The sequence below is a fragment of the Globicephala melas genome, chromosome 18, assembly GCF_963455315.2.
Source record: "Globicephala melas chromosome 18, mGloMel1.2, whole genome shotgun sequence".
NCBI lineage: Eukaryota > Metazoa > Chordata > Mammalia > Artiodactyla > Delphinidae > Globicephala > Globicephala melas.
The window spans coordinates 20699880-20844058 of record NC_083331.1 but is presented as its reverse complement, the minus strand read 5'-3'; the positions used below and the strand labels follow the sequence as shown (position 1 = coordinate 20844058).

General features: G+C 46.2%; 1 protein-coding gene across 1 annotated transcript; it reads right to left on the bottom strand.

Annotated features, from left to right (window-relative positions):
* Positions 1-46007: 46007 nt before the first annotated feature.
* Positions 46008-125035, bottom strand: SIAH3 (siah E3 ubiquitin protein ligase family member 3). The gene is made up of 2 exons (XM_030882120.2): positions 124690-125035; positions 46008-52473 (listed from the first exon to the last, which is right to left on the bottom strand). Exons 1-2 carry the CDS (start codon positions 124822-124824, stop codon positions 51799-51801), a joined length of 810 nt encoding a protein of 269 aa, XP_030737980.1. The 5' UTR covers positions 124825-125035; the 3' UTR covers positions 46008-51798.
* Positions 125036-144179: the final 19144 nt, after the last annotated feature.

Here is a 144179-nt window from a genome sequence, read left to right as displayed (position 1 = left end):
CTCTCCATCAGGAACCCTTGCACCAGGGGGAGACTAAGTCCTAAACCCTTTTCAGAAATCGGTCAGTTGTCGCTCCGTAAACACTGTGAGGGATGGAACAGAACTTCCTGGTTGTCAGTTACTTTTCGTGGACCTATGGTCAGGTTGTCCTCACCTTTTCCCTTTCCTTCACTCATTCAGCCAGTTGTCAGGTCCTGCTGGTGTTGCCTCCTAAATAGCCCTTGAATCCTACCTCTCTCTGTTCCCATGGGTGTAACCCTAGTCCCGGCCACTGTCATCTCCTGGGTGACTGCTCCAAGTCTGAGTTTATCTCCATATGGCCAAGGTTACTTTCAGCCCATTCTTCATGTTGCAGCCAGACTGGTTTTGTTATATATGTGAACGTTATATTATTTCCTTATTTAAAATTCATCGCTAGCTTTCCACGGTCTTTAGGGTACAATAAAACTTTACTGTGGGTCTCTGGCTTAAGTGTGGATGCTACTTTATAGTCTTCTGAATATACTGAATTCATTTAACACATCAGTGCTTCTCAGGGCCCCCAGTGGGCTCCTTCAGAATTCAACGTCATTTCATCAAATGTCCGCTTCGTCTCTTGGAGGTTACAACCAGAGACGGGAGATTCCTTCTTCTGGGAAGGGCAGGCAGAGCTCTAGGGATGATGTACTCAGGGTAGTGAGGAAGGATGGAGACACCTCTGTTGTCAGGTGGTTGTAATGAATCTTTCCTGGCCATGATTGGGCCATCGGGTATCAAAGCCCAATAGCCTCTCACCTTGCTCCTTTGTCCTTACTCCGAACAGCGATGCACCAGCAGCATGGACTTCAGAGTCAGACTTCTGGGTATCTGTCTTAGCTACCCCACTTACTGTGTGACTTTGGGCAAGCCTCTTAACCATTCTGTGTCATGGTTTCTTCTTCTAGAGAAAACAGTGACACCTGCTATATCAGTTAACTCTTGTTGCATCATAAACCCATTCCAGAACTTAGTGGCTGCTGAAACACTTATTTAGTTAGGCTGGCTTCAGCTGGGCAGCAGCTGAGCCCACTCATGCCCCTGCGCTTGGCTGGCACGTTGCTAGGTGATTGTCCGACTGTCACTTACGGCCCTTTCGTTCTTCTGCATGTGGTCTCTCATCCTCCAGCAAGTTACCTCAGGTGAGGTCTCACAGCAGAGGCCCAAGAGAGAGAAAGCAGCGATGTGCAAGACCTCTTGAAGTCTAGGCTTGTAACTGGCCCATCCTTACTTCTACTGACCACGTTCTATAGGCAAAAGCAAGTCACAAGGTCAGCCCAGATTCAAGGGATGGGCAATGCATTCCACCTCTGAGGGCAAGAGCTGTGACAGACGTGGAGGCAGGGAAGCATTTGGTTGGAGCTCCCAGTGCACTTCATCCACTATACTACGTTACAGGTTGTTGTGCGAATCAGGCGAGATAGTACATACAAAGTGCTTATTAGAACAGAGGCTAGTAGGGACTTCCCTGGTGGTCCAGTGGGTAAGACTCTGTGCTCCCAATGCAGGAGGCCTGGTTGGGGAACTAGATCCCACATGCGTGCTGCAACTGGGAGTCTGCATGCCATGACGAAGACCAGGGGCAGACAAAAATAAATAAATAAATATTAAAAAAATAAAAATTATAGCTACACTAAAAACAAGAACAGAGACTAGTACATTGTAAGCACTCAATATGTTTTACACATTACTATCATAATTTTTTGTGTGTGTATCTTTAAAAATATAGATAGAAATTAGGGCAATTCATAGAAAACTACCTCAAAGACTCTTGAGGATTTTTTAGTTCGTTTAGAATAATTTTTTTGTGGTCCTGGAAGAGCTGTGTCTAAAGTCAGCAGCTGACCTCTTTACGCTCTTTTCTTTTTTAAAAAAATTATTTATTTATCTGCATCGGGTCTTTGTTGTGGCACATGGGCTCTTCTTTGCAGCGCGCGGGATCTCTCTAGTTGTGGCGTGCAGGCTCTAGGGCGCGTGGGCTCTGTAGTTGTGATGCACAGGCTTAGTTGCCCCGCGGCATGTGGGCTCTTAGTTCCCCGACCAGGGATCGAACCCACGTGCCCTGCATTGGAAGGCAGATTCTTTACCGCTGGGAAGTCCCTTCTCCTTATGCTCTTAAACACAGATTTATTGTGAGGATTGAATAAATCAGTGTATACAAAATGGTTAACTCGGTATCTGGAATGTAATAAACGCTAAATGGTATCTATGATTATTATATTATGGCAACAAGGTTAATGCTTTGGAAAAGAATCTGCCTTTTATACAGCCCCACTTCACTGCTAAGACAAACACAAGTTGGCATAAGCATGATGCTGAGAAATCTAATAGGTGATCAATGCCTGAAGTAGAAGCAGAACAAAGTGGAAATTTTCTCACATACACATAGGTAGAGAGAAAACATAATAATTCCCCATACCTCCATTATGCATCTTCTGTAGATCAATGGGTCTGTCTTCATTTACTCCCCAACTTCCTTTCTTTTTTTTTTTCCTTTTTTGGGTAGAGTTTTTTAATGCAAATCCCAGATGTCACATAAATGTCTCAGGATGTATCAGTGCTAGACGTTTTTAATATAATTACCATATTATAATCACACCTATCCAAATTAACCATAATTCCTGAATATCATCTAATATCCAGTCCATAATAAAATTTCTCCCATTGTCCGATCCAAACGAGATCCATACACTGCATTTGTTGTTATGTAAGAAACATAAGTTTGTTTTATAGGAGGAGAATCTTGTGCAGTTCTTGGAGCGTCCGGAATTGGCTAGTGTTATTCGAGGTCCAGCCTGCCAGGGACATGAAAAAGGCCTAATGGACCCAGGGTACATGTACCAGTGTGGTTTTCGGAACTTTTTTCTGCATCTCCCAGGAAACATTGATGATGCCGTTTGGTGTGTTTAAAGACACCCTGATTTAGAACTATTCAGAAATGTGCTCCCGAGAGCTCTGACGTGATGAATCAATAATGCCTAAGTGACCTACTTGATTAATCTCAAGGTCATCTGAAAGATTTGAGACCCACACCATTATCTTGAGACCTGAAGTCTTGGGAAGAATGGAAGCAAAGAAGGTGACAGATGGCGAGCTGTCCCCAAGCTAAAGAGAGTTTAATATCAGGCTGTCACACAAGAAACCAAATTTCTTTTTTTTAAATTATTTTTTTATTGGAGTATAATTGCTTTACAATGTTGTGTTAGTTTCTGCTGTACAGCAAAGTGAATCAGCTATATGTATACATAGATCCCCTCCCTCTTGCGTCTCCCTCCCTCCCACCCTCCCTATCCCACCTCTCTAGGTGGTCACAAAGCACCGAGCTGATCTCCCTGTGCTATGCGGCTGCTTCCCACTAGCTATCTATTTTACACATGGTAGTGTATATATGTCAATGCTACCGTCCCACCCTCTTTAAGGGTATTGGCTCTGGTAGTCAGATAGGACTTGGGGAAGGAAGAGAGGATGCCAAAAGCCCCCAGTATTTTCTTTGCCTGTCTGAAAGAGGAAGTCTTAAAAAACAAGCCAGCAGGCCCTCTAGTTCTCTATGTGTGATGTGGTTAACAGGGAAAGATCTTAATCTTTTGGACAAAGTAGATTTATGTATTTACACAGTCATTCAATATCCAGGCTAGAAACCAGAAAGCTGCTCTAGACCATGTTTTCTCCCTCATTTCCTCCATGTAGTAAATCACCAAATTAGGCCAATTTTTCTTCCTTAATGTTTCTTGAACTTGTCCCTTTCTCTTTATCCATATGACCACTGACCCAGCTCCTATCCTCATCAGCCTTTGACTAATCTATTGTAGTCAGATCCTAAGTAAATCCAGTTTCTGCACTGCAGCCGGAGAGAGCCATTTAAACTACGATTCTGACTGTGTAACAACCCCCCTTCAGAGCTTTTAATGGGTCCTTATTTCTTTCAGTGGACCTTCCCCACCGGTATGCTGGGTTGGATTACGTGTGTATGGAAATATTGATCCCTTTGGCTCCAGGGGTGGCCCGGTTGTGAGCAGCCTCATTTATTTACCTCCATGTTCCACACAGGTGTCATTTACCGTGTGTACCACGATGCACACAGGCTTATGGAATAAATCCAAGCTCTTGTCTTCAGCCCTCTTGATATCATCCTTTGCCCACACAGTTCTCGGTATCTGAAACATTCTTTGAACACTTTTGTATCTTGCACTTCTTATTTATCCTCCAAGAATCCATTCAAGAATCATCTGTTTTAGGAAGCCTTCTTGGAAATTCAAGTTTAGGCCAATGGGCCATCTTTTGTGTCTCCCCGCCAAACCTCTGGCCATGAGTATTCTTTTCCCAGATCACTCACCATACTACCAAGAAGTAGTTTGGTTTTGTATGTGTCGCCTCTCCCAGCCTGCAAGTCCCTTCAAGACAACATTAATCATCTAGGAATTCCTACTACCTGGCGCAGTGCCTGGCACACAGTAGGTGCTCAGTAAATAAGCTCAAGAGAAAACGTGGAGGAGAGCTACAGTGCTCATTCATCTGCTCACAGTTTAGCTAAAACCCCAATGCCTTCCTGCCCTTCGCTAATGGGGTCTGATCGAAATTGTCCACCAGCACTGGATTATGAGGTGTTAAGTCATAATCAGTGACTTACGTGTACTGATAAGGCGGGGGGGTGGTGGTGACAGAGAAGTGAGAATTGTTACATTAGAAAGGAAACCTCCGGATGCTGAGATGCACTGTGGTCTTATGTTGCCATTTCTGCAGCCCTGAGAGTTTAGTGTTATTTTAGTTGTTAGGGTTTGTAGACTATTAGTTGGTAGAAAATAACCACTTCCTAGATTATATACGTGTAAAGAGACTGGGACAGGGTCAAAACTAGAGAATGATGCTGCCAGTTGGAGACACCAGAAGTTTGTAGAAATCTCACATCTTGATCTTGAAAACACACACATACACACACACACTTGAGTTCGGAGGACGTGCTCCCTTTAGAAATATGATTTGTGGAGCCCAACAGCTACAGAAGTGTTCGCCTAGGCCTCTGTGTCCCGAGGTCTTCAAGATGGAGATGTTCTCCATTGGTGTCCTTAATAGGACACCATGGTTAAGTTACAATGGCCTCTTTTCTTTCCTGGTTTGTCTTAGTGGAGCAAAGGTCAGGGAGGAGGGCAGTGATGCGTCTGGATATTTGAGTAAGAAAGAGGACAGAGCCAGTACAGCAGTGATTTTTGATAACGGGGCCCTCTTGGTAGGGAGGAATTAGCTTTCCCTGGATGAGTGTTATAAACTGTGGGAAGGTATAATCAGACAGCATGTCTGTACACCATCTGCTAGGTTCAGCGGATCCCTACGGTGTCAGCAAGGGAACATTTGATCATCACAGCCTAACTCATCTTTCTGATCTTGTGGGCTCCAGGGATTGGCTAATGTTCAAAAGAGCTAGGCATTCTCCAACATTAACAAATTTTAATATCCAAGAACTGATATACTACAATGTAGTGAAAAAAAAAATCTGTCTGAAATAGAGCAAGTGGCACTGTGACAAAAAAATATTATTATGGATATGAGAGGGGGGAAATGAACTGAAGTCTTATTCTAACCCTAAGTCTTACTCCCAGCTACTAACATTCTGCTTTCTCCATGTCTGTGAAACAGATAGCGACTGCCCAATGGCTGTGGCTGACTTCTTTCAATATGGAGACAGTTTTGATGATATGTGTATGCAGAGCTATATTAAGTTATCGTTCATCATAAAGAGCTGGAGTACAGTATACACATAAACTATATGCATATATACACACATTTCATATATGTGTATATATATATTTTTTTCCCAAGAAAAATGGAAAGCATCTTAAGAATATCCAAGACAGGGCTTCCCTGGTGGTGCAGTGGTTGAGAGTACACCTGCCAATGCAGGGGACACGGGTTCGTGCCCCAGTCCGGGAAGATCCCACATGCCGCGGAGCGGCTGGGCCCGTGAGCCATGGCCGCTGAGCCTGTGTGTCCGGAGCTTGTGCTCCGCAACGGGAGAGGCCACAACAGTGAGAGGCCTGCGTACCACAAAAACAAAAACAAACAAACAAAAAAAGAATATCCAAGACAAAGAAGAGGAGCTGCTCAAAATATATGTTCTGAGTGTGAAAGTCTTGCTACTGATGCATAGACCAACGGGCTTGTGTTTATTCAGTTATTCAGTCATTTACCAAATATTTTCTAAACACCTCACTCTGTTCCAGCTTTGCTACAGGTACTGGGGTTTCACTAAGGAGCAGGGCAGGCAAAGAGTTTATATTCCAGTAGGAGAAACAAACAATAAACAAGTAATCATGTAAGCAAGATGATCTTAGGTAATGCTAAATGCTATGAAAAAAGACATAGGAAATGAGCTGCTGGAATGGAAGGTGTGTACGGTTTGAGACAGCACCGTCAAGGAAAGGCCTCTTTGAGACTGCTTAAATAAGGTGTGAGATGTGAAGTTCTTTATTGCATTCCCCTGTTTTTATACAGGATGTGTACTGATGTGTTGGGAAGGTGTGATGTGATGTGATATGTCATATGTGATGTGATATGTGATGTGATATGATGTGATGTGGGAAGATGTGATGTGATATGATATGATGTGATGTGGGAAGATGTGATGTGATACGTGACGTGATATGTGATATGATGTGATGTGGGAAGATGTGATGTGATGTCATATGTATACTGATGTGTTGCAGAGGTGTGGGGGAGGGGAAGCAGTCTGTTGTCCTATGGTGTCAGCCTTTTGGTGATTCCGGGCTGTGACCTTCACAAGTGCTTCTCAGTTTTCCCCCTCTTTAGGTGGGACAGGATGGCTAGAGGGGGCTGGAGTTAGGTATTTCCCTTCCCCAAGGTAGGCTGGGCTCTGATAAAAACCCCGCAGGTTAGGTGCTGGTGGAAGTGTCTCCTCAGGGCAGGCCCCGTTAAGAAGAACAGAGCATTCTGGTGTATTTCAAAGTGGCTACCTTTCTCCTCCCACTGCCGAAAGTGCGAGGGGATTTTTCTCTGATCTCCACCATGAGAATCTGATGGAGCTCCTAAAACTCTCAAAAGTATGATGGTTCCCCCGTGGCTGGGTTCCTTTCAGAATTGTACACTCCGAACCTCCAGCGATTCATCAGCTACAGTTCAGTTTCCTGCCTCAGCAGTCGTTCTCACGGAAGTTTCTGCTCCAGTAAGTTGTGATTCTGTTACCCTCTTCCTGTCTCTCCAATTTGGGGGGCAGTGATTTTCCCTGTGACCTCAATTCTCTTGACAGGTCTAAGAAGAGGTGTTGATTTTTTAGGTTATAAAAAGTTTTTCTTGTGAGGATGGACGGGAATGACAACTTCCAAGTTCCTCGTGTGCTGGCTGGAAACCAGAGTGAAAGGCCCCTTTGATATGTCTTGAGCTGAGATTGGAATGAAGAGGAGGAGCTGCGGAGGGAGGAACGGGTGGGGGTGCTTTTCCAGGCAGGTGAGTGGCACGTTCAAAGGCCCTGAGGCAGCAGCAGCCTGCTGTGGAGGCCAGTGTGGCTGAATGAGCATCAAGGCAGAAGGTGGCTATGAGTGACTCTGGAACTGCTTATCATGTAAAATCGTCGTGGTCTATGAGTTTACGATATTGCAGCCTGTGTTGTTTCATCTAATCCATTGCTTCATTAGTGTGTTGCTTTTCTATGAATGATTATATTGTGGTTAATATGTTAGCATGGCAATATTTCAGATAGCTTTGTTAGGAGCTTGGGGGGGGTTTGGGGGGGACTGGGGATTTCTTTGAAGTTTTTGCATGAAATACCTTACTTTATGATGATAGAATTGCTTTTTCATTTGTCTTGTGATGGTTTTTTAAAAGAGATTTAACTTTTTGTGTGAGTAGTACTATTATATCCATCTTGAGTGTCTTGTATCACATTCCATACCCTCATTTAATTCTTAATAAACTGATCACTTGTTTTAAAAAAAAGGCAGGTGAGAGGAGGCAGGTTCAGGATGGAGGCAAGGGCTGGATCTCAGGGCATCTGTGGGGCCACGTGGGAAGACTGGAAGGTCTTACATTTTATTTTTACTTTTATTTTAATATTCATTTATTTATTTGGCTGTGCCGGGTCTTAGTTGTGGCACGTGGGAGGTTCCTTGCGGCGTGTGGGAACTTTAGTTGCGGCACGCGGCATCTAGTTCCCTGACCAGGGATGGAACCCGGGTCCCCTGCACTGGGGGCATGGAGCCTTGGCCCTGGACCACCAGGGAAGTCCCAGGTTTTACCTTTTAAATGGAAACACTTATCTTGGAGATATAAGCAAAAAAGATAAAATGGCACGCTCCTGATTACTTCTACACATACTATAGAGATAGAAAATTTACAGTAGGAATTGCCCACCTCACCTCCTTTTTGCATGCATCTCTTGGAACGCTAACACGCGACCCAAGCAAGCAGAATGGAAGCGGACACAGTGCTGATGGGAATCGCTCATTGCAGTAAAGGAGCTTGTGCAAAGCGTGGGTAAAAGCTGATTTTCGAGGAAGGCAGAGTACGTTCCTGGCTGAGCCTTATGGGGAAGGGTGACTGGGGCTGAGCTCTGGGAGGACGGAGAGTGCCCCCTCCCGCCTCCTTCTACAGACGAGGTTGGTTAGGTGACCTCACAGGGATGGGGTCCTTCAAGCAATGACATCATGGCCCTCAGAGTAATCTGCCCTGTTGTGTGGATGAGGGGGATGGAGAAAGATGGTGGGGCTGCAGGAGCCGCAGGGCCTGCTCACAAACTCCCCCTGCATTTCACCTCTCAGAGCACCTAGGTGGAGACCTTTGGTTTCCAGAACTCTTGGAAGCTGTTGAAATTGTCTTTACGGTAATTTGATTGTCCTGCTTGCAGAGGATGTTTTCCTAACCTCAACTAGGTACTCCTAAGAAAGGTAAATGCATTTAAAAATCTGGGTGTATACAAAGAAGTAGACAAGCAGTTGCCAGGTAAATTGAATCTCCATGAAGATCAAATGCAGATTTTTCAGACAAGAGAACTGTTTTAGTCCCACAGAGCGTTTTTCTTTTTCTTCCTGAGTCATTTGAATAATGGCCTGAGTGATGCATCTCCCTTCTCCTGTGTGTATCCTGCAGACTGATTTAGCTTTAAATGTTCTGAGTGACAAGTCTTCCATCATCTACCTATAGACATCATTTTGCACTCTAATTTTAGTTCTTTTTTTTTTAATAGAGAAGAACAGTAGTCCTTGCTCTAACCTGGTTTTCCTCCTGTTTTCTTTCTTTCTTTTTTCTTTCTTTCTTTTTTCTTTCTTTCTTTCTTTCTTTCTTTCTTTCTTTCTTTCTTTCTTTCTTTCTTTCTTTCTTTCTTTCTTTCTTTCTTTCCTTCTCTTTCTTTCTTTCCTTTCTTCCTCTCTCTCTCTCTCTCCCTCTCTCTCTCTCTCTCTCTCTCTCTTTCTCTCTCTCTCTCCCTCCCTCCCTCCCTCCCTCCCTTATTTTTGGCTGCATTGGGTCTTTGTTGCTGCACATGGGCTTTCTCTAGTTGCGGTGAGCGGGGGCTACTCTTCGTTGCGGTGCATGGGCTTCTCATTGTGGTGGCTTCTCTTGTTGTGGAGCACGGGCTCTAGGGCGCACAGGCTTCAGTAATTGTGGCACGTGGGCTCAGTAGTTGTGTCTCGCGGGCTTTAGAGTGCAGGCTCAGTAGTTGTGGTGCACGGGCTTAGTTGCTCTGCGGCCTCTTCTCGGACCAGGGCTCGAACCCGTGTCCCCTGCATTGGCAGGTGGATTCTTAACCACTGCGCCACCAGGGAAATGAACTTGTGAACTTGTCCGAGTATTTCTTTTCTCATTTTAATTCCATTATTTCTTTATCCCATCCATCCCCTTTGTTATATTAAACCTTTCTTCAATATCTTAGGAAATTGTGACTTTCTCTCTTAAGCACGTCCTGGTGCTACAGATTTTCCTCACGATCCACCCTCCCGATCTGGGGTCTTAAGACTGTTGGCATTTGCTCCCCACCTTCTTCCCAGTGTAAGCATGTGGGTTGGTAGGGAGGAATGCCACGAAGAATACTGGGCTGCAACCTGGGAGACAGCTCTCCAAGAGCGTGCCTGAAGTCTGAAAGCTCAAGGGGGAGAGTCCTTCCTTACCTTTTCCAGCTTCTGGTGGCTCCAGGTGCTTCTTGGCCTGTGGCTGCATCACTCCAATCTCTGCCTCCATCTTTGCATGGTGTTCTCCTCTGTGTCTGTGTCTCCTCTTCTGTTTCTTATAAGGACGTGTTATTGGATGTAGGGTCCATCTGGGTAATCCAGGATGATTTCATCCTGAGATCCTAACTTAATTATACTTATAAAGACTCCTTTTCCAAATAAGATCACCTTCACAATTTCCGGGGGTTAGAATATGGACATATATTTTGGGGGGCCACCATCCAACCCATTACAGTGGTCATCTCTCCCCCCACCCGTTTCTCTCTCAACTTGTTGCCTTGGCCTGAAATTGCTGCCGTTTGGAAACACAACTGAAATTTAAGCGCAGTACCTCTAGAGAGCTCCTATTTAAAAGTAAAATATCTCTGCAAAAGGTCACCTGAACTTTTAATTTTATTTATTTATTTATTTTTGCGGTACGTGGGCCTCTCACTGTTGTGGCCCCTCCCGTTGCGGAGCACAGGCTTGGGACGCGCAGGCTCAGCGGCCATGGCTCACGGGCCCAGCCGCTCCGCGGCACGTGTGATCTTCCTGGACCGGGGCACGAACCCGTGTCCCCTGCATCGGCAGGCGGACTCTCAACCACTGCGCCACCAGGGAAACCCCGACCTGAACTTTTTAGTGCCCATTAGCACAGGATAGAGAGCAGGATGCTAGGGGAAGGGGACAGATGAGGCCAATTTTAGTAAAGCAATAAGAGGCAAGAATGGTCAGGTACGTGGAGCATTACAGGGTAAAGGACTGGATTATGTTTAGCTGAAGACCTTGTGTCCCCCGCAGACTGAAACCATGAAAGGGTACCCCGAGTGAGAAGTCAGAGTTTGACCTTTCCTAATTTTGCGTCTTATATATGCGGGGCTCCCCTTCCTGGACGCCATGGGGAAATAGACCACTCTCTTGCTCTCATCTATTTGTTCCTGGATCATTACAGAGCAAGCGTGGAGTCTGCAGTGGAACTGAGTTAGGCTTTTTTAAAACAATTTTTATTTATTTATTAATTTATTTTTAGCTGCGTTGGGTCTTCGTTGCTGCACACTGGCTTTCTCTAAGTTGCGGTGAGCGGGGGCTGCTCTTTGTTGTGGTGCGTGGGCTTCTCACTGCAGTGGCTTCTCTTGTTGCGGAGCACAGGCTCTAGGCGCACGGGCTTCAGTAGTTGCGGGACATGGGCTTAGTTGCTCTGCGGCATGTAGGATCTTCCCAGGCCGGGGCTTGAACCCGTGTCCCCCGCATTGGCAGGCGGATTCCCAACCACTGTGCCACCAGGGAAGTCCCCTGAGTTAGGCTTTCAGGAGTGAACAGGATGTCATTAGCCATTTATCCCATCATGGAACATAGGTCCACGAGCTGAGGGTTGCGTGCTTAGCGGGTGGAGGAATCAATTGACCCTCCTCCAGGTGTATGTTTCTCCTACCGCATTTGTTGTCGCTAATTAGCTCAGTGAATTTTAGGAATATGTTTCACATATACGAACCGTTCTGTTAGAATTGAAGTTTATTGAGATAACCAGTTGACATCACAAAACCCCAAATTTGTAGAGATTCCAGTGGTGTACATTGCTTGCTCCCCATGGGGTATGATTTTGACCTCTTTGTTATATCTTAACTATAGCTTACAAGCCCTATTGTAATGAATAAATGAGTGAATGGATGAATAAATAATTTACATCAACCTCTCCTTTAAGGATTTTTTTGTTTGCCCAACGTAAGAATCAAGGTTAGCAAATACAGCCCTGGGTTGCAGAAGTCTCATTTTAAGCCTCTTCTTATATTTCTATTAATATTTGGGAACCTCAGGTCTACTAGTAGAACTGTCCGTGTTGTTTGCTCTAGGAGACTGTGTAGAACACGGTGGGTAAGCACTTTGTATTATGGAGCCAGACAGACTGGGTTCAAACTCTGGTTACTCGATTTAATGCACTAGGGGGTTGGGGACTAATTACTTAATTTCTCTAGGACTCAGTTTTCTCATCTGTAAAGGGTGGTGGGCCAGTAATAATTGCTGTCTTCTAAGGCTGTCTGAAGGAATGAACAAAGCAAACTTAAAGAGCTTGAGTTTTGGGGCTTCCCTGGTGGCGCAGTGGTTGAGAGTCCGCCTGCCGATGCAGGGGACACGGGTTCGTGCCCCGTCCGGGAGGGTCCCACATGCCGCGGAGCGGCTAGGCCCGTGAGCCATGGCCGCTGAGCCTGCGCGTCCGGAGCCTGTGCTCCGCAACGGGAGAGGCCACAACAGTGAGAGGCCCGCGTAAAGAGCTTGAGTTTTCAGGAAGTGTTCATTTGCTGTGACTTCTTGCAGGAGCAATGCTGTTCACCAGGTTAAGATCAGATGCGTTGGAAGGACAGGAAGTATTTGGTCAACGCACTGCCCTCCTGGCGGGGGTCGGGATAAGGAGATAACAGTTCCTTATTGAGGGTCCAGTTCTGTCAACCGGACTCTCTCCTTGAGCATTTACTCCCTGTACCCCTCCAGGCTCTAAATGTGCCTTGCCTGTGATCAGCTCTCCCTGGAAACCAGCTTTATGTGCACAGGTATTAAAATGAAATTAATCATTAGGAAGATTTCCTCCAGGCTCCCCAAGCACATGGTGTGGTACGTCAGTAATTATGTGTGTTGTTTGGAATGTGAGACATTAAAAAATTGAAATGCCATAAACTTTATAGAAGTGAGGGTGAGATTATCCATGGCTGTAATGGTTTCCAAATGCAAATTGAACGTCTTTCTTTTGATCCCGAATGATGGCAGGAAGCGAACATGGATCTTTGATCCTTTGCCAGTGTCTAGAGAAATGATGAGGTCTCCAGGATGGGGTAATAGATCCTCATCAAGACTTCTGGCTTCAGGAAGCTGTTTAATCTCCATTCTCAGTGGCTGTGGCTTTGAGGCAGCTGTGACTGAAGGGTCCCAAGAGCTATTGAAAACAGCTCATCAGTTCAGAACAAAGCTGATTATGTAAATTGTACATTAAGATGCAGCTCCAGTTTAATTGTACTCTGTAAATAAATATCCCATTAATATCCATCTGTTGAAAGTCAGGTAAGACATTCTCTAAGACTGTATGGCTAGGACCTCAGTGAACGCTCCATAAATACTGACAGGGGAGTGATTGCCACATCCAGATTCACTCTGTAGAACTTTATTATTATTATTTTTCTTTAAATGGCAAGTCAGCTCTAAAATCAATTTAGAGCAAGAAGAAGCTCTGATTGGCTGGCATCTATTTCTGGTCCTGCTCTTTTGAGGGTACACAAAAGCTTTCTCTGATTGCTGTCACAGAGATCAATAATAATTGTGGCTCGCCGATTCTCTCCAAAAATAAAAACATTTCAGCTGATGAGAAGTGAACGCTAAATTAGCCCCAGCTCTTTCTGCTGCAGGGCAATTTTCCCAGCCAGAAATGCCATTTGTGAGAGCTGTCTTTACGGAATGGGCGCAGCTTCCCTCTCAGAGTGGGGGTGGCAGAAAATCCCATCTGGCCTCTGGAACCGGAACCGGAACCGGAACCGGAAGTGGGATTGCAGGAGTCAGACAGCCTGCCTCCAGAGAGCTGCCCTCTTCTCTCAGCCCCATAACTACCCTAGGCCCTCGAGCTCTAGGAAAAGCTTTGCTACTTCCATGGTAGCCTCTTAGTATCAGGGGCTCCCAGGGGCATAATGCTTGGTCATTATCTGCTAAGATTTTGGTGGGCATGAATTGCCAGTCAGCTGCCGTAAGGAGAGGTAAGAACCTGTTGTGTGTCTGGATCCTGCTGCTAGTGGCGGTGATGGTGTGGGAAAGAGGTGCGGATTAAGATTAGCACGGGGCTGGAGATATTGCAGCGATGACCCATCGTGGGCTACACACTCTAACCCCAAGGCACTGTTTTCCAAACTGTTGGTCACTTTTATAGGAAAAGTGAGCATTACTGCCAGCTAAGGGCATCCTTGGAGGGTGAGAAGCAGAGGCTCTTCAGCTGAGGGTACTAGGTCCAAGTCTACCAGCATAAATAGTGCTTTTGTGCATATTACAAAAAGGAGACCCCTCCAAGCAAAAAAATTTCAAAAAGGTGACCAGCTGATAAAACCCTGAGTCATGGCCTGTGGATTTAGGAGAAAAAGGTACATCTCCCCCATACCCACCTTTCTAAAGTATGCCCCTTCTTCCCCAAGTGTGAGGCCTGGGCATCTGCCCTACCTTTTGTACCACAGGGTTGGGACTGAAGCTAGTTCCTCCCCTTTGCTTCTTCCCATCATGAAGGTAGACGTGGTGCTGGAGCTAAAGCAGCCATCTTACAACCATGAGGCAATGTACCAACCTGCTTAGGAAGGTGAAAGGAAAGATGCGTGGAGTCTGGGTCCTTAATGCCATTGTTGAATTGCTACACTTGCCCTGGACTGACTATCCCTGAACTTCTTGTTATGTGAAAAAGAAATTTCCTCTTTTGAACCACTGTTACTTAAATATTCCGTTACAGCCATAAACACCTGTAATGGAAGCAGGGAATGAGGGCGGTAGCAGATAGGTGAATGGTAGGGGAATCTAGATTTCTGCTTCTTGGCAAGCCCGTTTTTGGAAACACCACTCACACCTCCTTTACGACAGGACTTTATGATCCCCCTTCCTCAGTGTTCACTGAAGACCAAATGTCTAAGTCCACCTTTTGGTATAGCACCCTTTTCAGAGTTCCCTTCAGTTGTTCATCCCAGGATTATTTTTCCCGACACTATCACCGTGGGTCCCGACTGAATCGAGGATGCAGGTTGAATGAGGCATTATGGTGACTGTCAGCCCTAGAAGTAAATTATCAGAGGTGGTTCCATGGACAGGAATGAGGTAAACACAGGCGGTGCTACACAGCCAAGCCCCAAACCCCAGCGTCAACCATTCTTACGAGACAAGTTTTTCATAAGACCCATGCAGCCTTGTCTGCTACTGGTGGATTTGAAATGTCACTGGACAGAAAGAGTGTTTCATGTCCTGGCTCCTCTTCCATAGGACATAAACAGGTGTGTGTGTGTGTGTGTGTGTGTGTTCGCACACGTGCAGGGATGATTATAGGCAAGACATGACATGAGAAACATCTCCTCTGTGTCCCTTTCTTACTGTATGTCTTACCCCACCTGTACCCAGACTGGCTCCAAGTGTCTTCATCCTTCTTCCATCAGTTAGAATAGACTGCTATGGTAATGAACCAACCCAGTCTTAGTTGCTTGGATTAATAAAAGGTTGATTTCTTGCCTGTGCTGCATGTCCTTTGAGGGTAGCTGGAGGGCTCTCTCCACGTCATTGTCATTCCCACCTCAGGACCCTGGTCACCAGGAGTAATCTTATGTGGCACATTCCCAGTCATGTAGAAGAGGAGAGAAAAGCTCTAGGGCAGCGCTGTCCAATAGGAATATAACACGAGCTGCATATATAAGTTCAGATTTTCTAGTAGCCACGTTAAAAAGGCAAAACGAAGGTGATTAAGGTGAAATTAATTTTGATAATGTATTTTATCTAGCTCAGTGTTATAATTTCCACAAGAGTATTTTATGCTTAGAGCACATCTCAGTTTGGACCAGCCACATTTCAAGTGCTCAGTAACCACACGTGGCTGGTGGCTACCATATTGGGCAGTGCAGCTCCAGGGTTTCTCTTGAACCATTACACGCTTGGTCTAGAAGTGACTAACACACATTCTTCTGCTTACAATTCATTGGGTAAAACTTGTCACATGGCTCCATCCAACCACAGGGGAGCCAGCAAGGACAAGCCTTCCCTACGCCTTAACACAGAGAAATGGGAATATTTGATATACAGCAGTTATGACCAGCAAGCCCTCCTCTGCCACCACTGCCCTTCGCTAGGACATCCCACTGGGTGGTACCTGCGCTGGTATGAATGTCTTCTGGGCCAGCAGTCTGTTTTGACTTGACTTCATTTCTTGCTGGGCCAAAGAATGGAAGGCAGATATGCCAAATCTTGCAGGCTATGACCCAGAAGACATCACTAGGGTCACACTTTTTTTTTTTTGAATAAGAAATTCCTGGAAGTTAGAGGTAAATACTAAAAACTGAGGTAACTGGGCAGGCCAAAGGCCAGAGTTTCAGGAAGCCAGGGAAGGTACTCATGCAGCAGAAGGATCTTATTCATCTTCTACATCTGCCAGTACTTTAGCTTCCTTTCTGGCAGCATTGTTGCTGGTGCTCCCAAGCTTCCCTCCCCTACCCCTCATGACACCATAACTAGGAGGCCAGGAGCACGCTGACTATCTACTGTATTCTATAGAATATGAGGTGATGTATGGGTACCATTTTTTTATATTAGAAGCTCTTGGAGGTCTGGACCACAACTTATTATTGAATCTCTAGTACCACCAGTTACATTATAGATGCTCAATACGTATTTGAATGAATGAATTTTATGTTAACTTTTACCAAACCATTTCCTGAGCTGTTTATATTTTTAATGGCACTGTGACCGGGAGTCAGAATTGGCCCATGTGTCAGCTGTGCAGGTGGTGTTGAAGGTCATCCAGGTGGTCACTGGCATGCCTCTCAGTGAGAGCCTTTCACACAGTCAGTTGGACATGTACTTTGTGAAATGTCTGTAATATGCAGATGTATATTGTTTTAAATGTAGATTTTATTACTGTTCAGGTGTGGTGAGGCCCAAGCTCGGGGACAGTTACAATTGAAAAGGTAGCTTTTTCCTCACGGTTCCCAGGAGGAGGGGGGCATGCCATTCAGGGCCGCGTGGGAAAGCCCCAGGGTAGGTCAGGAGCAGAGGAAGTGAGGGGGAAATGTGGGCCAGAGCCTTTACTTGGGTTTTCACAGGAAATGCAAGACAGATTAAGCAGGTTAGGGTTGACTAGGGTTCCGGGGTGCAAATGCTGTCTTTATTTGTCTGGTACCTGGTCCTGGGGGGTTAGGCTTGGTGTGTGACAGCCCAAAAGAGGAGGTGATGGGGGTGTGGGCTGTGGGCTCTGCATTGGTTAGTTTGCGTATAAAAGGCACACTTGCAGGCAAGTGTTTTACTATCTCTAGGAACCGGCTAGCCCTGGGAGGGGCAGTCCCTCTAGGGTCAGCAAGACCCCAGATGTCAAAGCATCAGAAATACAGAAAATAAAAAGGCATGATTAATACATATATAAATGACTCTGCCGAATTGGAAGGTGCCATTTCAGTCTCTTGGGGCCTAATAGAAAACTAGAGCTTATATGCCCTTTACTTGTAAGTTTTCAAAAATGGTTTTTATCACTTGTCCGGGGGATTGAAGGGTGAGTATGCAAGACCAGAAGTGAGAGACCAGAGCTGTATTTGTGGATCTGAGCTCCTGAAGTGGGTTCCCTGGCATCCCCAGGAGGACCCTAGAGAAGAAGTTTCTGGATCTTTGGATTAAAAGCAACAGAGCTGTGTACCCCTAAAAAGGATAAATGTTATTGGATATACATTTCACCTCAATCCATCTGACTTAAAAAAAAAAAGTAAGCAGAGCTCTCCAAACCTTCCAGGGACAAAATAAGTGTTAATTTATTTTCTTCCTTTTTCAGTGTAACCCATAGAACAGACTCACATTTGGGCAAGAGACCAAAACTGGAGGAGTTGGGTGGGACTGAGGGCTCAGGCATGGTTATCTGCCAAAACTTCCTTGCGCAGATCGGGCTGCCACGGGCTTCCCGTTCTGAGTGCCGTGCGATGGGTCCCTAGCACCTCGGAGAGCACCTGGAGGGCCAGCAAGGGAAGCTTGATGTTGTGTAAGTGCTTGTGTTTGTGAGCACGCTGAGCTCTGGGAGCTCCTCCAAGTGTATTAGGTGCTTTGGCGATAGCTACTCAGAAAGTCAAGTGGGACTGAACGTTCCCTGAAAAATGTCGACGCACCATTTGGTTGTCCCTTGAGCTTCCTTCCCTACAACTCTCAAGCCCATGATTATTCAACAAAATGGAGCACTGACTTCAATCAGAAGTTAAAAATGAAGCCTGGGCTTCCCTGGTGGCGCAGTGGTTGAGAGTCCGCCTGCCGATGCAGGGGACACGGGTTCGTGCCCCGGTCTGGGAAGATCCCACATGCCGCGGAGCGGGTGGGCCCGTGAGCCGTGGCCGCTGAGCCTGCGCGTCCGGAGCCTGTGCTCCGCAACGGGAGAGGCCACACAGTGAGAGGCCCGCGTATCGGAAAAAAAAAAAATTAAGCCTCCGTCTCAAAAGGTCTGAACGTTTCGATATGTCCCAATATTCATGGGGACCTGTGAATACTATGCAGCAAGGAGAACTCTTAAAATGATGGTGTCTGGAGCCAAAATTAATAGCCACTTAGGCCAATAGCCCAATAACGAACATTGGCCTTGTGAATCATAGAAACCCCCGGGCCGGTGCATGTGTACTGTTGATGGCTGCAGTGTTTACAGTGACGCCTGCCAAGGCATTGCCGTCTGAATGACTGCAGCAGAATGGCTAGCAAATTCTTAGGGAATGAAAAAAAAAATGCTTAAAATCTGTATTTTCACTTAAAAAATATTCTTTACAGCCAGGAAAGCGCTTTATATGCTTCCTCAGATTTACCTGTCTAATAAAAGAAATTCACAGATGTTGGAAAAAATGGACTAATGATAATATTAGCAATAAATTTATAATATTAATTGTATATTAATATACAATTGTAATTGATAATATTAATTTATATATATATATATATATATATAGTGCTTACTGTGTGCCAGGCATTCTTGCAAGCCCTTAACTTATACCGATTCATGAATTCCTTACAACAGCGCTATGAGTAGACAGTAGTATGATTTTCTCTTTGCAGATGAAAACAACTGAGATTAAGCAATTTGCCCACAGCTAGTAAATGCTGGGGTTGGGATTTCAACTATTCAGTTCAAAGCGGTTCAACCTGAGTGCATTTTTGCGATCCCGACACTGTGTTAAAGTGGGGGGCACAGATGCAAGGGCTGGGCCCATCTTTGCCCCAGCTTTTCAGTCTGTATGATGTCTATTGAGTGTCTCTACAGGGAGTCGTGGTATATATCACGTATTGAAAGTCATACCCTCTAGAATCATGAGAGGGTTTATAAACTCAAATAGGCTTCAACAGGGCTTTAAGATCATCATATTGCAGCACCCCAGAAAGAGAGGTTTTCTTGGAACACCAGAAATTTTAGGGAAACATAATTCCTCAAAGGTGATGCCAGCAAAGCCTTCCTACAATCTCAAAGCTCCCGGTTTCCTTGCTTGTTCCTTGCTGGGTGAATTAATCAAGATAAGCTAGAGTATGCTGCAGTAACAAAACTCCCAAATCTCAGTGACTTAAAACAATACAGGTTTATTTATTTATTTACTGAAACTCTTTATTTTACATTGGAGTATAGTTGATGAACAATGTTGTGTTAGTTTCAGGTGTACAGCAAAGTGATTCAGTTATACATATACATGTATCTATTCTTTTTCAAATTCTTTTTCCATTTAGGTTGTTACATAATATTGAGCGAAGTTCCCTGTCCTCTACAGTAGGTCCCTGTTGGTTATCCACTTTAAATATAGCAGTGTATACATGTCAATCCCAAACTCCCAGTCTATCCCTCCCCTTAATCCTTCCCTGCTGGTAACCATAGTTCGTTCTCTCAGTCTGAGTCTGTTTCTGTTTTGCAGGTAAGTTCATTTGTATCCAATAAAGGTTTATTTTTCATGCATGATACATGCCATAGGTCATGGGCATGTAGGAAGATACTCAAATGTTCCATGCCTAACCCAGGTTGCCAAGGGGTCTCTGCTCCTAGCGATTATTCAAGAACCCAGGATGACACAGCAGCCACCATCTGCAAGTTGGTAGTTGCCACGCCAGAGGAAAAGAATGCCTGGGAAGTTCTTGCACCTGCAATTAAAATTTCTGCCTGGAAGAAACACAATTCATGGGCCCAAACTGGTCTCATGGCCTCACCCAACCACAGGAGACCAGGAAGTGCAATTCCTATATGTGCTGAAAGGGGGGAGAACAAGCAATCATTGGCAAACAGCATTAACAACTTCCGTGAAGCTCGGTCTGAACCACCATGAGAAAGAGGATTTCAGAAAGCGCCCAATACACTAATGGGAATCTGCTGAGATCGTGGCAGCACAGTGAACAGGGACCGGTGCCAAGCTTTACTGAGTCTGACTTAAATACATTAGAGTAGAAAGCACTCAATTTAGCCTGTTGTTTTCTTGACTTCAGTGACAGCTCCATCCATTTTTCTCTGCTTCCCTCCTCCCCCATCCACCTGCCAGGTTCCAAAATTGTACTGGTGATGCTGTTCCGTTGATTTTATTGATAGGGATTTAGAGGGTTGCATGAAACCATGATTGCAAAGCGTGAAGAATAAGAATGTACTGGTAAACATTTTATGTACTATCCACTGATTAAGTGCTCCCCAGAGGGGGCTCTGTGGGACTCCTTCCCTCCCCCTCATGCGGTAGAGTCCTTTCATTTCGTCTGCACTATTTTTGGTGTGTGTAAGATAAGAGCTCTGCAGCACACAGAAACTTGCCATCAGATTGGATTCTGGATTGACCTAAGCAGAGGAGGTGAGAGAACTGTCACTGCTTCTCAGTTTGACTGATTGTGGAAAAAGGCTGGTTGCAAATGTGGTCGATCTGGGGGTGTCCTCCACAAGGAAAAAGGGAAAGGGAATTGATTTTGGAGTCATACAGGCCTGGATTCAAATTTTAGTGGTACCACTTTTTAGTGGGTCATCTTGGGCAGATCTTCATCTTTAACCAACTCAGTGTCAACTGATCTCTTTAAACAGACATAAACTACGGAAAGCAGTAGGCTGCCATGACCTTGTCCTTGATTCTGACATCTCAGGAACTGTAGGGTTATTACAGCAGTGAACCCATAGGGCTCTGCTTCGGTGCAGTATGTGGAGCCCAGGAGACGTAGGTTTACGTGAACTTGTCACCCCCCCCCCCCACCCCTTCAAAGGACCATAGTTAAAATATTTCAATGTGTGGTTCGTATTTAGGGGGTCAAAAAATAGAGCTCACTACTAAAAAGACCTTTCAAGGAGAGATACATGAAAATAGTCTGGGCTGGGGTAGGATGTTGTCGGGTTACTGACTGTAAGCAGCCTGATTTAAAACATTACAACCCCCGAATGCATCAAAAGTAGGAAAAGTCCAGCCAAAGTGGTTGCTTTTATTCCTTCGTTATTGATGCAGTGCTGGGTGAGTATACTCCATTGCATTTTGCAGAAAATGGATTTAAACCATATTTGTTGTTTTCTGTTTCATTAGAGTGAGAAGTATAACAATATGTGGTTGAAATAGAACCCATGAGTTCTGAGTAAATCAGTGACTCACTAGTATCATAGATGAATATCAAAGCAAAGGCTTTCCCTTAACTTCTATTGACTGCTGCCTCCCCAAGTCTAATCCCGGGGGACGTGGTAGCTTTCCTGCTCATTCCGATCTATGGCTGCAGTAGTGAGTTGTTAGAGCCTGGGACTACCTGACTAAAGATAACTTAATGAATCAAAATCCCTGGAGGTGTGGTCCAGGACTGAATTTTTATACGTTCTCAAAACTCTGATGTTTGAAATCCATGGACGTGGAGTCCACATATGAAATCATTCCTAAACTCCATTATCGGCAACGAGAAGCATCTCGCTTTTGAAGGCTTACGCAACCAGAGGTGGAGTGTTCTCGAGCTTGACCATGGGCAGAGAGCTCCCTGAACTTCAAGCAGGTGCCCACTTCCTCCAGATTTATACTCAGAACTCCAATAAGCATCTAGAATAAGAAGTCATTTGCTAGGGATTTTCTACCTTTATTTTACATTAGTTCATTGACTTTTTTGTGACTTTTCATACATTTCTCCCTAAATTTTCAGAGGCTCATGTCTTTCCCTTCTAACTATGGATGACTCTCCTGGCTGTGTCCTGCTACTCCTTCGTGTTTCCTCCAGTGCCCAGCACATAACCTGTGCTCTGTGGAGATCTATGAATTCGTTGGTTTGAGTGCAACTCAAGTGTCAGTTCAGCTAGGGGGTTAAAGATACCCTGAAGGAAATATCCGTGTCTGAGTTTCCTGCTCCATCCTTCCTGTGCCTGGAACGGTGCTGCCACAGGGCAGGTGGCCAGAATACGCCTGCTGATTGGTTGACTGACCTTAGACTTGCTATCTTATTTGGACCATTACCTTCATATCTTTAGGAAAAGCTGCCCCTCCTGGCAGCCACCTGTGAACATGCAGGCATTCCCTTAGAAATGGCTGCTTCCTGGGTGCTTCCTCCAGAAGTTAGTGTTAACACCATCTGACTGCCTACCTGACATCTCCTCTTGGATGTGCAGTGGACATCTCTAACCGAACATGCCCCAAACAGGGCTCCTCGTCTTCTCTCCATTCCCATCCTCTCCATCTTGGGTAGTGAAAACCCCATGCTTCCAGATGTTCAGGTCCAAAACTTTGGAGTCCTCTTCTGTGCCACTCTTCTTCTCATATCCCATCTCCATCTGCAGTAAATTCTGTTCACTCAACAAATGCATGCAGAATCTGACCACATCTCCGCACCTGCACGGATACCTCTGTGGTCTTGGCCACTGTCATGTCTCTCGTGCATTTCTGCATTGCCCTCATAAGTGGTCTCCTTGATTCTATCCTCACCCGCCTCTAGTCCATTCTCAATACAGCAGCCGAGGTAAGCCTCGGAAAAGTTAGATTATGTGACTCTGCTGCTAAAACCCTACAATTCCTTGTTTTCCTACTTCCCCCAGAATAAAAGCCGGAATCCATAATCGGGCCCTTCTATACCTCTGTGACCTCATTTTCAATGACTCCTTGCTCCATCTGTCCCACAATCATGCCAGCCCCCCGCCCCCACCACCCCGGCGGTGGCTGTTGTCTCTGCCTAGAATGCTTTTGTGCTCCGTGGATACCTCCTTGCTTCCTTCACATTCTTGCTCTGATACCATCTTCACAGTGCTTCCCTCCCCTGCCACTCAGTTTAACACTTTAGCATCCCACCACCACTTGTTTGCAATCTTCTTAATTTTCCCATAGCGTTTACCGCATTTTAGCATCACGTATAAACTGTTTAGTGTTCTCTTTTAACTGTTTAGTCTTATCTTTTCCCAACCAGAATGAAGGCTGGGCAGGGATTTTTGTCTGTTTTGGTCACTGATCTTTTCCTAGTGCCTAGATTGTCTAGTAAATTGTTAAGGAAGGAAGGAGGGAAGGGAGGAAGGAGGGAAGGGAGGAAGGAGGGAAGGGAGGAAGGAGGGAAGGGAGGAAGGAGGGAAGGGAGGAAGGAGGGAAGGGAGGAAGGAAGGAAGGACAGACTCCATTTTGTTAGAAGCCCTGAATATTAGATCGAGGTTGTTAAGGCGAAATCAATATAGGTCCGTGTCATATGGGGGAAGAGCACCAAATTATTAGGGAAGGAGGTATTTCTCACTTGCCGCTTGTTTCGGATTGAGCTCTATGTGAGTGGTCTGCAGTGCCTGCTCAGATTGATTAAATGGCTTCCCGTCTGATCAGCTCCCATCAGTTACTTGCTGTGTTCTCACCTGTCCGCCATATTGAATGGTGCTCACCTGTCCGGCATATTGAATGGTGCACGGCTCCCTGTGGCTCCTTGTTGGGCTTTCAGAGCCATGGGTTTTGTGACATAAAGTTCCAGGGAGCGTGGAAGGTGAACATATCCTATAGAGGTTGAGAGAATCTCCTTACTGATGGCAAGGGTCCCCGCTGTAAGTGTCCCCTGGAAGCCAAGGCCTTCTTGGGGGTACTGGATGATGCCAACCCGATGTGGAGGCTTTTAAACCATGACACCTGATCTAGGAACCACTGCGGCCCATGGTGAGAAGGCGGATCCAAGAAAGATGTGGGTGGGAAACTGTTGCTGCCCATCAGCCATGTCCTCTGCATTAGCATTCAACAGCAGTGCTGGGCATTAATGGGGGAGAGTCTGTGGTCATTGCCAGGCCCATGATTCCCTGTGAACGCAGTCCTTAAAGCTATCCTATAGGGCGCGTTAATGGTGAGTTCATCCCATTGATGTCTTCCAGCCATCAGTAGCTCACTCTTCTGGGTACCCATGCTGCGCTAGTTGACATCCTCATGGGCTGAGTTATTAAAAGTCTTCGATGTGGTTCCAAAAGGCAAGGGCCACGTGGGAGGGTGGTTCCTCTGGGTGAAAGTGATTGTAGTGGTTTTACGACACGGTCACAAGTTCTTTGACACACTCCCCTTCAAGAGGTGGGGTCTGGGCTTCCCTGGTGGCGCAGTGGTTGAGAATCTGCCTGCTAATGCAGGGGACACGGGTTCGAGCCCTGGTTTGGGAAGATCCCACATGCCGCGGAGCAACTGGGCCCGTGAGCCACAACTACTGAGCCTGCGCGTCTGGAACCTGTGCTCCGCGACAAGAGAGGCCGTGATAGTGAGAGGCCCGCGCACCGCGATGAAGAGTGGTCCCCGCTTGTCACAACTAGAGAAAGCCCTCGCACAGACACAAAGACCCAACACAGCAAAAATTAATTAATTAATTAATAAACTCCTACCCCCAACATCTAAAAAAAAAAAAGATCCTTTTATATTAAAAAAAAAAAAGAGGTGGGGTCTATGTCCCCTCCCTTGAATCTGGGGGCGCTCTGTGACCATGGTGTACCAGCAGAGAAAGGTGAAGCGATGCCTAACCCTTTCAGGGTTAGGTCATTAAATGTCATGCAGCTTCCACCTTGCTTGTGGAAACACTTACTCTTGGAGCCCCGGGCCACTGTGTAGAGTCTGACTATCCTGAGACTGCTATGAGCGGCCACATGGAAGGCACTCCAAATGACGGTCCCAGCTGGACAAGCTCATCCTTCCTGACTCGGGCACCAGACCTGTGAGCCAAGAAGCCCCCTGGAAGTGGGTCCTCCAGACGTTGTGGAGCAGAGAACCTTCCCCGCTGTGCCCTTTCTGAATTCCTATCCTGCAGAATCCTCGAGCATAATCACGTGGATGTTGTTTCATGCCACTATGTTTTGGGGTAGTTTCACAGCAATACATACATAACAGGAAAAACGGCATATGGGAAAAACACCAGCTTTGGAGTCAGGTATAGACAAGTTCAAATGCCCGCTCCTACTCAGCTAGCTCTGTGACCTTGGACAGCGTCTAATACAGCGTTTTTGTTTGTTTGTTTGTTTTTTCTGTACGCGGGCCTCTCACTGCTGTGGCCTCTCCCGTTGCGGAGCACAGGCTCCGGACGCGCAGGCTCAGCGGCCATGGCTCACGGGCCCAGCCGCTCCCCGGCATGTGGGATCTTCCCAGACCGGGGCACGAACCCGTATCCCCTGCATCGGCAGGCGGACTCTCAACCATTGCGCCACCAGGGAAGACCTCTGATACAGTTTTAAAGGGGAGAATATCACCTATATTTCAGGCTGATGTGTGGATTAAATGAGGTAATACATGTACAAGTCTTATCATGTATTAGGCTTTTGAAAAATAAAATCTTAATTTCCTCTTCTTCCCTTCCCTTCCCTTCCACCCTGGGGAGAAGAAAACAGTGTAACCTATGTGAGTTTATCCAATGCATTTTGTGATCCCAGGGTGGGTCACTCTGCATTAGAGCTGTCAGATCACTTGTCCCACTGCCCCGCCTACCTCTCTCCATTCCTCTAGGTAGGGCCGGCTCTCTACAAACTTGAGCTTAGCCCAGGGCCTGGCTCAAAACACTCACTCTGTAAATGTCGTCAAATAACCGCATGGAAGAAATGTCCACAGGCAGAAAGCAGAACCTGTGTATGTGACTTCACTGTGGGATAGGGGTGTATGAGGAATTATATCTCTAAGAATCGAAACTGATTTTTAGAAGTCAGACTCTAGCACTTGATTGCCAGGGATCAAATCCTGGCTCTGTTCCTTACTGGCTGTGTGACCTCAGCCAAGTTGCAAAACCTCCCTGTGCTTACATCTCTCCATCTACAAAATGGCACCTACCTAAGAGGTTTGTTGTGATGAGTACACACTATGCGTGAAGCACCTGTAACAGTGCCTGCCTGGCTCACAGTAACAACGTAACGTTGCTTCTCAAAGTGTGGTCCATGGACCAGGTGAATCCATAACGTCTATGAACTTGTTAGAAATGCAGGAATCTCGGACCTCAACACAGACCGATCAAATCCTGATCTGCATTTTAACAAAATCTCCAGGTGATTCATGTGCCTATAAAAACTTGGGAAAGACCGCCTGGGCAAGCCTTAGCTCTTATTATGGTGTGGAGAAGAATTGTCATGCATGGGGAAAACCCCTTCCTAAAAATTGTGTGTTGCCTCAACATGCAGGGGTTTACAGAGTGAGGTGACTTTGGGGATTAGGCCAAACGAAGGACAATGCCAAGGGCCGCCACATGCTTGGCCAGCAGAATCTTCTCCCCTGGCCCCGCTATACTCCATCCTTCGGCCCTGCCTCTCTTCTCGATTTCAGGCTAATGCACGCCTTGCCACGTGGCTCCTGGTTTATTTCTGGGCCTGATTCCTCTCTGCAGTACAAGTGAGGCTCAGTGTTCAGTGCTTGTTCCAGATGAAGGGAAGTGGTATCGTCTGCCATATCCCATGCCATGGAAATTTACTTTACATTGTCAGAGGCACCCTCCTTTGTTACCACTGTAAGTGCACCTGTAATTTTATCTCAAACCAGCTGCCCATTTAAAAATGTATTCCTTTGTGTAAAGCCTGAGACAGCCCCACAGTTAACACCTCTGCCACTCTTGTGCAAAAATAACGATCGTGGCCTATTTGTGGGCTGGTTCTTTTTAAATTTTTATTAGAGTACAGTTGATTTACAATGTTGTGTTACTGTTAGGTGTACAGCAATGTGAATCAGTTATACATATACATGTATCCACTCGTTTTTAGATTCTTTTCCCACAAGGTCATTACAGATTATTGAGTAGAGTTCCATCTGCTATACAGTGTTGGGAAAATAGGAAATCAGTGGATTCTGCATTAGGGGTCCTTGGGCCCCTATGTCGTCATTTGACTGGTAAGGGCCACCCAGGGCTGGGAATGCAGTTTCTTTGAGGGCATGGTGGTGGCTGGGTCTTCCCCAGGAGCAGCAGGCGGGCTACAGCCACCGCACAGCTCTCTGGACCTTGTGACGGGGTTGGGAGCTGGCGGGTTTGGGGATGTATTGTCCACTCCCCCATGGAGCCGCTCCAGCCTCTCCCTGCCCCATGGACTCCCCCTCACCTCCTTTGCTCACAGCCGTAGCCTCTTAACACACCATGAGATGCCAGATGCGAAGTGGTTTGGAACAAAAAGGGAGGAAGAAGCAACAGCTTCACTGAGGCCCCTGCGCTCATGCCGCCCCCTCCTCCCGCTGTGGTTTAAAGATTCCGTTGTGGGCACAGAAAGCTGCATGTCTTTATGTCCCCAAAGGGAGTCGTTCAAATTTGCAAAGCCTCCATCCCAGCACGCAGGAGTCCGAAGGTTTTCTGGACCAAATGATCTCCCCCAGTACCAATGTTATTGTTTTAATATAATGAAAAATGCAGTGACATCAAGGGCTCACAATAACCTCCATCATTCATCCTTTCAAGCCCTGCAAGTGTATTTAGTAAACGGATAGAGTAATCAGGGAGCACAAGGCAAGCTGCTCTATTATTGAGGTTATTATGGAATCGGCAATGTTTCCCTTCTTATTATAGTTTTCCAATTAGTGGGAAAGCAATGGCAATAGCCCAGCTTGGGGTCTCCAGGGAGATGCCTGAAATTTTACATGGGACTTAAAGGGGTAGTAGGAGTTATCAGGGCTGCGGACTTGTGCTAATCTTCCCTTTCACCAAGGGATTAGGTGGAGAATTGTGGATTTGCAGTTTTAATCAGAGGAGCTGCTGGAACTTTCATCTCGGCTCTGAATCATGCCCGTGGCTCCTTCCCTCTCTGACGGAACAGGTTCACTGGATCCTGTGTGTGCAGGATCTAGGATTATCAGGGCTTTCTGGAATTGGCAGCCATGCGGGCAGCTGTTTCCTGCTCTGCGTCTGAGGAACCTTCACTCCACTCCAGGCTCTGTGCCCCCCTGTTCCTCCATGGGTGTGTCCGAGGACACCATACTTAGCTGGGCACCTCCCCTGCTCCAGCCATCCTGGCCAACCCCACTGCCTGTGCCCATCGTCTTCCCCGGAATGATGCGTCTCCTTCCTCTCGGGCCTCTACTAATCTGTAAATAGATCCTTGCTTCTTAAAAAATAGAGTATGCTGACATCCGATTATAAGAACAATTCATTTTAGAAAATGTTGATAATACAGAATATAATATAAACCACCATGTATCCCACTGCCCCCAAAGGTAATCATTTTTAGCTCTTTAACGAGGGTTTTCATATATACACCTTCATTTACTTTCCGCACTTGACAGTGTTTCATGAGCTTTTCCTCATGTCATCAACAGTTCTTCTACAGCAGTGTTTTAGAGGGCAGAATAGTATTGGATTGGCCAAAAAATTGATTCGGATTTTTCCATAAGATGTTATGGAAAAACCTGAACGAACTTTTTGGCCAACCCAATATTTTATTATATGGATATCTCGTTATTGTTTTAAAATCAGTTCCTTATTTTGGGCCATTTAAGAGGCTTCTAACAGTTCTTTTATATAAACTATGCTGTGATGAATGTCTTTGCACATATCTGTTATTATTTCCTTAAGATAACATCTTAGAAGCAGAATTGCTGTGTTAAAGTGCATGTGAATTCTGAAGGGTTTTGAACGATATTGACATTTTAGGTTAAATAAATATTGCTCCAACTTCCTTTGGCCCAGCAAGCAGTTGTACTGTTCGGAGTGCACCCTAGTTTCACCAGGATAAACCTGTAAGTTTGTGAAGGGTGGGAACCACACCTCCTCCTTTTGTCCCTGCACCAAATGTGGGGCACTAGGTCTCTTGCCCAGCTAATCAAGGCTGGACCAGGTGAGGAACTCACTCTCAGGGTTATACAAAGTTCAGGGTCACATCTGGTCTTTATTTATAATACTGATCATTTTTTCCTGCATGGAATTTTTGGGCATCAATTTTGATTTTTAAAATAATATTGCATTAAAATATTATTTATCTCGATTACTAATTTTTGGCACTCCCTTAAATTTTGCTCCCGAAGTGAATGCCTCACTCTCCTCACCCTATTCGTGCCCTGTGCCAGCTTTCAAGGTCTTCCCCAACCTACTGTCACTTTCAATGCAGGGCCTTGACCGTGTTGTCCTGCCTGAGCTGACCATTGGCCGAGCAGTCAGCCATGTCTCTCTGGTCCTCTTTTTGCAACTGTAAATGTGTCCCGTCCCTTGTAGATGTAGCTGATGAAAATGAGAGCTCTAAGGTTGAGGTCATCTTTGCCCCACTTCCCTACTGGGTGTCTGATGCTTCAGGAAGGGGAATCACTGCTTCAGGGCAAGAGAATGAGAGCCATACTTCTTGGTTCTGGGCTTTCCATGGGCAGAGGTTTAATTCTGGCCAGGAGGTTCAGGAGCCTCCCAGCGATCCTCCCTTCCTTCCGCTGCTTTCTAAATCCACAGGCATCCTGCCCCATGGTCTCAATTAATGGTAATAATTATGATAGTAATAATAGACAGTGTGATCAAGCACTTACTGCATGCTCAAGAGAACACAGCCAGGAGGAGATGGGAGTCCTCATTTAAATGCAAGTCACCTGGCCATGGCAAACTGATTGCAGATTATAGTGATTACAGCTCTGGGCTTGGCCTACTGTGTTCAAAATCTAATTTGGCCATTTTCAAGGTGGGTGACTTGGGGCAAATAACTTAAGCCTTCTTAAGCAAGCCTCAGTTTCCTCAGCTATAAAATGGGAATAACAAGAGTGGCCGTCTTTTTTTTTTAAATTTTTATTGGAGTATAGTTGATTTACAGTGTTGTGTTAGTTTCTGGTGTACAGCAAAGTGATTCAGTTTTGTATATATATATATACATATTCTTTTTCATCTTCTTTTCCATTATACGTTGCTTATTACAAGATATTGAATATAGTTCCGTATGCTATACTGTAGGGCCTTGTTGTTTACTTTGTAGAGTAGTTTGTGTCTGCTAATCCTAAACTCCTTATTTATCTGTCCCCCCACTTTCTCCTTGGGTAACCATAAATCTGTTTTCTATGTCTATGAGTCTGTTTCTGTTCTGTGAATAAGTTCATGTGTATCATATTTTAGATTCCACATGTGATACAATATTTGTCTTTCTCTGTCTGACTTACTTCACTTAGTACGATAATCTCTAGGTCCATCGTTGTTGCAAAAGGCATTATTTCATTCTTTTTTTATGGCTGACTAGTATTCCATCGATGTGTACCACATCTTCTTTATCCATTCCTCTGTTGACAGGCGTTTAGGTTGTTTCCATATCTTGGCTATTGTAAATAGTGCTGCTATGAACATTGGGGTACATGTATCTTTTCAAGTTAGTTTCCTCTGGATACATGCCCAGGAGTGGGATTGCTGGATCATATGGTAGTTCTGTTTTTAGTTTTTTAAGGAACCTCCATACTGTTTTCCATAGTGACTGTACCAATTTACATTCCCACCAACAGTGTAGGAGGGATCCCTTTTCTCCACTCCCTCTCCAGTGTTTATTATTTGTAGACTTTTAATGATGGCCATTCTGACTGGTGTCAGGTGATACCTCATTGTAGTTTTGATTTGCATGTCTCTAATAATTCGCAATGTTGAGCATCTTTTCATGTGCCTATTGGCCATCTCTATGTCTTCCTTGAATTGTCTGTTGAGGTCTTCTGCTCAGTTTTTGATTGGGTTGTTTTTTTGATTTTGAGTGGTATGAGCTATTTGTATATTTTGGAAATTTAGCCCTTGTCAGTTACATCGTTTGCAAATATTTTCTCCCAGTCTGTAGGTTGTCTTTTCATTTTGTTGATGGTTTCCTTTGCTGTGCAAAGGCTTATAAGTTCGATTAGGTCCCATTTGTTTATTTTTGCTTTTATGTATTGCCTTGGGGGACTGATCTAAGAAAATACTCTTACGATTTATGTCAGAGAATGTTTTGCCTATGTTTTCTTCTAGGAGTTTTATGGTGTCATGTCTTATATTTAAGTCTTTAAGCCCTTTTGAGTTTATTTGTGTGTATGGTGTGAGGGAGTACTCTAACTTCATGGATTTACATGAACCTGTCCAGCTTTCCCAACACTACTTGCTGAATAGACTGTCTTTTCTCCATTGTATATTTTTGCCTCACTTGTTGAAGATTAATTGATCATAGGTGTGTGGGTTTACTTCTGGGCTCCAAGAATGTCTGTCTTATAGGTCATGCTTTGCCAATAAAGTACCAAGCCCAATGTTCAGCACACAATAAGTGGTGATTCAGTGTCAGTGTGGCAGAAGCAGTAGTGACCCTCCAAAATCTGTTCTCTCCTTCTTTTATTGTACCAGAATCTCCCATTTTTACTAGGCATATGGTCATACTGAATAAAGACACCTCTTCACAGCCCCCACCAGTCAGTGTGGTCACCCTACTTCCAAGCCTTTAGAGAATTATAGGCTCAATCCCGGCACAGAAGGGGCCTTAAGAAATCATCTTAGTCTTTTTTTTTTTTTAATATTTATTTATTTACTTGTCTGCACCGGGTCTTAGCTGTGGCACGCGGGATCTTCGTTGCAGCACGCGGGATCTTTGTTGCGGCATGCGGACTCTTAGTTGTGGCATGCGAACACTTAGTTGCGGCATGTGGAATCCAGTTCCCTGACCAGGGATCGAACCCGGGCCCCCTGCACTGGGAGCGCGGAGTCAGCCACCGGACCTCCAGGGAAGTCCCTCCGTCTTTATTACACAGTGTGTGTGGTCTGAGGCCCAGCAGTGCAGCCGTCCCCCGTGGGCTTGTCAGAAAAGCAGAGTCGGAGATGCTACGCAGCCCTGTGGAATCAGAACCTGCATTTTTACAAGATCCCCAAGTGATTCCGGGGCACCCTAAAGCTTGAGAACACTAATCTAGTCTAATCCTTAGCTCTGCCTCTCCGTCCCCCATTCATCACCTCTGCCATCTCTCCATTGCACCCCTACCTGCTCTTTCTCCCTCTCCTTTCCCTCTGGTGGCCCTCCTCCCGTATGGGGCAGAGAAATAGGACAACTTGATGCGATGTCCTTGAGAAGTTGCTTGCCTGCTTATCTAGGCTCTCAAGGTGCTCCTGCCTTCCTCACATTCTGGATGTCCCCGTACCACCAGGCTTGGCCCTGACTTACAGAGGAATGGTGGTTGCTTATGTGGAAGCAGAGTCACCAGCTTCTGCAGGGACTGCAGCATCCTCAAACCTGCATGAGAAGAGAACATGTCCCTGGTGGGCCCTAGAGGACGTACTGTCAACATAGGCGCTGGGCCTGGGGATAGGCCTGGAGAGGGAGCTCAGTGAACCAAAGAGCTAGGATAGCTGAGCAACAACAGGACGGCACTGATGTCACAGCAGCCAATCCTCAAATCTGCAGACAGGGACCCAGTAGATCCTGTCAGAAAGGCCAACAGGTGTGGAATTATTTTTTCAGAGTTTGCAAAAGTCAACTTGCTCCATACTTAAACTTCTGCGTACTAGTCTTCAAATTCAGCTTTTTCAAAGATAGCAAATGTTAATTGAGCTCCTACTATAGGCTGGGCAGTGTGCAGGGTTGAGGAAGTGATGGTTCCTGTCTTCCTGTTCACAAATGGAGACAGAGACACTTGTGAATCCCTGGAATCGAAGAGGACCTGAGCTGGAGCTGTGGTATAGACACGGAGAGGACAGGAGAGATGAGGCTGGCATGGGGGAAGGTGGCCCGCCCGCTGGCTGTCAACCCCTAGGCCGTCGGTCTTGCTTCTTCCCTACTGACATCACCCTAATATTGTGCAGGTATTGGGTGATCATGGCCTTCGAGGGAGTTGGAATGTATGCAACTCCGGCAACTTGAACAAGTTAATAGAGAAAGGGAGGATTTTACTTTTTCAAAAACATCACTGTTGGAAGTAATCATGTTCCTTTTTCATCTGTTTATGTCTTTTTAGAATCTATCTCCTCCCATTGCAGTGTAAGACCCTTGACAACGGAGATTCTGCCCGCCTTGCTCAGAGCTGTTCTCCAACACTTTGGGAACAATGTCTGGCCCGTGGTAGATATTCCCATGAAACCTGAAGACCCACGCAGTCATGCAGCTCATTTCAATTCAGCAAATAGTTATTGATTTGCTGTTGTGTGCCACACCCTGTGTTGGGCCCTGGGGATACTGTGGCGAACAGACACACACAAGAAGACAGACGCAAAGCACTACAAGTGCTGGGAAAGCCCTGCGAGCCTTTCGTTAAATCAGAGGTGCCGGGAAAGCCCTCCCTGAGGCTCGAGGCAGAGTGAGAATTACCCAGATAACTGGAGGTGAGTGGGCAGGAGGGAGAGTGTTTCAGGCAGAAGCAACAGCATGAAGACTTTGAAGAGAGAGGGGACACCGTGAGCCTGAAAGATGGTCAGAGCTGTAGGAGGATGGAGTGAGGGGAAGACGAGTGACATGAGAAGGCAGAGGGGGCCAGGTGGACAGAGACGACAGAGACAGAAGGGAGAGAAGGTGAGGGGAAGGATCCAGACCAGGACTGGGTGACCGTGGAGGTCCACACGGGGGCACACGGCAGAGCTGCGTGCTAGGCACTGCAGATGTGTGTGCCTCAGTGTTGCTTAGACCTGACTGCACGGAGTGTTTACCCCGTCGGCCCAAAGCCCACCGCTGAGTGAGGAGCGTGGATTCCATGCTTGGCTGGAAGAGCAGTGGCGGGAGAGTCACCCCAACTCCAACAGCACCACCGGGAGGGGCTTCTGGGGCAGAAACGGTGATGGTGGTGGGTTGCTATGGAGTGGAGCTCTGGCAGTCGAGCTGGCCTGACAGTATGGGCTTTTTTAAAAAAAAATTTTTTTTTAATTAATTTTTGTCTGCGTTGGGTCTTCATTGCTGCATGTGGGCTTTCTCTAGTTGTGGCAAGCGGGGGCTGCTCTTCGCTGCGGTGCACAGGCTTCTCATTGCGGTGGCTTCTCTTGTTGTGGAGCACAGGCTCTAGGCGTGATGGCTTCAGTAGTTGTGGCACGCGGGCTCAGTAGTTGTGGCTCGTGGGCTCTAGAGCACAGGCTCAGTAGTTGTGGTGCACGGGCTTAGTTACTGCACGGCATGTGGGTTCTTCCCAGACCAGGGCTCGAACCCGTGTCCCCTGCACTGGCGGCGGATTCTTAACCGCTGCGCCACCAGGGAAGTCCTGATAGTATGGGCTTTTAAGAAAATGCTGCATTAAAAAAAAAAAAGAAAAAAAATATATTTATTTATTTATTTATTTTATTATTTATTTTGGCTGTGCCAGGTCTTAGTTGCAGCAGGCAGGATCTTCATTGCAGCATGTGGGATCTTTAGTTGCGGCATGCAGGTTCTTTAGTTTCGGCATGTGGACTTTTTAGTTGTGGCATGCGGGCTTCTTAGTTGGGGCACGTGGACTCTTAGTTGCGGCATGCATGTGGGATCTAGTTCCCCGACCAGGGATTGAACCCAGGCCCCCTGCTTTGGGAGCTCGGAGTCCTACCCAGTGGACCACCAGGGAAGTCCCAAGAAAATGCTGCATGTATTCCTTATTATTTTATTGACATGTGCCTTTAATTTTAATTAAAATAACAGGAAGGAAGTATCTGAGGCTTTTCCTGGGGGGCTCTAAGCCCTGCATTTAGCCTGGCGAATAGGACTGGGTACACTTTCCTCCCCTGGGTCTTGCTCAACTGATGATCTTTGTCTAAAAATGCTTCTCGCTCTGGCAGGACTTGCTATTTCAACTGAACTCAAGAAGTATTTCTCGAGCACACACTATATCAGAAGGGCTACAGAGGTAAATGAGACGGTCCTGGCTCGGGGGACCACACCATAGGGGAGAGGTATGTAATCACCAGAACTATGGTGCAGGGAGGAACTGCGTGCTCTAATGGGTTTAAGTAACGTGCTTAGAGGAGTGGGGGACCTGGGGGCAGGGAAGGTTTTGCTGAGGGGTGACTCTTGTACTGATGCTTGGAGGAGGGATAGGCAGTTGAAGCGGAGGGGACAGCATAAGTGAAGGACCAGAGGAGTAAACACACCCCAGTGTCGGAAGCTTAGAATGTGTGGAGGGACACAGCATGAGATGTGGCAGTGACCCCCTTGTGACAGCTTTACCCTGTGTGCTCAGGAGTTAAAATTGCCTCTCGAGACAGTGGGGAGGCATTGAAGGAGGGTAGAGACACAGTCTGACGTGTGGTATATAATGATCACCTTTCTCATCAGAGGGAGGATTGGAGAGGCAAGAAGTTGGAGATACGATGGGGCAGGGGACGGATGAAAATTTTAGTATCTGGCTAAGCAATTGGAAAGGACCAGTGGGCCTGGAAAGGAAAGATTAAATACTAGCTCTACAAGAGAGAGGTGTTTACCAACCTCACCTGAAATGAAGCTCGCAAATAATCTAACCAACCTACTCTCGTAATTTCAGCAATTGTAATACACTAAGTGTAGTATAAAGGAGAAACACCAAGAAAGTCATTTATAATCAAATAACATGCGTTTCAGTATGAAGTAGTCAGATATTCTCACCCACACTAAAATCACTGTGGAGGTGACAGTCACAAATACAACATGATGTGAAGTGGAGCTCTTCACATGCGATTTGAATACCTTGAGGAGTTTTCTGAAGTGCAGGACAGTTCTTGGAGAGCCAGTGATGTAGGGGAAGAATCAGTGGATACCAAGGTGGACTGGAAAAGCCAGGGGAGGATAAGGGAAGGTGTTAAGATGCCTCTGGCTTTCTAGTCTAGGTGACCGGGAGGAGAGCGCTGCCTCTCCAGAGGCTGGGAACTCCAGAATGGAAGGTTTGGCGGGGTGGCTCCCGTGCAGGTAGAGGAAGCAGGTCAGCTCTGACTTTGGGAGAAAGCTGGGTGTGAGATGCGCAGTGGACCTCTCTGGGTAGGGCTCAGGAATTTCCCGGAAATCCATGAGCACTCCCTCTAAAACAAGAGGTCACCGAATTTGGCAACAAAGCAGTAGCCTGTGATGTGAGAGAGCCGAGGTAGTTACAGTAGTGAGGGATGAAGCTAGAACACAGATAAAGGATGACATTAGCGGTTAAGGAAGTAAAGCAGCAGGTTTTTTTTTTTTTTTTTTTTTTTTTGCGGTACGCGGGCCTCTCACTGTTGTGGCCTCTCCCGTTGCGGAGCACAGGCTCCGGACGCGCAGGCTCAGCGGCCATGGCCCACGGGCCCAGCTGCTCCGCGGCACGTGGGATCTTCCCGAACCGGGGCACGAACCCGTGTCCCCTGCAACGGCAGGCGGACTCTCAACCACTGCGCCACCAGGGAAGCCCAAGCAGCAGGTTTTAAGAATTGTTGCAAGGAGTGGTGAGTGGGAAACTAGTTTGGATACAGAGTGTGTGTGTGTGTGTGTGTGTGTGTGTGTGTGTGTGTGTGTGTGTGTGTCTAGTGTTAGGGGTGGGTGGCATAGAGAAGGGGACTTACTATTCATTTGGCATGTATTCTATTTAGCATTTGGAGAATTATACCCTAGCCAGCATTTTGTAAAATTTGTTGAATTAATAAAAAACAATATCAAGGCTTTTTTTTTTTTTCCTTAAAAAAATTTCAAAGGCATCTGGCCCTGTGTTCCTGGTACACATCATTACCACTTGATCATTGTCAGTTGAATCTAGGCGTTGACTGGCCTTCCAGTGAAACCGAGGTAACGTAGTTAAAGGATGTGTTGGCAATTTAATTATTGTTGTCTAATGACCAAGCCAAAGGATCGCCTGGGATTGGTAGGAGATTCTGTTGGGCTAAGGCTCCTTGAAGAGACAGTGGGCAGATCACAAGTATTCTTCCATTTGGACATGGACAAAGAAAAATGTGATTTTTTTTTTAAAGGTCACCTGCCTGGTACCAGGACAGAAACTCACATAGGTTTTAGTCCTGAGATTAGTCGAATACGTAGAGGCTGACCTTTGAGCTCATTCAAAGGCAACACAGCCCCCAGCCCCTCCCTTTGAGCCCTCGGTAGAAAAATTCGTCTAATCCCATTTTACATCTCTGACCTGCTGGGCTTATTACCTTGGTGTTCTCCTGTTCACCCAGTTGTTTACTACAACTGAATCAAGCTGGTGTTTCGATAATAAACTCCAGGACAGGGAGAGTTTTCAGATTTGGTGTCTTTTTCCCTAATGTGGTTTTCATTGATTCCGAGAGTTGTTGGGACAGCAGTGGCTGGTTTACAATTCCCAGGCAGGGACTGAGGCGGTCTTGTGGGCTGGTGAGCGAGAACACTGTCTCCCTTTGTACAAAGATGGCTTAGGTTTCTTCACAGCTTCCTCTCCTGCAACAGCTCAGGAAGCGTAAATGGATTGGGGGATGGGGCACGTGTGGAATGGAAAGGTTTTGTAATTTCAAGGCAACCAAACAAAATAGATCCTGCAGAAAGGTTGTACCTCGTCACTAGCAGACAGTAGGATTTCTCACCTACAGATGGTGAAGAGAGAAGAGCCGAGCCAGAACATTACGTAGAAATTACTTGTCAAGTTCGATCAATTCAGAGAAAATCCAAATCCCCTTTGAAAAAGCACAGTTGATACTCGTAGATTAGTGGGGGATGTCCTTATAGATCCATTGTTTGGCTAAACTGTCTGCATATGCAGCATGTTTGCTAAATGAATGATAACATTTGCATCTAAATGGTCCATAAACAATTTGATTCTGCTCTACACAGGGTAATAAACAAGCCGCCTCCCCACTGTTGCACTTGTGAGCAGGCTGGGAGTGTGCGGACTCCTCTCTTACTGCTTGGACTGTGCTATTATTTGACAAGGCGCTGGGGCAGGAGTACATGAATCTATTAAGGAGAACCAGTCTCCATTATGCACTGGGATTTGAGGGAAGCTTTCATAATGTACAGCTTTTGGTCTCCGGCTGTCTGGGCAAAAATTAAAAAAAAAAAAGAAAAAGAAATCAGAAATCAGAGTTGCTGCCACTGTAGCAAATCTGCCTTGTGCGTTGGGGACAGTGTGAGGCGTTAATTACCATCTGTGTGCTGCTTTTTATGAGAGCGTTAAGTACCTGTGCCTCCCATCCAGCACCTGAGTATTTAGAGCACACATGTGAACGTGGGACCCAGGATCTGCGTTCGAGTTGATACTCTGAGGACTTTAGCTACCAAGTGGACACAGCCAGGTATTAGGATCACACAGATTGTTCCCTCCGTGTCCAAGCTGATGAGTTCCAGCTCTTAATTTGGAAGGCAGGGAGCTTAACGGCGGCACTGCCAACTTCCATTTTGCAGTTATGTCATGCCTGTTATGTCAAAACTGTGACTCTCTATGGCATCCTTTCATGAGATTTGTGACGTTCTGTTCTTTTAAAGGCTCCAAGGGGATAGTATACCTCGATTTAAGAAAGCTCAATCTATTAAATCCCGCTTCGCGTGAGAGAAATATAGAAGTACAGTTATTCACTTTGCGGAGGATGCACAATGGGGTTCTTTAAGTAGTAGATATTATGTGTGGCACTTAGTATGTGATTTAGTTCATTGTTTCAGGAATAGGTCTATTGGCAAAATGCAGTCTACTTCAAGGATTTTGGCGCTTCTCACTTCGGGTTATTCACCCCTTGTTTCCCAGCCCACACCGGCACTGGGACAAGCCAGCACTCAGGCGATCAGCCCAGTGGTAGCTGCTTTGAATCCCCAGTTGTGTTCCTGGAACTCTAAGCCTCTCATTCTTTACTGTGACAGGTAGTGTAAGTTGACTTGTGTAGTACAGATTCCAGTCCCTTTCAGTTTGATTTCTGGAGCTTAGAGAGCCTGAAAGCGAAGACCAGTTCTGCCTAGTTTCCCTGGCATTTGGAACTCCTCATATGATTTAGGGATCTGATCTCCCGGCAAGCACAGTGGCAGGGATAGCTGGCCCTTGTAGGGGAGGAAAATTACTTTCCCTCTACCCTTCTGAGTTCTTAGCTGAGATCCCTGTAATAAAACACAGATGGACAAGGGAAAAACAAACAGCAGTTTATTAACATGTGCACCTCATGTATACATGGGAGACACCCAGGAAAAATGAGTAACTCAAAGAGGTGGCTTAGAATTCAGGCTTAAAAACCATCTTAATAGGGACGGGGAGAGGCGGGTATAGGCCTTTGCGGTGGGAGGGGGAGAAATTGACTTTTAGGAACGATGCATGGACCCTTAGAAGAACAGATGGGAGGTGTGGTAGTTTGTGATGAAGTTTGTCTGAGTGTGGTGCTGACTTCTAGTTCTGTCTCCTGTGATGAGTCCATCTTCCCTGGTTGATGAAACTCCTGGGGAGGGGATTTATGACAGTTGAGTTCCTTCTGAAGGATCTTCTTTAGGCAGATAAGGGGAGTTCAGAGAAAGCCTTTCCTTGTACAGTGTTTGGGATTTTCCAAGTGCCTAGGGCTCAAAATAATCAATATACCGAAGTGGCATATTTTGGGGTGGCGTGTCCTGAACTCCTATAGTCACATTTTGGGGTGCCGTATTCTGCTTTGGGGTGCCTTCACTCTTCTGAAGCAGCTGTGGCAGAGTTTCTGACCCTAGCGTCCGGCCTCCTAGCATCAAGGTATCGAGAAGCAGAAGTCAACACAGTGGTATTTCTGCTGGAAGAATTCTGTGCAGTGGCTGGGTGTCTTCTCTGGCTGCTCTGTCTCTGACTTTGTGACTCTCTGGCCTGCCTGTGAACTACCTCATGTATTTTCTGCTTAAACTAGCTGTAGTAGATTTTATTGTCCACAAGTGAAAATCTTGACTGATATACTCCCCCATTCCTGTGTGTCCTGGGTGGTTCACACTGAGGCCTCTGGTGTACAGCTGTGCAGGTGGTGCACTGCACAACTCCAGAGGGCAGCATTCACCTAGGCTGAACACCTTTTCCTTGTGAACTGTTCTCCTGCAAGGCTGTTGTCGGTCTCTAAGCTCTGCTGCTCCCACTGCCTTCGTTTGGGCCTCACTCCACAGCTGGTACTGTAGCCACCCAAGTGTGAAGGGAGAATTTTCTACAAAGATGACAATTCTTTCAGCCCACATGACCTTCTCCAAGGAATTAAAACTCTTTTAGTCTATAATTTCTTCTGTCCAGACATTTAGAACAAAATTTTCCTGGGCCTGGAAAATTGTATTAATCATGTGTTTTATTTTTTATGATGTTTTGACATCTTGGGGCCTTGAGGACCTAGAAGAGGGACAGCCCCTCCTAAGGTTAGAGAGATAATTCCTAGAGAGAGCAAACAACTTGCCTGAGAGCAGGCCCTTGATATGCAAACCAACCAATCCTGAATCCACACCCCTACCCTCCTCCTTTTACCAGGCCCCTGCCCTAAATCACCCCAGGGGCCAAGTGTCCAGCAAATAAGAGACAATCCTTGTAGCCCAGAGGCCACTGAGATTCAAATACCTAATTCTAAACCTGCTCAGTGTTTCCTCTGCCTCACCCATTCTTTCTCAAAAAAAGTACCAATAATGGCTTTTGCCTATGATGCTTTCCCCTCACTCCTGCCTCCTGATCAACCCTGGTGCTTCCTTGTGTGGCTCTGTGTGGCACGGTGGGTCCCCCCTCCTCTTGGGAATTATAAATAATAAGCTTTTCTTTCAAAGGTACTTGTCTCTGTGTCTACCATCTTATCATATCTGATTAAAACAAATCCTGGGCATCTTAAAACACTGGGGAGGAAAATATTTGAGTGGCACTAGATAGTATTGTATTCCAAAGTCTTTATGTCTTATGACAACCTGGATTTCCCAAGACAGCACCCTTGTATTTTGATTGTCCTCTGCTTCCGGGAAGTTATTTAAAGGATTCCCCATCAATGCATTCCCCCTCATTGTTATAATGAAGCAGTAATCCTGGTGTTTTGGACAGGGCACTGACCATCAGACTCAAAGTCCCCTTTATCATTTATTTCAGAGAACCTAGGAGCTATCATGAGTAAGGCTCTCTGTGGCCTTCTAGAATCTCTAGCTCTTCTAGAATTTTGGAGGTGAATATATAGATTAAGATTCCAATAGGACTCTAACTTCATTCTTATATCTGGAAGAAAACTCAAAATGCCTGTAGAGTTTATAGTTACTCTACCAAGACCCTAAACAATTACGGAATCTCAGAGTGATAAAGGATCCTACAAATTACCTAATCTAGATATTTCCTCTATTACTCTCTTCATTATTCAGTGCTTCGTCATCCAGCTCTCTTCCCATTGCATGAATCCTTTCTGTCATTTCCAACATTTGCTCATCCCCTTGAATCTGTATTAAGGTTCATTGTTGTGTATTCCAGTGCAGGAGTTGACAAACTGTAGCCCATTGGACAAATCCAGTCTGCTCTTTGCTTTTGTAGGTAATGTTTTATTGGAGCACAGCACACTCATTCATTCATGTATTGTCTGAGGCTGCTTCCACACCACAATGGCAGAATTAAATCGTTGCCATAGAGGGCATATAGTCTGCAAAACCTAAAATATTTATTATCTGGCCAGCCCCTGTCCTAGCAGATAGAATGGGCTGGAGTCCTGGACATTATTTACAAGTTCTTCAGGGACAATGTCAAGTTCATCTTCCTCCATGAAGCAGTTTTTAAAATCATCTAAGCTTCCATCAAGCGCCTCCTCAAACCATGCCAGTTAAAGTCTTTTTTTTTTTTTAAGTTTATCTATTTATTATTTTATTTTAGTTTTGGCTGCATCGAGTCTTCGTTGCTGCACGCGGACTTTCTCTAGTTGCGGAGAGCGTGGGCTACTCTTTGTCGTGATGCGTGGGCTTCTCACTGCGGTGGCTTCTCTTGTCGCGGAGCACGGGCTCTAGGTGCGCGGGCTCAGTAGTTGTGGCTCACAGGCTCTGGAGCGCAGGCTCAGTAGTTGTGGCGCACGGGCTTAGTTGCTCCGCGGCATGTGGGATCTTCCCGGACCAGGGCTCGAACCCGTGTCCCCTGCATTGGCAGGCAGATTCTCAACCACTGTGCCACCAGGGAAGCCCCAGTTAAAGTCTTAATCATTTCATTAGCTCTTTATTATCTAAGTCTGTGTGTTTCTACTCGTCTAGTGAAGAGCCTGTTTGCTCTAGAACTATCTTTTTAGGAATATCAGTGTAACCATGGAGACAGTGGCTCCTTCTAGAACAAATTTCTTTACATTCCTGGGTAGTAAAAAATAGAGGTATTCCCTCCTCAGAGAGATTTGCTTATATTCCAGAGTAATAAAACTAATCTCTCTCTCCAGAAAGGAGGAGGGGCAGGTTTGCTAGCAACCCCGTATAAGATCAGAGTCTCCTGGTCTCAGGGTTCCTCTCCCTAACTTATCCCCACTCTGTGCACAGTCAACACCTGTTCGTTGTCCTTTCGGAATTGGGGCTCAGGGAACCTGGACTAAAATGTTCTTCTCACTGTAAACTGTAAATCGTGTAAATCCATTTGGGCTCTTTGTCTCCTTCTGGCCAAATCTATGGATGCCTGTAACCCAACCCAACCACTGCTACTGGGCCGCTGCTTAGCAACTGCTGGACCATTTGAGAGTTGCTTTATGCACATTTAAATGCATTTATTTTGGCTCCTCGAGTCCACTAAGACGTTCCTGAGGGCAGGGACCAGACCCTCTTTTCCCTTTGTATCCTCCAGCAAACCCAACGTACGTAGGCATTCAGTAATATTTTTTTGCTTAGGCTGAAGGCACTCCTACATCCTGTCCTGAAGCGTTCTTCTTAATGGCACATGAAGACTTGCGACTATTTCTAAATTGCCATGGCTTCCCTGTGCCCAGGTGCCCCTGAGACTCTGGGATCTCAAGCCGTCCTGGGCTTGTTAAGAAGCAGAGGCGAGTTCCAGCCCACCAGAGCCCACCCAGAGAACAGCCCACCATGGATGCGGCAGCGAGGCCTAGGGAATACCGCTCCACCAGCCCTGTGGCCCGAGAGAACTGGCCATACACTCGGCTCCCCAGATTAGAGGCAGAATTAGCAAGATGAGGACACTCCCCCTGAGGGCCTACTGTGGCTAGTAACCTGCACCCACAATAAAACAAATGCACTTTAGGGACTCTTTCCTCCTAGGTTTGCCAGATTTAGCAAATAAAAATACTTCTTACTTTATTTGCTAAGCAGGCTTCTTCTCTGCCCTCTCCCCTCGAGAGCCCATTCCCCAACTAAGCCTCACCCTCAGGATGTGGTCGCATCACTAAACCAGCCCCAGTGACAGTGGTTTTCCCGATTCTCTTTTTTTACAGAGCACCTTTCCCGGGTTGGTGAAGATGCAATCTGAATGTTTAGGGGATGGACCCAGAGTTTCAGGAGCCCTTCCTTGCGTGTTGCTGACGGACCTCGACCTCCTGTCCTTGTTCACAGGAAGCAGGGCCACAGGGTAGGTGGTGGGCTCACCTTCTGAATGATCTGGAAGCTTTTCTGTTGCAGGAAGGGGGACTCCTTCCAGGGCCTGAGAGTGGGCTCTTGTCAAACACTTGGAAATGGATTGTCCGAGGAGACACACGTACTGATAAAGCAAAAGATTTTATTGGGAAGGGGCACCCGGGTGGAGAGCGGCAGGGTAAGGCAGCCCAGGAGAACTGCTCTCCACGCGGCTTGCAGTCTCAGGTTTCATGGTAATGGCATTAGTTTCCGGGTTGTCTCTGGCCAATCATCTTGCTTGGCCCGTCGCTGGTCTGACTCAGGGTCCTTCCCTGTGGCGCGTGCATCTCTCAGCCAAGATGGATCCAGCGCGAGGGTTTCTGGGAGGTTGGCAGGGCATGTTGTCTCCTCCCTCCTCCTTTCGGCCCCTCCCGAGTTCTCCTGGTTAGCTTTCCTCGGCAGCACTGTGTTCTTCATCGCGACCTTCTGATGAGGTCCTTCAAGCGGTTATCATCATTCCTGGCCGAGGCGGGCGGTTTCCGTCAACGATTCCCTAACATTTCGATGTATTGGGGTGCTTGATTTCCTGTCTGATTGTGTTTTGTTTTTTAACTCTGTAATTGCCAGAATGATGCGTCAAGTCAGATGTAAAAATCAAGAAATGTCTATCTCTGTGTATTAACAAAGTTGATTTGGAACCTAGGAAGAGGCAGAGAGAAGGGAAGATTGAATTACCTCATGGATGGGTGGTAATCCATGCCCCCAACTTTATCCTTAATAGATGCTTTTCCCAGTGGCCCCCTTACAGAGGGTGTACAGAGTTTATCTTGCCTACCTCTAGGCTAGTTAAGAAACCAGTTCAGTGATTTCCTTTGCTCTCGCCCCATAGGCAAGGCTTACATGGGGCTGAGCTCTGAGTGGCTGCCAGAAGTGGCCTGGTAATCACATTCCCCACAGAGGGCCCTGAAACGGTGACCCCTGTTCAGGCATCCTGGGGAGATTTGCAGGATAAATAAATGCCTCCCTGGGGATTTGCGAGGTATCTCCCTGTCAGGGCTGGGGGCAGAGATTTAAATATGAATTACCATCCCAACCTGGCAGGGATTTACAAGATAAGCCCCTTCTGTGCTCCTGGGGAAGATTTACACAGAAGGCTGCCTGCCCAGCCTTCTCTCACTCCTCTGTACCTACCACCTCTGCCCCCAAATGACAGGAGAATAGAGTTCCCTCTGCCACTCGGTTACAGGGAACCCCTACCCAATTGCCATCTGCTCTGCTTTTTGGACTCCATTTAAGTGTTTCCTGCTTCTGCATCTGAAGGTAACTGTGATCGCTTCCCATCACCTCCTTTCCTGCCTTCCTTCCTCCCGCAGAAAGACCGGCTTTCTTCTTCAGGTGGCTTTATCTGCTCCTTTATTCTAGTCTCCTGTGGCCCCTGTTAGCATCCGTGTGTTCAGTTCTGGATTTGAGAATCTCATCCTCACCCACATACCTCCAGCAGAATCCTCGGGGGGAGAATGTTAAATCAGAACCCTGGGTTCCACTCTGGACCTCCTGAAGGAAAATCTCTAGTTTCTAGGGCCCAGAAATCAAGTTCTGTTGATCATTCTTAAGCACACTCAAGTCTGAGAGCTAACCTTGCATCCCAGAGTGGGCTCGGGGCTGGGCCTCCCTCCCCGGCTGACTTTCCGATGGGTGAGTTTCCCCCTTCTTTCAGTGGAGTGTCTCTCTGGCATTCAGCAACCTTACTGTGCATCTCTGAGTGTATTTTTAGGGCAAGGGCAAGCGTTTGGGACACCATGGTGTGCAGAACTGTCCCAAGAAAGGCCGTGGCCTGAAAAGTAACCTGGCTCATGAATATTCATGCTGGCCCTGTGGTCAGTTTTGATCACTCAGATCAATTCGAGGCGCTTTCTATAAACCTTTGTGAGAGCAGAAAACAGGTTCTGGGACCAAGAACGTAGGGAAGAAGATAGAGGTTAAGATGACTTGACAGGCAATAGGATTAAAACTTGCTCAATCCTGATCTTGCGAGTAACTAACAGTGGCCTGAAACTAAAGAATTAAACCATGAAGGCTCCCTTGACAACTGATCTGATAGGCCCAGAAGTAAATTTCAGGGCCACTGTTGTCAGGCAGAGGCAGGGGAGAGCTGAGATAAGGGGCACTGGGAGGAAGGGGGTGGGCAGTGACGGCCAGCGAGGGAGGCTTTGGTCTCTCTTCTCAGGGTAGCACCAGATGCTGAAATAGTACTGAGGGCAAATTAGCTGCCACAGCATTTATTCACCTTCAGCCCTACTTTCTCCCTTACATCCAATTATGACTTTAAAATGGAGGCAAAAATGAAAAGGGGAGGAAGATAATGAAACATAAGTCAAACGTGGCAGCTGGTGAATTTCTGATAATTGCACTGTCGGGTATCGCGTTTCATTTCTATTCCCTCATGTCGCACAGTAGCCTATGGAGAGAAGAAAAATCCCAACAACAACAAACAACTCCAAAGGTTCGAGGACACAATATCAAATGCAATTTAATGACATTTTTCATGGGAGACAGAGTAGAGAGAAAGTAGAATTCTAAATCTGCTACTGCTTCTTGTCTTTAACATCATAAGAAAGCCTAGAAAATTATATATACATCAATTCAGATCAAGTAAAGTGATTCTCAATTTCCTTTCTCTGTCTCATCTCAATACCCTAAGAAAAGGTTAAAAAGGGGAGGGGAGTGTTTATAGTACAGTACTCAAAGTTAAATATTTTCATACAATATTGGAAAACACAAACCCTAACCCATGTAGGTAACCCATGTGATAATCTGATTTGGGGGAAACAAATCAACGCTTATCTACGACAGATTTCTTGGATCTCTTTTTAGTGAAGTTTTTCTTGGCTGGCCATTGTCCAGGTTAATACACTAGAGAGCTCACCAATCCTTAAAGGAAATCTTCAGAACAAATAATCTGAAGGTCTAACAATCTACTAGGAGACTCTACTCTTGATGCTATTTGTAGCTGAACTTTAATCGAAGCATACGTCTTTGATGTCCAGTCCACAGTCCCTTCCCCTTCCACCAGAAATTGCATCCAAGTGGAGGCTTCAACAAGCCTCACTTCTTTCACTTACGTTGAAGCCACTGGGATCAGAGTCACTGATTCACTATTGACCTTGGGGATTCTGCCTGCTACAGGGCACTCAGCCTGGAGTTCCTTGTGACTTTTATCCTAGTGGGAACCATACCCTTAATCTGGAAAGAGTATCGGTCTGGGTAGACTATGGATTGTGAACAGGCTCCTTGTTGGGTTGCAGTGAAGTAGCCAGATTAGCGCTAGGCTCTGTTCTTCATGTAACATCCCCTGATCTGTTCCCTTTTTTGTCCTTCAGCTTTGAGGATGTGAGGGTCCTATTTCTGTGGTCATACATTTTATGTGATGTTTGCAACTACCGCCCACTGTGTCATTCTCAGATGTTGGATATTTCCAATCTCTAATTGCAAAGTAAAATATTTCTTTAGGTTTTGCTCTATATACAGAGGTAAGAAAAATGACCTATAAGAACAAGCAATGGGAGATTCTAATTTTGTAGAGTTTGGTCCTACTTTTGGGATTGGGATTGCAGTAGGTTGGTTTTGTGGAACCATAATTTTTCCATGAAAGTCATCAGATAGAACTTCCCACACTAACAGCAATAGGGAAGGATCTGGAATAGGGCAGGGAGTGCCCTTGAAGTTGCTTAGAGGCGTCAGACCCCCTTCTCCGGAACAATTTGTGTTTTCCCGAAAATTTGCTGTTTGGCTAGCTTGGCTGTTATCTCTATCCCTGTCAGCGTGGCCACCAGGATCTTGTTTCTCCTTCCAAAGTCCCCTCTCCCCACCCTGCCATGTGCACCAGAACTGTCCAGGCAGTGGTGTGCTGGTAAAGGTTTTCACAGCTAGTTCTCCAAGTGGGAAACACCCTGGCTTATAGCATTGACAGTTTCCATAGGGTGAACACTGCCACCGTGGCCAGTTTCAAGCAGTTACCATGATGTCACCAAACATGGGGTTGGTAGCGCATCATTATATAGTATGTTCACCACACACATGTGATCAAGGTAAATAATCTTGAAAGCATGGAAAATAAGAGTAGTGAAATAATTAGGAAGTGATGAGTTTTGAGTATTTATTACCTTCTTTTTAATAGAACTTATTTAATTGTAAATTTATATAATTTAATTTTTGATAGTGGCTGTGCTTAACAGTTTGTAAAATTCCTAAAAAATTTAACAACTGTTACACAAGCCAGCTGTAGCACACCGTTCTGTCTTGGTCTGGGAAAAGAGGGAGAAAGGGAAGAAATGAAAGGGCACATTTAAGCAACTCTACTAAAAGGCCTCTGTGCCATTCAGAATTTATGACTGGTCCTTCTGAGCCTTGGGTCCATGAATTTCTAGAAATGACGTAGTTGGTATTGGTCTGAAGCCTGGACTTTGGAGCAAGACACGCTCAATTCCAGACCCAGCTGTACCATTTGCTACTGTGTGACCTTAAAAGTGTCTAATCCCTCTTAGCTTAAGTTTCTTCATGGGTGAAATAATAGTACCTGCTTCATAAGGTTGTTATGGGGATTAAATGAGATAATATGCTCAAAGTACTTAGCTCACTAGGTTACATAGTAAACCCTCAATAAGTGGTAGCCATGAGTACTATTATTATTATTAACCTGATCCGTTTCTTAAAGGTCCACGATAGCCACAGGTAGTGATGGGGTCTATCCCAGCTGCAGGTACATGGAGAGAAGGATAATTAAAGGCAATCTGCTTTGCCTGGCCTGACTTCCATTCTGCACTGACCATTTATGCAGGCTCAGCCTCAAGGGCAGGAATGACCTTCTCTTCACACCTCCTGCCTCAAGTTCAAATGCTGGTAACTCATTTCTTGCTGTTAAGGGCTGCCGTCTCCCGAGGCCTACTTTTTTTTTCTTTAATTGTAATTTGTATTGGGGTATAGTTGATTTACAATGTTGTGTAGGTGTTCAGCAGAGTGAATCTGGTATACATATACATATATCCACTCTTTTTTAAGATTCTTTTCACATATATCCCTAGGCCTACGTTTTAAATGCAAATGCAGTTGGCCCTGTGCATCTGTGGGCTTCGATTGTACTATGGCATTTTGTATAAGGAACTCGAGCATCCGTGGATTTTGGTATCCAGGGGTGGGGGTGTGGGGCGTATCGAGGACCCAACGCCCTGCAGACAGAGAGGGCTGACTGTACTCCTTAGAGGGTGGGTATCAAGTCGGCATCTGGGTGGGCATGAGGCAGTCAGATCCCAGGGCTCTGTGTTGGGTGGACTCCTGGGGACCTAAAAATGAGGAACCTGCAGTGGGCGATGTGATACAGGAAGGGGCCTGAGGCCACTGAAGACCCCACTCCTTGGTTCCCCTGCCCCCCACCCCTCCCCCTGCTTCCAGGTTGACCAGTTCTTCGAGCTGAGATGCCTCTCAAAGCAAAGCTACTTCAGACTCTCCCTGCTCCCCGAACCAAGACCCAGTGGACCCTCGGGACCCCAGTCCACTGACGAGGTGGGAACGTGCTGACTACTCTGGGTTCGTCTTCCTCTGGCCAGAACACCAGGTTTGCTGTCGGTGGGCCAGGTTCAAGCTGTGGTCCCAACACACTTGGTGTGTGACTTTGGGAAGGTCGTTTCGTGTCTCTGAACTTCTGTGTTTTTTGTATACGGAGGACGCTGACGGGGATTCTCCTGAGTCTCAAATGAGGGAACCTTTGTGACCGTAAATCTCAACACAGCGCACTTCGTTGGTACCATTTTCTAATCCCTGTACCTTGTTTCCACTTCGCTCCTTTTCCTTCAATTCTTCACACATGGCTATAGAGAGGAAGGGCTTCTTGGGAGCACCGTAGATGGATGAAAATAACACACCTCTACCCTTTAATCTAAAGGTTTCTAGGAACCAAACATATCCCTTCCGACCTGGGATCACTTATTCATAATACAGTCCTGTGTGCGCTACTAATAGCCTGAAGTTATTCTCGGTCAGGCTCTCCTCACTTGGCACCACAGGAGGGCAGAGGTGGCGTTTGCACGCGCCCTAAGGCCCGGTGGATGGTAATTATACTCTTAACGAGGTTTGGTTGGTTTGTTTATCTGGGGCACCTGTGATGCTACACAAATGTTTTCCAAGTGGTGGAGAATCAGGAACCATGGAAGGAATGCAGCCTCTGGAGGCATCAGACTTACAGCCAAGGAGGTCTTAGGTTCTGGGGAAGGGCCTGGGGGTAAAGTAAGGAGCCAGTCTCTCCTCACGTGGACCAGCCAGCCTCAGCTTGTTCCCAGGCCGGCGGTGCGGTTCTGGGTGGGGGATGCTGGTGCCCTGTGGGACGTTCTGGCAGCACTAAGAGGAAGGAGCTTACAACTCTTTCCTTGGGACTGCGCCCCTGGCGTTTGCCTCAATCAGTGACACGATGTTTATTGGTCTCCTTAGGGCTCTTAGAGAACAAAACCTCAGATCCCAGGCCCCAGCGGTTACTGTATAACTAGAGGGGGCTGCATTCCGAGCTCCTCTATCGACCGACCCTGCCCTTGCAGAGCTGGAGCCGCGGGTTGGCAGCACAGGTGGCTGCAGGATTACCCAGTTGTTGGGGGGAAGGGTGTTGTGTTTCTGGATCAATTATTTTTGGCAGAGAAAAGATTGCTGATGGCCATTCAGGGCAAAAGCTGCCCGAAACTAAATCCTCACTGGGAGGCCTGCCAGGACCCAGCCGAGATGGCCAGGGGAGGGAACGGGACCGAGAGCAACGTCTGCTTGGTGAAAGGTCCACTGGTGGGCGTCGTGTGGGCGTTGGGGGCCCCGTCCGTGTAGCTGCTGCAACCAGGGATTGGCCGAGGGGAGAACAAAAATGACCAAAAGGAGGGGGAAGAGGACCTACTGGGAAGGCTTACAGGTATCAGCTTCCATCAGAAGCTTCCACTGAACATGCTTACTTTCTTCAAAAACACGAGAGACTTCCACAAGAAGAGGTTGGCAAAGTGTTCTGACAGCCGAATGAGAGAAGGCCATCTGCCTGGAGGCAGTATGGATTTTCGTGGCCTCTTCATTCATACTGCAACGGGGCGCTGGACGCATACTGACCAGTGATAGCGTGTGTGTGCTGAACGGGGCCCTCGGAGCGTTTTAGAAGTAAGGGAAGGAAAGAGGACCCTCTCAGGTGTCTGAGTGATGGGGACAGCCCTTCAGGTCAGAGGACCTGGTCGCACCCTTCAAGTTCCTTGTGTTTGATGCCGAATCGTGGTTCTGCTTATGAACTGTCAAGGGCACAGAGGGCTCTTTGCCTGATACAAACGTGCTCCACCCCAGGGAAAGGATTGGTGGATTTTATAACTTGATAATAAAGCTCTCTCAGGAGAGAACGCCCTCCCAGAGGTGGGAGATTCATTTTATCCTTCGCTTTTCCCACTGCTTCTCTCCCCCTGCATCTTGCCCATCCTTTTCTATGAATTGCTCAACAGACGGCAAAGAGATTTTCAAGAAAGCACCAAACCCTTGAGGCCTTTGATTTCGGAGCAGGAAAAGATGGCCCGGGCTGACAGCAAGCTCATAACAGCCTGGCAAAAGAGGGTTCAACCTCTGCCCGTTCCCCCCAGCCCCGGGATCAAGCCAGAGGACACATGGCGTGGTGACGCCTGCAGTCCGGCGCCCTGGCCTTCGGAGGAGACGCCATCTCCTTGTGTCCAGGCAGCGTGGCCCCTGAGGTTCCTGGGAAGGTGGCAGACTTGCGTCTGGTTGGTCTGAAATACATACCCCCGAGCTGGCCAGGTCCCGTTCCCTAATCTGCTGTCGGCACGCATTTCAGAGTTAGCTCACTCTGAAATAGATTAAAAAGAGAAGCAAGAAATGATTTGGACACTGTCTCCTTTCAACCCCAAGAGTCTGCTTTGTGACCTTGGTGACTTTTGCTCAATTTAGAAGCAGCGGAGAAGGGAATTGCAAGGAGACGGTGGCGAGAAATCACCATTCTGACTGAATCCGATTAAAAGTGTTCTATAAAACTATACCAACAAATCAGGACAAACCTCACACCCAGATCTTGAATCACAAGATGTTTACGTAATATAATGCCCATGGCAGACGAATACCAAATACCACAAAGTACCTGAGACAAAAAAAGAAAGGAAGGAAGGAGAGAAGGAGGGAGAAGGATAGAAAGGAGCCTGGAGTCCTGGCCTTCTGAGATCCAAGGGCCCAGGCAGAGTTCCTCGGGGAAGCGGGGACTGCACGTGACCGTCTGGGGCCTCTGCTTCACATCTCGGCTTCCGAGGAGCAGACCTCCGTCGCCGCAGTGATGGCAATCCCGATGGCAAGGCTGCCGTTGTCGGAGAAGAGCTGGGCCAGCGAGGTGTTGAGGACGAGGCAGTCCCCGTCAGTGATCACCGAGTCCACGCACTCCAGCACAGACCTGGGGGTGGCCTCCCACTTGAGACGCCGGTGGTTTCTGTTGAGCTCCAGGCGGTAGGTGAAGCAGTCGGCCTGGGTGGGGGTCCCGATGAGCATCATGGTGGCGAAGAACTGGGGGTGCCCTGCATGCCTCTCCCGTTTTCTAAGCACCAGCAGAAAGTGGTGGCCGAGGCAGGAGTGCACGATGATCCAGTCGGCCGGTGCCGGGAGGTGCATGTCCGTGGCCAGGAAGACGATCTCGGCTCCCTGGAGGATGTCCACCCTGTGCATCTGCCGCAGGTGGGGCACCACCACCTCCAGGTGGCCTTCCCACTGGCAGGAGAACAAGGGGCAGGTGCAGGGCGTCACCTGGGCAGCGTGTAGCCCCGCCTCCTGGTGCGGGGGGTGGTGGTGAGGGCGGGCGTGGTGGCGGAGGTGGGGCTGGCGGGCGTGGTGGCGGAGGAGTGGGGGGAGGAGGTGAGGGGGGAAGCTGCCGGGCTCCGGGGCGCTCTGGGTGACGGCGCATCGGCCGGACACATACTGTAGGCGAAAGAGAAGAACGTTAGTGGCGGTGAGATCAGTCTCTCAGCCTGGCTGAGACTCCCCCGGTGTTGAGAATGTGGAAAGCAGACTCTCCCTTACCGGTAGAGAAAGCTCTATTTCTTAAAAAAATGAGACCTGCCAGACTGTTTTCCAAAATGGCAGCACCGTTCTACATCCCCATCAGGCATCTAAGAGAGTTCCAATTTCTCCACGTCCTTGCCAACACTTGTTATTATCTGCTTTGACAAATATTTTAATGAGACAGAATTCATTGTTTTGAATGTTTTGCCAGATTTAGATGCTGAAGTCTTCTCCAAGTCATTTCATTTCAGTATAGAATGTAAATTTACCCAATCGGAAATAGAAGCTTCTTCAAGAGATTCCTCCTGCAAGAAGAGATTTTCCAAACGTATTAGTATATTTAAAAAAGAAAACAGGGCTTTCCTGGTGGCGCAGTGGTTGAGAGTCCGCCTGCCGATGCAGGGGACACAGGTTCGTGCCCCGGTCCGGGAAGATCCCACATGCCGCGGAGCGGCTGGGCCTGTGACCCATAGCCGCTGAGCTTGTGCGTCCGGAGCCTGTGCTCCGCAACGGGAGAGGCCACAACAGTGAGAGGCCCCGCATACTGCAAAAAAAAAAAAAAAAAAAAAAAAAAAGAAAACAAAACTTTAAAACAATGAGGGACACGGTGGATGCCTTGGGTGGTTGAGATTCTGAAAACTCATCCAAGAAAATGCAATCTTTCTGCCTTTCTGATTCTTCAATTAGATACTCAGGCAGTTTTACCCTTCAAATAACTTGCATTGATGGTCATTAGTCATAAAGAACAAAGAAATCAATTTTTTTTGTGCTTTTTTGATACTGTTGATATTTTTGTGAAGGGACTGGAAGTCAATGGATTTTTTCCCCTCTATTTTATCATTACTATTATTTTTAGAACAAAATTTTGGTAAATACCTATTTGTCCTTCCAGTGCTGCCAGGGGTTGTGCTATCTGCGGTGCCCTTCTGGGTAGTAAGGCAACCATGGATCCCCGAGCTGTTTGTGTGCAGCTGGACCACAGTCCCCAGGGAGGGAGCCTGAGCTATGACTCCTGGGACTTTGCCCCACCAGGCACACTTCTGTCCTGCGTTAGGCTCACTGTTCCAGAGCAACTTGCCAGGGACTCGCCACTAGGCAGCTTCCACCCTGAGACTCTCTCGACCTTTTGTTCTTCACGACAACGTGCCCACCAATGCCCTCAAAACATCAGGAGCTGTGACAACACTTTCTGATCAGGGATCAGTAAGCATTTACTGAGCACCTGCCACGACCAGACCCAGAGATACAGCTGTGAGCAAAATCAACACTGCGTTTCTCGGTGTAGGTGGTACAGACATTAGTGCGTGTCTAATTAGTTACGGTTTTGAAAAGGCTCCTCCCTGGCACAAGGACTGTGATTCCTGTTTTTCAGTTGAAGAAACAGGCTTCAGTAGTCACGTGCCCAAGGTTACAAAGCTGGGAAGTGAAAGATGGGATTCATTTTCACGCCTCATGACTCTGAACACAGCAACTGCCCTCCCCTCGATAATCCCACCTCCAGCTCCCTCCCCCATTCTTTGAGGGTTTTTTTCTTTAATTAGTCTGTGGGATCTGGGCTGTGCAGGGGAGGTGGCCGGTCTGCAGTGGCAGCCTTCTCTGCGCTGCCCTCGGGTTCGCTCTCCAAGCCCCTCTGGACTTCGGGTGCCTCTGGGCACTTGCCTCGCTTCAGTTCCTTGCCAGCATGTAGAGGACCAGGGTGATGGGTGATGGTCTGTCTTTCATGCTCATCGCTGTTACGGCCATCTCCTCGGGCTCAGAGAGTGGCTGGAGGCCTGGCGAGCTTCCCTTTCTTTAGAGCACCCAGGGACACACACACACACACTGGGGGCCCGACTAGCTCTGTTCTGGAGTTGTTCGCCCCCGTGCTCTCCTCCGCCGGGAGCCCAGCTGACCTGGAGGGTCAGGGCCCTTCCAGCAGCTCCTGCGCGGCAGCTACTGGGCAGCCTGTCATCACCCATCCTGCACACCCGCCAAGCCACCTGCCCCAAGGGGGACAGTGTCTTCCCCTTGATGGAAAGGCTGCGTTCCAGAATCCTGCTAGTGATGAGACTGACTCAGCCTTTAGTGTTAAATACGGGGAAGGGAATTAACTAGTAGGTAGCGTCTACTAAGTGTTAGGCGCTGTGGAAAGTAGATATTTTTTGTGTCGTTATTTAATTTCTCACAGAAAAGATCAATTTTCTTACTTTTAAAAAAAGTTAAATCTGGCTTAGTTCCTACCTGCCTGCTGGTGGCTGATATCATTTAGTCAACCGGTGAAGGAGGGGGGCCGATTCCTAGGATCCCTTGGGATTGTACAAGTAGCCCAGGCTCATACACTCCACCAGCCAGATGCAAGGACTCCTCCCAGGTCCTCCCAACAGGCCAGGCAGAAGGTCAGCCTCTTCTGTTTCGCTCAAGAGGACCTGGTGTTGGCTTCTCATGGAAAGCCTCAAACGCTGTCCCCTCTCCCAGCCTCTGAGAAGCCCCCCCACCCTCATTTAGGTCACAGCAGTCACGAGAGAAACATGTTATGTGTGCCTTCTAGATGAAGGAACGGACACAGAGAGGTTGAGTCACTTGCCCAGGGTCACACAGCTTATAAGGGGTGCAGATGGGAATGGAGCCCAGATCAGTTAAAGGTGATATTGATCATAGCCTGGGAAGGTCACCAGCTGGATGTTGGCCAACTTTGGTCTGTTCCACCGTTTACTTGTCCAGCAGCCTTGATTAAGTCAGTTGCCCCATCAGCAAAATATTTATTTCATAGGGTTGTCAAGGGATCAAATGAAACAGTGCCTGTCAAACAGCTTTAATGACCACATCAAGTATTACATCAGTAAGGCATTTCCATTTGGACACGGTTTGGGATGAAGCGTTTCGGTGGCCTTCCCCCTCGGTCCGTGGCTGCCTGCCTTGGTACTGGTCAGCTGACCCTCGCACCTGGGCAGCACTCTGGGCTGAACACAGGCCACCGGAAGGGTCTGGAGACCCCAACATAGCACTTGACTGGGGCCTCCTGTCCCATGCCGATGCATGGTGACGGAATATCCTGAAATTCCCATCTCAGAAATGGCCTCTGGGCTATTCTCTGCCCTTCTGCAGATGCATCTTCCGTCTTCTCCATCCTGTTCTGTGCAGCTAGTATCAGAGATGTGAAACCAAAGTAAGGAGGGCATGAGGAAGAAACACCTCAACCTCCCGTTCTTCCCCGACCCCAGTCTCCCGCCATGCCTCCCACTGGCTAAACGCAGTCAGAGACATAGCAGAAGGAAGCCCAGGCGGTGCACTCAGCGAGGGTCAGCCCCCATTGGAAACGGCGCTTCACCAGTGAGGAGCACATGTGAAGAGGGAATGCCCATCCGTATGCAAATGTCTCAGTTCCCTCCTTTGTGATGTTAGCTGATCCGACCAGTCTGGGCCTCCTAGGCTGACCTTCGATGAGGCTGACGGGGGGAGGCAGGGAGGGCTAATATATGCCCACGATCATTAAGCCGTTCGACAAGAATGGATACAGCAGCTGACACGTGCACCGCCTCAGCACAGGCTGAGAATACTGAGCAGAGTACGATCCCAGTTCCTGTCTCAATAGCTCACTGTGATTAGTATAATATAACACAATGCAAAAGTGCAGGACCGGAGGGGCTCTGAGTGTGCAAAGTGGGGGCCGTAGCTATTCTAGTCAGTGCCCAGTGCCATTTACCCTGGGCGAAGCAGGAAGGGTGATGCTCTAACAAAGTAGGCAAAAGGTTTGCTGATGGGGTGAATAACAGGTTCCAAGGAGCTGGATCTGAAAGACCGTGGGATTTTTTTTTTTTTTTTTTTTTTTTTTTTTTTTTTGTGGTATGCGGGCCTCTCACTGTTGTGGCCTCTCCCGTTGCAGAGCACAGGCTCCGGACGCGCAGGCTCAGCGGCCATGGCTCATGGGCCCAGCCGCTCCGCGGCATGTGGGATCTTCCTGGACCGGGGCACGAACCCGTGTCCCCTGCATCGGCAGGTGGACTCTCAGCCACTGTGCTACCAGGGAAGCCCCAACTATGGGATTTTTAAGAAATGAAAAGTTCCAAGTGGCTGTCACTAGAGGATCTGCCAGAGATGGTGAGGAGGGGGGCTGGAGAGCTGTCAGACCATATTGCCAAAGTCTTGGCACGGAGATGACACCCAACACTCAGGGGCCATCCGTAGGAGGGCTCAAGGGACATAGCTTCACACTTTAGGGAGCCCGTGTGGGCAGCATGATGGCCCAAGCACACCAACAGAGCCGGTTCCAGCTGTCACTCAGGATGGGGCAACAGTGAGTCCTGGCACTTGTCCAACCACTGGACCCTAGGCTTGGCCATTCCACCCAGACTCTCCCCTTGCTTCCTTTTGGCCTCGTCTTCCACTGGCCTTTCCGTTGTTTAATTGCTGCAGGGTAACAGAGCAGCCAGTGGTATAATCCAAAGTGACTGACTATGCAGATAAAGCGAGACATTATCAACTCACGGAGACCCCTGCGCTTGCTGTGCCCTGAGAAGGCGCTAGGAATAAACACAGCCTTAATTCTCCATTTCTTCCTGCTCTATCTTCTGATGCAAAATATGTTTCATTTAAATGATCTTCGGCTGAGCGAGGTCACAGGGCTGCTGGCAGGGAGAAGGGATTCTTTTAATTGGCAAAATGCTAATCGTTTTGGAAAATGAATTCTAATCTTCCCATCTGATACAGCGGATGTGTGAGTAATTACTTTCCTTCACTAAACTGTTAATGCAACATTAGTGATTACATTAATTAAAACTCTTACAGGCTGATAAACCCCTCAGTCAGTCTGCGGATGTCTTCCTTCCATTGGCCATATTTAACTTCCCATTTGGAAGAGAGACCTTGAATCAACCTTTAGAATAATTCGCAAAATTGGGTTTAGAAATGTTAGAAATGTTAGGCTAGAAAAAGCCTAATGTTAGAAATGTTAGGCTAGAAAAAGCCTAAAGCCATAAAGCCTAGAAATGTTAGGCTTTATGCTCTCCCCAAGCATTAGTGAGAGCATTTCCACTGAGGGTGTAATTGAATTTAAAAATGCCTTCCTTAATTTCATCAGCCACACTCCCATGGTTGGTAATGGCTATCCCTACATATCCTGGCACCCAAAGAGGAAACCTGCCCCTGGAAAACCACGTGACCCTTTCTCCAGCATCTGTTCCCTCTGGCCAGTGAGCTCATTTGGAGGACTGCTCTCTCCTTCCACTTGATTCTAGGAACCGAGCCATGCTAATTAATGCATTTCAGCTGAAGGCAGATGTTTTGCACCCAATTTCAAATGACAGGCATGTGTGGGACTTCTCTGGTGGTCCAGTGGTTAAGACTTCTCCTTCCAATGCAGGGGGTGTGGGTTCGACCCCTGGTCGGGGAGCTAAGATCCCACATGCCTTGCAGCCAGAAAACCAAAACATAAAATAGAAGCAGTACTGTAACAAATTCAATGAAGACTTTAAACATGGTCCACATCAAAAAGAATAAATGCTCTAAAAAAATAACGACGGGCATGTGCTTTGCATTTGCTCGTGCCCCTATTTGTGAGAATTAATGAAGTGAAGCTTTCAGTACAGGGGGGAAGGGGAAAGGCAGCGATGCTATCGATGTATCTCACACACAGGAGAGAAGAGCGGGGAGGAGTAACATTTCAGGGCAGATATCAGAACATTGGGATAAAGTCAAGGATGGAACTTAGTTGGGAATCAGGTCTGCAAAGAAGGGAGGCTGATACGACCCAGCAATCCCACTACTGGGCATATACCCTGAGAAAACCATAATTCAAAAAGATTCATGTACCACGATGTTCATTGCAGCTCTATTTACAATAGCCAGGGCATGGAAGCAACCTAAGTGTCCACTGACAGATGAATGGATAAAGAAGATGTGGCACATATATACAGTGGAATATTACTCAGCCATAAAAAGAAATGAAATTGAGTTATTTGTAGTGAGGTGGATGGACCTAGAGACTGTCATACAGAGTGAAGTAAGTCAGAAAGAGAAAAACAAATACCATATGCCAACACATATATATGGAATCTAAAAAAAAGGTTTTTGAAGAACCTAGGGGCAGGACAGGAATAAAGACACAGACCTACGAGAGAATGGACTTGAGGCCACGGGGAGGGGGAAGGGTAAGCTGGGACGAAGTGAGAGAGTGGCACTGACATATATACCCTACCAAATGTAAAATAGATAGCTAGTGGGAAGCAGCCGCATAGCACAGGGAGATCAGCTCCGTGCTTTGTGACCACCTAGAGGGGTGGGATAGGGAGGGAGGGAGGGAGACGCAAGAGGGAGGAGATATGGGGATATATGTATACATATAGCTGATCCACTTAGCTATACAGCAGAAACTAACACACCATTGTAAAGCAATTATACTCTAATAAAGATGCTAAAAAAAAAAAAGAAGGGAGGCTGGAACCTAGTTGGGAATCGGGTCTGCAGAGAAGGGTGAGTATCTGTACCCGCTCCAGGTCCCACTCTGTAGTCTTTAAAAATCCCCTCCGTTTCTCAGAAGGATGGTCAAGGCTGAAGGTTTAGTGTTCCACATTCCATTTTCCTGGGACACCCACCTCTCCACCCCTCTTCCGCAAAACCTAGCATGACTGTGCATATAAAACCCAGGAGGACTCTGGAAAGCTTCCAGCAAACAGTTGAGAAATAAGTTACACGGAGATAGAAAACAACAAAGGGGCTTTTATTGCCTGGGATAGACTGTCTTCCTTAGAAAATGTGTCTCATGCTCCTTTCCCCCCAGACGGTTATACTTAGAACATAGAATGAATGAGAGCTTCGTGTGGGCAGCATGATAATGTCTGTAATTTTCTTTAAAAGGCTTTCATAGAGAGAATGTGATAGGAATGTGTACATTTTTAACCTACACTCCAGGGGCTGTCAATTCCCTAATCAGGAATTCTCACTTCAAGGTGATCACCTAACATTTTATCCGAAAGACCAGACTCCAGAGATAACGACTACAGTTGCTTCAATTAGTACCTGTATTTCTGATCCACACCAGATGCTGCTAATTACCATTTCCACAGAGGTTTCCATTGGTGAAATTAGTATTTTGTTACTCAGCATAGTAGATGCTAGAAATGGACTCTCCTTGATGAAATTCCTGGTTTTCAAGCTACGAAGATTGTTTAAAACACTTCAGAGGAATTCCACACTTTAGGGACGAGCCCGGGAGCTTGTTCCCTGACTATTCCTGCCTCTGGCCACTGAGTCAAGGACTTACCGTGGTCTGGTACCATCTCTAAGAGTATCAGAATCTTGCTCCTGGTAGATCACTGCATACAAACTTTCCTCACTGGCAATTAAAATTATGTAAATTGAGCAAGGAGACACTTGTTAGCAAACACACAGAAGCCTTGAGTCCTGAGCGTTATATGCCAGAAATAAAACAGAGGAAAGTGAATTATTACTGTGAAAAGAGGAAGATAAAAATGTGGGTGGATCAAATTTTTAGAACCCAAGGTCCATGGGTGAAAAACAATGAAAGGGGTTCATACAGATGTCTACACCGGCACCGGTCCTATGGTCTCAAAAGGCTCGTGACTCAGCTGGTCGTCTTATAAATTCAGACCCTGGCTCTGTGAGAGGCTGGAAAGAAATGTGTGGACGACATTGTGAAAACAAAAAATATGACTCAGTCCTCAAGCACCCCAGGCCTTTCTTTAGCTCCTAGATCCTGGCCCATGACCGCCCAGCATGCCTCCATCGTGGTCCCAACTGGTATTGTCACTTTGGGACCATCAGCCCCTGTGAGATGGGGATGCTGCCTCCCTCCCTGACCTGAGAAGTCAAGCAGTGGTCAAGATCTGTCCGTACAATTCATTTTTTAATTTCAACTCGTTTTGAAAATCACTAGTGCGTGGCTTTCTCTTCTTAGCTAGGTTGGAAGTCAGAGCGCAGGGACAGGGTTTAGTTTGCTCAGTGCTTAGCCACGTGATGGGCAATGCCAGCACCGTGCAGTGTCTGGCATCTACTAGACTCTCCCTGAGTATTTGTTGCTTGAATGAACGAATGAACGATTCATGAATGGAACCGTGTCCTGCACTATATCCATGGAAAGGCTGCTCGTCTTCAGTCAGAGGCTCTGTTCTCTACCCTTCCTTCCTGTAGACATATGTGTGGCGTGGTGTGTGTGCGTGTATGTGTGCGCACGTGCACGGGAGGCCATAGCTGTTGGCTTCTCAGGTAGGTCTCCTGGTGGCTCCTCACCCAGAACCCGACAGTGATGGGACAGTGGGACCTGACCAGGGGCAGGACACTGAAATGTACCCAGCTGCCATCATGGGAAGTCAAATAACAGCCTCGAAGGAGGAACTTCTCATGCCAGCGAGGGACTTTCTTTGCTTTTACTTTGTATAGAGATTATTCGGAGCCCTAAGCATCCCCTTTATCAATAGCAGATTGTTTCTTACAGTTTGTTTGGGAAGGACAGCCCTGGATCCAGCAGACTGTCTTGGATTGTCTTAATCTAACCCTCTTCGATTGGTCTAGACCCGCTTTTCCCTCTGGCACTCCGGCAGGACCAGTGACCTAACTAAAGGTTGGATGCCCCCATACTTCCAGTTTCTGTTAACAATCAGCAGGAAGTAACTTCAATCCAACCAAAGATTATGGGCCCTCCCCCAGTTTTCCCCTTCCCCATAAGGTGGGGGGACTAATGGGTTGTACCCACCCAGTGCCCTGAACTGGCCCTTCCAGACCATACTCCAGATAACTGGGATCTGGAATTCCCTACCCAGTGGCTCTGAGTCAGCTTCTGGGAGCCTGTGCTATTTCTGGGATCCATTATCCCGAAGGCGGACCGTTAGACATGAGGTGTGGCCCATGGGGGACTATTTGGGGCTTGGATGTGTGGGCTAGGGTGTCCACTTGCCTTTGCCTGGGACTCATTTCAGTGCAGCATGAAGCCTCATTAGGAAGAAAGTGAGACGGGTTGCGGACGGGGGGCTGTGGCCATCCAGATCGTTACGAAGGGTTAATTATTAAAGTAGGAGGGTACGCCATATTTTAAGTGTCTCTTACCTTGATCTTTTAAGTGTTTAGACATGCAGTGTGTGGGCTTCCGCCTTCACTTTTGCCTAGAGCCCCGCAAACATTAGGGGCGGGCCTGTAGTCAAACCACACAGCAGAGGAATCCTGCTCATTTCCATTTATTCTTTGACTCTGCCTTTTATCTGCGAGGTTTTGAGATGCTAATGAGTTTTGTGAATCTCGCCGATGAAAGACCTTTCCTGAAAAGCAACTTCTTGAGTAGTCAGACTTTTATGTCTGCAGCTGGCAAGTGAAACCCAGGGTCTGTGTGAGCAATTTAAAGGTTAGGATTTGGTTAGCTGAAGACCCGTTAACTGCAGGGGTCTGGGTAGGATTACTTAAGGACCCTGGGGGTGACTCAAGGGTGGTATACGTAGCATGCTGGCAGCAGTCTCACCTGATCTGGATAACCTCGGGTTGTGGGCAACAATTTTGCTCATGTACCTGGTGCCGCTATGGTAGGATCCGGGGCCATAAAGTTAGGGAGGGGTGGGTCGCTAAAATGGTTACACATGCAAACGCAAACTTCAGAAGCAGATGTGTTGGCAGGCTACGAGTGGACAGCGGTATGTCCTGGGTGGTCTGAGACATTCTGATGGCCAGGCTGCCCCAAGGCCACATGCCACCCTTGTTTGTCTGGTTCTTTAAAGACATTGTGACCAGGAACTCCACAAATTCAGCTCTCTCCACCAGGGCTCTCAACCCTCCCCATCTCCCACCCCCGGGGTACCCTTTGGCCTGGCTAAGTTGTATTCCTCCTTCCATGTTCTGTACTGACTAGGGCTGCTCTGTCTGCTGCGTGTTCCTTTATGACACACAGCACACTTATGTGTTTTGCTGCTGGACCGTGATGTGAGCTCAGGTGGTTGAGTGTTGCATCTGTTTCTTCCGTGCTGTATCCTCAGTGCCGGCAGTGCTTGGAACATGGTAGGAACCCGAGAAATATTTGTGGAGATGATGAACGAGTGAATCCTCTCCATTGAGCTGTCACCCTAATACAATCCAACCACTTCTCACCATCTGCCTGCCACCACTCTAAGGCAAGTCACCCTTACCGCCTTTCCGGGCTACTGTGATAGCCTCCTGACTAGAGGTAGTGGGTTGAAAGGTGGCCTCCAAAAGGTGTCCACATGGTAACCCCTGGAATTGAGAATGTGACTTTATTTGAGAAAACGGTCTCTGTAGATCTAGATAAATTAAGGATTTCAAGATGAGATAGCCCTGGATTATCCAGGCAGGCCCCAAATCCAATGACAAGTGTTCTTAGAAGAGACAGAAGAGAAGACACAGACACAGACGAGAAGACCATGTGAAGATAGAGGTGGAGGTTGGAATAATGCTGCTACAGCCAAAGAATGCCCGGAGCCACCAGAACCAGAGCAAGGAAGGATTCGCTCCTCGAGCCTTCAGAGGGAGCAAGGCCCTGCTGACAACTTGATTTTTACCATTTTGGCCTCTAAAAGTGTGTGAAAATAAATTTCTGTTATTTTGAGCCACCAAGTTTGTGGTTTTGTATGGCAACCCTAAGAAATGAATACACAAGTCTTCCTGCATCCGTTCTTGGCCTCATACAGACTGTAACTTTTCTCACAAAATCTTTTAATAGTTTTCCATCAGTATCAGAGTGAAACACAAACTCCCTATCCATGCCATCAAGAACCAACATACTCTAAAAGACATACAGATGGCCAATAGGCACATGAAAAGATGCTCAACATCACTAATTATTGCAGAAATGCAAATCAAAACTACAATGAAGGGCTTCCCTGGTGGCGCAGTGGTTGGGAGTCTGCCTGCCGATGCCGGGGACACAGGTTCGTGCCCCGGTCCGGGAGGATCCCACATGCCGCGGAGCGGCTGGGCCCGTGAGCCATGGCTGCTGAGCCTGTGCGTCCGGAGCCTGTGCTCCACAACGGGAGAGGCCACAACGGTGTGAGACCCGCGTACCGCAAAAAACAACAACAAAACAACAAAAAACTACAATGAAGTATCACCTTACACCGGTCAGAATGGCCATCATCAAAAAGTCTACAAATAATAAATGCTGGAGAGGGTGTGGAGAAAAGGGCAGCCTCCTACACTGTTAGTGGGAATATAAATTGATGTAGCCACTATGGAGAACAGTACAGAGGTTTCTTAAAAAACTAAAAATAGAGCTACCATATGATCCAGCAATCCCACTCCTGGGCATATATCCAGAAAAGACGAAAACTCTAATTCAAAAAGATATATGTACCCCAGTGTTCATAGCATCATTGTCTACAGTAGCCGAGACAAGGAAGCAGCCTAAATGGCTATCAACAGGTGAATGGATAAAGAAGCTTGGGTATATATACACAATGGAATATCAGTCATAAAAAAAGAATGAAATAATACCATTTGCAGCAACATAGATGGACCTAGAGATTATCATACTAAGTGAAGTAAGTCAGAGAACAATATCATATCACATATATGTGGAATCCAAAAGAGTGATATAAATGGACTTATTTTCAAAACAGAAATAGATTCACAGACATAGAAAACAAACTTATTGTTACCAAAGGGGAAAGAGAAGAGGAGTGATAAATTAAGAGTTTGGGATTAACAGATACACACTACTATATATAAAATAGATAAACAGTAAGGACCTATAGCACAGGGGACTATAGTCAATACTTGCAATAACCTATAATGGAGAAGAATCTGAAAACGAATATATATATATATATTCTTATATGTATAACCGAATCACTTTGCTGAATCACTTTGCTATACACCTGAAACAAGCACAACATTGTAAGTCAACTATACTTCAATTAAAAAAAAAGAAAAAGAACCAACATCCTCTGACGCCCAGCTAACTCTCTGCCTCATCTTTTCCCCCCTGCATCCCTTTGCTACTCTGCTCTAAGCACATTGGCCTCTTGCTGTTCTTTGAACACTCTGTCTACACACTTGCCACAGGGCCTTTGCACTGTCTATTCCCTTTACTTGGAACACCACCAGCTACCCACATGGCTCACTCTCGCACTTCATTCACGTCTCTGCTCCTCTACTCTGAGGCTGTCCTTCACTTATCTGTTAAAGAAACCCTCTCAATCCCCTTACTCTGCTTTATTTCACTTCCTAGTATTTATCAGTTCTATACTTATAACATTATATTATAGTATATATAGTGTAGGTCATATATTTATTTGTGTACCGTCTGTCTTCCCTACTGCAATGTATATTTCTTGGGACTAGGAATTTGGTTGTGTTCACCGTTGTATCTCTAGAACATTATCTGATACCTAAAAGAGCTCAGTAGGTTTTTTTGGTTTTGAAAGAATGGATAAATTCCTTTGGGTCTTAAACTTTTCCATCTTAGAGAACCTGGGTAAAGTGCACGTGTCACTGGAATGTTGATATGACAGGGACTCTCCCCACTCCCCGCTTCCTCCACCCCCTGCCCCCAGGTCTCCCCATCAGAGTTTTGTCCAACTCTGACCTGGCAAATTTCTCATAGCCTGTGGCTGCTGAGACCATGAACTTCTGGTGTCTGTAGGGCACTAGGGCGGCACTGGAGAGCAGTGTTCACTCGTGTGTCCCTGACCCTGGGTGTATCTTTGACCTGCTTATTTGCGGTCAAAGTAAAATGCAGCACAAACAAACCTGACCTCACTCTGACCAGACTTTGACCCTGGACCCGTGCTTGCGATCAGGCCTAGCTTATTGTGTCAATATGAGGCCTGGCCTCTAGGACTTTCAAGCCTGTCTCATCCTGGTTCCCAGTCTGTCTCCAAATCTCCCAGCGCTGACAAACTCACGCCTACACACCTGTATTCCTCTAAATCTTCTAGACGACAAGGCTGTGAAAGAAGCCGGGGGTCCCTCTCTGTCTGCTTAGGACCTCTGCTCAGAATTCTGGTTTCCTCCCCGAGGACGGCCTCACTGTCAGGAAACGCCGTGTCTGCCCCCAGACGTGGAGGTAGCAGACTTTCCCAGGATGATTGTCAACTTAGTATCCATGTACTAAAACCAGAGCTGCACAGATCTAGAGCAGAGCACCAGGTCATTTCACACACACAAATCCATCTTCCAACGGCAGGCTTAATTCTCAATAATCATCCTTAGCAAATTAGGCCTTCCTATAAGCCTGTCCCTAAAGTAAGAAGCGTGTCGTTTGACCAAGCGTAGTTGGAAAGACAGTGCTGCAGAGTAGAAAGAAAACATTTTTGAAGTCAGACCCACTGGGGTATGAATCCTGGTTTTGCTACTAAAAGCTGTGAGACCATGGACTCATTAATTAACCTCTCCATACTTGTTTCTTCCTCTGTAAAATGGGAGTTGTAATATCTCATAGGGTTGAAGTAAGGCCTGAATGAAATACAAAGTACATTGTATCATGCCTAGCCCAGAGTAAGAAGATGTTATTACTATTATCATTATCACCGTCATCACTATTGTTATTATTGTTATTGAATAGCTAGCTAATCGAGATGTAAGCAAAGGAAATTCACCCTACATAATTTCTAGACACAAAACTGAATTGGATGGAATCATAAAAACACCAGAGCCCTTCCAAATCTCTCTTAAAACCTCCCTGACAGCTCTCATCCAAGACCAGTGTTTTCACTAGCAGAAAGCCTTTTACTAAGTCTTTTCATCTCATCACTGGCCAGTGGGTGCTGGCTGCAGTGTACAGAGTAATTTAATCCACGTAAGGAGCCGAGCTTAGTACCTGGAACATAGGACGTACTCAATAACTGATTGCTGTTATTTTCATCATCATCATTGTTATCATCATCTACTAGCATTTTGGTCAGTGCAGCCCCGCTAGAAAGTTCAGGTGATCCTATGAGCAGATCTGGTCATTGGCCCTCCCGTGTTCCCACCATTGCACCCCTTTCTCCTCCACTGAGCAAACCTGTCTCCTCGGGCCCCTCATGGTGGCCGGGCCTGAACAGCAGTGCTTCCCCTAAGACCAGCTCCCCCTGCTTAGGAACCACATCCTACTTGCTGTCTTTAAAATGTGTTTCCTGAGAGAAGTTTGCCCTGTGTGTCTGCTTCCCGGAGCCTCATATCTACACTGCCCACTGCTCACCTGGCATATGGCTGTTAATATGTAGTTGACAAATGAAAATTTGGTAAAGGCAATAGTATTCATGTTGATCTGAACCATCATTATAAATAACATCTAGGGGCTTCCCTGGTGGCGCAGTGGTTGAGAGTCCGCCTGCCGATGCAGGGGACGCAGGTTTGTGCCCTGGTCCAGGAAGATCCCACATGCCGCGGAGCGGCTGGGCCCGTGAGCCGTGGCCGCTGAGCCTGCGCGTCCGGAGCCTGTGCTCCGCAACGGGAGAGGCCCCAACAGTGAGAGGCCCGCGTACTGCAAAAAAAAAAAAAAAAATAGCATCTAGACATCTGCCATGTGGAAGAGTTCCTGAAAAAACAAAGGCATGGCTGTAGTGAAACAGATCAGTACGGCTGTTTGGCTTAAATGAAACAGATCAACAATACCAGGTGCTGGCAAGGACGTGGAGCAGTTGAAACCTCAGATGCTGCTAATGGGAGTATAAATTGGTACAATCACTTTGGGACCCCTTTTTTGGCAGTATCTGCTAAAACTAAATGTAGGCCAGCCCCTTTGACTCAGCAGTTCCACTCCTGGGCATTTACCTGTTGGGAAACAATTCTCTGTTGGGCTCTTGCATTTCTGTACACCTTGTAAGCAAGGCATTGAATGTCCTTTGTTCCAGACTATGTTTTCAAGGCTGTTTGTAATACTGAACAGCCTTGAGATACAGAGCTAGTGTCTCCCTAGCCAAAGGCAGATTTGCTTCCAGTCTTGGGACACAGATATTGTATCTCCCTCCAGAACTAAAGGCAGGCATGCTTACTGTCCATTATAAAAAAATGTGGGTTCCCCAAGCATTTGTAATACACCCTACTGTGTGTGTGGGCATCATTTGTCCCTTTCTGCATTAATTACCCTTTAGGGGTTGGGTCTCAAAGAACTGGTGCAAAAATGCAGATACTCTGCCTGCTGCTCTTGCTGTGGGTGAGAAGTGGCCCTTCACCTCTGACCCAGGAGTGTTGTGTCTTCTGCCAGCACCCATGAAATGGGCAGGCCACTTTGTGAGCCTGTAAATTGAGTACAATCTCAGACGCATCTTGGTTACGCATTCAGCCCCTGACAGAAGTGAGCATTGTGTGATCAAAAAACATACACATGGAAATTTATAGAAGGATTAATTCATAGTAGCCAGAAGTCTAAAAACCACCTAAGCGTCCTTTCAGTGGGTGCACTGTAGTATATTCCCACGATGGCATGCTACCCGGCTATCACAAGACAATGCAAGACTGCTACACATGTGGCTATATTTCAAAAACATGTTGATTAAGAAAAGCTAGACATAGAAGAGCACATACTTAATGATTCTATGTGTATGAAGTTCAAAACCATGCATGACTGACCTATGGTGACAGGTCTGAACAGTGGGACCTTTGTGTGGGAGCATATTGACTAGGAAGGGACATGAGGGAACCTCTTGTGGGGGGAGATGGAAATATTTTAACTTTTGATCCAGATGGTGGTTAGTTGGATGCATATATATGTAAAAATCTGTCGGGATATATACTAGAGATTGTGTACTTCACTGCACACTATACGTGAAAGAAGAAAAACCAAACAACAAACAAAAAAGAAAGAGAGTGGGAGCGTGGGTGTGCATGGCTGTTGTCTCCAGGTCACTGTTAAATGGGCATATCGTATGGGGCTTAAGGCAGAACCCAGAAAACCTTTTCTTTCATGTTCCCATGTGTTCATTTGATCCTCTAGTGATCTGGTTGCCTGGGATGCTAATAACTAGGGCGATCAGAGGATGGGGATGGGAGTCACAACGGGGACAGGCTCTGAGTATCCAGGGAGAGTTAAGAGTTCCTTGCTCTTGAAAGGTGGGGTCTGGCTGACACTCCCAGGGAGACTGGAAACCAGAGGAAAGGATTGAAGGTATTCACAGCTGTGCCTGGAGTTTGGCAAGCCTAGCCCTTTGGTCCTTGGGGCAGAAGGCTGTTTCCTGAGACCAGATTGGGGGCTAAGGACTGAAACTAATACCACAGCAGGACCAAGGATTAGAGGAGACTAACCCCGGGCTGCGGGCTGAGGCCTGGCTGAGTAAATGTCTCCTCCTGTCTCTGCAGGGAGGCTCTCCCCACCCCTGCTGATGGCTCCAAGTCAATCCCCTTAAGTGAGGTGGGGGCCGGTGTCTCATTGACTCTAAAGCTCTCCCAGTAGCTGCGTACATATTTAATGCAAATCTTAGTTAGGCTTAAGGGGGAAGACATGGGAAGGCAGAAAGGAGAATTTGCTGCCCCCTGGGCTTGGGAGGTTAGCAGTCTGGCCAGTCCCTAATAACTCATTCATCCAATATTCATCTTTGAGATATGACAGTCACCGTGCGTCTCTAAGGAACATGTTTATTAGTGTCCACAAAGATAATTTAGCCCAACATACTTCAAGGCAATTGAAATTGTCCCCAGAGGTGTGTTTCTTTACAGAATTCACCGTGGCTACCTTTCAACATTGGTCCTGTTTTGGTCCCGTTTCCCCCATTGGAGGGTCCTCACTTTCTACAAGGGTCCCAAACTCTCCAGCTGGCCCAAGGGGAAGGAGATGGTCCCCAGGCTCTGGCTCGGCCCTCTGCAGGCTAGGACGGCAACAGCCTGAACAGCGCCTGCAGCGCGGGTCCCCTCTGGGGTCACCCCAGGAGGCTGGGATGGCTTCCTATTTCTCTGCCATTCCCAGTGCTCTCAGGGGATGTTGTAGAAGGGAAGGCACGTGCCCTGCACTTGTATAACTCTCCTATAGCAGCGGCCCCCAACCTTTTTGGCACCAGGGACCGATTTCGTGGAAGACAATTTTTCCACCGACGGTGGGTGTGCGGGGTAGTTCAGGCGGTAACGCGAGCCATGGGGAGCGGCAGGTGAACCTGCGCTCGCTGGCCCGCGCTCACCTCCTGCTGACCGGTACCGGTCCGCGGCCCAGGAGCTGGGGACCCCTGTCCTATATCATCCCTTGCAGTTTCATAAGGCCCAAAACTCTCCTTTCACTGTTCCGCGGAAAGTGGGCTAGACGCGTCGTCCTCAAACACTGCAGCGTGCATGCGAATTACCCGGGCGTCTTGTGAAAGCTCAGACTGCGATTCAGCAGGTGTGCTCCGGGACTGAGATTCTGCGCTCCTACCTGGATGCCAAACCTGCTGGGTCACAGACCACACTTTGAAGTTGAGCAAGGGGCTAGGCCCGCCCTTCCCCGCCCGCTTAGATCCTACTGGGCCATCTCTTTTGGAATCAAATAGATGGTCCTTAAGGACCTCAGACATTCCTCTTAAGTCTCTGATTCTTTTTTTTTTTTTTTTGCGGTACGCGGGCCTCTCACTGACGTGGCCTCTCCCGTTGCGGAGCACAGGCTCTGGACGCGCAGGCTCAGCGGCCATGGCTCACGGGCCCAGCCGCTCCGCGGCATGTGGGATCCTCCCGGACCGGGGCACGAACCTGCGTTCCCCGCATCGGCAGGCGGACTCCCAACCACTGCACCACCAGGGAAGCCCAAGTTTCTGATTCTTTAACAAACTTTGAGGGCACCTTCGTAATAGAGGTGATCTGGCTCCCCTATTCTGCAGGATAACAGCTTGATTTGTCAGTCGTATGGGGTGCCCAGTACCCAGACAGAACCTGGTAACACGGACCCACTTCACAGGAGGGGCAGGGGGGGAGACATAGCTCTGGGGGAATTTTTTTTGTGTGTGTGTTATTATTTTTTTTAATTTTATTGGAGTATAGTTGATTTACAATGTTGCATTAATTTCAGGTGTATAGCATAGAGATTCAGTTATACATATACAAATATTCATTCTTTTTCAGATTCTTTTCCCATAAAGGTCATTACAGGGTATTGACTAGAGTTCCCTGTGCTCTACAGTAGGTCCTCGTTGGTTATCTATTTCATATATAGTAGTGTCTGTATGTTAATCCCAAGCTCCTAATTTATCCCTCCCCCCACCGACATTTCCCCTTTGATAACCATAAATTTGTTTTCGAAATCTGTGAGCCTGTTTCTGTTTTGTTAAATAAGTTCATTTACATCATTTTTAAAAAATTAGATTCCACATGAGTGATATCATATTTGTCTTTCTCTGTCTGACTTAATTTCACTTAGTATGATAATCTCTGGGTTCATCCACCTCACTACAAATAACTCAATTTCGTTTCTTTTTATGGCTGGATAATATTCCATTGTATCTGTGTGCCACATCTTCTTTACCCATTCGTCTGTTGATGGACACTTAGGTTGCTTCCATGTCCTGGCTATTGTAAATAGTGCTGCAATGAACATTGTGGTACATGACTCTTTTTGAATTATGGTTTTCTCAGGGTATATGCCCAGTACTGGGATTGCTGGGTCATATGGTAGTTCTATTTGTAGTTTTTTAAGGAACCTCCATTACTGTTCTCCATAGTGGCTGTATCTATTCACATTCCCACCTACAGTGCAAGAGGGTTCCCTTTTCTCCACACCCTCTCCAGCATTTATTGTTTGTAGATTTTTTGATGATGGCCATTCTGACTGGTGTGAGATGATATTTCATTGTAGTTTTCATTTGCATTTCTCTGATAATTCATGATGTTGAGCATCCTTTCATGTATTTGTTGGCAATCCGTATATCTTCTTTGGAGAAATGTCTGTTTAGGTCATCTGCCCGTTTTTGGATTGGGTTGTTTGTTTTTTTGATACTAAGCTGCATGAACTGCTTGTATATTTTGGAGATTAATCCTTTGTCAGTTGCTTCGTTTGCAAATATTTTCTCCCATTCTGAGGGTTGTCTTTTCGTCTTGTTTATGGTTTCTTTTGCTGTGCAAAACTTTACAGTTTCATTAGGTCCCATTTGTTTATTTTTGTTTTTATTTCCATTTCTCTAGGAGGTGGGTTAAAAAGGATCTTGCTGTGATTTATGTCATGCTCTGAGGGAATTATTAAGCACAGAATGGGAAGTTGGTTTATCTTCTTTCTTTTCACAGTATTTCAATTCATTTTTTAGGAGCGAGTTTAGCTTTAATTAATAAATTCTTCATTTTTTATGGCTGCCTGTAATTTCCTACTATTTAGTTTAATTGGGTTTTCATGTTTGGAATTCAGAAACAGCTTCCTCCTCCGAGTTTTAAGTAGTAATACATAAACAAGCATCACCCTCTTTGGCAGTGCCCGTTGATAGCCATGCCGTTCTGCTGTCACAGAGTGAATTCATTCATTTATTCACTCACTCATTCATTCAACAAATCTATATTGAGCTGTTACTATGTGCCATGGGACGTGCACAAGACAAGGTGGTCCCAGTCTTCACAGAGCAGACTTTCCTAGCAGGGAGAGCACATGCTCACAGGGGTCAGCCAGGGATTTGTAGGAGAATGATCAGGGCAGTACCCTGTGCGGTGTCTTTTCTGCTTTCTCCTTTCTTAATGTCGAACCCATGGGGAGGGGAGGGAATGTAAGAGGGAAAAGAAGGTGCCTTGGGTAGGAGGTGAGGAAGGAGCTAGAATCCGCTCTAGAATCTAAGGGTCTGGTCTCTGTATAAATTACTTGCAAAGGCAGGGGGGTTTGGAAGGACTTTGTCTTCCTCCCTGTACCTTCCGCCATTCCACCGTGGCCAAAAAATTCTTCCATGAATCTAACACTGGATAATATGTCGGAAAAGAGATAAATTGATAATGGCACAAAGGCCTTCCTCCATAAAACACAGAAATGAGGAGTCCTCAATTCTAGCCCTGCTAACGTGCCAGCCTCCTGACAAAGAGTCAGAGTGAATGGAAATCTCTTCAGTTTCTCCCCATTACTGGAACTCAGCATTTCCACAGCATTTGATCTTGGCCGAGCACTTAACAGTAATTTCTTGGCTAATTTTCCCAAGTCTTAGTGGACAAGCCTTGGGATGAAACTTACATTTCCTTGTGTTGGCTAAGAAAGGAACTGAGGCGTAGAGTTGAACCCCCGACCATGTGTGATGGGGCGAGGACAGGGGCACCTGGCCATAAAGGCTCCTAAAGAAATGAGATGTGGTCCCAATTCTTCCACTCCTTCCAAAACCCAAAGCAACTCTTTTCACTTTTCCAGGTCTTCATTTCCGTAACTGTAAAATGAGAATGTTGGCACCTGCCCTCCAACTAGAGGAGAGAGAGGAGATGTGAAAATGTGTTTTAAATGGTGAAATCCATTTGGAAGAAAGTATTATATGGATGCAAATCGTGGGCTGCTTGCCCCAGTGTAATTGTCCTGGCTGACACGTGCTGAGGGCCTGGGCTAAGTGCATTACACGCATCATCTCCTTTAATCCTCCTCTGGCTCCAGGAGGCGGGGACCATTATCACTAGCAATCTGCATCCCGGGAAACTAGAGCACAGAAAGGATGGGTCTCTCCCCAGCAATCCCACTCCTGGGCGTCTACCCGGAGGAAACCATAATTCAAAGAGAGTCATGCACCACAATGTTCACTGCAGCTCTATTTACAATAGCCAGGACATGGAAGCAACCTAGGTGTCCATCGACAGATGAATGGATAAAGAAGATGTGGCACATATATACAATGGAATATGACGCAGCCATAAAAAGTTAACGAAATTGAGTTACTTGTAGTCAGGTGGATGGACCTAGAGTCTGTCATACAGAGTGAAATAAGTCAGAAAGGGAAAAACAAATACCGTATGCTAACACATATATATGGAAACTAAAAAAAAATGGTTATGATGAACATAGGGGTAGGACAGGAATAAAGGCACAGACATAGAGAATGGACTTGAGGACACGGGGAGGGGGAAGGGTAAGCTGGGACAAAGTGAAAGAGTGGCACTGACATATATACACTACCAAATGTAAAATAGATAGCTAGTGGGAAGCAGCCGCATAGCACAGGGAGATCAGCTCGGTGCTTTGTGACCACCTAGAGGGGTGGGATAGGGAGGGTGGGAGGGAGATGCAAGAGGGAGGAGATATGGGGATATATGTATACGTAGAGCTGATTCACTTCGTTTTACAGCAGAAACTAACACCATTGTAAAGCAATTTTACTCCAATGAAGATGTTTTTTTAAAAAAAAGAAAGGATAGGGTCTCTCCCTATAACTTTGGGGTTAGCGGTAGTGAAGCTGGGTTTTGACCCTCGGGAATCTGGCTTCTGAGCAGGGGAACAGAGGCCGCCAGGCCTCCTGCCCCCTCTCTGTGTGCAGCCAAAGCTCAAGTATCCGCGTGTGGGTTATCTGCAGCTCGTATTTCATTTTACTCCAAGCTGACTCTTTCTTGCCATCCAGTTCAGCTCATTAGTTGGCAAGGGAGCTCAGGGACTTAGAACTAATCCTGATATTAAGTAAAGAGCAAAGCATAATTAGGAAGATAAATCTTCTGGGGGAAAAAATGCATGTAACATATTCCAAAGTCAAGCGTGGATGACTTTTCCCATCTTCTAGATGATCTACACCACTGTTCTCTTTTTCTAGCCCAGATAACTATGGCTTGATGGTGGATTTTTTTTTTTTTTCTCTGATCAGAAGGGAATGAATTCTGGTCAAAGAAATTTCAGAAAATTCTGCATAGTATAAAGAAGAAAATAGAAAACTCAGAAGGCCACTATCCTGTTGGTACCACTGTTAATGTTTTGGTGGGTATTTTTTTCAAAGCCTTTTAAACATAAATACCTAAATATTATATGTATGGTCTTGTACACTGTTTTTTCCATTTGAGAGCTTATGGAACAATACAGTACATGGCAAACAATGTTGATTAGCACCAGCATTTTTATTGGCTCCATTGGCCTCAGAGAACTCATGGAAGGCTCATATGGAGGGTGACATAATTGGTTTTGTGCACATCTGGCTGAGAGATACAGTTGCATGCCTACAATCATTTATTCATTCATTCAGCAGACCTGCCAGATATTGGGCATAAAAAGAAAACTAAGATTCAGTTCAGGTCTTCAAAGGTTCACTGTCTTGTTTCAGAGTCTCTGCATCAGTTTCTTTTGTGGCCTAATCTCACTGTCCTCTGTTGTCCCCTCCGCCCTTGTCCACAGGGTCCAAGAAGTAGCTTTGTCCCTGGAAGCAGCCAGGCCTTATTCACTGACCCTCCCCCCCACCTCCAGTCCCTTCCCCTTTTTGCCTCTGGGTTTAACAGTAGCATAAAACTAATTTATAGCTCTTGCCAGGAAGAGGACAAGTTTTCATCTCAGCCCGTCATGCGAAAAGCTGTGGTACAAATGAATAATTGTTGACCCATGCTACCTATTAGAGATTGTGCTGGGGTCACCTCGTGTGTTGTTTTAACACAAGAAATTAAGGGCCCTGGCAAAGGTTTCCACGGGGACTGAATTGGTAATGAGGTAGAACATTGTCTTTGTGGGTGACCTCTCCCGGTGCCATGTTCACAGCGGGGAGGAGGGGATGGGACCTCGCTTCCGCGACCCTCCCACGAGAAGGGCCAATTCTGCCTGTGTCCACTTTTGATTGTAGGCTCAGGGCCATTTTCTCCCAGGGTCCTTATCAACCAGCTTGTGTCTGTGAAAGCAACTAGAGTATGCTGGACACCATGTGATGTGTTGAAGGGGACACGCACAGAGACGTCGCTGTTTTGGCCATCAGGGGGCTTGCCAGCACAAGCCATATGTGAAGCCATATGTTTCTGTGATATAAGAGAACGTGGAGTGATGCAGGCTGCGTTCCCTCTAGTATCAAATGGCTTGAGTTATAGGAAAAGGCTTGTGCAGGGGTTGGCCCTTGAAATGGACCAGAAATGATGGATGAGAGCTGGGTGGTGGAGGGTTGGGAAGAGAGTGCTTCCGGAGGCCAGGGAACAGCGTGAGCTTGGTGAGGAGCTAGTCTTTTCATGGACTGGTGAGGCCTTAGCAGAATAATGAGAAATAAGGCCGAATGAGAAAGGTGTGACCACATTACCAAGAGCTTTGAGAGCAAGATGGGGTGGGGGGTAGCATGGGGATTCACTGTGGATTGGTTTCATATCCTGGATACATGATCGTGATACACAGGGTGTATTGAATATGCCATGCTTTCTAATATTAGTGACTGAAAATTATAATGGAAATAGTGTGCATAGAGCTCTTCACACAGCAGGAGCTCAACAGATACTTAATAACACGTTACATTATTCATTGTTTTGCCTTGTCTTCAGTCAAGAGCTACTGCCTTAAACCATCACTTTAGCATTTGAAAGTGTTTTCATGCCTAGTGTCTCATGTACTCCTGAATATAGGGAAGGTCAAGTGCACTTGTCACCCAGTTGATGACATTTGCTGATATTCCTACATTCTAGGCATTGGTCTAGGCCGGCAGCAAAAGACTCTGGCCTAGTGTCACAGTGGCAGAGAGGCTGAGTTTCGGTGCAGATGCTGCCCGTCCAGGCTGACTCTGGAAGATGCAGGTAGCAGGAGGGGAAAACGCTCTTCATGGAGATTGGGACATTATGTAAAAGAATCAGCCAGAAAATTGGTTAAAAAAAAAAAAAGAGTTTAAGGTTCAATAAAGTGGCAGAATGACAGGAGTCTAGTTTTTTCCCAGCCACTGACCTGATGATGAGGGTGGTGAGGTTACAGAGCAAAGTGGGGTGAGCCAGGGAAGGAACTATTGATTTTATCTTTCTTTTGTATCTTGGAGTATGGTCCCTGAGCAGAAAGGAGAGTGGGAAAAGCTTCTGGATTATTAGGATAATTCTCAGCTAAGGTATTCATACGCTAGACTGGGGAGTCACATTGGCTGTCACTAGGAGCCACGGTTCATGTTTTGGGATAGGGGGTGGGCTTCTCTGGGATGACGCACTATTTTAAAACAGAGAGCAGAGACCTTGGAGAGCTTCATGAAAGTGCCCTGCTAGCTCCAGTTCTGCATTCAGCACATTGCCGTCCCCAATTAATATTGCCCTAGGCAAGTGAAAGATGGCAGAACCAGGAGTTCTGGGTTGAGCAGCCTTGGATTATAAAGCCTGTTCAGTAGAGTGTGGGCAGGAGCAACTTACTCTTTGAAGTAGTTTGAAATGGGGACCGCAGTTTATACAACTCTGACTTTCTCAAGTCACTGGTGGGTACGTAGAGGTGATCAAGAGTGTCTGTTGATTTGCCTAAAGCTGGAGTGTATGGATTTCATTTTATTCATTCATTCATTCACTCAGCACACTTTATCAACCATCTTCCATGTGCCAGGAACTGTGATACATCCTGATGATAAAATGATAAATAAGGCCTAGTGTCTGCCCTCTAAAGAGAGGACAGTCTGATGGAAGGACAGGCTGGAAAACAGACAACTACAGTACATGTGTGGTCAGTGCTATGGTAGAAATATGGCCAGGAAGTGATGGGAGCAGAGGAGAGACAAGGAGAGAAGTCTAGCCAGGGAAAGTTTCATAGAGGAGTTGATAGTTGAGCACAGCCTTGAAGGACAAATAGGGACTACCTTGGCAAAGGGCAGGTTGTGGGGAGAAGGAAAGGACATTCAGGTAGACAAAAAGCAAGGACATGTCAACAGAGTTGAAGGCTACAAATAATTCAGCCAGCCTGAGAAGTCGAGGTGGTCGAGGTCAAGGTGGGTGGGAATGATGAGAAATGACACAGAAGAGGCCATGGAGCTGTGGATGCCCTGCTAAGGAGTTCGGTCTTGTCATGAAGGCTTTAGTGGGTCCACTAAAGGATTTTAAGGGGGAAAGGGAAGAGGCTGACATCAGCAAATTTCTTACTAAAAATTTGACACGTAGATGGGGTGGGATGTAAAGAGGGATATAAGGTTAGTAGCAGTTAAAGTGTATATTTTTATCTAATTATATACACCCCTTTTTAGAGGTGCATATAGTTGTACACTGAAAACAGATCGATTCCTAGAAATTAAATGGTGGTTGGAACTTTTACAAATAGAATGGTTTTACATATTACATTTTTAAAAATAAAATCACTTTATATGTAATTTAGGTGAGTTCATTATTACCATTCCTACTATTAATATATTAATATTCTATAAATACATATGAATTAAAACAAATCTATCTGTAAAAAGCAAAGACTTTTTTATATTGCACATACTCCATCTTAGGCTGTAAAGTCATACATTCAAGTTTTGTGTACACTATCAGGTATTTTCTTTAATTATATTTTTATTTTGAACTCATTTTAGACTTAGAGAAAAGTTGCAAAAAGATTTCAGAGATTTCCTATGTCCTGTGAATCCAGCTTCACCTAATGCTAACAACTTGTATAACCATCTTGCAATTGTCAATATCAGGAAAATAAAATTGGTGCAATGCTCTTAACAAATTACAGACCTTATTCAAATTTAGCAATAAGCTACTTCCTAAGTCTTGATTAGCATATGTTTGTTCAGGGAATCACTCAAAGGGAATAAGGGGAAATGAGAAGAACATTCAAGAGAAGGAGAGGAAAATGGCTCTTGACTTGGTGGAACATGTACCAAGTGTCCTGCGTGGAGAGCCTGGGTTGACCAAGCTGGATCTAACTTCTTGTCTCACGTTTAAATTGATCCACTGGGGTTAGTGGGCAAAGGTGGGACACACAGAGGGGTCTCCTTTCCCCCAGAGAACACCTTGAGTCATTACTAAAGGACAGTGTACAAATATGAAATGAAAATAAGCAGAGAGGAAATTTGTAAAAATTATGAAACAATGTTTTACTTCAGCTAATGCAAATGTATGTATATTTTCCCTAGAAGAGATGAGTTCACAAAAGTAATCTCAGAAGAGATGGAAAATCTAAGAAGCAATAGAGGAAGCTGTCATTCCGCTCTCACACCCTCCCAAGATGCAACCACCAGGCCCAGGTGGTTCCACAGAGGAATTCCACCAAATCTTTACCAAACAGATGATCCTTATTATATTTAAATTGTTAAGCAGACTAAAAGGAAATCTGATTTTTAGAAAACCATCAAAATATTAATAATAAAATTTAATGAAGATAGCACAAAAAGAGAGTTTAGACTAATCTCATTTATGAATATTGGTGTAAATTTCTAAATAAAATGGTACAAATAGAGTATGGTAGCAGCATTTTGAAAGAATAATACCCCTTGGCTAAGAAGAATTCATATCAAGGATGCAAGAATTATTCAATATTAGAAAGCTGTTAATATGATTTACCATATAAATAGATAAAAAGAGAATTACATAATTATCTTCCTTGATGTTGAAAAGATATTTGATAAAGCAAAAAATGAGAGAAACTATCTGCAAATCATATATCCAATAAGGGGCTCATATCCAGAATATATAAAGAACTCTAACAACTCAACAACAAAAAAACAACCCAATTAAGGATTTGAATATGCATTTCTCAGAAGAAGATATATAGCCAATAAGCACATAAAAAGAGTTCAGTGTCATCAGCTTTCAGAGATATTCAACTCAAAACCACAATGAGATACCAATTCACACCCACTAGGACGGCTAAAATAAAAAAGATAGATAACAAGTGTTGGTAAGGAGGTAGAGAAATTGGAACACTCATACACTGTGTGTGGAAATGCAAAATGGTACAGCTGCTTTGGAAGACATTCTGGCCACTCCTCAGAACATTAAACATAGAATTACCATGTGACCCACTCCTAGGTACATACCTAAGAGTAATGAAAACTTAAGTCCACACAAAAAGTTTCACACAGATGTTCACAGAAGTATTATTCACAAGAGGCAAAGACATGAAAAAAACCAAATGCCTATCAACTGATAAATGGATAAAGAAAAGGTAGTATATCCATCCAATGGCATATAATTTGGCAACAAAAAGGGATGGGTGGGACCTTCAAGAAGGCGGAGGAGTAAGATGTGGAGATCACCTTCCTCTCCACAAATACATCAAAAATACATCTACATGTGGAACAACTCCTACAGAACACGTACTGAGTGCTGGCAAAAGACCTCAGACTTCCCAAAAGAGTCTTGGTGCTCCAGCTGGATGTCAGGCTGAGTCCCTGACGTGGGAGAGCCAGGGTCAGGACATTGGTCCACCAGAGACCTCTTGGCCCCACGTATTTCAAATGGCAGAAGCTCTCACAGAGATCTCCACCTCAACATGAAGACCCAGCACCACTCAATGACCAGCAAGCTCCAGTGCTGGACACCCCATGCCAAACAAATAGCAAGACAGGAAAACAACCCCACCCATTAGCAGAGAAGCTGCCTAAAATGACAATAAGTTCTCAGACACCCCAAAATACACCACCGGATTCTGTCCTGCCCACCAGAAGGACAAGATCCAGCCTCATCCACCAAAACACAGGCACCAGTCCCCTCTACCAGGAAGTCTACACAACCCACTGAACCAAACTTACCCAAGGGGGGAAGACACCAAAAACAACGGGAACTACGAACCTGCAGCCTGCGAAAAGGAGACCCCAAACACAGTAAGTTAAGCAAAATGCGAAGACAGAGAAACACACAGCAGATGAAGGAGCAAAGTAAAAACCCACCAGACCAAATAAATGAAGAGGAAATACGCAGTCTACCTGAAAAAGAATTCAGAGTAATGATAGTAAAGATGATCCAAAATCTTGGAACTAGAATGGAGAAAATACAAGAAACGTTTAACAAGGACCTAGAACTAAAGAGCAAACAAACAATGATGAACAACACAATCAATGAAATTAAAAATTCTCAAGAAGGAATCAATAGCAGAATAACTGAAGCAGAAGAACAGATAAGTGACCTGGAAGATAAAATAGTGGAAATAACTACCACAGAGCAGAATAAAGAAAAAAGAATGAAAAGAATTGAGGATAATCTGAGACACCTCTGGGACAACATTAAACGCAACAACATTTGAATTATACAGGTCCCAGAAGAAGAAGAGAAAAAGAAAGGGACTGAGAAAATATTTGAAGAGATTATAGTTGAAAACTTCCCTAACATGGGAAAGGAGATAGTCAATCAAGTCCAGGAAGGGCAGAGAGTCCCATAATGGATAAATTCAAGGAGAAACATGTCAAGACACATATTAATCAAACTATCAAAAATTAAATTCAAAGAAAAAATATTAAAAGCAACAAGGGAAAAGCAACAAATAACATACAAGGGAATCTCCATAAGGTTAACAGCTGATCTTTCAGCAGAAACTCTGCAAGCCAGAAGCATGTGGCAGGACATATTTAAAGAGATGAAAGGGAAAAACCTACAACCAAGATTACTCTACCCAGCAAGGATCTCATTCAGATTCGACAGAGAAATTAAAACCTTTCCAGACAAGCAAAAGGTAAGAGAATTCAGCACCACCAAACCAGCTTTACAAGAAATGCTAAAGGAACTCCTCTAGGCAGGAGACACAAGAGAAGGAAAAGACCTACAATAACAAACCCAAAACAATTAAGAAAATGGTAATAGGAACATACATATTGATAATTACCTTAAATGTAAATATATTAAATGCTCCAACCAAAAGACATAGACTGGCTGAATGGATACAAAAACAAGACCCATCTATATACTGTCTACAAGAGACCCACTTCAGACCTAGGGACACATATAGACTGAACGTAAGGGGATGGAAGAAGATATTCTACGCAAATGGAAATCAGAAGAAAGCTGGAGTAGCAATTCTCATATCAGACAAAATAGACTTTAAAATAAAGACTATTACAAGAGACAAAGAAGGACATTACATAATGATTAAGGGATCAATCCAAGAAGAAGATATAAAATTGTTAATATTTATGCACCCAACATAAGAGCACCTCAATACATAAGGCAAATGCTAACAGCCATAAAAGGGGAAATCAACAGTAACACAATAATACTAGGGGACTTTAACACCCCACTTTCACCAATGGACAGATCATCCAAAATGAAAATAAATGAGGAAACACAAGCTTTAAATGATACATTAAACAAGATGGACTTAATTGATATTTATAGGACATTCCATCCAAAAACAACAGAATACACTTTCTTCTCAAGTGCTCATGGAACATTCTCCAGGATAGATCATATCTTGGGTCACAAATCAAGCCTTGGTAAATTTAAGAAAATTGAAATCGTATCAAGTACCTTTTCCGGTCACAGCGCTGTAAGACTAGATATCAATTACAGGAAAAAAAACTGTAAAAAATACAAACACATGGAGGCTAAACAATACACTACTTAATAGCCAAGAGATCACTGAAGAAATCAAAAAATACCTAGAAACAAATGACAGTGAAAACACGACGATCCAAAACTTATGGGATGGAGCAAAAGCAGTTCTAAGAGGGAAGTTTATAGCAATACAGTCATACCTCAAGAAACAAGAAATGTGTCAAATAAACAACCTAACCTTACACCTAAAGCAATTAGAGAGAGAAGAAGAAAAAAACCCAAAGTTAGCAGAAGGAAAGAAATCATAAAGGTCAGATCAGAAATAAATGAAAAAGCAATGAAGGAAAAGATAGCAAAGATCAATAAAACTAAGAGCTAGTTCTTTGAGAAGATAAACAAAATTGATAAACCATTAGCCAGACTCATCAAGAAAAAAGGGGAGAAGACTCAAATCAATAGAATTAGAAATGAAAAAGGAGAAGTAACAACTGACACTACAGAAATACAAAGGATCATGAGAGATTACTACAAGCAACCATATGCAAGAAATAGACAACCTGGAAGAAATGGACGAATTCTTAGAAAAGCACAACCTTCTGAGTCTGAACCAGGAAGAAATAGAAAGTATAAACAGACCACTCATAAGCACTGAAATTGAAAGTGATTAAAAGTCTTCCAACAAACAAAAGCCTAGGACCAGATGGCTTCACAGGCAAATTCTGTCAAACATTTAGAGAAGAGCTAACACCCATCCTTCTCAAACTCTTCCAAACTATAGCAGTGGGAGGAATACTCCCAAACTCATTCTACGAGGCCACCATCACCCGGATACCAAAACCAGACAAAGAGGTCACATAAAAAGAAAACTACAGGACAGTATCACTGATGAACATACATGCACAAATCCTCAACAAAATACTAGCAAACAGAATCCAGCAGCACATTAAAAGGATCACACACCATGGTCAAGTGGGGTTTATCCAGGGAATGCAAGGATTCTTCAATATACGCAAATCAAACAGTGTGATACACCATATTAACAAATTAAAGGAGAAAACCATATGATCATCTCAATAGATGCAAAAAAGCTTTTGACAAAATTCAACACCCATTTATGATAAAAACCCTCCAGAAAGTGGGCATAGAGCGAACCTACCTCAACATAATAAAGGCCATATATGACAAACCCACAGCCAACATCGTCCTCAATGGTGAAAAACTGAAACCATTTCCACTAAGATCAGTAACAAGACAAGGTTGCCCACTCTCACCACTCTTATTCAACATAGTTTTGGAAGTTTTAGCCACAGCAGTCAGAGAAGAAAAAGAAATAAAAGGAATCCAAATTAGAAAAGAAGAAGTAAAGCTGTCACTGTTTGCAGATGACATGATACTATACATACAGAATCCTAAAGATGCTACCAGAAAACCACTAGAGCTAATCAATGAATTTGGTAAAATAGCAGGATACAAAATTAATGTACAGAAATCTCTTGCCTTCTTATACACTAATGATGAAAAATCTGAAAGTGAAATTAAGAAAACCACTCCCATTTACCATTGCAACAAAAAGAATAAAATACCTAGGAATAAACCTACCTAAGGAGACAAAAGACCTGTATGCAGAAAATTATAAGACACTGATGAAAGAAATTAAAGATGATACAAATAGATGGAGAGATATACCAAGTTCTTGGATTGGAAGAATCAACATTGTGAAAATGTCTATACTACCCAAAGCAATCTACAGATTCAATGCAGTCCCTATCAAACAACCACTGGCATTTTTCACAGAACTAGAACAAAAAATCTTAAAATTTGTATGGAGACACAAAAGACCCCGAATAGCCAAAGTAATCTTGAGAAAAAAACCCCCAAAAAACAGAGCTAGAGGAATCAGCCTCCCTGACTTCAAACTATACTACAAAGCTACAGTAATCAACACAATATGGTACTGGCACAAAAACAGAAATATAGATCAATGGAACAGGATAGAAAGCCCAGAGATAAACCCATGCACCTATGGTCAACTAATCTATGACAAAGGAGGCAAGGACATACAATGGAGAAAAGACGGTCTCTTCAATAAGTGGTGCCTGGAAAACTGGACAGCTACATGTAAAAGAATGAAATTAGAACATTCCCTAACACCATACACAAAAATAAACTCAAAATGGATTAGAGACCTAAATGTAAGGCCAGACACTATCAAACTCTTAGAGGAAACTATAGGCAGAACACTCTATGACATAAATCACAGCAAGATCCTTTTTGACCCACCTCCTAGAGAAATGGAAATAAAAACAAAAATAAACAAATGGGACCTAATGAAACTTAGAAGCTTTTGCATAGCAAAGGAAACCATAAAGAAGATGAAAAGACAACCCTCAGAATGGGAGAAAATATTTGCAAACGAAGCAACTGACAAAGGATTAATCTCCAAAATATACAAGCAGCTCATGCAGCTTAGTATCAAAAAAACAAACAACCCAATCCAAAAACGGGCAGATGACCTAAACAGACATTTCTCCAAAGAAGATATACGGATTGCCAACAAATACATGAAAGGATGCTCAACATCATGAATTATCAGAGAAATGCAAATGAAAACTACAATGAAATATCATCTCACACCAGTCAGAATGGCCATCATCAAAAAATCTACAAACAATAAATGCTGGAGAGGGTGTGGTGCACTGTTGGTGGGAATGTGAATAGATACCGCCACTATGGACAAGAGTATAGAGTTTCCTTAAAAAACTAAAAATAAAACTACCATACGACCCAGAAATCCCACTACTGGGCATATACCCTGAGAAAACCATGATTAAAAAAGAGTCATGTACCACAATGTTCATTGTAGCTCTATTTACAATAGCCAGGACATGGAAGCAACCTAAGTGTCCATTGACAGATGAATGGATAAAGAAGATGTGGCACATATATACAATGGAATATGACTCAGCCATATAAAGAAACGAAATGGAGTTATTTGTAGTGAGGTGGATGGACCTTGAGTCTGTCATACAGAGTGAAGTAAGTCAGAAAGAGCAAAACAAATACCATGTGTTAACACATATATATGGAATCTAAAAAAAAAAAAAAGGTTCTGAAGAACTTAGGGGGAGGACAGGAATAAAGACACAGATGTAGAGAATGGACTTGAGGACACGGGGAGGGGGAAGGGTAAGCTGGGGCGAAGTGAGAGTGGCATGGACTAGTATATACTACCAAGTCTTCTAATGTGTTTTAGAATCTGCATCCCCAGTTCGTCCATAGAGGCACAGGAGTGAGCTGAGAGCTTATGGACCTGGAGAAGACACTGTGTGTAGAGAAATCAGGACATAGCGGTGACCTGCTCGGACCCATGACCAGAGACCAGAGGTCAGCAAGACCTCTTAGTGGGTGTCAGTATGGATAGCTGACAGTGGCTAGAAAGAATGCCCATCAAACCCAATCATTGACAGCCCATAGGCAAGTGTCTATCAGCTCACAAGAGCTAATTGTTAAAGTTTCAGGAATTTTATGTGCTGATTGTTAAACCCAGCCATTATTAAAATTAAATTATGTAAACTGACAGGTAAATTACATTAAAAAAAGAAAGGTAGTAAATACTCAAAAGTTATCACTTCCTAATCATTTTACTATTATATGTGTTCTTGAGGTGATTTACATATCTTTAAACCTTTGTATCTTTATCTGTATGATGGAAATGCTAAATAATGGTACACATCTCTTCGCAAGTTCAGGTATAATGTCAGGTCAGTAGCTTGAAATTAGGCACGGTGAGAGTATTTAGGAAATTGGCAAATGCTGGAAACCAGGACTTGATTTCCTGTTTTTTTGACTGTCTAGAGTAGATTGAAGAAAGTAATGGAGAAAATGGTAATAAGGCAAATTACATTTAAAAGTGTGTTGTGTATATAGCTGGTTTTTTGGTGTGTTAAATAGCGCAAAAAATTGAGGAAATATTCTTGTAGTATTCTAAAATTATTACCTGATTCAGACAAGAGGTCATTCAGATCATTGAGGAGTGAGTGATATTCTGTTATTTACGTTTGCTGGTTTACTTTTATCTTGTTCACATAAAAGAAACTATCAACCAATATTCACAGGGAAATCATACACATTCATCAGTGCTGTGGTGACTTCTCATAGTAATCTGACCTTGTCAAAGGATGGCTGAATTGCAACCATAGGTTGGCTATGGGTACAAAAGTTCAGCAAAACCAAGGCATTCTGTGTGGCTATATGGAATTTAAAATTAAGAATATTGTATATTTTATTATTTTTTAGAATTGTCTCACATCCTCTGTATAAGTTTATAATAAACTTACGTACATATGTATACACGTACTTTTTCCCCAGAGAGCTGATTGTTAAACATAGATCAGAACATCACTCCAGGGACTTCCCTGGTGGTCCAGTGGTTAGGACTCCGAGCTTCCACTGCAGGGGGCCCGGGTTCCATCCCCGGTCAGGGAGCTAAGATCCTGCAAGCCGTGCAGTGAGGCCAAAAAAAAAAAAAAGGTCACTTCATAGGCCCCTCAAAACGTGGACACAACTCTGGGCAAAAGTGCGGAATGTTCAACTTGGCTAAGATTGTTTCCACTCTTGACGGAATGGGAACTCAATATATATATTAAATTCAGTTATAGAGAAAAGAATCTTGCATTTATTGCACTTCACAAATTATGAATATGTTTAAGATTTGTACTTATTTCTCATCTGAAAGAGCTTAGTTGAATAAGAAGCTTCTGAGACCAGAGTGCCCTCGGTTTATGCCTTCCGCGGCACATCCCACACGGGGAATGAGCGGGCCTCCAACTCTGTTGTAACAATATTGATGGTCCCTTCTCGGTCCTGACACATAAGAGAAGTTGATGAGGGTCACTGAGTCTTGAAGTGGACATAAATCCTGAGGCTGCCCTGCATAACCTTTGACCTTTCAGTGGCTGCCGCCTTAAGGTAATTGGCTGAGTTGTTGGGAGTTAGGGTGGAGGGAATTGGGGATGTTGGGGGCTCTATAGAACCGAGACCTTTAAATGGACTCCATAATTTCCATTCCACATTTAAGGCTACCCTGGAAATTTATAGACTATGGTTTGGAAATCATTACAAGTACTAGACATGTTTTTCATGCCTGCAGATCTGTGGAATGAGAATCTCTGGACGTTTTAACAAATGCCCTAAATAAATCAGATGTGCCCACTAGAGACGGAGAGCTGTGTCTCATGGGGATTTTGCCAGGCATGACTCCTGATCGTGGGCAGATCAGTTGCTTCAAGACTGCAAGGAAAGTTTCAGCCGAGGGCATCAGTAATTTGGACCGTCTTCCTCTAGCCTGGCTGAGACTCCAGTCAGGGAACACTGGGCTGAAAAGTACCCAAGGTGCTTACCCAAAAAGGTCCTACCTTCATACTGACCTTGTAAAATGTTTACAATATATTAATATTTTTAAAAGATAAGACTGTATATGCATAATGCTATTTAATGCACCTCTTATAAAAATACAATCAAAGGTATTGTGTTAAAAATTTACTGGAGGGCTTCCCTGGTGGCGCAGTGGTTGGGAGTCCGCCTGCCGATGCAGGGGACACGGGTTCGTGCCCCGGTCCGGGAAGATCCCACATGCCGCAGAGCGGCTGGGCCCGTGAGCCATGGCCGCTGAGCCTGCACATCCGGAGCCTGTGCTCCGCAACGGGAGAGGCCACAGCAGTGAGAGGCACACGTACCTCAAAAAACAAAACAAAACAAAACAAAAATTTACTGGAAGCACAGTCACCAGAATTGTGGTTATCTCTGGGTGGGATTGATTATAGGCGATTTTTTTCTTAGTGGTTTTCTATATTTTATAAGCATCCTTACAGAGCATGTGCTGATTTTGTCATTAAAAAAGTAAATGTTATTTTAAAAATAATGTGTGTAACAGGGCGAGAGGGAGAAAGAGAGAGAAAGGGACAGGAATGAAACAAAGCAAAAACAGAAGGAAAAAACCACTTCCATTCAGAACTCCTCCTATCAGCAGGCCCCCTATGTGAGCCAGTTCCGACCCACAGCACCCGAAGTTCCTAAACCAGTGCAAAGTCCTGGGGCAACAAGCTGAGGGCACAGTTCAGCAAAGGTAGCTGAGAAGCTGTCGGCTTAGATCACAGCGGCCCACAGCCAACATTCTGGACCCTCCCAGGAAACCGAGCTCTACATCCTCCCCCAGGAGATGCCAGGGCCCTCCTGTTGCTCAACCCAACCTCCACCTTTCAGTGAAGGTGAGAGACAAGCAGGTCCGGCCCTATCCCGTGTGCATCGGGGATACTCCGCAACGGCTAGCCGGCTGAATGGATGGATGCACTTCTGCTTCGCATGGGAGTCAGCTTCCACACAGAGCCTGGGTGAAGGATGGTGTGTACCAGGAGCACACATACATCTTGGCTCGTGTTGTCGGGCTGATGTAGTGCTGCTGCAGACCACCCTGGATACTTAAAATCCAGGAGGTATTTTTCAGACTCTGCTGCCAGTGGCTGATTTGGTGGCTTAGACATGGGGTATTGATGTGTCCTGGAATCAGAGCAAATCACGCTCAGGAGACAGAAAAACGCTGCCACAGGGAGTGATGTCGGACGGGAATTTTAGCCCAGTGTTTGCGTGCAGCTAGTCAATTTCTCCACTTCTAGTCTTGGAGTCAGAGACAAACCCTTAGAGAAACAATGTGCTGCTCTACTTGTGTGACTGATGGGAATCTAGAACTGATACTCTACCGAAATGATTACTCTGAACAGATTCTACTGTGAAAATTTGTGTATTGTCACTACCGATTCAGTTACAGGCAGTTCTGGAGATACGAAGCAACAAACTTTACAAAGTTCCCCTGGGCCCTCTGGTTCATTTTCTTTAGTTAGAGTGAGGGTCTGCATGTACCTCACCTGCAAGGGCCTGGGACAGACAGAAACCAGGCCCAGAGTCAGAAAGAAAGAAAATGCTCAGCTTGCATGCCCGTATCTCTCTGGTTGGTTTCCACAGGAATATGGTTGAGGAACTATTCTGTTATGCCCAAGAGCAGTAAAATAGAGAAGTTCAGAGCATGAATGTTGGAGTTCTGGTTCAGCTGTTTATTCGCTGTGCAACCTGGGGAAAGTTACTTAACCTCTCTGAGCTTCCTATGTAAAATTAGGACAATGAGAGAAGTTCTGTCATAGGGTGATTTTAAGAATTAAAAGAGAGAGTCATGTACCTTAGCACATTGTCTGGGACAGAGGAGTTGCTAATCAGTGTCGGTAGTGGTAGTGATGATGATGATGGTGGTGGTGGTGTTCGATTCTGGAACTTAGCGAGGCAGGACTAGTTGGAGGGGGTGAAGGGTGGTGGTAGTTCATACTCTGGCCATGAGGGAGGCAATGAACATTTCCTTAGAGAAATGAATGTTTTCAGGGAATTCCCTGGTGGTCCAGTGGTTAGGACTCTGTGCTTTCACTGCCGACAGCACGAGTTCTATCCCTGGTCGGGGAACTAAGATCCCGCAAGCTGTGCAGCGTGGCCAAAAAAAAAAAAAAAAAAATATTTTCAGCCTAACTAGATTTTGAAAACTCTGTAATTAGGCTTTGTTGATAGGACAAACAGATGTTCTGGAAAAGCATTTTTAGTGCCCCCTAAATGACACCTCTTATGGGTGACTTTTTTTTTTTTTTTTTAAATTTCAGGAAACCACTTCAGGGTCTTAGGCTATGAAACTGTGGTCCTGGTACACTTCCTGTCCTGAAGTTTCTTGCAGACAGGAGATAACTACTTTTGTTGTCACCTGCTCCAGTTTCTCCTTCCAAGGTTCCCAGGGCCACCCTATCCTGGAGTTTGCTGGTCTTGGTTTAACTTCCACTCCTTATGTATACCAACGTCTACTGACCTAGGGCTCAGAGGTCATTTTAGGGAAAGAGTCTTCCAAAGGGAAGGTGATTCTGTCTCTGGGGAACCAGAGAGCTTTTAACCTGGTCTTGCTGTGAGAAGGGCTCAGGGCCTGAACTCTGCCCTGGAACCCTGTGGGAAGCCTCCATCTGAGCTTTCAGAGATTCCTCAGCCGTCGATTGGGCAGGGATAGATGCCGAAGGACATATTCAGAGAACAGGAGCCTAGCTCTCCCCATGTGCTCCTTTTAGCCTAGAGCCACTCATCCAAAGGACACCTCCCAGCACCAGTGGAGATAGAGAGGAAACAAGTGAGTCATGTGGAGCAGACCAGGGACTTCTGAGAAGGAGCTGCCAGTGGACTCCCAAGCTGTCTGATGCAGAAACGTGACCTGAGGTTGATAACGCAGGGTCAGGCTTGGGAGTGTGTTCCAAGCTTGCTAGATTTCACAGGGCATTCACTAACAGGATCTCCTTTTGTCCTCACCCAGTCCCAGGAGAGAGGACGGACAAGCCCTGTGAGCCCATTTTATGGATGAGGAAACAGAGTCAGAGAGGTGACACAACTGGCCTAAGGCCTTGCAGCTAGGACATGGCAGGGCGGTGGCCAGGATGTGGTCCCGTTCCTAGTTTATCCTTTCTTCCCCCTCACCCGAAAGAGGTTAAAGACAGTCCCTGCTAAAGAGCTTTCCCCAAGGACTTTGTTAACAACATCCCATTAATCCTCACAGCCATTCTGGAGCAGCGGGTGGCTAATATTATAATGATTATAATGATCGTTATCATGACATAGAATCACTGGGAGCCTGGGGAACAGCTTCCTTACTGCCTCGCTTTTCTGTGACCCATATGGGCATGTGCCCGTGTGTATATCTATATATCTAGATATAGATAGATAGGTAGATAGAGAGAGAGATAGATAGACAGACCGACCTCCCCATCTGCAGGACATCCAGGTGAGGCAGCTCGCGCTGGGTGCTGAGAACAAGGCCTAAGGTCCCAGCACTTGTGAGCAGGGATTCTGTATGTTTTTCTGATGATCTAGGGGCACAAAAGCTTTTGAGGATGACAGGCACAGGAAGTTAACACGATTAGAGAAATTTGGGGGTGTCTTCACGGGCTCAAGTGCAGGCAGCAAATAAAGGTGCTGAGCCCCTCCTGACTGGGAATGTGAGGCCACAGCCTCTTCTCAGGAGTGGAAGGAAGCCAGCATACGGAGGCCCGCCCAGGCCTTCTGGGCTCCCAGGGGGCTGCTGGGAAGTGAGAGGGTACCCAGCCCTTGCTGTCATCACAGTCCACACTCAGAAGCAGATTGGCCAGACCAGCGAGAGGGTGGTGAGTCTGCCCCAGGACCGGGTCCTGGTTCACTGCCGGCCTCAGCTCTTTCCTCTGTGATGCTCTCGTGCAGCTGAGAAGGGGAGAGGGCCAGGTGGGAAGGAGGCTGTTTGGCTTCCATGGCGTAAGGGGCAAGAGGAAAATCCCTGCCTTTGGTGCTGGGGACCCTGGATGCTCTGGTCTGAACGTTTGTGTCCTCCACCAATTCATATGTTGAAATCTTAATGCCCTATGTGATGGTATTAGTACAGTAGGTGGGGCCTTTGGGAGATGCTTACGTCATGAGGATGGAACTGACATGAATGGGCTTAGAGCTCTCATAAAAGAGGCTCCAGAGATCTCCCTGCCTTTTCTGCCGTGTGAGAACATATGACTCTGGAGAGACCCCCGCCTGGTCATGCTGGCGCCCTGATCTCAGGCTTCCAGCCTTCACAGCTGTGAGCAATACATCTCCATGGTCTATAAGATGCTCAGTCTGCGGTACTTTGTTTTAGCAGCCCAAACAGACTAAGGCACTGCAGGTTGTTGCTCCCGGTGTCCTGCGTCTGAGGCCCCTTTGGTCAGCTTTATGCTGACAAGCCCTTCTTCCTGGCCTTATAGAGTCATTCATTCTTTTTTTTCTTTTTCTTTTTTTGGCTGCACTGCATGCAGAATCTCAGTTCCCCTGCCAGGGATTGAACCCTGGGCCACAGCAGTGAAAGCCCAGAATCCTAACCACTAGGCCACCAGGGAACTCCCCAGGGTCATTCATTCTTTCATTCACTCATCTGTCTTAGTTCAGGCTGCTGTAGCAGAATAATATAGACTGGGTGGCTTAAACAACAATTTATTTTTCACAGTTCTGGAGGCTGGGAAGTCCAAGGTCGAGTGTGGGTAGCTCCAGTGTCTGGTGAGAGCCCTTTTCCTGGTTTGCAGATGGCTGTCTTCTTGCTATGTCCTCACATGGTGGAGGGAGCTCTAGTCTTTTCTTAGAAGGAGGACACTAATCCCATCATGGGGGCTCCAGCCTCATAACCTCATCTAAACCGAGTTACCCCCCAGAGGCTCCACCTCCTCATATCATCCCCTTGGAGGCTAAGGTTTCAGTATATGAATTTTGGGGGGGACACAAACATGAAGTCCATAACACTCATCCATCCGTTCAAGAAGTGTTTGTGGAGCGTAGTCCCCGAGGCCCTGACAGTCCAGTGTGAGCAACTGACAAGTAACCAGCAGTGACCTTACATGGGAGAAGTGCCCTGGCACGGTGTGGTCACTGGGTGCCAGGGAATATTTAAGAGGAAAACGAGCACCATTTCAGAGTGTCGGGGGAGGCTTCCCAGAAGAAGTGACCTCGCAGGGAATGAACAGGAACTGGGCAAGCAAAGAGAAACAGGGGAGCAGGCTAGCTGGCACAGTCAGCAGCACCTGCAGAGGTAATGCCGCAGTGTGTAGGCTTCATTCTCATCTCAGCTCCTCCCCACAATCCCATGCTGCTCAGGTCTTTCTGGGCTGCAAGTCATGAGTTTATTTTCCTGCAGAGATCTGGCAGAAATAAAACAATCACTGTGGGTGCTTGTTGGGTAGGGCCTGCACTGCTGCATGTTTTGGATGTGATGGTTAATTTTATGGGTCAATTTGGCTAGGCCATGGTACACAGATATGTGATCAAAGACCAGTGCACATGTTGCTATGAAGGTAAATATTTGGGGGACGAGATTAAAATTTAAATCAGTACACTTTGAGTAGAGCAGATTACCCTCCACAACGTGGGTGGGCCTCATCCAATCAGTTGAAGGCCTTAAGAGAAAACAGAACGACGTACCCTGAGGAAGAGGGAATTCTGCCTGCAGTCTGCCTTCAGACTCTAGTTGCAACATCAACCCTTCCCTGGGTCTCTAGCCTGCCACCTGCCCTGCAGATTTTGTTCTTGCCAGCCTCCACCATCGTGTGAGCCAATTGCTTAAAATAAATCTCTTTCTTTCGATGCATTGATTGATCGATCGATCGATAGATACAGATCCTATTGGTTCTGTTCTCTGGAGAACCTTGACTATTACACTGGATAAACCCTGGCGCCTTTAGGTTGCCTTGATTCATTTGAAAGTGTTAACGTTTTATCCACCAGGAAAGACCATGCTTTCTGCCTTTTCTGCTGATCACAAAGGACTTGGTAGGAAAACAACAGCCCCGAATTCCATGCCTGCCCCGGGTCTCTAGAGTCCAGACAAGTCAATTCACTTCCTGGGAGTTGGTTTCTTCATCTGTCACACAACTGACAGCGGCAGTTCAGGTGACATGGCAGCATGGGGAGCCTCATAATACAAATGACAATAGGTACTACTTACGTAACATTTTTCCAGGAGCCAGCCCTCACGGGAAGCACATTACATGCATGATCTCATTTCATTCTCACAGCAAAGCCACCAGTTAGGAATCATCCTCAACCCCGTGCTAGAGATGAGGAAACTGAGGCACAGAGAAACTTAGCTGCATCACCCAGATTCACCCAGGTGGATTGGAGGCAGGAGTGAAGAAGCCCAGACAGCCGCCCTGCTAGGCCTGCATTGAGACAGAGGAGGGAGGCTGAGGCCCCCTCTGGTTTGTGTCTGTTTTGCGCCACTCCATTGCTCCGCTCCGGGGGAAAGGCCCCAGGCAACCTGCCGGCCCTGGTTCTGCCAGCCTCTTCGCCTTAGGATCCTGGTGACCGACTGGAATAAAGACGGCGAAGTGAGGCTTTATCCGGTGTTCACATCCCAGCAAAAGAAGAGAGGTGTTTACAGCCACTTATCTCCACTGACAAGTGGAGTGGAAAATTATGTGCATGGATCTGTTCTTTAAAGTGTTGTTATAAATTAGACCAGTTGAGTTATAAAACCCTTTAGGAATGGCATTCATCCGGATGGACACATCCACAGAAGCCCCAGGACGGCAGCCCTCCGGGGCGCACCCTCTGATGGCGCTTGCTTGGCACGGGTAACGGAGCGCACCGTTCACCTTCGCCTGCTTCCCATCCTCGAGATGCCGAAGGCTCATGGGGCTGCTCTTTGCCAAGTGTTGACGTATGAGATGGGGGCTTCCACTCGCCCCAGGCCTCACAAGTATTGGGGGCAGGTCTGCTCAGGGTGATGGTGCCTGGCGATTCCAGAGTCCTTCTGAACAGCCGCTGCCCCTCTTCCCACCACCTTCCCTTCCTTCTTCACATCCTGAATAACCTGGGGAGAAAGACTGTCCACCAGGGCCGCTTCTGTGGGAGTCTCTGGGTTCCCAGGGGCTTCTCTTTCTCCTCCTCCCCCAGATTCTGGGGTCCCTGGAGCAGCCTCACTGGGGAACAGCCAGCTGTGGGGCATCTCTCTGACATGCTGCTGCTGGTGTCTTCCTGGAAAGTCATCTCCTTCCCACACTCTCCCAGCAGGCTCTGTTGCTTCTCTTCTGTGTTCCCCTCTGTGCTTTGTACATAGATACAGGTACCATTATGGGTCAGTTGTGTCCCTGAAAAAGATGCTGAGGTCCTAACCCCCAGTACCTGTGAACGTGGCCTTATTTGGAAATAGAGTCTTTGCAGATGATCAAATTAAAACGAGGCTGTTAGGGTGGGCCCTGATCCAATATGATTGGTGCCCTTATCAAAAGATAATTTTGGACCCAAAGACAGACACATACAGAGGAAAGAGGATGTGGAGACACAGGGAGAGCGCCATCTACAAGCCAGGGAACTCCCGAGGCCACCGGAATGAGGTGTGGGACAGATTCTCCCTCCCAGCGTCAACCCTGCCTGTGCCTTGATTTTGGACTTCCAGAGCCATGAGACAGTTAATCTCTGAGGCTCAAGCCCGCTAAGCTGTGGTACCTTGTTATAGCAGCCTTAGGAAACTAACACAGATACTGATAGCCCAATCACAGCCCGTTACGTTTATTTGATTTCTCGTCTCCACAACTATAAGCCTTGAAGGCCTGGACCGTATTGCCCCAGGATCTAGTACAGTGCCTGACACATAGTAGGCCATCAGGAAATGTCAGTGCCATAAGAATAATTAGACTTTGAGGTGGAAAACTGCTAGAGAGAATTTTGACTGTTGTCCTAATTAACTATACAAAGATGCAAATTACAAACACGTGTTACTTAAACAGCTCTGTAGCCCTCTTAATTATATCATCACCTAGATGGTGCCCCCAGGAAATACCTCTTCTGGATTATTGGGTTGATAATCAATGAAGTGGGCAGAAAGGCAGTGAAGGGGGCGATTTGCAGCTCAGCAAGCTGCGTAGGAAGAGAGAACAGAACAAGTGTGCCCTGCAAGATACCTGGAGGTGCCTCTTCACGTGCCAGATTGATTTCTGGTTCTTATGCTTCAGCACCACCCTCCAGGAAGCGGGGCTGAGGGCCTGGGGAAGAGGCAGGAGGGATTTATGAGGGCCATCGTCAGGGAATGCATCATACCTGTGTGTTCCTAACTGGGATTACGTGCTTTTGCTCCTGGGGCATGTGTGCCCGGCTGTGGGGGACACGTGGGACCCAGGGCATCTCAGAGAAGTCTGGCTCCTGGAGCTACCAGCCCAGGCCCCCCAGAGTTAGTCCTGACACCTGCTTAGCTACTCACAGGGCACCTTCTGAAGACATTGAGGTCTCAACCCGCACCTGTCTGATATCCTGCTCCCGGAACTGGGGAGCAATGAGCAGAAAAGTTGCAGTCTTTCTGGAACGTGATTTGGGAACTTGTTCTTCAACTCTAATGTCAATTTCTTAGAGGTGACTAGATTTCCCCAGTAATCACTCATTACTTTTTCAAAGTCCAGGCAGACCTCAGAGATCTCGCAGGTTCGGTTCCAGACCACCGCAATAAAGAGAATATTGCAATAAAGCAATTCACACACATTTTTAAACTTCCCAGGGCATATAAAAGTTACATTTACACTACACTGTAGCCTGTTAAGTGTGCAATAGCATTATGTCTAAAAAAACAATGTACATACCTTAATTTAAAAATAATTTATTGCTAAAAAATGCTAACCATCAACTGGCAACGCAGGGTGGCCACAAACCTTCAATTTGTAAACAAGGCAATATCTGTGCAGCGCGATAAAACAAGGTATGCCTGTATAGTAAGCAGCATATTGGATCATATGAAAACACACTGAGCCAAAGGGGTTTTTCTTGTAACGTAATAAACTGCATTTGAATTTGAATCTTTTCTGATTTAAGCTTCAGCTCTGAATTATTACTCAGGAGTGATTAATGCCATGAAAAAGTGAGCTAAAGTTTTCATTATCAAGTGAGTATATATAGAGAATGGGGGAAAAAAGGCATAAATAATGTTAATTAATATTAATAAGGATTGCCTCTGGGCTGTGAGATTATGGGCAATTTAAGCTTTTAATATTTTTATTGCCAAATTTTGAAAATGAACATGTATTTTTCATACAATCAGAAAAACGTTATTTTTAAAGAAGTCAGTGTCCTAAGTACAGTTGACACATATCTATTGTGTGAGAGCTGGGTGTACGCAGACCTGGGAGATAGAAATTCATCCTCATTCTGAAACAGGAGGAGCTGTTCCGATAGCTGAAGTGTTCTCCAACTCCGCCTCCTGCCCCCACGGCCTCCAGCCCAGCCTTAAATATTAGCTCCCTGCGGTTCTACTTATTTCCTTTATTAAAGAGCAAATGAAGGCTGGAGGTCACATGGTTGTGGAGTCTATGCTTGGGTTGCCCTAGAGAGGCAACCACGAGGGATTCTTTTAATCCCCCCTCAGGACGGACAGCTCCTCCTTTGGTTTAACTGGTCCCTTCTGCTGTAGGTAGCGCCAATAGCTCTTACTGGAACCTCAGTAGAAGGTGGGCACTGTATTCCATAATGGTCTTGGGGGTACTTGCATAATAACATAACCACAGCTCAGATTGGCATGATGCTTCTGAGGGGTGGTTTCTCGGGTCTGACTGCACAATTGATTTGCCTGGGGAGTTTTTACTGCGCGGCCCACCCCCAGCCTGCTGACTTAATCCGCTTCTGGAGTCTTGTGAAAGCTCACCAGGTGATTCTGATATGCAGCCAGCGCTGAGAAGCGCTCGTCCGCTATTTCAGCCGATTCTCAGAACCGCTACAGGCAAGGCAAGTCTGCCCCAGTTTCCAAGGCAAGTCTTTTTATAGCTACTACTTGAGAAACCTTAAGTCTCGTTCTACCTCTGGAGTTTTTCCCATTTCCTTCGTGAAACCTACAGTTGATATGACTTCCAGCTTTAAAATTTTCCAATTATCTGAATGTAAACTCTCGGCCCTGTAGAGTTTGGTCTATTCCGTGATCCCCCAAGCACTGGCAGTATTTTGGCCTCAGACTTAACACCATCCAAAGACACTAGGAAGCTTTTCCTACTCCTCTCCGCCCACATTATCCTACCCTTCCTTTAAGACAGAGGTCTAAAGATGCAGATGCCTTCAGGGCAACCAGGTACCATGAAAATGTTCATCTGGTGGTTTAATCCTATAGGTCCACAGTAGAGGAGGCGATACGGATTTGTATCTGGAGTGTGTCCGTCCTGCCTGTGACCTTGGGCAACTTGCTTCCTGCTCTGATCCTCAGGGTTTTTCCTCTGTAGTATCATCAGGACGTTGTGTTTTTTGTTTTTTGTTTTTTGCTGTATGCGGGCCTCTCACTGTTGTGGCCTCTCCCGTTGCGGAGCACAGACTCCAGACGCGCAGGCTCAGCGGCCATGGCTCACGGGCCCAGCCTCTCGGCGGCATGTGGGATCTTCCCGGACCGGGGCACGAACCCGCGTCCCCTGCATCGGCAGGCGGACTCTCAACCACTGCGCCACCAGGGAAGCCCCAGGACATTGTTTTGATGGCCTACATAGTAGACGCTACAAAGTTCAAAGACACACTTTCTTCCGTTTGATCTCCACACACTATAACTTAGGCAATTTTTACATCCCATTTTACAAACCAGGCAAATTTGACTTAAAGAGGTTTAAGTGACGTGTTCAAAATCACACAAATAGAAACCGGCAGAACTTGGTTTTGAAGTCAGTTCCTATTAGTTCCAAGCCCTTAATTCGTCTCACTGCGCCATATTAAGTTGCCTAAAAGTGTCAATTATGTTCTCCGCCCCGGAGGGTAGTTAGTGGGATTGAGTGTGATAAGGGCCAGAAGCAGGCAGGGCACCTGGCGGTTCTTGCAGTCACTAAAGCATTGATAGTAATAAAAATAGTAACAGAGTAACCACGGCCCCCCGACGATTCAGTGTCTTTCCCACATTCTTCCTTCTCTCCCATCTCTGTAAGCTCAAAGGGTCTGGGCCTGACCTCATCTAATTAAAGCAGAATCTCTGGGGGTGGGGACCAGGTTTTGACATTATTTTCTTCTTTTAAAGCTTCCTAGCTGAGTCTAACATGCAGGCAGGGTTGGAAACCACCTGCTAAAATTTCTCCGGACCCCCAGACTGCATCACACAGAGCCTGGCGTGTAAAGAAAGGGGTGTGATGGATTTATGAAAACAGTGCACCGGGAATGGAAAACCCAGCTTTCAATCCTGCTCTACCACTTATTAGAGAAAGGGACTTACTCTTTCTGAGCCTCAGATTCCTCATTCTAAAAGAACGAAAATGGAAACCAGGCCATCCTCTCCTGTCTGCAGGGCTGGGCTGAGAAGTGGACGCGAGACCTAGCGTGTGCTGATGTGCTCACATCTAGGAGTGCCAGAACGTGGTACCTGGGCAAGGCGCTGGGACAGCATCACTAAGTATTTAGTGATTTTCACTAGATCTTTTCTACCCATCTTTTCTTCACCCTTAAATATGAAGCCGGAGGAAATAAATAAGAAATAAAATTGCACCTCACACTTCAGGACTCCCCAGGCAGCTTGCATTAATAGGTCTCTTCAGCCATCCTCTAAGTGCTAATAATTCCTGGGTGTTTTGATGGTAGCACTTTCTCCCAGAGATGAATTGACCCCAGCTAAGAGCTCAGCTCCTTCCCCCAAATCTCATTACAATCAGCCTTGATGGCAGACAGGCTTCAGAATGTAACAAAATTAGAGCTTTTAAATCATTATCTCGACTCTGGGAACATCACATTAATAAATGGGAAGGAAGATGATGGAGAAAAGGCAGGGAAGGGATTGCAGCCTCCACGCCAGAGCTTCCCACCATGCTGTTCACCCTAAAACACAGGAGGGGAAACCGATTTCACCGAAGCCGGGAGCCCTGCCCCCAGCCAAGTCGGGGTGATGTGCTCAGTGGTAAATCTGAAGTGACCTTTTCACACCTCTGTAAATTAGTTTAGTGCTCCAGATGACCACTTCTCCCAGCTTGCTTTCCTGCCGAAGGTAACGGTAGGGAAAAATTAAAAAGTCAGCGTCTTTTATGAAACATCTTGGTAAACAGAAAGTGACTTAGGAGGCAGCCCTTTCTGTTGCTGCAACTCGTTTCCCTCTCGCTGCTCTCCGGAGCTGCTGAGCCTCGCATCATCTGTTCATTCATTCCACTGCCGTCAGCGCACGCTTGTAACCGGTAGAGAACCAGGTGGGCCCTGCGGAGCTTCCAAAGATGAAAGCCCGGTCATGTTTTCTACTTGCTACTCATCTACCAGATCGACGGTGTTTCCCACCACCCAGCCCCCTCCAAGGTGTGTGTCCTCGTCGTTTCTTTTATGGATATTTCGACGCCTCTAGAGGGTCTCCCACTGGCATTCTCTGCCCTGAGTTTAAGACTCCTCTCCGCACTCACTCTCCCCCAGGCAGTTCTCAAGGGTCTAGGACAGGGACACTTGTCAGCGGCCCCTTGTGTCTCGGAGGACTTTCCGTTTGCCCCGCGTCACACTTGCCCAGCCACACACAGCCTCTGGGCTTTGCCATTATCCTGCTTTGTCCATAGGATGACCCTTCCCCCTGCTCCCTCCTCACTACCTGGACTCATCCTCTAAGACCCAGCTCTCATCCGGAGGCTCCGCCCACTCGCCGACAAAGCCCAGGACCCTCAACACTCAGAGGTCCCTGCCTGCCTCCCTCTGGCTCCCAACACCCCAGCCCTGAAGCTTTGTTTCTTGTTTTCTCCTCTGTTTAGCCTCTGCCCGAAAGGTGTTTTCCCCCAAGCCCTGCAGGGCCGGTTCTGGAAACGTTCTCTTCATTCAGATTTGAAGTCACGTGCAATTTGTTTAGGGAAGACTTTCCTGGATGACCCAATTCCTAGAAGCTTGTAATTCTCTGTAAAGCGTGTAACGTTACTCTATATATTTGTTTATTTACTTGAGCTTTATTTTTCTTTTTCCCTGGACTAGATTGAGATCAGCCCTGTGAGATTAGGGACCTGTTTATCTTATTCATTAATATATTCCCAGAGCCTAGGACAGTTCTTGGCACATAATGTTAAATAAACATTTAAACGGATGGATGGATGGATAAATCAACAGCCTTCTCTGCCAGCCCTCCTTCGCTCTCCAAGTTGTGTTATTACAGGAAGTCTGTGCTTTCTCTTATCACTCTCCTCGTGTCTGTGCTGCAGGCTTTATTATGCATTAATGGATTGCAGCAAAATCTCAGTTCCTAACAACTGACATCCTTAAATACATTTCTTCAAATTGAACATGGATATTCCCTCTCGGAGTTTATAGTCCCACAGGAGAGAAAGGGCATCCTTGGAAAGACCTCAATCCTCTGTGTGAGTTGTAAGTGCCCTAAAGGGAAGAGGTGAGGCGCCGTGGGAACGCAGGTCATTGCTTCGAAGACCGCCTAGCTGCCCACAGTCCTGGGATAACAGGCACCCCCAGATTAATACCCAGGCCAACCATGACCCGAAGATTCCCTAGGACTGTTTCTGGGAGACATACAGGTGGACTGGAATGAACACTGGGTACTAGATTTGTCCATAGAGTCACCAACAGGCTGAAGACCTACTCAACACCAGTTCTCTTTTTTTCATGGCAGCTTAGTGGCCAGTTCCAGTGCTGAGCCAGTCACTGTTCTTTGATTCTCCGCCCTTTTGGCAGTTCTGGGTGGCTGTGACCCAGCTCTAGTCAATGAAATTTAAGGGCCACCATTTGGAGGTGGGGATCCTGAGAAAGCTTTTGCTTTCCCTATTGTGTGTAGTGTCACCCTTTCCTCTTCTACTTATCTTGAATGCAGTCAAGATGGCTGGAGCTACAGTAAGCATATTGCAACCATGAGGTGATACCCTGACAAAAAGGGCAGGAGAATCACAGAGAGGCCAATACTGACATTTTGAGAACTGAACGAATGCTAGAAACTATCTACTCTTAGACTTTGTTTTGTGAGAAAAATAGGCCTATATTTGTTCAAGCCACTGATGCTGAATTATTCTGTTATTTTTGACGTATTCTTAACATGATAGGGAACTAGGCAGACATGTCCAGTCTAGGCCTGGAGCTGGTCCGGAAGGTCACAGAGTTCTCAGAGGGATTGGGAAAGCTGCAGACAGCAAAGAATTAGACCAAGCACTGGCAGCTTGCTCCCGGGACAGACTCTTTAGTCTCATAGGCTTCAGGAGCTACCTAAGCTCCTGGCTACATCTTGCTCAGGTTAAAAAGCACCACCAGGGTGGTCTTGGGTCTGACTATATGAAACCAAAGTGACATTCCCCTTCCAGCTCATTGCCACCACTATCAATAAAGCTTTTCATTTTATCAACCTTTCCAACCAAGATTAAGCCCTCTTTCCTTCCACAATTCTTTGTAGCGCCTCCATTCAAGGCTGGCTTCGTGGGCATCACAACTGTGCAGGTACACAGGGCCCTGCACTCGGAATGGTCCCATGCTTGATTTTAATGCACTACTGTCACTGCTGTGAAATTCTTAATTTTCTATCATACGGTCCTAGATTTTCACTTTGTGTTGCGCCTCACAAATGTCTCCAGTCCCGCCTCTGTTACAAACTTTGACTTTGGGCTGTGTCTTAGCTTCTTTGAGCCTCAGTTTCCTCATCTGTGAGACGAGAATAATCCTAGCTGCTTTGCCCGGTTGTTGGGGAGACTAAATGAGACATAAGCAAAGCGCGGCACTGCGTCTTGCCTCTGAGTGCCCTGTTCTGGTTCCTTCTCCCGCCCTTCTCCTGAGCATTGGTCCTGGCCTGACTCGCACTGCAGTTAGTTGCACCCACGCCCATTTCCACGGTTGAAGTTCACGTTCCTGGTACGTCATTTAGGGGGTCGATTGCCAGTCAAGCTCTCTGAGAGCCGAGATCCTCTTCATTTCTTCCCACGGTACCTGTGATGGTCCTTTGTCCTTGACGGGCCCCAGGTAAAGGTTTGATGATGTACGGATGCTGCTCTCGAAGCTTCTAGGACTCTAGGAGAAGCCCACTTCTCCTTTGGAAGTTGGATTTAGAGAACAGCAGAATTTAACAGCAGTATAACAAAGAAGGCATAGTCCATATTTTGTGAGACTCAAAACTTGCTATCCTGGCTTGGCTTACCTAATATAAAAGAGTCAGAAAAATCTCTCCACATCCTCTGAGCTTACATGTGGAATTAGATTAGAGCTGAGACATCACCATAAGGAATCAATGCAACCAGGACCAGGCCTCTTTGGGGGGCCCAAGGTGAAGTCCACTGCAAGAGTAATAAAGGTCTTTTTCAATAAGCCAGTTTCCACCGTGGGCTCTAGTTTCCCTTAGGATTGAATTCCAGTCACATCATGATGCCTGATGGCCAAGGGGAAACCTGCTTACCACGCAGAAAAGTTGACACCTAGACCCAAGTGTGGTTTCCAAGAAATCCGTCAGTGAAAATGAGTGGTATTGACAGACTTGTTAGGCGGAGGAGAGTTTTGGACAGAACTAACTCATTCTGTTGCATTTAGAAAAACTCTACCTTAAACAAATCCATACCTTTCAAAGTTTCAAGCATTTTAAGCACCAGCTTACATAGCTAACGCACAAGTAGTTAATGTCGCTGATATAATAACCACCAGTGATGAAGCACTTGCACGTCCTTCCTCTCCTGCAATACCCTGAGGTGGGGAGTTGACCTCACCTACTCTTTGTGAGTAAATTGAGGTTTAAGAGGATAAGTGACTTGCTTGAGGGCATGGAGCTGGCCAGCCCCAGCTGACTGACTCCCAAAACTGCTCGTGTGTAAAGTGCATTCATCTCAAGTGTGCAGCTTGGTGAATTTTAACATGTGCATGACCCAGTAACCGCCACTCTGATCAAGATGTGGAACACTTCCAGTGTTCTGGAAGCTTCTCTCCGTCTCCCCACCACCCCCCAGTAATTCCTCTTCTGACATCAACTAGTTTGAGACAAAACCATCTTGCTTGTTTCCCTTCCTGCATTTTTTCCTCAGAGAAGACCGAGAGGTGCTTCTGTCTCTCAGCCCTGCTAATAAATCCTATCTATATCATGTGTTCAGTTATATGTAAAATCTCTATTTAGAGTAAAAAAAATACCTTGTATTTCTAGAGGCTTCTGTGTTCGAGACACGAGCCCCACACTCCATGATGCCCCTCTCCTGGTGGTGAGGTCAGGCCTGCCCTTAACATTAGGGAGACCCCAGGCAAGGGTAACATAGAGGCCCACAGACCACTTGTCGAGATGTTTCAGAGTTACAGCTAAGCCAATAGATTGATAAAGTACTTTTTTCTTTCCATCTTGATAAGTAAACATCTTCATAACACGTTAGAAGACTAAGCTTGAATTTAGAGTGCTCAAACTCCTCAGAATTCTGAAACATGGTGGTAGAGAGTCCGCTGTGGTTCTAGGCTGGGCAGCCTGCCCTGCCTCTCTTCCTATTTCTGGCTCCATCCCATACCCGATGTATGTACGTGGCCACCCCAGCCTGTACATCTAAGTTCTGTCCACGGCCTCCACAAAAAAGGAAGCCTTAACGTTCCTTAGTCAGCCGCCCAGCACGCTGGTGGCATGGGGCACCTTCGGAAGGACAGGTCTGCAAACGATAAGCTCTGGATACCCAGAGAGAGGCCTGGAAGGGAAGGTGCGAGCTCCAGGTAGGAACGTTCACTTGCGGCTGCAGATTCCTTACCCCACAGGCTTGGGGCACAGCATGAGGAGGGCCAGGTGGGACCTGCAGAGCTCGGGGCTTAAAATGCCCTTTTGTCTGGTCCAAGGGTGGTTCTACAGAATTGCGATCGTTGGTCTCAAACAAGAGACCATTCTTGTCCTTCTCAAGTTCACTCTGAACAGTTGGGTTTGGTGAAGCCCCTCTTCACTGAGGGCTTGCCTTATGCCGGGCAGTGAGCCCTGTCCCGACATGAACGGAACTTGCTCCCAGCTCTGCTGCCTCGAGTCTAGTGGGGGAGCCCAGCGGTTAACAATTCTGGATCATGATAGAGGTTTGGGGAAGGCATCCTGCAAAGAGATGGCATCTGAGCAGTCTTGATGGGTGGGAAAGTACTAACCAGACGAAGAGGCAGGGAATGGTATTCTGGGGAGAGAGAAGAGCGTGGGTTAAGAACGGTCTGTGTAGTGAGCTTAGAGCCCTCCAGCCTGGGAAGGTTTGAGCGGTGACATGGGGTGTGTCAGGAGAGGCCGGTGTATCCTCTGACAGGAACAGGGACCATACCTCTGGACCCTGGCTTAAAGCAGAAGTGGGACACAGGCAAATCAACATCTGTAGCCATATGACTCTGGCGTTGATATGGAGACCATGAAATCGAGAAGAAGATAATCCAGGCGGGAGCTAATGAAGGTCTGCTTATTCATTGATCGAATGGATGTCCATTGAGCCCTACGACATGGCAGGCACTGTTCTATATTGGGGGTAGTGCAGTGGACAAGGGAGAAAAGGGCCCTACTCTGAAGGGGTTTGAATGAGAAGGCAGGGACACCACAGATACATAAAGAAATAAATACTTCAAATTATTTCAGACAGACCGAAGTCCTGTGGATAACGAATCATGGGATAGAGATGGTGGAGGAGGTGGGAAGAAGACGACAGACTAGCTCAGTCTTTCATGTGTTTCTTCATCCAGCACGTATTTATTTACTGAGGGCCTGCTATGGGCAATGGCACTAAAATGGAGAGATTTAAACAGACACTGTCCCTGGGAGAGCCAGGGGGAGTCAGGAGTCATTGGAATAGCCCATCACTGGAGGTTGTACTTTGAAGAGAAAGAGTATAGGTTTTGAGAGCATATAACCAAGGAACCTGACCTAGCCTGGGTGGTCTGAAAAGGCTTGCTTTGGGCAGGTGGAGGAACATTCCAGAGGCCCAGTGATGGGAGAGAGCACAATGGACAGGAAGGCTGAGCCAGGCCCAAGAGGCTGGAGAGTGAGGGGGAGAGCGGCGTGGCGTGAAGCTACCCATCGTAAGCCAGGGCCCTGCTATGACCAGCAAGTTCAAGGACTTGACCTTTTTTTTGAACAAAGTATACTTTTGGTATGGTGAAAAATATATAACACAAAATTCGCCACGTTTAGTAGTTTTAAGTGTGCAAGTCAGTGACATTAGTTACATTCACAATGTTGTACCGCCACCACCATTATCTCTTTCCAGAACTTTAAAAAATCACCCCAGACAGAAACTCTGACCATTAAGCAAAAACTCCCTAGTTCCACTTTCCCTCAGCCCCTGGTACCCTCGAATCTACTTGTTGTCTCTATGAACTTGCCTATTTGAAATATTTCCTATAAGTGCGGCCATGCAGTTTTTGTCTTTTTGTGACTGGTTTATTGAACGTAGCATCATAGTTTCAAGGTTCACCCATGTTGTAGCGAATGTCAGAATTTCATTTCTTTTTATGGCGGAACAATATTCCACTATGTGGATATACCATGTAGATTTTGCTTATCCATTCATCTGTGGATGGACACGGGTTGTTTCCACCCTTTGGCTGTTGTGACTAATGCGTCTGTACACATGGGTGTACAAATACCTGTTGAGCCCATTTCCAGTTTTTGCGGTACATACCCAGGAGTGGAATTGCCGGGTCAGATGGGAATTCTATGCTAAATTTTTTGAGGCACTGCATACTGTTACTTACAGCAGCTGCTGTTTCACAGGCTCACCAGTAGTGCACAAGGTTTCGAATTTCACCACATCCTCTGACAACACTTGTGATTTTCCATTGACTAGGATCACCAAGTCTGCACCCTCTCTCAGTACCTACTCTGACCGCTCAAGTCTGGCTGGCAATCCTGGGATTCCTCATTTGTGATGAGCATGCCTTCCAGTTAGTTGAAAGAACTCAGCACCTCTATTACCAATGTCAGCTAGGAAGAGGGATGGAGATGGGAGGGAAATGGATAAGAACCGGGAAACTGGTGAAGAATTGGGGACCTCTCCCATGGGTATTTGTTAAGTAGGTATCTTTTTTTTTTTTTTTTTTCTTTGCTGTACGCGGGCCTCTCACTGTTGTGGCCTCTCCCGTTGCGGAGCAACAGGCTCCGGACGCGCAGGCTCAGCGGCCATGGCTCACGGGCCCAGCTGCTCCGCGGCACGTGGGATCTTCCCGGACCGGGCACGAACCCGTGTCCCCTGCATCGGCAGGCGGACTCTCAACCACTGCGCCACCAGGGAAGCCCAAGTAGGTATCTTTTGAGGGTCCTTTTACTCTCTCCATGATGAGCCAATCCTCATAGCAGGTCCTCAATAAATATATGCTCATAGCAGGAGCTCAGTAAGTAGACACATGAACAACTGGGCTACCCCATCTTCGTTCCCCCATCACGTTCAGTGCTCTGAAGACATGCTAAGGGTTCTGCTCCCACCGGGACCCTCAGACTCCTGTCCAGTGGACCCAGCAAACCATCCTGGGTCTTTTCTGGTGCTGAACACTGCTCGCCATGACAATTTTTCTACAGAGTGCTTATTACTCTGCAAAAAATGAGGAAAAAATAGGCAGGTTGCCTTGAGTCCTTTTTAGAACAACAAGGGCTAAGCAAACCAAAGGATGTGGAAGGGGTAATTTATCCATATAATACACTTCACCCACATTGTGATTTAAAGATCACAAAGCACTTTGCCAGGTATTTTCTTGTTTGATCCTTACAATAAGCCATTGAGGTTGGCAGGGTAAGCACTGCAGTCCCTCCCAGATTTGCAGGAAAGGGCAGATTGAGAACGCAGGGGTGACCTGCTGAAGGTCAAGCTGAAGTGTCAGGGGCGGGTCTGTCTCCATGCTTGGCACCCGTTCCGTCTCCCCCAGCGCGGTGATGATTCACCCCTGCCTTGCTGCCCCCAAACCTGCTCAGGGATTCTAGGACGAGCTCAGCCAGGCTTTCACTCATCAATCAAGAGTTTTTCTGAGGCGTCCTCACAGATTTCTGGCTAGTCTTCTCAGAAGGCGTTCTTGCAAAATGCTTTCTGATTTTTCGCCCAATCGGTAGTGAGGTTAAAAAAAAAAAGTCCTCCATTCTCTTTTTCTGTATCAGCCAGCCTGGCAAGGTCTGTTTCATTCCTGAGACTCAAATTGGAAACTGCCTTCTGTTCTCATTCATTTGGGTTGTAGCGGTCATTACATTCTAAACAATGAATCCCTGGGTGCCAATTTCTTACTAGAATTATCCTGGACTCAACAACTGGTTTTCTTAGCAGCACGGCTGCAGCAATTATTTCGTGGCTTTTGTAAGTAAACATGCCGTGCTTGGCACTTTACAATTTTTATCATCATCACTGAGTTATCAACATTTACCTCTATCAGGGGAAACGAAAGGCTGTCCAGTTGTGAAGGCCTGGCGATCACATACACCTGTTTACCAGCATCCGTGGGGCTCCCTGGGGCTCCCTCCACTTGCTGAGAAGAGGGAGGAAGTCCCCCAGGCCCCCAGTCCTCTGTCTGAGTCGGGGACCATCTGAGAGGTAACAGTAAACCAAGGGGAAGAAGCGATCTGCCTCTAAGGTCTCAGGTTACAGGGCTGTGCTCCCTGGGTGCTCAGACCCCGTAGCTGGCAGGCAGTGTCCTTGACCTCATGGGGGTTGTCTGCCTGGGTTCTCAGCTCCTTTTCTGGGGGGGCCACAGAACTTCCCTTCCAAAGCTGGGCCACTTGGAGTCAACCCAGGGAGTCTGATGTGGTCTGTGGGATTCTCCTTTCCTTCCAGCAGGAAAGACTGAGCTACCCTAGGACCATCAGGCAGCTCAGCCCACCCTGGGCTGGGAGAGGCCCGCTTACCTTCCTGTGAATTTACCTAAACTTAGATCTTCTGGCATAACAGGTGTAACAGGAGACACCGGAGCAGCTCTGGGGCCAGGCTCCTGAGTTCATGCTCCTGGCTCCACCTCTCAGTGCTGTGTGGCTGCAGACACAGTGCTTACCCTCTCTCTGCCTCTTTCTTCATCTGTATACTAGTGATAGTTATTGCCCTATTTCACAGGGTTATTTTGAGGATTCAGTGAGTTAATATTTGTAATTAGAACAGCGTGCCTGGCTCATAGTAAATGTGCCTTTAAAAACAAAAAGGAACTTTAACATCTAAAGGAGCTTTCTAATGTTCTTTTGTCCCTTTTAGGTAGAATATAAAGACAGAAAGCCTAAACCACAAAACCCACTGGTTCATTTGAATACACCAGCAAACCAAGCCCAAACCCATGTTCTTTTAAAAGTACCCGTGGCACCGTCATGGTAGTGACTCCCAGACTCTCCCAAAGTGGACCTTAAAACATTTCTCAGCAGCATGTAGAGAGAGAACTGACCTGCAGATGATCAACTACCCAGTTTAAGTTAGAGCAGCTGTAATAGAGTGGATAGAAGTCAGAACCCACTAGATTCCTCTTTCCTCTTACACTGCATCACTGTCAGGACCTGTGGACTAAGTGTGCCCTCCTTGCATCTGGTAATGACAACAACAGCCCTTACAACAATCCTAGGATGCAAGTACTACTGTTACGATTCCCATTTTACAGATGGGAAAACTGAGGCAGAAAGAAGCTAGGTTGCAAGTCCAACATTGCACAGCTTATAGCTGCAGAGGCAGCGGTTGAACCCAGGCAGCGTGGCTCCGGAGTCCCTCCCTCAGCATCACACTACACTTGATTGTATCACTGACCCCAACTGTGAGCCCAGACCCAGTCCAGGCTCAGAAACCCAGCACTGTCCTCAAGCAGGAGGGACTTGCGGGGGCTTGGGCCAAATTTCACTGCTCGTCCAGCTCTGGCCTTGTAACCCGACTGTCCTCCTCATAAGTTTCCAGCTTAGCGTAGGCTTCAGGAGACAGGCTCTGTCTCTTTCCTACCCTTGAGCCTCTGTCTTGCTAACCCGCTCAGTTCTCCCGCTTCCTTACCACGTTCTTACGGTCCCGAGCCTTCCATTTACTAATTAGACCCGCATTCACCAAGCACCTAGTGTGCGATGGTCATTTACGTGAGGCCTGGGGATACAGAGCCTTGGGGGGGTCTCACCGTGTGTGACAGGGACACAGATGTGCAAATGGTTGCATAGAGTGGAAGAGTCTGAGGGCTGTGATGAACATCAATTCAGTTGAGGCGGACAAGGCAGGTTTGATTCTCCCTGGGGAGAGGGGTTATCAGGACAGGCTACACAGAGGAGGTGGCACGGGCTGCTTCCTGCTGCTGCGCATCCCTGATACCAGCCCGTTGCCTGGAATTTTGCTGGTTGTCCCTTTGCCTGCCTGGACACACCCACGTGACCTCAGAGTGCAAGAAGGAGCTGCATTTATCATCTTTACTTTCTAATTGGTTAGTAGAAAATGTGCAGACGTCTGCCGTCCAGTGCCAGCTCCAGGAACAGGGGACTGGCAGGTTCTAGCGCCCCCTAGACCGCCCAGGCGTCCTGATGTCGCAAAGTTTCACATCTGTCTGGAGTTGTACCCCTCGCCCTCCCTAACAGTGACCCTGCCCCTGGTCTTCCCAGCTTCACGTGGAAAAAACATCCTCCCAGGTTTCCCTGTTCTACTCCCAGATACCCTTGGGAGATCTCAGTTGTAGAGAGAACTTATTGTATTAATTCTACACCCAGATAACAAAAATACGATGTAGAGAATGTAAAAGACTCATCTGGTGACTTTGGATACGTTAACCGAGTCATTCCTCATCTTGAAGATTTCTCCCTTCCCTGCATGACAAGGCTGTCTTCCTTGCGTAATTTCAAACTTTCTCATTCTCAGAGAGCTTCCTGTAACCCACTATTCAAATAATGCCAGAAGTGTTTCCTGGAGACTTCCTTATTTACCATAGGAAAAAAAAAATGAAAAGAGGAAGGAAGGAAGGAAGGCAAAAAGAAATCAACGTCAACGAGGGTACTACTGCGTGCTTGACACTGATCTAGGTGCTTTCGCATGTATTAGTCACATTTAATCCTCCACCAGCTTCTCAGCGTTTGTCTTGTTATAGACAAGAAAAATGAAGCTCAGAGGGTTGTCACTTGCCAAGGGTCACACAGCTACGAATATTGGAACTAAATTTGAAACCACACCTGAGTCCAAAGGCCATGATCTTTCCAGTACGCTGAGAGGTGTTTAAAATACATCTGTAGAATTTCACTTTTCTACTAAATTTCTGTCACGATAAATGGGTTAAGCTTTCCAATCAACTGCTCGCGTTCTCCATTTTTCTTCCATTTTATTCACCTGTTCACGCTACCATTTGACTTCAATTGTCTCAAACCCCTTTGAAAAGAGACCACGTGTGGATGAGGTCAGCAGTGAAGAGCGGTCCTCCGCACACCAAGGTCACCCAGGAGGGAGGCACAGAGCAAGTGTCACCTCTCCCCTGACAGATGGAGAAGCCAAGGTTAAATGACTTGCCCAAGACCCCATGGGAACGGAGCCAGACTGCAGACAAGGGCTCCAGCCTCTCGGTTCTGAGGAAGCCTCCTCGGCCGAGCATTTCAACGGAGCCGTGGTGAGTGCCTGGGAGCCCGCCTTCCGTTCTCATTTCTCTTGGGCTCTTGGAGAGCCTCAGGTGTCTGGCACCGACTTCAGCAAGCGTGCTGAGAAGGGTCCGACTGGCTTTATTTAATTACCATAAACAGATGCGTCACTGGGGCTTCATGAGACAGCTTCTATTTTTTTGTCTTTTGTTACTTATTTGTTTTAATTGAACTGTAGTTGATTTACAATATTGTGTTAGCTTCAGGTGTAGACGAAATGATTCAGTTACACACACACACACATACACACACATATATATTCTTTTTCAGATTCTTTTCCATTACAGCTTATTACAAGATACTGAATATAGTTCCCTGTGCTATACAATAGGACCTTGTTGTTTATCTATTTTATATATAGTAGTGTGTATCTGTTAATTCCATACTCCTAATTCATCCCTCCCTTTCCCCTTTAGTAACCATAAGATTGTTTTCTATGTCTGTGAGTCTGTTTCTGTTTTGTAAATAAGTTCATTTGTATTATTTTGTAGATTCCACATATAAGGAATATCATATAATATTTGTCTTTCTCTGTCTGACTTCATTCAGTGTGATAATTTCTAGGTCCATCCATGTTGCCATAAATGACAATATCTCATTCTTTTTTGTGGCCGAGTAATATTCCATTGTGTATCTGTACCACATCTTCTTTATTCATCTGTTGATGGACACTTGGGTTGCTTCCATGCCGTGGCTATTGTAAATAGCGCTGCTATGAACATTAGGGTGCATGTATCTTTTTGAATTAGAGGTTTTGTCTTTTCCAGATATATACCCAGGAGTGGGATTGCTGGATCATATGGTAGTTCTATTTTTTAGTTTTTTAAGGGCCCTCCATACTGTTTTCCATAGTGGCTGCACCAATTTACATTCCCACCAGCAGTGTAAGAGGCTAGCCTTTTCTCCACACCCTCTCCAGCATTTATTATTTGTAGACTTTCTGATGATGGCCATTCTGACCCATGTAAGGTGATACTTCATTGTCGTTTTGATTTGCATTTCTCTAATAACTAGCGATGTGGACCATCTTTTCATGTGCCTGTTGGCCATCTGTATGTCTTCATTGGAGAAATTTCTATTTAGGTCTTCTGACTTTTTTTTTTTTTTGCGGTACGTGGCCCTCTCACTGCTGTGGCCTCTCCCGTTGCGGAGCACAGGCTCCAAACGCGCAGGCTCAGTGGCCATGGCTCACGGGCCCAGCCGCTCCGCGGCACGTGGGATCTTCCCAGACCGGGGTACGAACTCGTGTCCCCTGCATCGGCAGGCGGACTCTCAACCACTGCGCCAGCAGGGAAGCCCTTCTGACTATTTTTTGATTGGGTTGTTTGTTTTTTTGATATCTAGTTCTATGAGCTGTTTGTATATTTTGGAAATTAAGCCCTGTCAGTCACATTGTTTGCCAGTATTTTCTCCCAATCTGTAGGTTGTCTTTTCGTTTTGTTGATGGTTTCCTTTGCTGTGCAAAGGCTTATAAGCTTGATTAGGTCCCATTTGTTTATTTTTGTTTTTATTTCTTTTGCCTTGGGAGACTCATGTAAGAAAATATTGGTACGAATTATGTCAGAGAAAGTTTTTTTGTCTATGTTCTCTTCTAGGAGTTATATGGTGTTGTGTCTTATATTTAAGCTTCAAGCCCCTTTGAGTTTATTTGTGTGTATGGTGTGAGGGTGTGCTCTAACTTCATTGATGTACATGAGGCTGTCCAGCTTTCCCAGCACCACTTGCTGAAGAGACTGTCTTTTCAATGAGGCAGCTTCTTCACGTGCTCATCAGCTCTCCTGCTTACGGGGAGGCCGGGCAGGGCTGGGGTCGGCAGAGGTGCCTGCAGTGCCAGCCCCCTGCGCCCGCTGTGGTCCTTCAGGCTGTCACCCCGAGGGGCGGGGGGGATGAGCAGGGGTCAGGCGGGGCTGGGAAGGGTGGCGATGGCATATCGCTCAAGTCTGAGGCACTTTCCTCACAGAATGCCTTTAGTTCCTTCGTGTCAGTGTCCCCCGTGAGCCCTCTGCAGCCTCTGTGACTTTCCCCGGATGTCGGAGCTGCTGGATGAGGTGACCCCTGGGGGATTACCTTGGTGGCCTCCCCTCCACAGCGCCTGGCCGAGCGTTTTCCTCACGCCCCCTGAAGTCAGTATAGACGCTGCCCCTCGCGGCTCCAGCTTGTACCCTGGAAATAGGGCTCACAAACGTCATTGCGCTCTCCTCCCAGAAGCTCACCTCTCACCCGGACACCTCCCTCAACTCGGTTCTTCCCACGGCAGTTTTGGAAAAAAGGAAATGTTTGAAGAGCGTTAGGGGGGAAGGGTCGACCCTTCCCCTAATCAAGGTAGAGGCTCAGTTAAGTGAGGTAGAAAATGGTCCTTAAAACTGCGTTCCTCTTCGATTTTAGTTTAAGAAAATAAATTTAGTAATAAAGTATGGCTGCTAATGGGAAAGGAAATTTCAAAGGCCTGTGGATCTCTCAGAAAACTGGTGTGACAGGGTAAGAGCCATATTCTCTTGAAGGACATTTTTGCTTTTGTATAAAAAGATTTCTTCTTTTCTCAGAGAAAAAGTGGCCCGTTTAATGCTATCCCAGTGCTTAGAGAACATTTTCATTTCTGACGTGGTCAGCTAGTTCCCATTGTCATTGAGAAGCAAGTGGGGAATTGACAAGACGATCACATGTCCCAGATTTGGGGGTCAATGCTGGTTTCAGATGCTCTGTCCTCGTGTCCAACCATGTAACCCATTTAAAAAAATGATCATGGGGGCTTCCCTGGTGGCGCAGTGGTTGAGAGTCCGCCTGCCGATGCGGGGGACGTGGGTTCGTGACCCGGTCCGGGAGGATCCCGCGTGCTGCGGAGCGGCTGGGCCCGTGAGCCATGGCCGCTGGGCCTGCGCGTCCGGAGCCTGTGCTCCGCGGCGGGAGGGGCCACGGCAGTGAGAAGCTCGTGTCCCGCAAAAAAATAAATAAATAAATGATCATGGAGCACAAACTTCCTTTTCTGCAGGATAACTTTGAGTCGTGCACTTAAATAAAGTTGTTGCCAAGATTTCCTTCCAAGTATTTTATGCAAATCGTAATTTTTATCGAGCCTGAATTGGAAGGCTAGGCTCTTTGTAGAAGCTTCCAGGTAAGCAGTTCTGTGACCGAGAGGGAGAGACAGCTTAAAGATTAAAGGCACCAGCTAAACTCTACCACTGATTGGATGCATCCTTGGACAAGTTACTTAATCTCTCTGTGCTTCAGCTTCCTTGTGTGTAATTTGGGGATAGATTGTCGGCATAGTTCTGAGGATTTTTTAAAAGGCAATTCAGGTAAATCACTTAGCATCACACTTAGCACTTAGTGAGTGCTCAATAAACGTGAGCTAATTCAAAAACGTATACACAGGGCTTCCCTGGTGGCGCAGTGGTTGAGAGTCTGCCTGCCGATGCAGGGGACATGGGTTCGTGCCCCGGTCTGGGAAGATCCCACATGCCGCGGAGCGGCTGGGCCCGTGAGCCATGGCCGCTGAGCCTGCGTGTCCGGAGCCTGTGCTCCGCAACGGGAGAGGCCACAACAGTGAGAGGCCCGCGTACCACAAAAAAACAAAAAACATACACACATATGTAGTTTTAACTGGGATTCCCCCAAAGTAGAGCCTGAAGTAAAAACTTGGATGCAGTGGTTTATTTGGGAAGTGATTCCAGGAAGCAGGAGGAAGGGACAGAGTCACTGCCATTGGCCACAGGGCTCCATTCCACCAGGTAGCCCTGGGGAGCCTAGAGCATGCCTCCCAGGATTGGCCCCCAAGAGCTGGGGCATCTGTGTGTGTTTGATGTATGCAGACAGAGGGTGAATGAGACAGGATCTTAGCTCAGTATTTTTAAATGGAATATAATATACTCAATATTAGTCCTATGGCCAGTTGTTTGTTGTGAAAAGAGAGAACACTGAGGGATGACATACCAAGAAGTGCTTAAAAACGTGGGATTTTCATTTTAAACGGCTCCGCCACAAACAGTTGTGTAAGAGTGAGTAAGCTCTTTACCTTTGCTTTGCTTTGATAGAATGATAATATACTATTTCCAAGGGAGAATCAAATGCATAGCATTTAACGCAGTTCCTGGACATAGCACGCCTTCAATAAATGGTAGCTATTTTGTGGTTGTTCTGATCATTATTGTTATTATTGTGTGCATAACTGTGACAGCAGAAAACGACAGTCTGTGGACTTCAGGATATGTAACCAGCTTAGCCTAAGTCACAGTATACCTCTAATTTATAGAAAGGGAACGCGAGGTTCTGAGTGGCTACTTGCCTGGGACTTCCCAGCACATCCTTGGTGAAGTCGTAGGCATTAGATCTGAGGGACCATGGCACTGGCTGCAAAGCTGGGCACATCGCTAGATGGGCTGGCCAGTCTTTTTAAAATCTGGTATTGATCTGATTTGGTTCTGTTTCTGTGGAGCCTTCCTAATGCCATGCTAACCCTGTCTTCCGTCCCCAAACGTGGTCTGCGATGGCCTTTCCCTTCCATAGAGGACACTCTCCAGTTTCGTCCTGCGGGGCCCTGTCCCTTCCACAGGCCAGTGTCTCCTGGCTGGAGTTCCCAGTGCCACCTGGAGATAGCTCTGCGGCTCACAGCTCCCTCCTAATCACCGGTTCGTGATTAAACATCCATTAAAGGACCAAGGAATTATTGAGGTACAGCATCTTGCAAGTAAAACTGCTATTTCCTGTTACACCACAATTCTAAATTATCCACAGGACCTTTGTTCTTCTGCTAAAAATATTAGGCTGGTTTCTGATGGTGCGTTCATCCTGGGCCCAAGGTCAAGATGAAAATGCAGCCTTTTGTAGCAGAACTTGATCCACCCTGCTATGTGAAAGCCTGGGGTTACGGCTTCCTGGCTTGGGTGATTTCACTCAGCGCCTCATCTCAGTCACTCGCTGTGTATTTGTGCCAGCTCTAGAGACATGAGGAGCATTGCCTTTTTAACGCCCCATTCTCACCCGGCTGGTTTATACCTTGGCAAGGTCCTGAGGACAGGGACCCTTTGGGAAGATGCCCAGTGTGTGGGGGTCATAGTAGACAGGCAGCATCCTTTTCCAACGCCCCTACCCCCCAGCAGTGTGGTGGCACAGGTAGAGCAGTGGACCCTGCCCCTTATCAGCTGTGACCTTGGGCATCACCCCTTTGGGCCTCATCTGTTAGACCAGGACCTGGAACTGGAGCGTGGCTCTGGTTCTCTGAGCTTGGACCTGCCATGCTCAAAATCTTGGTCACTCAACAGACAGGTCCTGTTACTGCTGACCCATCCCTCTCTTTCCCCCGACATCCAGTTTGAGTAGAAGTTTGATCACTCATACAAGTTGGGCAAAAGAACCTTGGTCACATCTTGTGTATCAGGTAACATCTCTAAGGGACTCCACTTACTAGTAATGACAGTAACCATTTATGGAGTGTGTATTAGGTGCTGGGTGCTATGCTAAGCACTTTATGTATATCACGATATTTCACCTTCAGAACAGTCATTTTATAGTTGAGGAAATGCGGGCTTAGGGAAGTCAAAGAGATTACTCCAGGCAAGTGACAGCATTGGATTCAAACCCAGATCAGTCTGACTCCAAAGCCCATATTCCAGGACCTCAGCTAGAATGTTACTCTTTTCTCGCCCATCACTGACTTCCCCTTTTTACCTCTTTCCTGAGGCTGGAGTGGTCAGTTACAGGTTGGGTCGGGGAGAGGGATCTTGTTCATCTCCGTGCTTTCCTCCACAGTGCTGGGGACCAGGTTTCCCCATCCACTGGGCTTCGTACCCTGTGATCTTTATATATATATATATATATATATATATACACACACACACATACACACACACACATACACATATATATATATTTTTTTGGGGGGGTTGCATTGGGTCTTCGTTGCTGCACGCGGGCTTTAGTTGGGGTGAGTGGGGTCTACTCTTTCTTGCTGTGTGCAGGCTTCTTATTGTGGTGGCTTCTCTTGTTGTGGAGCACGGGCTCTAGGTGCATGGGCTTTAGTAGTGTGGCACGTGGGCTCAGTAGTTGTGGCTCACAGACTTAGTTGCTCCGCGGCATGTGGGATCTTCCCGGACCAGGGATCGAACCCGTGTCCCCTGCGTTGGCAGATGGATTCTTAACCACTGCGCCACCAGGGGAGCCCTGTACCCTGTGATCTTGCGCTATTCAGAGACCACTCAGGGTACAAACAGATTGGCATCTCAGAACCTCCACTGACTCCGTGTGTGTGTGTGTGTGTGTGTGTGTGTGTGTGTGTGTGTGTGTGTGTGTAAACTCAGGATGGAGTAAGGGAACTCAGCCCTGTGGCCTACCTCCGTGCTTTTTAAAAAGTGTCCGATGACAGTGGGATCTAGGAATTCTTTCTTGGCTTGGAAAGGTCAGAGCACCCCTCGCCTGCCCTTGATGCCAGGGGCTGCATCCTCCATTAAGCATCAACCCCCTTCATCCTGCCCGGCTCAGAGGGAAGCTACTTCCTCAAGGCAGAATGAACTGAAGGGCAGAGAGAAAATGTCCAGTCTCCCAGGGGGCTTGCAGTTTTTGCCCACCTACCTCTCCCCACCCTGCTGCATCTCTCAGCGGTGTCACTCAGCCTCAGACCCACGCCCTCCGGATCAGGTGCCCCTCACAGGGCCGCTTGCCCCTGTGCTTAGTCAGCTGCCTCTAATGAAAAGAAAGCATGCGTAAGTCACGAGGGCCCGTTCCCGGGGTGGGAGGAAAAGGGGCCTCGTCCGCACGGCTCCTGGCTCCGATGACGGGCACCAGGTCCTCAGCCCCTGTTCCACCGCAGGCACACGTGTCCTCCCAGCCCCAGCCCCTCCTCTCCCATTGCACTTCAGGGCTCAGAACCCAAGCAGGGTTCAGGGCTTTCTTTGAAGTTAGGCAGTAAGGACGAATCTGACTTTTACGTAAGGCAAGAAATTGTTCCGTTCAAAATCTCTTCAAGGCCAAGGGCAATTCACAGATACCAAGGAACAGCAAGCACCGAGGCCTGCCGGGAGGCGGAGAAAGACGGAAGGTGGGGTTTTGGGGAGTTGACTCTAACTTCCCAGGAGTGGCTTTTAGCTTTTATCGTAATGACCCGTGTTGACAATAACTGCTACTATTTACCAACTCTCTCCTCTGTGGTAGACATTTTCCTTCTGTGAACTCATTTACGCCTGCAGCGGCCATAGAAGGTGGGCGGTTTTTTTTTTTTTAACATCTTTATTGGAGTATAATTGCTTTACAATGGTGTGTTAGTTGCTGCTGTATAACAAAGTGAATCAGCTATACGTATACCTATATCCCCATATTCCCCTCCCTCTTGTGTCTCCCTCCCACCCTCCCTATCCCACCCCTCCAGGTGGTCACAAGGTGGGCGTTCTTTTCTCCTTTTTATAGAGGAGGAAATGGAGCCCCTGAGAGGCAAAGTCATTTGTTCAAAGTCACACATCGGCCAGTGGCACAGCCTGGATTTGAATTCAGACCTGTCTGCCCCAAAGCCCATGTTTTTTTCCTACACCCACTGCTTCTCCCCATATTGACCTGGAGGATTTATAAAATATGTACTAAGGGCAAAATATAATGCTCTGTGCTTTTTTTTTTTTTTTTTTTTGGCCTCGTGGCTTGCAGGACCTTAGTTCCCTGACCAGGGATTGAACCCAGGCCCTCAGCAGTAAAACCGTGGAGTCCTAACCACTAGACCGCCAGGGAATTCCCTATGCTCTATGCTTTTGACAGTGTATCTCTTTCCATTTGATTTTTAAATATGATGTGCATGCATCCATGTTCATTATATTGTTTTTAGAATAATTCAGTAAAGAAAAGGGAAGAAGATTTATGGAGGGGGAAGGGGAATAAGGGAGGAGGATGGAGAGGCCCCAAATTGAAATGTGGATCTGACAAAGGGGAGATGGTGGGTGTGTGGTGCAGCCCATGGGGTCACACTGCTGGCCTGGGCCTGATGGGGTGCAGGAAGGGGGGTCCCCGCAATTTTCTACTTCCACAGCGTGCAAGGGATATTTAGTTAGGGCTAATTGGAAGGCAGCCTGGGGCAGTGCAGGGGATCTAGGCCTGACATCAGGAGAGCCGACTTCTGGTTCCTAAATTCTGCCACTAAATAGGTTGACTCTGCAAAAGTCGAGTAGTGGGTTGAAAAGATAGATTCACATCCTAATACCTGGAACCTGTGAATATTACCTTAACTAGCAAGAGAGTGAATATTATATGACCGAAGGTGAGATTAAATTAAGGATCTTGCAATGAGAAGCTTATCCTGGATCACCCAAGGAGGCCCTAAATGCAATAACCTGTATCCTTATAAGATGTACACACAAAGGAGAGAAGGAGGCCATGTGACCCCAGAAGCAGAGATTGGAGGGATGTGGCCACAAGCCCAAGAGCACGTGGAGTTCTCAGAAGCCAGATGAGGCAAGGGACAGACTCTTCCTTGGAGCCTTGGAGAGGCCTGGCCCTGCTGACACCTTGATTTTGGACTTCCAGCCTCCTGATTTCTCTGAGAAATAGATCACTCTGATTTTCAGCTGCCCCATTTGTGGTAATTTGTTACAGCAGCCGTAGGAACCGAATACAAGTCATTCCCCTCTCTGGCCTCCGTTTCCTCAACTGTAAACTAAGACGGTTCAGGCTCCCAGTTCTGACATTCTCCCCGTCACTCTCTGAGCCATAGAGAATGGAGCTCCATTCTCCAGGTAACCCCTTCCACGTGGTACTTTGTGTCTAAACAGGCCACCTTTCCCCTTTGGGGAACAGAGTTGGTTGAGTCCAGATGACTTTGCTAAGAGTAAAATACCATCCCAGACAGTTAATTTTTCTTTTTTTCTTATTGTTAATTGCTAGAGAAACGTTCTGCCTTGCCCCAGGAAAGCCATCCAAATAACTCTGACCTCTCTGTGGATTTCAAAAAAAGTGTTCAGTCTCAGTTTTCTCATTTCTTCCAAACAGTCCCTGCAGCTTGAGGGACCATGGTGAAGGGAGAGCCACAGAATTTGCTCTGGGGCTGCCGGATAAATGCAGTACAGAGGCAAGGGGCTCACATCACCTCTGCGCCAGCCTCAGCCTCCTCTGCTTCCCCGTCACCAGCACGCTGCTAACCGAACGGCTGCTCGGGGCTCGCGCCTCCGGTTACGTGACTCAGGAGCCTCATCTGCAATCACCATTAACCAGAAAAGCCACATGACTGCTCTGTACCTACAGTGTCGAGTGTCTTATAATATTCACAGAAACCAAAGGGCTGGAGGAGGCAGCAAGGGAAAGCCTTTAGAATAAAGCTCACAGAGTGAGGACAGCCAGCTCAGCTCCTCCCTCATCCTTCCCCCGCCCCCGTCTAAGGTGCTGTTGGAGCTGTGAGGAGCCTCCAGCCTCGGCAGCAAAGGAAGATGGTGAAATGTCCAGAAGACTGGGGATGCGACCCTCAGACAATGGCTGTGTCAGGAGGAGCTGAGCCACCCACACCCTGCCTATGAAACAATCTTATCGGAAGCCTTTAACTGCCTTAAACTAGGTATTCAGGCTGAGCACTCCAGGGCCACCTCTAAACCTCTAAAAACGATGTTCATGTCTTTAGCGTTCCTTCAGCTGCCTGCCATGCTGTGTCAAGCAGAGTTAGTGAAAGCCCCAGGGCAGGCGCGGGATCTCCAAAGATCAGTGCATGAACGGTAGAGGTGAGGGTTGCCCTTGCCCCCCGCCTCTCCTCAGCTCCCTCCTCTGATGATCCCCAGCCCACCAGCTCCACCATCACTCAGAACACATTCATCCATACGGGTTGGTCTTAGAATGAAAGGCACGTGGATGCTTCCAGTGATGGTACTAAAATGCCCTGATTTTTAGATTTAGTATCTGTCAGGCACAAATTAAAGCCGTCATTGTCCCATATGCCCTTCCCACTGTGTGTGTGTGCGTGACTGTGAGTGTGTGTGTGTGTGTGTGTGTCTGTCTGTCTGTCAACTCAAGGTTAACGGGTAATAATCGAAAAGAGCTCCAGGGACTGGACCGGCTGGATGGAGGTATGAATAGCCTCCCAGGAGAGGTGGGGAGGTTCCGCCCTCGGGTCTGGGTGCCGGGAGGCACTGGGGGTCTCAGCAATGACATTGGCCCTGGTGAGGGCCTTTTGGAAGTCTGCCAGAAAGTGTTTTGCTAGACTTCTTTCAGAACCTCGTTTATCAAGCTCTGTGGCTACAGGGAGGAAGTCGCCCACCCAGCCTCAGCTCAGCGCCTGTCCGCTTGGGAAGCGCTGAGCACTGACCCCAGAGGGGTCTGGCTGCCACTACAGACCCTTCCCTGGAGAGGCCTGGGTGCAGAGACTAGCCAGGTCACCCCTCAAAGGGCACCTCTGGGGATGGGACAGAAGCAGGGAGGGCTGCCCGGGGCAGGGCATTGTACAAGCAGCCAGTGTCCATGGGAGAGGGGCCAGGAGAGAAAGGCTTTCTTGGTTTGGAAACAAGCAAAGGACACGAGGGAGAAAGCAGTGCTGAATCAGGACCAGGAGCCCGCACCTTCCCCGGTGCCAGCCTGCAGCCCGTGGGCCACATTTCAGTGACCTCCATGAATGGGGAAGCAGATGGCAGCCAGCCAAGGTCACCGGCTCCTTGGTGGTCCCTTTTCATGGGGTGGGAAGGAGAAGTGGGGGCCCGGGTCCCTTTAAGGAGCCATCCCTGTAGGCAGAGCCAGACAGACAGACACAGGGCAACACGGAGTGCCATTTGCAGTCTACAGAGCCAGCTCTGCTACGGATTCTTCCTGAAGCAGAAGACCCTCCTATTCCAGGCCAGCGACTCTAAACACCCCTTTAAAGCAGGGTGGGCTTAAGGAGTGTAACGGCTTTAACTGGGTTGTCTGCGTTCCCCGGGAAGGCTTCTGCCTTCCACTTAGAAGGAAAGGCATCAGGTTGCTTGAAGGAATCCAGGTTACCGAGTAATCGCCATAATAAAATTGAGAATGAAGGTGACCCGTAGAAGCATGGTAAATACACAATTTTCTCTGCTCAGTAAGTGAATTTTGATTATAACTCAGCACTTGCCTCGGGTCGTAAAGTACTGCTAGCATTCGCGGGAAAGGACAAAGTGCAAAAAATGCTTCCACAAAGAAAAACACAGGCTTCCCAGCCCTCTCTGTAGCAATATGCAACCTAGAAAATTGAAAGCAAGGTTGCAGTCTCTCTGTCCTTCGTCACCATTTTATGTACCAGCCTGTCATACAAAATGCGGGGAGGCACCGCAGATCAATAGCTATTCTGGGTTAACGTTGCCACAGCTTTTTTTTTTTTTCTTTAAAAGAAGAATTTTTCTTCCTATGTGGATCACAGCTTATTACATCTAAGGCATACTTCTGTGGTCTGCCTATGGAAAGGAATGCTGAGAAGGAGCAACTTCTTTCGAGGTTTTATGCATTTTTAAATATCAGTGATGGGGCAGCAATGCTCCTAGAGAACTGTTCCTTTATAAGCTGCAAAGGGTTGTTAGCCCTCAGGTTTGAGAAGCAGGTAAAACTTACCTGATGGGCCACCTGGAGCCTGGATGAGACCTCCCCAGGGGCAACCTGGGATGCGGAGGTCTGTCTCCGCCTGGTACAGCCTCTGTAAATCCTGTGTGTCCTGCTGCAACCCCTGGTAACATTAGCGGCCGTCGATTTGATTTGTTTATCTGCAGCGACACTCATCTGAGCAAACTCTCTAAGTGGCTTTTTATAGGAAATGAAAAGCCAAATGAGAATGTATGTGAAAAAGTGAGCCATGGGAAATAGCCTCTCGAAGCACGTGTCACCTATTTTTATGTTACTAAGTTGGCTGAAGGCTTTAAGTGATAACTTTTGAAGTTCCTAATGGAACCCTACAAATTATGTACGATAACGTAATCTTTTTTCGGAGGAGACCGTTATAAAGCACATCTACCTTGAGTATCATCTCTTTTTCAGCCTCACAGAGTCGTGGAGGAGGCGGGCTAAAGAGTCATAGGTTCATTTTGAAGGTGAGGGAGGGAAGGCTCAGAGACATCGAGTCCTTCAAGGTCACACAGCTAGTCAGCACTGACCCAAGGACTCCGACACTGACTCTGGGCTCCTGAATCCGGGCAGCAGGACTACCTGTCAATATCCAGCCTGACATCACTGAAACATACACACAGATGCTTTTCCCTCCACCCCACACCAAGATCTTAGCACCCTTCTTCCCCTCCATCACCTGCTGCAGCCAACGAACCATCCAAACTCAAACTTTGGAAATGCTAAGTCTCATAAAAAATTTGTAAGGGTTTTAAAATGCGAAACAGGAATAAACAAAATTTCTTGCCGCAGGGAACTAACTAATGTAAAGCGACAAAATAATGGGAGTTTGAATGCAGTCTCAAAAGTGGCCATAAAATGGAATTCAGCATCATATTTTAATAGGTACATCATACACTCGCTTTGCCAAGGATGACTGGTGGTGAATTCTCATTTATAAAAGTAAGCCATGAAGGGAAAAAGAAAATAGGAGAATGAGGGGAAGAGAGAGGAGGGGAGGGGAGGAGGGAGAAAGGGAGAGAGAGAGTGAGAGAAGGAGGGATTGGGATTGGGAGGCTGAGCGGTTGAGGGAGATGGTATTAGTCACAGCTTGGGTACCGCGGAAAGCCGGTTCCTAGGTCAGGAGCACCATAGCTGTCCCAGAGTAGTGCATCACCCCTCCATCCAGGAGTGGCCTTGACATATGGCCCCAGGGGCTCCAGGCAGCTGTCCCTCCTGAGGACTTCCAGGAATTGTGTGGAAGCGGGGGTGGGGGGGTGTTGCAGGGAGGCATCCTTCAGCACTGACCTGCAGGGCTTCAGCCGAAGAGAGTCTGACTGCAGGAGTTTATAAAGTGATGAGCAACAAGCAACATCTCCTGCCCAACAGCAGTGGTCAGAATGACAGAGCTGTTCTGGCAGACTATTCCGTGGCTCAGCTGCAGATGTGCCCTTCCCCCGTCACTCTGCCTTGGGTATAATGAGGACAGGAAAGCAACTCGCAAACGAGTCCATCGTTTATTTGGGGACAGAGCCCATTGGGCTCAGACTTTCACACTGGGGGGAGTTCAGCTACGCCCTCGCACCGCCCCTCCCGCCCTACCTTCCCGTCTCCCCTGCCTCCCCTAGCCAGGGACTCTGCATTCATTTCCCTCAGCCTTGGCGGTGATGTGAAGCGGTCCCTCCAGCCCGTATTTTGGCTGTTCTCTTAAAGGGCATTGACCTAAAGGCGCAAACGCAGCGGCAGCGGCGTCGGAAGCGCAGCCCGGCGGGCGGCCACAGCAAAGAGGCACCCGCAGCGCTTGCGGTGATTCGGGCAGTGGCAGCTCGGGGCTGGTTTCATTTCGATACTCTTGAAGCAAATCTGCCCCTCCTGTCCTCCGCGCACCGGGCGCATCTAGCTCGAAGGAAGGAAAGAAGAGAAACTCCTCCCGACATCCCCGCCCCCTCCGATCCCCACTCACGCCGAGTCTGAGCACAAGGGGAAAACACTCTGAAGAAGGAGCCCTCTCCCCAACTCCCAGATCCCTGCCTCGGGGTTCCTGCCCCTCCACCCCGACCCCAGTTACTTCAGCCGCAGCCAGAGGGGCTTCCTAAATCCGTGTGCTCGCCTGCCTTTCCAGCACGTGGGACAGACTGCGATTTGAGTAACTTTTCAAATCCTGTCTCCTAAACACTTGCCCACAAATATTTGGGAGAGAGAGGGGCAAGCCCCCTGCTCCGTCCACCGACCTCACTTCTGACCTCCGCCCCACTCCTAGGCTGACAGCGTGGAAAAAAAAAAGACTCTCACTCCAGTTGCTCTTGCCAGTCGGGGAAACAACACACTGTCGCTGAGAGCATCCAACCACCAAGAGAGGGAGAATGAGCCCCGAGGCACTGGCCCCGGGTACCCAACACCGTCCTGGCGCCAGTGGACCAGCCTTTGCCGCGAGTTCCCCGCGCTCGCGGGAGGGTCACAGACGCCCCCGGAGGATGGACTTGAACCCAAGCCGCGGGAACATCAAGCGAGAGAGAGCCACTCACCTTTAGGTTGTGCGTGGGGTTTACAACGCAGACAAGTTGCCCAGCGGCGGAGAACACCCGTTTAGCCTTGTAGTGCTGAAAGCGGAGGTGAATGAGATCTAACACAGCCCCAAAGCACTGGGTGAAGAAAAGCATCACAACTTTTTTTGGGGGGGTTGTTGGCACAGCAAGGCAGCGGAGGAAGCTGTAAGTCCTTGGGCTCTGGAAGGAGCGCAGCCCCTGAGACACTACGCTCCAGCCCGGCTTACTGTGCTTTCGTATTCATCATCAAAATAAGACGGTTAGAATCTTGCAGCAGTGAGGCGGCCAATCAAAAGGACAGAAATGTTATCCTTGAGGTGCAGAGACAGCCAATAACAAATGCCTCCCCTACCGAAACTCCCTGATGAATTGAGCCTGGCGGAGAATGTATTATTGAACATTACCATAGATCAGCACATTGCATTTATCTTGTGATTACAGCCAACCATACATAATGCTGGGGAGATGGGCTGACAAAACTGATTGCTTAATGTGTCTCCATTTATTAATTGACTTAATTTAACATGAGAGGCTTTCTTAACGCGCTGGCAAAAACGTAAAGCATTTAAACCGCCAAATAGTAAAACACCCTGCTCTAAAGTAAGCAGATGGATAACGCAGATCGCGGCTTGATTCACCAGAGCTGCTTGGGAGAAAATCAAATATTACAAGACTCCTCCGATTCCAGATAAGGGTTTGGCAACAGCAGAAACGTGCATCTTTCAATCTTGTGCTCCGACTCTCTCTGCAGTTTGGATTTCAGCCCCTTGATAAATCTGACTCTCCGCTCTTTATCAGAGAAAAAGCATTCCTGACAAATAAATGCTTTTGGAGTTGAGGGGGAAAAATGTACGTATATCTATAATACTGTAATTACTGAAGCCTGAAAATACTAAAGCATAAACGTGTACGGAGTGTGCTTCTAAAAATAATGAAATCCCTGATGCATGAATGCACACACACAGAAAAACCTACACAGAGAGGAGAGTGACTTGTAAATCAGCAAAATAATTACAGATGCGGAGGGCTTTTGCTTGTCATTCATTTGCATATTGGTGGGCAGCAAATTGCTAATTAACCACTAGATTGTTGGAGACGTTAAAATAGAGGTTAAGAGCACACATACAACATCATTTGCTTGTCTCTGCAAATGCCAGCAGCACATTTCTGTGCTAGAGAAGGCAGAGGGCATTCCAGTCCTCAGACTGCACTCCCTCTCTCTCCAGAACTGGGCTGGTAGAGGTGCTAAGCCCATCCACTGGTTCTGGAAGAAAGGCTCCTGAGCAGTACACGAGGAGTCTTAGGGTTTGGGGGGAACAAGCTCTGATGGCTTAGTCAGTCTTTGGGACTAAAGCAGGAGAATTGCATGTGTCGTGTTTCTCATTCTCTTTGGTTGTTTCTCCGCTGGGAAGCCAGCCCAGACGCGGTGAGCCTGTGTGAGCATCAGTCTTGGGTGTGAATTACACTGAGTGTGAGCCCATTGCTTCTTCCTGAATGGCTCTCGCTCCACTCCGGCTACAGTACTCGGGTTGTAATGTAGGCAAAGCGTACACACACCTGGGACACCTACATCTGTGACCTGGTCAGGCAATTAAACCAACTACTGATTAAAGTATAGGGGAAAAAAATGCACAGTTTTCCTGAAACCAGGACAAAGCCCAGGTGTTGGTTTTCACTTGAGTTTAAAACCAAACCAATGTGTTCGGAAACAAATAAGCCAAGCACCATTTAAAATGGAAACTTTGTACTTTCTAGAATAATTGCACTGGCACAAAATTAGAAGAGGACAACATTTGAACTGATTAGAACCTCATCTGTATGATGCTTTTATAGGATATGAGTCCCCGGACCCATTCATAATATGGTTCGTAGATAAGAGTTGCTGACCTACAATACCAGAATTCTCTTTGTAAAGTTTTCATTTTCCAGAACAAGCTTTCAGCAGTTCAGCAGGAAAACATTCAGTATTCTTTTATTGCCTTCCTTAAAAGAAATAAATAAAAGCGACCATACTCCACCAGTTCATAATTCAGAAGGTCCGAACTTCCTCTTTCCACATCCTTTGTTAGAGTGGAACTATTATATGCTGTTTGTTTCTACCTCTGGGTAACCTCAGACAGGTTTCTTAAAACCTCACTTAGGTTCAGTTCCCATGCCTGTAACATGGGGATAATAGCAAATTATTTCCCTCTCAAAGTTATTGTGAAGGCTAAGATGATGTATCTGGAAGAGCCCAGCACAGTGCCTGATTCAAAGCAGCCTTTCAATACTTGAGTCTGTTGAGTGTCTTGTGGAAGAGTGATTATGTTCAGAATATTTTTCCTTCCTGTTCCACGAAATATTTTTCCCCGTGAATATTCACCCTACCATCCAGGGTCACAAAAGCAGAGGACACAATAAGAGCAGACTTGACTCTTGCTATGTTCTTAAGGGTGGGTGTTCCCGGTATTACCTGGACACTGGGTCTGGGAGTGAGGGCTGAAGGGCTAAGGAGTGCATGTTGACATCAGTGGTGAGAACAGAGCCACAGACCTGCTACTGTGGATGCTTTTCCTTAATCCCAGACCCGACCTTTTGTCCTACTCTCTAGCCCCAAACTGGTTTACGTCAGTCTGCTTTGGAATATTAAGCATACCCATCTCTTCTCGGAATCAGTCCTCAAAATAATCATCCATTGGGAAATGTCTGAAGCTAACCCTGATAACAAACGCTCATGGTTAATGTCCCCCAAAACCGGGTGGCACAAACTAGCCTTCGTGTAGAGATTTAGAGCTGTGTTCGCCTCTGGCCACTATCCCTCTGCGGTAGCCACACCAATCCTCTCATGCTTCCCGTTCACCTCCAGAGCAACCAGCTTTCCATTTTATCTGGACCAGCAATTCTCAGAGATTGGTAATTAGACAAATTTGGATTGAAAGCCTACATTGCTACTTACTGTTACTTTGGGTAAATTATGTAATCTTACTGACGCTTAGTTTTGTTTGTCTGTAAAAAGGAAGCTAATGACTCCCTTGTAAAGTAGTTTAAAGATGAAGTGAGATAATATAAGTAAAGTAACCAGCCCGATGACTGGTTTTCATAATAACTTTAATGAGAAGCTAGTGTCATCATCATTATCATCATCTTCTCATCAAAAAAATTTTTGTCCAAGGCAACCCGAAGTTCTGGTGAGCATATAGAACAACCAAAGTTCTCATGCACCGCTGGAAACCACTTTGGAAAGCTGCTTGGAAGCATCTAGTAAAGCCAAACACATGGGTACCCTATGACGCAGAAAGCCCACTCCATATACCCAACAGAGGTGTGAGCGTGTGCTTAGCAAAAAACTGGTACTAGGATTTTCATTGCAATGTATTCATAATATAGTTTCATAGCAACTGTAGTCACAATAGATAAAAACTGGAAACAACCTAAGTATCTATCAAAAATAAGATGGATAAATTACATTGTTTTCTTCCTTCCTCTGTTAAATACTACATAAAAAAATAGAATAAACTACTGCTACGTGCAACAAGGCAATAACATGGATGGATCTCACAGATACAGTTTTGAGGTAGAGAAGCCACATGCAAAAGAATACATGTTGTGTGATTCCATTTATATGAAGTTCAGGAACATAGAATAGGTTATCCACGGGGCAGGAGATCGGGAGAGTGGTAACCTTGGCAAGGGGTCACGACCGAAGGGGACGTGGGGTAGGTTTTAGAAAGCTAGGTAGATTCTGTTTCTTGATCTGTGTTCTAGTTTCATGAATATTGTGGATTGACTTGTTTTCCTGAAAACAGATATGCTGAAGCCCTAATCCCCAGTGCCTCAGAATGTAACCTTATTTGGAAATAGGGTCATTACAGAGGTCATCAAGTTAACATGAGGTCATTCGTGTGGGCTTTAATCCAATATGACTAGTGCTCATCTAAAAAGGGAGAATTTTGATGTAGAGGTATACACACAGGGAGGATGCCACATGAACGTGAAGACAGAGATCGGGACAGTACATCTATAAGCTGAGGAACACCAGAGATGACCAGCAAACCACCAGAAGCCAAGGGAGAGGCATGGAAAAGATTCTCCCTCATAGCCTCCAGGAGGAACCAACCCTGCTGACACGTTGACATCAGACTTCTAAGATGTCTCCAGCACTGTCAAGACAATAGATTTATGCTGTTGAAGCCACCCACTTTGTGGTACTTTGTTATGGCAGCCCTAGAAAACAATACAATGGATATATCTGTTGGGTGGAAATTCTTTAGGCTGTGAACTTATGATCAATGCCCTTTTCTGTATGTAAGGTATATGCCCCAATTATACTGAAATAACATGTGAATGAGCATATAATTGAACTTTGAAGCATTCATAAAGATTTTAAAAGTTTATTGAAGTAATCACAAAGGAAAATACTTGGTTACATAAAATGTTAAACTCTATGTCAAAATAATGTCTGACAACTGACATTGAAAAAACCCAAAATATTGAGGGATATGTTTGCAGCAATTATGACAGCAAAAGATTTGTATTCCTAATAAAGAACTCTTGTATATCATTTTAAAGAACTAAAATTATGTAAAACAAGATAGAGGATATAAACAGAGTACACAGAAAAAGAAATTTAAAAATTCATAAATGAATGGTAGATGTTCAATAGAACTAGAAATCAAAGAAATGCATTAAAACAAGATGGCATCTTTGGGCTTCCCTGGTGGCGCAGTGGCAGAGAGTCCGCCTGCCGATGCAGGGGACACGGGTTCGTGCCCCGGTCCGGGAAGATCCCACATGCCGCGGAGCGGCTGGGCCCGTGAGCCATGGCCGCTGGGCCTGCGCGTCCGGAGCCTGTGCTCAGCAACGGGAGAGGCCACAACAGTGAGAGGCCCACGTACCACACACAAAAAAACAAAAAAAAAACAAAAAAACAAGATGGTATCTTTTATGTGTCAAATTGGCACTTTTTATTTTTAAACAATAATAACCAGGGCTGATGAATCTTCTTTGAGAAGGACATTGTCCTCTGCTGATGATGTGAATAATAATAACAAACATTTAAATGCTTTGTAGATATCAGCCACTATGCTAAATAGTTGGCCTTTGTAGTCAAGTATATCTACAGTCAAATATCTTATTTTCCTTTTCACAGTAACCCCATCAGATATTATTCTTGTTTCCAGACAAGAAAGCTGTGGCTCAGGAATATTAACTTGTCCACGGTTCCCTAACTAGTAAACGGTAAAGGTAGGATTTGACCCCAGATTTCTGCAGTGCCAGATACTGAGATTTACTGCCTCTGAGAGTGTATACTTCTTGTACCCTTTTCTTGAAAACAATTTGACAATATTCATTAACTGCCTAAGAAGGTCCATAAACTTTGACCTACTAACTAAATATCTAGAAATCTGTTCTTATGATATAAACAGAAATGTCAACAAATATTTAAGTATGAGGATGTTCATTGTTGTATCACTTATACTACTGGAAATAATAGAAAGAACCTATGTGTCCAACATTATTTAAGTAGACTTAAGTAATTTAAGATACATCTAGCCACAGCATGGAATAAATTATAGCTGTAAAAATAGGTTTCTGGAAAAAGTATAGAAAGACGTATGCATAAAGCTATTCACTGTGGCACTATTTGTAATAGTACAAGACTAGAAACCGCCACATTATCCCTCCATAGGGGACTGGTTGAATAAACTGTATACATTTATCAAATGGTGACAATTAACCATAAAAAGAAATGACAGTTATCGCCAAATACTGCTAAGCAATGAATTCAGGTTATCTTGGTGGATTAAAAAAAAAGTAATGTGAAGAATTTTGTGCATAACATGAAAATATTTATCTTAGAATGGGGGATATCTATTTATTTGTTATTTATGTTTTAAAAATGGAAGAATGAATTAAAAACTAACAAGAGGGCTTCCCTGGTGGCGCAGTGGTTGAGAGTCCACCTGCCAATGCAGGGGACACGGGTTTGTGCCCCGGTCCGGGAAGATCCCACATGCCGCGGAGTGGCTGGGCCCGTGAGCCATGGCCGCTGAGCCTGCGCGTCCGGAGCCTGTGCTTCACAGCGGGAGAGGCCACGACAGTGAGAGGCCTGCGTACCGCAAAAAAACCCCAACGAAACAAAAATAAAAATTAACAACAAAGTTACTTATAGGGGCGAGAAGGGAAGAGGGTAGAGGAGACAAAAGTAAAGCTAGACTTCTCTGAATATATCTTGTTCTGTAGTTGGACTTCAAAACCCTGAAATTATTTTATAAAATTATAAAACAAAAATAAAAAAGAAATCTTCAAAAGTCAAATCCAAATTAAAACAAATCAACTATTTGACAAGTTGGTGGCATATGCACACAGAAAAGACAATTTTAAGTTACTTTGGAACACAGTAAGATGACTATAAGTCCTTAGTAAAATGTACTCCAAAGACAGAAAGAAGCTCAAAAAATTTAACTACCTTTAGCACATGTATTGCTGGTGGTAGTGTCTGTAGTGGTTTAAAAATATATCACCACCTTCAGAAAGTGGAGCCTAATCTCTCTCCCCTTGAACGTGAACCAGACTTGATGACTTACTTCTGATGAAGTGTGGAAATGATGATGTGTGATTTTTGAAGCTAGATCATCGAAGGAATTGCAGTTTCCCCATTGTTCTCTTGGATCACTTGCTCTGGGGCCGGATTTCATGCCATGAAGACATTCAACTAGCCCTCTGGAGAGGCCTATATGGAAAGGAACTAATGTCTCATGCTAACAGCCAGTACCAACTTGCCAACCGTGCAGATGAGATACTTTGGAAGCAGATCCTTCACCCTTGGTCAAGCCTTCAGATAATTGCAACTCTGGTCAAATTCTTTACTGCAACCTATAAGAAACTCCCCACCAGAACTACCTAACTGAGCTGCTCTCAAATTCCTAACTCACAGAAACTGTGACATAATAGTTGTTTAGTGTTACTTTAAGCCACTAAGTTTTGGGATAATTTGTCATGTAGAAATAGCGAATACAGAATTTGTTCCAGGACTGGGGTGCTGCCATGACAAAACCGTAAAATTTATGAGCGGCTTTGGAATTGGGCAGTGGACAGAAGCTGAGAGTATTAATGAAAGCCTAAAGGGCCTCGAGAAGACTGTGAATAGAAGCCCAAGGTCAAGAAGGGCTGATTTTGGAAGGGTTTGTGAACGTGGTTTTGTCTGAGTGGGCTACACCCAGAATCATAGGAGATCCATAAAGTTTTTAAGAGAAGTAAATTGGCAGAAGTACCACATGGATTGGATTGAAAGGGGCAGAATTAGTATAAAATGATGAGAGGCCTTTGGACCCTGAAGCTTCTACTGATAGGAAGTAAGCTGAGAATACTCTTCAGTAGAAAACATGGGCTACCTTTCATGAAAAAGAGAGGATGACCTACAGGGTGGAAACAAGAGCTCAGAGGCTGGAGCTTAAAGCTATGGAGACACATTTTCAGACCTGGACTCCTAAACAAGGAACTTTCAACATTTGCCCTGATGGATTTTCCTATCTTTTGCGTCTGTGTGTCTCCTATTTTCCTTTATTTTGAATGATGGTAGTGGTGGTGGGGTGATGGTCCATGGTAGTTATCCTGTGCTTACCCTACCATTGGATGGTGTGTGTGTGTGTGTGTGTGTGTGTGTGTAGGTGGCAATTAACTTTTCTTTTTAGATCATAGGTCTTCAGATTGTGAGGAACTGTACTCGAGGAGCTGTTCTCTAGGACACCTGAGGAGTCTCCTCCACACTTGTACCTGATTTAGTACCAAGATCATGGACTTCAAGCGGATGGTGTAAGAGAATAAGACATTGGGGAAGTCTTTGGTAGGGGTGAGTATATTTTACATTTATAATGTAAATTAAGTTGCAGCCAGAGAGTGAAAAGAAATATGCTTGCAAATTCTTTGACATTCCCCTTTCAGTGGGTAGAGACTAATTCTTCTCCCTTTGAATATGAGCCATACACAGTGATTCACTTATAACAATAGAATGTGGTAGACGTGACACTGTGTGATTTTTGAGGCTAGATTACCAAAGGCCTTGCCATTTACACCTTGCATTCTTGAATAGCTCACTTTGGGAGAAGCCAGAAATCATGCCATCTGGACCCTCCAGCAGCCCTCTAAGACCCACTGAAGTCTTCTTTCAACACGCAGCATCCACTTGGTAGCCATGTCAGTAGGTCCCCTTGGAAGCAGATCTCCCAGCCCCGTTCGTACCTTCATATGACTGTGGCCCTGGCTAACATCTTGTCTGCAATCTCATGAGAGACTCAGACCCAGACCGTGCAGCTAAGCTGCTTCTGATTTGCTGATCCATAGAAACTGTGACATAATTAGCGTTTATTGTTGCTTTGAACCATTAGTTTTGCGGTAATTTGATGTGTGTGTATTGTTAATGAAGCAGATGAGTAATTATGTTGGTGTCATTGATGTAAGGGAAAGGAGCCACAGGTGTAAGATTGATGAGGTTAGAAAAAACACTGTAATCTTGAATTCAAATGGCGATCATTGCAACGGCGTATTTTATGTTAAAGGGCAGTAAGAGCAGAAGGAGAGGAGGAGGGACAAGGGAAAGCGAAAGCAAAGTTCCTTAATTCTGTCCACAGAAAAGACCTCGAAAATGAGTACCTGAAAACCCAGATTCTATATAAAATTTCCCACTTAAAAGCAAACAAACTAGATCTCTTTAAAGAAATGGCTCGTTCTAGATCCGGAGCAGAAATGTTTCAGATGAGCCCGGAACATCCCATGACAACAGAAAGTAAGGATGCAATGTTTTTAAAAAGTACTAGAGGGCTTCCCTGGTGGCACAGTGGTTGGGAGTCCGCCTGCCGATGCAGGGGTCACGGGTTCGTGCCCCGGTCCGGGAGGATCCCACATGCCGCGGAGCGGCTGGGTCCGTGAGCCATGGCCGCTGAGCCTGCGCGTCCGGAGCCTGTGCTCCGCAGCGGGAGAGGCCACAACAGTGAGGCCCGCGTACCGCAAAAAAAAAAAAAAAGTACTAGAAAAAAAATGCAAGGATCTTTTTCAGGATTTAGAAAGCAACGTGAAGAGGCTCCCACGGCCTGAAGATGGGACGGCTGGAGCATGATTAAGAATAATAACTGCAAGGGACTGAAACACATCAAATATGTTTAAATCCACACGGACATAATGACACCAGCAAAACTAATTAGTTCCCTTTGCATGGCGCTTGGCACTTAATTCATTATTTTGATAACTGGCAAATGAAGGGAATAAATAAGGTATTTATCCTGCCTTTCTTCGATGAACTGTACCTCAGTGTAATTAAATAGTCAGTGAGGAGAAGTTTCTCTTTATAGCCGTTAACAAATGAAGAAATAATGGTAAAATGAGAATATTCACCTTTTTGAAATTCCTAATGAAGTAAGGGATCTGGGCGGTGATCATCATTGGCTGCTGACATCACAGAAAGACAACCAGGTATTGGGTACCTCCTGGGAAGTCACAACAGAGCATTTTTACCAAAGTAACAACGTGAATCTGATCAGTCTTTGAGATGTAGCTACTGATTTTCAGGAGATGCAGGGGACAGAGGAACATGATAAATGACAACATGGAGATCCAATTAGCAAAATCCAGGGCGTAGGAAACTGTACAGGAAAAATGACCAGGTTCTTTAATAAATAAATAAAACAGCTTAGAGAGAGAGGGATGGGGAAAAGGAGAGAGAGAGAAAGACATCATGTTTCAAACGGTTTTTACAATGTGCAAAAACGCTCAATGTATATTAAGTTAGGAAAATCAGAATATAAAATTGTATTTATAAAACAAATCCATCTTACTTTTTGAAGAAACATATAACACAAGAGAAAAAAATGTTCAAAAATAGTAACAATGTGTGTGGGTAGCAGGATTATTGGTAATTTTGGAATATTGTATTTTTCAAATCTGTTTTAAGATGGAAATATTTTTATAATCACTGTCTCTCTTGGAATAAGGACAAATAGATAAATTACTAAAAATATGTCTATAGTGAGGGGAAAAAAAGCATATTACTTTAACACTTGTTTTACATGTGGTGGCCCTGTGCTGTCCATTGAGATTCTGTTTTCTGCAAGAACACTGACTAATGCCATCGTAGTGAGTTGATGGGTCCCATCTCCCTAGTATCAAGCGTATATTTTATTAAGGGTCCTTTGGGAAAGACCTGAATTCAAAGGAATAACCCAGCCCTTCTAACTCTGAGATGGGCGTGAGAAGTTAGCCCTCACATAACTGTTGAGGAAGGTCAGCATCTGAATTATGAAGTCTGGCTTTTGGTAGGTGATGAACAGGAAAAGGAAACGGACCACCTCGACATAGCCCAGGTTGGGTACAGATGGTCTAAAAGCAACAAGTTTATTCTGTAATGTTGCCAAGGCAACAGCAGCTGCTTCTGGCATTGCAGAGGGTGAGGGAGGGAGAAAACAGGAGAAATAAAGAGGCAGAATGATTCTGTACATCTTTCCTAGGAAAATAGGAAAGAATACTGACTATTTTCTGGGTGAACATGCTTCCATAACGCTTAAAGTGTCATCAGTGAAAGGCAAATGGTGTTTTTCACATTGTAATCTGCCTCGAGCTAAACAGGAACGCGGTCCCTCTTGTCATACTGTCACTTTCCCGTCTATGACTCCAAACAGCGGTGGGTGGGGCTTTCTTACAGCTCTATCCCCTTGAGTGTTAAAACACCTTGATGTTTTCTTGTGACGGTGACTGCAGCATCTATTCACGTGGCTGAAAGATGCTTATGTTTTGACTGTGTCTGGATTTGCAAGGGAAGAAGAGAGGAAAGGAATAGCCTTGGCCCTTTTCCTCCTCTTCTCCTCCCCTTAGCTCCTGCCTCCAGATCTTTCTACCTGCAAAGGAAGAGGATGAAGCAAGGAGAATGTGGCAGTGAGGAGGGAAAGAGAGCAGCAGGTCTGGGGAGTGTGCTAGAGATATTTTCAGCCAAGGGCTACCTGGCCACAAGGCAGCCCGCATGGGGACACTGGGAGCCTGGGACGAGTTGAGTCAGGGCGAGGTAAGCAGGGCTGGAGCCCAGCTCTGCCTGTGATGGCCTCAGACAGAGAGATCAGAGCTGGAGATGAAGACAGAGCTACGGAGACGATTGGTGGCAGATGTTGAGCATCAAAATCATTCTCGAACTGGAGAAACTCACAGCTCTGATGCCCTGGCTCAGGGAAAGACTCTCTTTCCTGCCTGAACCTCATTTTGTGTGTTCAGAACCTGAAACAGTCTCTGGGCAGTTTTCACTTGCTCAGAAGGGAAGAGAATTTAGAGCCCTGCTCGTGCCCAGTTGAGGCTGAATAATTTTTCAAATGCCAAACCACTTTTAACACAGCAGAATGGCCTAGAGATCAAAAGTCTGAACTTGAGAGTCAGGCAAGTCAGGGGAGCCTGGATCTCCTGACTGGAGCTGCCGCTCCAGCTGCTTATTCATTACTTGTTATGTATTATTTCACTGGCGTCACATTTACAAGGATGGAAGCAGGTGGCTCAGCTGCTCCAGGCCTTAGCTTCCTCTCTGTCGGTGGGGACGCCAGGACCAGCCTCCTAGTGTTGGGTTGTGACTAGGGCTGCACAGTGGACTGCAGTTCAAGTCCACCATGCCTAGTGTTGGCACAGCTTCTGTGACATTTCTATTATCATCTCATTCGTCTTTGAACATGTCTTTGAAAAGTGGGAAGGAATGGAGTTCACCTGTGCTTGCTTCTTGGATTTGAAAGTGACAATAAAGTAGGTAGAAAGTTAGGTCACAAGTTGGCCATAGACCTGTATTAGGGTTCTCTAGAAAAACAGAAGCAGCAGGAGATTTTATATATACGTATATATATATAATGTAATCTTATATATATAATATGTTATATATTATCTCTATTACATATAGCTATAATTATATATAATATATATCTATAATCTCTATGTATTAGAGAGAGAGAGAGCAGGGGCTGGGGGGTTGGAATTTATTTTAAGGAATTGGTGCACACATCATGGATGCTGGCAAGTTCAAAATCTGCAGGGCAGGCCAGCAGCCTAGAGGCCCAGGGAAGAGCCGACGCTGCAGTTCAAGTCCACAGGCAGTCTGGAGGCAGAACTTCCTCTTCTTAAGAGGAAATCAGTTTTTTCTATTAAGGCCTTCAACTAATTGGATGAAGCCTGCCCACATTATGGAGGGTAATTTGCTCTACTCAAGGTTTGCTGATTTAAATGTTAAGCTCATCAAAAAATACTTTCACAGAATTATGTAGAGTTATGTTTGACCAACTATCTGAGTACCATGACCTAGCCAAGTTGACAGATAAAATTGACCATGACAGGGCCCCTTAGAGCACCGTCCGAACATTGGTACCTCCTCACGAGTCAGTAACCATGACCCCAGAGAGTCACTCACAAAATAAATAAGTTCCATTAATGCAGCTCATTTCATGGCATCTGCAGAATAGCTGGGACCAGATTTCAGTTTTTCTTTATTTGTGCTGCACCCTTCTTTAGGAGAAAATCAAAGCACAGCAAAAGTTGATAGCAGGAATTATGGCAAAAAAGCAATTTCTACCACAGGTCCTGGGGTTAATATGTATTTATTCCAATCTCTTAAATATTAAGCGGAAGAGGGAAATATTTAAAGGGAGCTCTAGACTGGGGACCAGAGGTCCAATACTCCACCCTGACACTTAGGCAAGTGTCCTGATCCATAGTGAGGTGGATAATCACACCTGCACCAAATCAGGTAGCGGGGAGGACTTGCCACGATCATCTGTGTCAAAGTGCACAGATATCGGGCTTCCCTGGTGGCGCAGTGGTTGAGAGTCCACCTGGCGATGCAGGGGACGCGGGTTCGTGCCCTGGTCCGGGAAGATCCCACATGCCGCGGCGCGGCTGGCCCCGTGAGCCATGGCCGCTGAGCCTGCGCGTCCGGAGCCTGTGCTCCACAACGGGAGAGGCCACAACAGTGAGAGGCCCGCGTACCACAAAAAAAAAAAAAAAAAAAAAAAAAAGTGCACAGATATCAATTATACTTGAATCTGGAAAAGGGTTGAAAGCCGAAACCTTGCTGTGTAAACAGAAAGTATTGCTGCTTTTAACACTAAAAGAAAGGGAAGAGGGAACCAAACCACATAACTCTGAGGCTGACACCTCACTCTTTTCTCTCTTTCTCTTGAGCAAAATTTCGCTATGTCCTGACAGCCCATCTCAGCTGTTTCTCCAGTTTATGGCTGCCTGCCCATCTTTCTTTGTCTGGTGCACACGAGTGATACAGAGCTCTTTCTGTAAGCTGCAGTCAGGAAAGGAGTGTGTCCTGGTTGGGAGTTCAAGGGCAAAGATGATACACAGGATTTTTTTTTTTTTGCGGTACACGGGCCTCTCACTGTTGTGGCCTCTCCCATTGCGGAGCACAGGCTCTGGACGCGCAGGCTCAGCGGCCACGGCTCACGGGCCCAGCCGCTCCGCGGCATGTGGGGTCTTCCCGGACCGGGGCACGAACCCGTGTCCCCTGCATCGGCAGGTGGACTCTCAACCACTGCGCCACCAGGGAAGCCCAATACACAGGATTTTAAAAGGTGCCTCTCGTGCATCTAGGGAAAAAGACTCAGACACTGTTGCTAAAAGTGTAAATCGGTACAAATCCTGGCGTACAGTTTGGAAATATTTAGCAAATGCTTAAAAAAGGGAAAGATACCTAGTAATTCCATTCTAAGGACTTTATCCTTAAGTAAGTAACAGACAAGTATGCAAATATATGTACAGGGATATTCATTAGGGTCTTCTTTTAAAAGTGAAAAACTGCAAGCAGCCTAAGTGTCCAGTGATATCCAGGATTGAATAGATGAATTACAGTCCATCTTGAGAGCAGAATATTATTTAACCATTAAAAATAATAAGCTGATGATGTGTACGCATGTGTGTGTGTGTCTAAAGGTATTCATGATACATTAAGGGGAAAAAGTAGGTCACAAAATATTAAATTTAGATTTAATCCCATTAAAAATAACCACACACAGATATGTGAAAAAGTTTTGATGATGTCTTAGTTCGTTTGGGCTGCTATAATAGAATACCACAGACAAGGTGGCTTTAAACAACAGAATTTTTTTTCTCATAGTTCTGGAGGCTGGGAAGCCCAAGATCAAGGCATGGGCACATCTGGTGTCTGCTAAGGACCCACTTCCTGATTCGTAGATGGCGGTCTTTTACATACTGTCTCCTTACATGGCGGAAGGGAAGAGGGAGCTCTCTGAGGTTTCTTTTGTAAGGGCACTAATCTCATTCATGAGGGCTTTGCCCTTGTGACCTAATCACCTGCCAAAGGCCCTGCCTCCAAATACCATGACATTGGAGGTTAGGATTTCACCAGAGGAATTTATGTTTGAGACATAAACATTCAATCTATAGCAGTGGATATACACCAAAATATTTACAGTCATCTTCTCTGGGTAATAGAATGTTGGGTGGTTCACTCTTTTTAATATCTGTATCTTCTATTTTTCTACATTGAGTGTATGATTATTTGTATCAATATAGCTGAGAAAATCAAGGGGGAAAATGCCTTTCCTGGACATTATTTACTGCCCTACGATCTGCTCATCCTTGATTAGAAGGGTGAGTGCTGTGTATTCTTGAGGCCTATCAGGACATCTGAGGAGGACAATTGTACTCAGCATCATTTATTTTTCACCCTCCATGGCGTTTTAACATCAATGTTGACAGTAACCTCTCAGATTGATTTTCTCTGTCTTGTAAAAAAGAAAATCCTAGCAGACACCAAACCAGAGAGCTCTTTCTAACAAGTCTAGATCATGAACCATTGCAAGGGAAAGCAGCCATTTAATCCCATAAGAGGCCCTAACACCCCTATTGTCATAAAGACTGAAATCTTTGAGGTTTGTTAACAAAAATTCATCAAGAAGTTTCTGGGGTTAATGGCAAAAACCAGAGTCAGGAATATAAACAAAGGTGGCACTGAGAAACCTTGATAGGTGTGTGTGTGTGTGTGTGTGTGTGTGTGTGTGTGTGTGTGTGTTTCTGTAAGCAGAGTTGATAATTTTTCTTCCTCTTGGCCAACCATGAGACCTGATATTTTTAGCGTATGTAATAGCAGGGCTTGAAAGGCTGCTGTTTCTTGATAATACTGGGACATTTCACCCTGAGTGCTCAGAGTGTAGATAACCTAGAAAACAGCTAGCACTTTTCAGATTGGACACTGCAGAAATGCCAGTGTATAATCACGTTACCCTGTTCTCCTTTTGCACCGTTGACCTGTAATCAGGGGTTTAGTCTCCTGACTGCACATATGTTAGGACCGCTGGAAGTAGTTTCAGGCTTCTAGACCCTGAAACACCAAGCAGAAGGCCCAAATCACTCTATATCTTAAAGAGGCAGCAGATGATGAGTCAAGATGGAGGGAGAAAGGGATTGCAGGCGGGAAGGCCGACACACACCCCTGTATCTGCAATCTCAGATGGGCTTCAGGGGGCCAGGCAGTCAGCGTTTTGATGGGCCGCTTGCCTCTCCGCATTCTCATTAATCATTGAGATGATAGATTCTTCTCTCGCCATGTCTCTACCGCCTTAGAACTCCTACTAGCCTTTTTTGCATTTCTCTCAGGGCATTTAACTTATTCTGCCTTGCGTTGTAGTGAAATATGAAGACTTCTTAGACTCTTGCTAGATTGCAAGCTCCCTGAGGGCACTGACAATTTCTGCATTGGCTTGGCGTTGATGACGTACAGTACCTAGCAGATATTCAGTAAAAAAAATAAATAAATAAAAACTCATTGAATGAATGAATGAATAATAGACAGCAGCGCTCAAAATTTCCTCACTTCCACTGACAGAGAGAACAAGAAGTTGAAGCTCTTTAGGAAAAACAAAAGCTGATTTTTCAGTCTCCTAATGGTTCAGTGGTTGTGTGTGATTCTCCCTTTTCAAGAGAGGAGATGGCTCTGCTATCCCTAACATCACCACTGTGGTGCTTCCTTACGCTTCCCCTCTCAGCAGAAAAGGTGAATTTAGCGATGCAATCCAAAGGGCTCATTATTCAAGGGCCTGTTCTGTATCTGGGACCCAGCCTGGTCCATTTCTGTTTGCACGCCACTGTTGACAAGCTGTCTGATGGTGGAACAGGTCCTTCCACTTAACAGTCTATGAAATGGATTCGTAAAATCAGTCCATAGGTATTTATTATTCAACTGTTATGTGCACAATCCTGAAAGGTACAATGCTCACATTTATAGAATTTTTGGACTGAATAGGAAAGCAAAGCGGTTTCTCGTAGATTACAAGGAGTAGTCTAGATCACTTAATCCATCCTCGTTACAGAAAAGATTGCACCAATCGATTCCAAGGCATCCTTAGCAACAGCACCTCCTCTTCCTCTCCCTCACCCCCCCTCCTCTGTCCTCCAATCATCACACAACCTTCAACAAAGGACCTGTGCTCAGAGTACTATGCTAAATGCATACAGTGAATACAGAGGACTGTTGGATCAATATATGCATGCTCATAGAACTGTTTTTCATGGTGTAGTTTTACACCGTGGGCTGAAAGAGACCATATCTTCCATTTCTAATGATATCCTAGCACTTTGTCACTTTGAAAGGACATGCTAATAACGTTAATAGAATGTACAGCGACTTGCTGGCCCCATGCCCCTCCCCATCTCCCAGGGTCCAAAGGAGCATGGCCAGTGGCAACCTCCGGGTGTTTCTGTTAAAGGTGGCCATGGCTTCCCCGATGAGAGCTCCTGGGAGAGGGAGGCTGCCCCTGTAATTCGGCAGTGGCCCCAACTTGAGCTCCCCCAAGAAGCGTGAGCTACAAATTTCATTACCTGCACCAGCCCTTCCTTCCTTACGCCTCTGGTACCTGTAGGTCTTTCTTCAGTGAAGGAGCTTCACTCTTCCCTTACCTGAGATTTAAATTGCGCCTCACAAGTGCCCCCAAATCACTGGGTCAAATCCTCCAGGGATCATAGAGAAAAAAAAAAAAACCAGTGTTTCCAGGAGTGAGTTATAGATGGCAGTGAATTCATGCACTTTCTGTAGCTCCTCATTTCCTTCCATTATGTTAATTCTTCCAACTCAATAACCTAATTCCCTGCCCCCCACTACACACATTTTTCCCCCTCAGGGAAGAAGCTGATTGATGCTGAAGTAAGAATCCGTCCAATTTTGTGACGGTCTAAGTACTCCAGGCAATCGCCCTGCAGCTGCCAGTGGCTATCTCAAGCCCACACCAGAGCAACCACGGTCTCAGCAGGCTCATTCAGAGCCGCAGGGAGGTCGGAGGCGTGTGCTAGGTGTGCATTTCCGAGGTTGTTTGCACCACGTGTCTTGGACAAACGCCAAGGTCAGGAAATCTCCAGAAGGCTGTGCTAACACTTCCTCTGTGATCTGTCTCGACCTGCCTTTGTGCCGCTTGGGGAGGTGCTCCTCCTGTCTGCTGCCATCGCCCCCTCCTACCGTCTGTCTTGACTCAGTGCTTTTTATTATTCAATTATTAGAGTTATTGGACGTGTTCATGGCTTATTACCCTCTGGGCGCATTTACAAGTAGGGTAGGAAAAACCCACCGCAGCTTCATTTCTGTTGTTACCACAAAGTGTGTACTTACTGTGAAACATAGTCTTTGTTCCACAAAGCTTTTGTGGAATAGTCAGCCTCTCAAACCTTGATTTTCCTTTTAGGGGCTACCTAAAATGTATATAGGCATCTTCTATACAAAGTAGGTTAGAAGCAGGCGCTACTGATCGACAGGCTGGGCTAACAGCCACAGTTACTGGGAAGAGGACCCCATGAAATAAAACCTGCTTCCTGAAGGTGATACCTGGTCTTGATCATGTCAACATTTGCTTCATAGACTGTGTTTCCATGCCTTTCTGGTCTTTCTCAGAAGCTTGTTCTCTCTCTTCCGTGTGTTGTGTGAACAAACACATGTGTATGCAAACACACACACACACACACAGAGCTGCAATATCGCAGGCTCTTATCCACAACACAGAGAAGTATTAACAGTTTTCTGGAGACAAAAGGGACACATTTCATGTCATCATAGCCAGCCTCCCTTGTGGATTCTTTGAACGGAGAGAGGTTCCTAATTTTCTCTCCTGCTGTAAACCCTGATGCAGAAGGAAGGCCGAGAATATATGGGCTGATGGTACCCGGGGCTGGTCTGCTTCTCTGTGTGTAAGATGATAATGGATTTGTAAAGCGCCAAGAATGCAGACCATTTTTCCTTCCTGCTTCAGAAGAGGAATGCTGGAATGAAAGGGACAGGGGAACCCAAGTTTTATTATGCTGGCTGTAAATATTCAGTGATTGTCAAGAACGCAGGGGAATGTGAGAGTTCTGTCATTTCTCCTTCCTCATTTTCTCTCATTCCTGCCGTTGTCTTAGTGCAACCCACCCCAGTGATTAGGTGGACACCCCTATGACTGGGTGCCGTGGCATCACTGCAGGACCATCTGGAGCCCAAATGATGTCCTTGCCTCCTGGCAGCTCATGTCACAGGTCCTGACCCTATCTACCCGCCGGGTATTCACCAGAATCTCCGCTCTGTCTTCTTGTAGTTCCCTGCAGGAACAGGGCAGCATGTAGCTCTGACCTCTCCTGGCAATAACACCTGGTTGCTTTATCCACTTATCTTTTCAAGGCTTGAAGGGAATGTGTCCCAAACGAAAGGCATTTGGCTTGTTCTGCCCAGGGTCCCACTCAACCGGTGAAAGCAATGCTGACTCTGAAGCACTGGAAAGGAACATTTGGAGTAATTTAAACACTAAAGGAGTGTTTGCTGGTTGTCCAGCAAACACTGCTCTGTTATCTGCTGCTCTGTTATCGGGCGGGCCAGCAGCGCTTTCACCCCCAAGTCACTCCCTGCACGTAATTTGCCGACCACAACAGGACAGCACCTGAACAAAACACTCTTCCGTGGGAGGCTGTGTTACAATGCCATTTTCATCTCAGCATCCTTCTTCCTTTAGAGATGCCTGCAGCAATTCTCACTCCCTGCTGCATCTGTAAATAGTTTCCACTGCCCATTTCCTGATGATACACTTTAGTTTGTCTCTCGGAAACATTGTCATTCCACTCCAGAAACACAGCCCCCAAACTGTTGCGTCCAGCCTTTTATTTTTTTCCCTCGGCTGTTTGAATCAGGGGATGAGGGTGACTGATGCTGCAGTACAATAACCCGCCATCACTTATTGTACCGGCTCCCGAGAGGAAAAGCTTTGCCATTGAATTGCAAATGGCTGAGCAAAAGCAGTAAACCTCTTCCGAGAACAAGGTCTGGCTTTGCCGCGCGTTGGGCTTTGCCAAATATTTCAAATAGCCTTTCTGATCTAAGCAAGGTGGGACGTTGGTATTTATCATTAGTCTGAGGCAGTGTTCTTAAACTATAGGTCGTGATCCACTAGGGGTGTCTAAAATCAGTCGAGTAGTTTATAAGTAGCATTAAAAAACAGAATTCA

Excerpts from the sequence above, each read along its gene's own strand:
- SIAH3 (XM_030882120.2), bottom strand. The coding sequence starts at position 124,824 with ATGCTTTTCTTCACCCAGTGCTTTGGGGCTGTGTTAGATCTCATTCAC. Across the intron at positions 52,474-124,689 it reads ACCCCACGCACAACCTAAAG|TATGTGTCCGGCCGATGCGC; the intron begins GTGAGTGGCTCT and ends TTTCGCCTACAG.